At 49.7% G+C, this 141,951-nt stretch overlaps 1 protein-coding gene, 15 non-coding genes and 3 pseudogenes across 16 annotated transcripts; all 19 read left to right on the plus strand.

Moving 5' to 3' along the window:
- The first annotated feature begins 4,420 nt into the window (after positions 1–4,420).
- On the plus strand, positions 4,421–4,584 carry LOC146184331 (U1 spliceosomal RNA). The gene has a single exon (XR_014708996.1). It is a non-coding gene; the product is annotated as a U1 spliceosomal RNA (small nuclear RNA).
- A 12,664-nt stretch (positions 4,585–17,248) lies between these two features.
- LOC146184332 (U1 spliceosomal RNA) lies at positions 17,249–17,412 on the plus strand. Its single transcript, XR_014708975.1, has one exon. It is a non-coding gene; the product is annotated as a U1 spliceosomal RNA (small nuclear RNA).
- A 10,577-nt stretch (positions 17,413–27,989) lies between these two features.
- LOC146184333 (U1 spliceosomal RNA) lies at positions 27,990–28,135 on the plus strand (annotated as a pseudogene).
- A 6,595-nt stretch (positions 28,136–34,730) lies between these two features.
- Positions 34,731–34,894, plus strand: LOC146184334 (U1 spliceosomal RNA). Its single transcript, XR_014709007.1, has one exon. It is a non-coding gene; the product is annotated as a U1 spliceosomal RNA (small nuclear RNA).
- Positions 34,895–40,391: 5,497 nt separating this feature from the next.
- On the plus strand, positions 40,392–40,555 carry LOC146184335 (U1 spliceosomal RNA). Its single transcript, XR_014709018.1, has one exon. It is a non-coding gene; the product is annotated as a U1 spliceosomal RNA (small nuclear RNA).
- A 5,555-nt stretch (positions 40,556–46,110) lies between these two features.
- Positions 46,111–48,658, plus strand: LOC146184336 (uncharacterized). The gene has a single exon (XM_084608803.1). The coding sequence runs from the start codon at positions 46,231–46,233 to the stop codon at positions 47,494–47,496; it is 1,266 nt and encodes a 421-aa protein (XP_084464929.1). The 5' UTR covers positions 46,111–46,230; the 3' UTR covers positions 47,497–48,658.
- A 2,353-nt stretch (positions 48,659–51,011) lies between these two features.
- On the plus strand, positions 51,012–51,191 carry LOC146184337 (U1 spliceosomal RNA; annotated as a pseudogene).
- Positions 51,192–56,682: 5,491 nt separating this feature from the next.
- On the plus strand, positions 56,683–56,846 carry LOC146184338 (U1 spliceosomal RNA). Its single transcript, XR_014709029.1, has one exon. It is a non-coding gene; the product is annotated as a U1 spliceosomal RNA (small nuclear RNA).
- Positions 56,847–62,351: 5,505 nt separating this feature from the next.
- Positions 62,352–62,515, plus strand: LOC146184339 (U1 spliceosomal RNA). The gene has a single exon (XR_014708963.1). It is a non-coding gene; the product is annotated as a U1 spliceosomal RNA (small nuclear RNA).
- Positions 62,516–67,989: 5,474 nt separating this feature from the next.
- On the plus strand, positions 67,990–68,153 carry LOC146184340 (U1 spliceosomal RNA). Its single transcript, XR_014708974.1, has one exon. It is a non-coding gene; the product is annotated as a U1 spliceosomal RNA (small nuclear RNA).
- Positions 68,154–84,399: 16,246 nt separating this feature from the next.
- On the plus strand, positions 84,400–84,563 carry LOC146184341 (U1 spliceosomal RNA). The gene has a single exon (XR_014708984.1). It is a non-coding gene; the product is annotated as a U1 spliceosomal RNA (small nuclear RNA).
- Positions 84,564–90,057: 5,494 nt separating this feature from the next.
- LOC146184342 (U1 spliceosomal RNA) lies at positions 90,058–90,221 on the plus strand. The gene has a single exon (XR_014708985.1). It is a non-coding gene; the product is annotated as a U1 spliceosomal RNA (small nuclear RNA).
- Positions 90,222–95,726: 5,505 nt separating this feature from the next.
- Positions 95,727–95,890, plus strand: LOC146184343 (U1 spliceosomal RNA). The gene has a single exon (XR_014708988.1). It is a non-coding gene; the product is annotated as a U1 spliceosomal RNA (small nuclear RNA).
- Positions 95,891–101,359: 5,469 nt separating this feature from the next.
- LOC146184344 (U1 spliceosomal RNA) lies at positions 101,360–101,523 on the plus strand. The gene has a single exon (XR_014708990.1). It is a non-coding gene; the product is annotated as a U1 spliceosomal RNA (small nuclear RNA).
- A 5,496-nt stretch (positions 101,524–107,019) lies between these two features.
- LOC146184345 (U1 spliceosomal RNA) lies at positions 107,020–107,183 on the plus strand. Its single transcript, XR_014708992.1, has one exon. It is a non-coding gene; the product is annotated as a U1 spliceosomal RNA (small nuclear RNA).
- Positions 107,184–112,676: 5,493 nt separating this feature from the next.
- LOC146184346 (U1 spliceosomal RNA) lies at positions 112,677–112,840 on the plus strand. Its single transcript, XR_014708993.1, has one exon. It is a non-coding gene; the product is annotated as a U1 spliceosomal RNA (small nuclear RNA).
- A 10,584-nt stretch (positions 112,841–123,424) lies between these two features.
- On the plus strand, positions 123,425–123,612 carry LOC146184347 (U1 spliceosomal RNA; annotated as a pseudogene).
- Positions 123,613–129,109: 5,497 nt separating this feature from the next.
- LOC146184348 (U1 spliceosomal RNA) lies at positions 129,110–129,273 on the plus strand. The gene has a single exon (XR_014708994.1). It is a non-coding gene; the product is annotated as a U1 spliceosomal RNA (small nuclear RNA).
- Positions 129,274–134,778: 5,505 nt separating this feature from the next.
- On the plus strand, positions 134,779–134,942 carry LOC146184349 (U1 spliceosomal RNA). The gene has a single exon (XR_014708995.1). It is a non-coding gene; the product is annotated as a U1 spliceosomal RNA (small nuclear RNA).
- Positions 134,943–141,951: the final 7,009 nt, after the last annotated feature.

A 141,951-nucleotide genomic window follows, 5' to 3' on the forward strand; every position in this document is an offset into this window, starting at 1 on the left:
GATGATACTAAACAGACAAAAGAAAAAAAAAAAAGAAGAGAGGAAAAAAAAAAGTAGTCTGAGGGCATTATTTGAAATGCAACAGATAAGCTGGGAAGGAAGGGCCTTTGCAGAGGTTGCATGGGACCTTATGGGATATATAAAGGAAGAATTGATGATAATAAACACCACAAAAAAAAAAATAATAAGTGGAGGGAGGAAAAAAAAAAAAAGTAGTCTGAGGGGATTATTTGAGATGGAGGAGATAGGGCCTTTGCAGAAGGTGCATGGGACCTTATGGAATATGTAACGGAGGAATTGATTATGATAAACACACACACAGAAAAAAAAAAAAAGATTCTGTGGGCATTACATAAATTGGTACAGATAAAAGTTAGACGATTTGCGGGCAGTTGGTTGCGCGCAGGAGTGAGAGAATGTCCTTGTGCAAAAGGGCCTTATAGGACTTAAAGAAAAAAAAACACAAACAGAGTAATGATAATAAAAGAAAAAAATGGAACTGGTGCTATGCGGGGAATAGCGCGGGAGTGGCACACTGAATTGGTGAGAGTTGCTGGCAATAATTTGCGCACTAGGGGAAGATGGAAAGTGTTCACAGTTTTGCACTTAGTCCACTGTCCCGTAGGAATAACAGGAGCACTTTTAGAGCACTTTGCACTTTGTGGGGAGGGCCAGACGGGTGAAGGATCTCACATGTGTTAGCACAGGGAAGTCCAAGATTTCGGTAACCTTCCCGAAGGAGGTGTCGCGGTTGCGAGTACGCAGGGCACATACACAGAACGTGTTCGAGTGTTTCTGCGTCACCGCACGACGCACACAGGGGAGACATTCCTCGTAGTCGGCTAGCGCGCACACCGGTCCAAACACATCCGATGCGGAGGCGCAACAGCAGAACATAGTCTCTCCGGGCGAAGAGGCGAGTATTAACTGCACGGAAGGGGTGGCCGCTGGCGATGCGAGGGTCAGGGTGGTGGGAAATGGTGTGTCGCGCGATTGCAAGACGAGCACAGTCATATGTAGTGTTGTCCGCGCACATGGGAACGGACGGGTGGGGGGCTGATCGTGCGAGCTCATCAGCAAGTTCGTTGCCCCCTATCCCACAGTGCGATAGGATCCATTGTAGGACTGTATCGCAGCCGGATTCGGCGAGGCGTTGGAAGTTGCGTGCGCATACTTGCAGTAGGCGAGGTCCTTTGCTAGGCTGCGCAAGGGCCTGAAGCGCTGCCCTCGAATCGGTGAGAATGGCAGCATTTTTAATTTCAGGGCTTTCCGGGAGCAGGGTGGCTGCCAGATTGAGTGCAGCTATCTCAGCTGTTTGTGACGAGGAAGGGAAGTGTAGCCTGCATAATTTAGAGGTGTCCAAGTCGGGAATCACACATGCAGCAGCTGCGGATTTTTCTTGCTGACGGACTGACCCATCAGTAAAGATGAGGGTTCGGTGACGAAAATCCGTGTGAATTTTCGATGCGGCCTCTTGCTGAAGTTCTCATACGGGCGTGTTTCGTTTGCTCTTCACCCCTGGGAGACCCTGATAGATGCGGGGCGGGCAGATTTCATGTGGGGGTTGTGAAGCAGCAAGGGGCGGTGGAGGGGGGCCCAGTATCTCACGGAAGAGGCACATGACACGACCGATGCGTGTGTTAGGTTTGGCTGAAATTCTGCGAAGAAGTTCAGAGCCATCTTGTGCTCGGTGAAGCCGCTCGATGTGGTTGAGGGCAGTTTTGAGTGCTCTTAGTGAGAGGGGGATGGTGCGGGTTTCTGCATAGGTCGCTGCCACCTGAGATCCGTTGGGGAGACCATATATGTGTCGTATGGCGTTCCTATGGCATGTGTCCAGCCTTTTCCATTGGAGTGGGCTGAGGCTGAGCAGGGGAAGGGCATACAATGCTCTGGCTGAGGCGATCGCTTCATGGATTCTTGCACAGAGCGGGGAGAGGCTCCTTCACCTTTGGCAAGGAGACGAAGCGCTAGTTTACCTATGCGCTTGGTGTCTGCGCACACTTTATCCACCGCAGGGCGCCAGGTGATGCGGGCATCAATTTTGAGGCCGAGGTAAACAACCGTTGTGCGCCAAGGCAGGGGGGTTCCGTCCAGGCGAAGAGGGCGTGTTTTGTTGCGGGCTGCAGCACCACGGGGATGGTAGAGCAGGGCTTCAGTTTTTTCGGCCGACACTGCGAGGCCGACACTGCGAATAAACGCGGTGACAGCATCGAGCGCACGCTGAAGGTCGCGAAGCGATGAGGCGTTGCTGCGGGTTGTTGATGAGGTGAACAGGGCAACATTGTCCGCATATACACACACACGCACAAACTCGCGCACAGCACGGGGGAGACACAAGGGTAGTTGGGCCAGCACGATGTTGAATAGGAAAGGGCTCAGCACACTTCCCTGAGGGACACCGCATGGCACTGGACGGGGGGCACTACAGGTGTTGCCCACCTTCACGGAGAGTGTTCGCTCGCTGAGGAACGCACTGACGAAGTTCAGGAGGCGGCCGGTGGCACCAATGTTTTTTAGCGCGTCGATCACTGCCCAGTGAGGAAGACAATCGAAGGCGCTTCTGATGTCGAGCAGGATGAGGTATCCCACTTGGCTGGAGTTGCGGGCGTTTTCAATGGTGCTGACAACATCCGCAATGCAGTCAGCAGTTGCTCGTAAGGGGCGAAAACCACTCTGCTGAGGCGCCAAGCACCCGCTTTCCGTAGCAAGCCACTCCAGTCTGCGAACTCTCTGAACTCTCGCGAATACTCTGAACCGCGCCGTAAGGGAAGGGAGGAAGGTGGGAGTGAAAGTGGAATGAGAGAAAGGGGAGCCGTTGTGGAGGGCTACGGAGTAATTTCGACCACCTGAGGATCTTTAACGTGCGCTGACATCGCACAGCACACGGACGCCACTTCGTTTCGCCTCCATCGAAAAACGCAGCCGCCGTGGTCGGACCCGGGAACTCCGGCACAGTAGTCGGGCGCGTCTTACCACTGCATCACTCACTCACGGCGGGGGCCGTCTACGCCACGTGGTTTATTAGATTTGTTTAAACTGATAGGAATTGCTTTGAGATTATATTCGGAGCGAAGCGGCGAAATACACGCAGATTTGCATGTGCTTTTTGTTAAATTGCCGAAATTAGGGTACTGTTTAGTATAGTACGAGAGACGCAGAATGCTCTAATTTCATTCGAAATAGTAATTGTCGTCTAAGCCAAGTGGTTTATAAGGAAAAACAAAAAACAAGTAAGCATGTATGCGTGCCACCTCCACAAGCTGCGTTGCCTGCTCGATTTCTGACGCTGCTTTCCCCACGTAGTCTTTGTACACTGTCTCCGAGTATGAAAGGGAACTATCAGTTTGCTCAAAAAGACGGTTCGTTTTATTTTCTCAAGTAAAGGCGAAAATTACTTTTGGACGTTACATTTATAATCAATAAAACACACAAAAAAGTATACTTGACACATAAACGACAGAGGAACGGGTAACTTAATGAATGGCATAACTTTGCTCCTTTTCATATTGAATATTGAACAACCCTACGCAGACCGTGAGGGTTAACTTTTTCATATTTGCGCTATGTAAAGCAAGGCGAGGAAAAGAAACAGGTAGAAAGGTGGTGAAATGAATTGAAAAAAAAAAAAAAACACGGCAGGTAGAGAAAGCACGTTAAATCCTAGGACACTTAATATATGTTAGCACGAAGAGGGAAATGGAGGTAGGGCGTGGTTAGCGGAATATCGGGAAGGAATACGGGACCTCTACAAAGAACGTGCGCAAAAAAAGACAAGGAAAAAAGTTCGAAAGAAAAAGCCCGGAAAAGAGTAAAAAAAAAAAAAAAACTGCTGAGAGGGCGAGGATTGTAGCCGTGACGCAGGTTCTACGTTACCCTTGTCAAGTGATCTTCCCCTGTTGTGCAATACCCGAGTCCCGTGGCACACTCTGCTACGGTCGCTACTACAATGCGATCGGAGTCCGTGACGCCACTTGCGAGACTCACGGGGATGGTTTCTTGCCGGAAACGCGCGAATCGCTGGGACTTTCTCCGGTACGAACTGCTTGGGGGCACGAACTCTGCACGCTCAATCGCTCAATACGCTGCAGTGCATTGCCGCAGTAGAGGAATGCGAGAAGTTGGAAGGCGTGTGAGGTGGCGCCACCACCCGTTAAACATGTCTATTAGCAACACTGAGACATACGCCAGCGTGTTGTGCGAATTTGTAGCCTATTTTGTGCACATATAATGGTCAGTAGGCTTCTACAAAATAGTTTTGAATTAACAGCTTGAGAGTTCGCAAGAAAACATTTGTTATTCTCCGGGTAGACAAGCAACACGGAGCAGGGAGAGGCACGTTCTTTTATTTCCCAACGGTCGTAACTTGAGCAGAAGGCGGCGTCTCTGTAGGTTGCCTCCGCGGCAGAGACGTCGTCCAAGCATACTTACCTGGTGCCGAGGCTACCGTGATCAGCAAGGCGGTGCCTCCAGGGAGAGGTGCGGGCATTGCACTACGCTCGTGCTGACCCCTGCCACTACCCCAAACTGGGGCAGATGGGGCATGCAATTTTTGGTAGTGGGGGACTGCGTTCGCGCTTTCCCCCTCGCTATACCATCAAAAGTCAGATTATATAACTCATCGGCGGCTGTTTTGGTGCTGCTCCGTTGCAGTCACTTCGGTAATGCGAGGTCGTTCGCTTAAGGGGAGTTTAGTTACGTAATAATTCAGATCATAAATAGATAAACCTCGTGGGATGCACAGGTTTGCTTAGTAAGAAATGACCTTCAGCAGTCTATTTCGGATATTAAGTATCAGGGGAATCCCTCCTCTCCTCTATCATTTGCCTCTTATCGGCGTTAATTAGTCGCACTTTATCCGCCTAGAGCAAGTTTGTAGGTACACCATCGCTACTGTCGCTGGAAGAAAAAGGCGCAGTATCTGTCACACTTGCTCTGTATGACAGATAATAATAATGAGATTCTTGTTGAGGGGGGAAGAGAAGGGGGGGATTACACGGCCCTATAACTGTCTCCTGTACTTGCAGGGATACACCGCAACGGGGCCGAGTAGAGGGGAAGGGGGAGCGAAAGCGTTGTCGTTGGTAGTCAATGTCGAGGACCCCTGGAGAAAAATGCCAAACATGGAAGGGCAAACACTCGTACAACAAGGATTGGTGGATTTTGAAGCGGGGACGTGCCGCGCAAAGGAGAAAGCCTTCATGACATATGTAGAGATAATTATGAGGTTTAAAGAAAGGGAAAAAAAAAAAGAAAATCTGATAGGGAGATTTGGAATGTCATGGATGCTTATGCGAGCAGTTGGATGCGCGCGGTGGGAGGAGTGGGGCCTTGCAGAAGGGGCAAAGAGCCTTGTGGGATAATATAGGAGGAGATAAGATAATAATAATAAAAAATAATAATAATAATAATAATAAAAAAAAGTAGTCTGAGGGCATATTTGAAATGCGACAGATAGGCTGGGAAGGAAGGGCCTTTGCAGAGGTTGCATGGGACCTTATGGGATATATAAAGGAAGAATTGATGATAATAAACACCACAAAAAAAAAAAAGTGGAGGGAGAAAAAAAAAAAGTCTGAGGGGATTATTTGAAATGCAGGAGATAGGGCCTTTGCAGAAGGTGGATGGGACCTTATGGAATATGTAACGGAGGAATTGATGATACTAAACAGACAAAAAAAAAAAAAAAAAGAAGAGAGGAAAAAAAAAGTAGTCTGAGGGCATTAGTTGAAATGCAACAGATAGGCTGGGAAGGAAGGGCCTTTGCAGAGGTTGCATGGGACCTTATGGGATATATAAAGGAAGAATTGATGATAATAAACACCACAAAAAAAAAAAAATAATAAGTGGAGGGAGGAAAAAAAAAAAAAAGTAGTCTGAGGGGATTATTTGAGATGGAGGAGATAGGGCCTTTGCAGAAGGTGCATGGGACCTTATGGAATATGTAACGGAGGAATTGATTATGATAAACACACACACAGAAAAAAAAAAAAAAGATTCTGTGGGCATTACATAAATTGGTACAGATAAAAGTTAGACGATTTGCGGGCAGTTGGTTGCGCGCAGGAGTGAGAGAATGTCCTTGTGCAAAAGGGCCTTATAGGACTTAAAGAAAAAAAAAACACAAACAGAGTAATGATAATAAAAGAAAAAAATGGAACTGGAGCTATGCGGGGAATAGCGCGGGAGTGGCACACTGAATTGGTGAGAGTTGCTGGCAATAATTTGCGCACTAGGGGAAGATGGAAAGTGTTCACAGTTTTGCACTTAGTCCACTGTCCCGTAGGAATAACAGGAGCACTTTTAGGGCACTTTGCACTTTGTGGGGAGGGCCAGACGGGTGAAGGATCTCACATGTGTTAGCACAGGGAAGTCCAAGATTTCGGTAACCTTCCCGAAGGAGGTGTCGCGGTTGCGAGTACGCAGGGCACATACACAGAACGTGTTCGAGTGTTTCTGCGTCACCGCACGACGCACACAGGGGAGACATTCCTCGTAGTCGGCTAGCGCGCACACCGGTCCAAACACATCCGATGCGGAGGCGCAACAGCAGAACATAGTCTCTCCGGGCGAAGAGGCGAGTATTAACTGCACGGAAGGGGTGGCCGCTGGCGATGCGAGGGTCAGGGTGGTGGGAAATGGTGTGTCGCGCGATTGCAAGACGAGCACAGTCATATGTAGTGTTGTCCGCGCACATGGGAACGGACGGGTGGGGGGCTGATCGTGCGAGCTCATCAGCAAGTTCGTTGCCCCCTATCCCACAGTGCGATGGGATCCATTGTAGGACTGTATCGCAGCCGGATTCGGCGAGGCGTTGGAAGTTGCGTGCGCATACTTGCAGTAGGCGAGGTCCTTTGCTAGGCTGCGCAAGGGCCTGAAGCGCTGCCCTCGAATCGGTGAGAATGGCAGCATTTTTAATTTCAGGGCTTTCCAGGAGCAGGGTGGCTGCCAGATTGAGTGCAGCGATCTCAGCTGTTTGTGACGAGGAAGGGAAGTGTAGCCTGCATAATTTAGAGGTGTCCAAGTCGGGAATCACACATGCAGCAGCTGCGGATTTTTCTTGCTGACGGACTGACCCATCAGTAAAGATGAGGGTTCGGTGACGAAAATCCGTGTGAATTTTGGATGCGGCCTCTTGCTGAAGTTCGCATACGGGCGTGTTTCGTTTGCTCTTCACCCCTGGGAGACCCTGATAGATGCGGGGCGGGCAGATTTCATGTGGGGGTTGTGAAGCAGCAAGGGGCGGTGGAGGGGGGCCCAGTATCTCACGGAAGAGGCACATGACACGACCGATGCGTGTGTTAGGTTTGGCTGAAATTCTGCGAAGAAGTTCAGAGCCATCTTGTGCTCGGTGAAGCCGCTCGATGTGGTTGAGGGCAGTTTTGAGTGCTCTTAGTGAGAGGGGGATGGTGCGGGTTTCTGCATAGGTCGCTGCCACCTGAGATCCGTTGGGGAGACCATATATGTGTCGTATGGCGTTCCTATGGCATGTGTCCAGCCTTTTCCATTGGAGTGGGCTGAGGCTGAGCAGGGGAAGGGCATACAATGCTCTGGCTGAGGCGATCGCTTCATGGATTCTTGCACAGAGCGGGGGAGAGGCTCCTTCACCTTTGGCAAGGAGACGAAGCGCTAGTTTACCTATGCGCTTGGTGTCTGCGCACACTTTATCCACCGCAGGGCGCCAGGTGATGCGGGCATCAATTTTGAGGCCGAGGTAAACAACCGTTGTGCGCCAAGGCAGGGGGGTTCCGTCCAGGCGAAGAGGGCGTGTTTTGTTGCGGGCTGCAGCACCACGGGGATGGTAGAGCAGGGCTTCAGTTTTTTCGGCCGACACTGCGAGTCCGACACTGCGAATAAACGCGGTGACAGCATCGAGCGCACGCTGAAGGTCGCGAAGCGATGAGGCGTTGCTGCGGGTTGTTGATGAGGTGAACAGGGCAACATTGTCCGCATATACACACACACGCACAAACTCGCGCACAGCACGGGGGAGACACAAGGGTAGTTGGGCCAGCACGATGTTGAATAGGAAAGGGCTCAGCACACTTCCCTGAGGGACACCGCATGGCACTGGACGGGGGGCACTACAGGTGTTGCCCACCTTCACGGAGAGTGTTCGCTCGCTGAGGAACGCACTGACGAAGTTCAGGAGGCGGCCGGTGGCACCAATGTTTTTTAGCGCGTCGATTACTGCCCAGTGAGGAAGACAATCGAAGGCGCTTCTGATGTCGAGCAGGATGAGGTATCCCACTTGGCTGGTGTTGCGGGCGTTTTCAATGGTGCTGACAACATCCGCAATGCAGTCAGCAGTTGCTCGTAAGGGGCGAAAACCACTCTGCTGAGGCGCCAAGCACCCGCTTTCCGTAGGAAGCCACTCCAGTCTGCGAACTCTCTGAACTCTCGCGAATACTCTGAACCGCGCCGTAAGGGAAGGGAGGAAGGTGGGAGTGAAAGTGGAATGAGAGAAAGGGGAGCCGTTGTGGAGGGCTACGGAGTAATTTCGACCACCTGAGGATCTTTAACGTGCGCTGACATCGCACAGCACACGGACGCCACTTCGTTTCGCCTCCATCGAAAAACGCAGCCGCCGTGGTCGGACCCGGGAACTCCGGCACAGTAGTCGGGCGCGTTTTACCACTGCATCACTCACTCACGGCGGGGGCCGTCTACGCCACGTGGTTTATTAGATTTGTTTAAACTGATAGGAATTGCTTTGAGATTATATTCGGAGCGAAGCGGCGAAATACACGCAGATTTGCATGTGCTTTTTGTTAAATTGCCGAAATTAGGGTACTGTTTAGTATAGTACGAGAGACGCAGAATGCTCTAATTTCATTCGAAATAGTAATTGTCGTCTAAGCCAAGTGGTTTATAAGGAAAAACAAAAAACAAGTAAGCATGTATGCGTGCCACCTCCACAAGCTGCGTTGCCTGCTCGATTTCTGACGCTGCTTTCCCCACGTAGTCTTTGTACACTGTCTCCGAGTATGAAAGGGAACTATCAGTTTGCTCAAAAAGACGGTTCGTTTTATTTTCTCAAGTAAAGGCGAAAATTACTTTTGGACGTTACATTTATAATCAATAAAACACACAAAAAAGTATACTTGACACATAAACGACAGAGGAACGGGTAACTTAATGAATGGCATAACTTTGCTCCTTTTCATATTGAATATTGAACAACCCTACGCAGACCGTGAGGGTTAACTTTTTCATATTTGCGCTATGTAAAGCAAGGCGAGGAAAAGAAACAGGTAGAAAGGTGGTGAAATGAATTGAAAAAAAAAAAAACACGGCAGGTAGAGAAAGCACGTTAAATCCTAGGACACTTAATGTATGTTAGCACGAAGAGGGAAATGGAGGTAGGGCGTGGTTAGCGGAATATCGGGAAGGAATACGGGACCTCTACAAAGAACGTGCGCAAAAAAAGACAAGGAAAAAAGTTCGAAAGAAAAAGCCCGGAAAAGAGTAAAAAAAAAAAAAACTGCTGAGAGGGCGAGGATTGTAGCCGTGACGCAGGTTCTACGTTACCCTTGTCAAGTGATCTTCCCCTGTTGTGCAATACCCGAGTCCCGTGGCACACTCTGCTACGGTCGCTACTACAATGCGATCGGAGTCCGTGACGCCACTTGCGAGACTCACGGGGATGGTTTCTTGCCGGAAACGCGCGAATCGCTGGGACTTTCTCCGGTACGAACTGCTTGGGGGCACGAACTCTGCACGCTCAATCGCTCAATACGCTGCAGTGCATTGCCGCAGTAGAGGAATGCGAGAAGTTGGAAGGCGTGTGAGGTGGCGCCACCACCCGTTAAACATGTCTATTAGCAACACTGAGACATACGCCAGCGTGTTGTGCGAGTTTGTAGCCTATTTTGTGCACATATAATGGTCAGTAGGCTTTGTCGTGATGCTGGGGCTACGTCGACCCGGCCTTCACTTGGTAGCGTGCAGTGACTCGGGGTTGAAGAAGGACTGAATCTTCGAAGTTGGTAAAATATGTACAAGCAGGTTTACTGGCACTTTGAGAAAACGTATTTACAAGAATATTTACATGAAAAAGAAGGGTACATCAGCAAAATGACAAGCGTTAAGAGTTCATAGCGAGAAGCGACTGGATGAGCCGTTTACCCAGGGCCCAGAGCGACATTTCGTGCTCTGCAGCGTCCTTAAGACCCCCTATGTCCAGCCCCTCTCTGAAGATGCTGACCAACCAAATCCAGGGCACGCCCCTCAGATATCGGCATCCAATCGAACACATCACTGCACTGATGGTCTGAAGCACTGACTGGCCCGGCATTGTTTCGTTGAGCCTGGTCACTTGTTGGCGGGAAAAGCTTGGGAACGGCGAGGAGGTACATTTCTATTCTTCAGTCAAGAATCGATAGGCAGCTGGTTCCGGCAAGTGGTTTTACTTCTCAGAAACCCAAGTGCACGTGGGCGCCGCATACGCTCCCAGCATTGTCCGTTTTCGACAATTGCAAATCTTTCCTGCATTCCCAGGAAATCATTTAATGGCTGTATGCGTCATGCTCCTTTCTTGTCCTGCACGTCAGCGGACATGTCACTCTGTCGTCTCCTTTGGAAAGTAGGCATTCCTCACTGGACGATAGGGCTTCTGGACTGGAAGGGTGAACAAAAGAAAGAAAGCACTTCCTGCATTTCCCGCAGGGGGACGTTTCTTTGTGTTTTTCCAGACGTTCTCTTGACAGGGTCAATTTGGCATTTGCAGGTTGTCCACAAAGCAAAACAGGCTTACAAAACAGGATTCCTGGAAACAGGCTCACTTAGAGCCATTGGACCATCACCACATATTCACAATACTTTTCCATGCCCACAGGCGAACAATAGAGCGCGCAAATGCGGATGCACGGTCGTAACAGCCTCCTCCCCCGCCAGAAGAGACTCGGAGGGCAGCAGCCGCAGCTGCTGCATGAAGAGACGACTTAATGGCCTGCACGTGAACGCTTGAAGCTCGCTGTTGCTTGTCGCGTTGTCTTGATTGTCGTAGGCCAAATTGCTCGAGCTGTCTGAAACTCAACCACATGTCGAAGCAAGCACTCGGCTCCCGTCTGAAGAGACCAGGTCAAAAGAAAACTGCCATTGTTGTTCGAGAAAAGCCCACTCTCAAGACGTTCAGGACCCACGTATTCCTAGAAAACCAAACGTGCTGCTTTACATAGTCACACATATACAAGCGCACGAGAAAAAAAAATAAAAACCTGATTATCAATTTGGATACATGGTGAGGAACACCTCGGACTGCTTAGAAACAGCGGCTTAGCGCGTCCGCATTCCCATTTAACTTCCCCTTTTTGTATCTTATTTCAAAATTGTACTGCTGTAAAATCAAGCTCCACCTAAGAAGGCGACTGTTCTTCGATGTCGCAGTTTGCAGCCAAGCCAGGGGACAATGGTCCGTCTCTACGGTGAATTTGGCCCCTCCAAGATAGCACTGCAATTTTTGAATGGCCCATACAATGCAAGCGCATTCTTTCTCTGACGCGCAATAAGCCCTCTCTCTAGAACTCAGTTTTCTGCTCAAGTAGAGCACGGGGTGCTCATTACCGTCGTCATCTCTCTGGCAGAGAACAGCACCTAACCCTCGATCACTGGCATCACACTGGACCGTGAATTCTCGGCCATAGTCTGGAGCTCGCAATACCGGACGGCTAATCAGCACAGCCTTCAGGTTTACGAAGGAGGCTTCCTTTTGTTCGTCCCAGACTACATTTGTCGGTTCTGTCTTGCGGAGAGCGTCGGTCAGAGGGCTAGCCAAAGCTGAATAGTTAGGAATGTAGTGATTGTAGTACCCATTCAGACCCAGGAATGCTCGAATTTCCGTCTTCGTGCTCGGCCGCGGGTAGTCTGCTACCGCAGAAATCTTAATCTCGCTGGGTTTCCTGAAACCTTGACCTACATTGTGACCCAAGTAGTCCACGGTCGCCCTTGCCAGGCAACATTTCTCGGCCTTTACGGTTAGTCCAGCTTGACGCAAAAGGCTCAGTACAGCTCTTAGATGTACCATATGGTCCGCCCATGAGTCGGAAAAAACCGCAATGTCATCTAAGTAAGGCACTGCGAATGTTTCACACCCCTTTAAAACCCTATCCATGAGTCGGGAAAAACAAAATGGAGCATTTTTGAGCCCGAAACTCATCATTGTTGGCTGGTAGCTGCCCGTCGGAGTGACGAAAGCCGCGTATCTGCTGGCGCGTTCAGTGAGCGGTACTTGCCAGTATCCTCGAGTAAGGTCCAGCGTAGTCACATATGCCGCTCTACTGACCTGTTCTACTCTCTCCTCAATATTCGGAATAGGATACACTTGATCCCTGGTGAGAGAATTTAGCTTTCGGTAGTCTACCACAGGCCTAGGGTCTTTACCTGGAGCTTCTACTAAGATCATAGGCGAAGCATAATCGCTTTCCGAGGGTTTTATTACTCCCAATTCCAGCATGCGAGTTACTTCCCTATCCAGAATTTCTCTTTGCCTTGGAGAAAATCGGTAGCACCTTGATCGCACTGGCACGTCTGAAGTCAGCTCAATATCGTGCTCAGTCAAATCAGTTCTGCCTGGCCTGTCCACGAAGCAGGCCTCAAACTCTGTTATTATCTCGCCCAGATCGGACAGCTGGGATTTCTTTAGTTCTCCTCTCTGCTCCGTCTTTTTGAGAAGCTCCTGAGCGTTGCTTCCTTTTCCGCTGAGGCAAATCAAGTTGTCCCCCATCTCCTCGGGAAGGTTTAACGTTAGATTTACCACGGCTTCCCTCTGCACATAAGGCTTCATAAGATTGCAATGATAAATGCGCACTTCTTTACGCCTACCGGGAATTTTCACTGCGTAGTTAGTGTTAGAAAGCTTTGCAACGACTTCAGCCGGTCCTTCCCACTGTACTTCGAGCTTATTCTGCCTTGAACTTCTCAGCAACATCACCTGGTCCCCGATACAAAACGTCCTTTGACGGGCTGTCTTATCATAGTACACCTTGGAACGAGCCTGGGCTGACTTCATGCTGGCCTCAACGAGTTCCTTAGTGTTATGTAAGCGATTCAAGAGGTTCAGAATGAATTCTACTACTGTTGGGTCTTCTCCGCGCCCCTCCCAGGCTTCGCGCACCATTCGCAAAGGTGAGCGCAGTGACCTTCCGTACACCAACTCGGCTGGGCTAAATCCAGTGGATTCGTGCGGCACTGACCGCAAAGCGAAAAGCGCTGCAGGCAGGCAGGTATCCCATTCGCGCTTGTTTTCATAGCACAGTCCCCTCAGGACTCGTTTGAGAACAGAGTGCCATCTTTCTACGCTGTTGCTCTGCGGATGATGGATCGAGCTATGCACTACCTTAATGCCGCATCGCTCGAGAAATGAGGTGGTGAGGACACTCGTGAAAACGCTACCCTGATCACTTTGGACCTCGGAAGGGAATCCAACTCGTGCAAACACTGACAGCAGCGAATCCACTACACTCTCGGACGTCACCTCGCGCAGCGGAACAGCCTCTGGAAACTTTGTGGCTGGGCATAACATAGTGAGGATATAACGGTACCCTGACTCTGTCCCAGGAAGTGGCCCAACTACATCTATTACTAACCGGTGAAACGGCTCGGTAATGATTGGTACTAACACCATCGGAGCTTTCCACTTATCTTGCGCCTTTCCAACCCGCTGGCACGTGTCGCATGACCGTACAAAATTTTCCGTGTCCTTAAAACATCCAGGCCAATAGTATTCTTGCAACAGCCTCTGCTTTGTTTTCTTTATTCCAAGGTGACATGACCACGAGCTGCCATGGGAAAGTCGCAGTAAGTCTCCGCGGTACTTTTGGGGAACGACTAATTGGTCCCGCTCTACTCCGCGCTTATCCTTGAATAAGCGATACAGCACTCCCTTTCTCATCTCGAAAGAAATATTGTTTGCTGTCTTAGTGGCGCGGTGGCGCTCCCTTATCTCCTGTATCTTGGGATCATTGGCTTGCTCTATAGCTAAGTCCTCTCGGGTTCCACTTAAAAGTCTCGTGAGATTACTAGACACTGGCGGCAAGAGGTTACTCTCAAGAACGTCCTCATTCCGTGTCTTATCAAGCTCACTTTCATGTTGACTTATCTGAGATGCCTCGCTCTCAAAGTTTTCTGACCCGCTATCTTCCGCATCGACCACTGTTTTAGCTGCCGTTTCCTCCGCGGTGGATTTTTCTGGAATGAGCAGTGTAGCTAGTTCTCGCGCCTTTGAACGTGTTAAGGCTTGCACAACTCTGTCTCCGAAAAGGATGCCCCTCTTTCGCAGTAGCATGTCCGATTTGTTGGAAAACAAATACGGATAGCACTTAGGAAGCTTTCCTGAAACGGCAGCCTCGGTTGTTAACTCGCCGAAAGGGCCCTCGATGACCACGTTCGCGATTGGCAAGCACACACTCTGTTCCTCAACTACCTGTCGGATCCATGCACACTGTCCTGTATAGTCGGAAGGCGACACATACGCCGGATGGACAACATCCATCGTTGCGGCCGAATCGCGCAGTACCTTGCAAGGCTTCCCGTTGACTACTAGGTCATGCAGGTAGGGTTCCAAAAGCTGCATATTTTCATCGCAGTCACTGACATACGAGAAAGCAAACTTTTCTTTCCGGCAGTTGACGGCAATGTGACCCTGCTCATTACACCTAAAGCATGTGAGCGGCTTCCTAGCCCCAAGCTTGTTCTTTGTGTTCTGCGCGTTGGTCACTTCCCCACTTTTCTCACTGCCGTCATTTCTAGGGCGTTTGCCTGAAGAAGCCTTCCTTTCTTCGTTTGCAAATCTAGCAAAGTGCCTTTTCTGACGGTTATTTACACTGAACTTGGGATTGCGGGGCCTATCCACTGCTGGGTTGCTGAATTGTCGGCGCGAAGCATACTCCTCAATAAGTTCGGCAGCTTCAGTTGCCGACTTAATTTCGCCTCGGTCCTGTAACCAATTTCTTTCTTTTTCTGGGAGGCAGTTATAAAACTGCTCCAAAAGAATTCGCTCGACTACAGCGTCCCTATCACTGTAGGAATCAGTGCTCTTTAGCCACTCGCCCAAATTAACTCTTAAATTGTACAGGAATTCAGGGTAACTCTCGTCCCTGGACTTAGTAGCGTTCCGAAAACGTTGTCTGAACGCCTCGGCGCTAAGCCTATACTTTCTCAGAAGGCAAGCTTTGACCTTCTCGTAGTTGTCCGCGTCCTCCTTGCTTAGCCGCGCGACAACCTCCGCTGCCTCGCAGGGCAGAACCGTCAATAATCTCTGAGACCAAGTGTCTCGCTGGAAGGACAGTTTTTCGCAGGTTCGCTCAAAGTTAGCCAGATACAGACCGATATCCCCTGATATCACATATGGCTGCATGTACTTTGACATATTGAAATCTGCCTCCTTGTTGAGACGAGGTACCGCTAGCTGGGGACAATCGCCCGACCTCTTGCTCAACTCTAGTTCTAATTTCCGGAGCTCAATGTCTAGCTTCTTTTCCTCTCTTTCCCTCTCACGTTCGCGCTCCTTTTCCTCTTTTTCCCGCTCCTTTTCCTCTTTTTCCCGCTCTTTCTGCTGTCTGAGCTGCTCCTTTTTTTGACCGATGAGGTTCCATGCTTCACTGAGCTCCTCATCATCGGTTCCGAAATCTGTGATTGCCTTTATAATCAAAGGTTTTCGTACCAAACCACTTGTATCAATTCCCAATTCCTCACACAATTGCAACAGTTCCGGTTTCTGCAGCTTTTGTAGGTCCATGATCGCTCCGAGTGTCGGCTACTTCCAAAACAACTGTGCAAACTACCAAACCTAAAGGCGTTTCCACACTCTCTTTACCAGTTCTAAAATCTAACCCTGTTCTAGAACCTGGTCCACATCAGAAGAAAAGCCAAGCACTCACCCACACATGCGATCGATGTTCCGAGCTGCTCTCTTGTTGGCCGATTGTTGCGCCTGCTTGTTGCTTGAGATGCCACCTCCGATCACAAGATGTGGCTTGTAGATTCTGATCCACCTCGAATCACCAGATGTTGTAGCTTGTAGATCCAGATCCCACCTCCAGTCATCAGATGTTGTGGCTTGTAGATTCAGATCCCAACGCTGGTCACCAGTAGTCGTGATGCTGGGGCTACGTCGACCCGGCCTTCACTTGGTAGCGTGCAGAGACTCGGGGTTGAAGAAGGACTGAATCTTCGAAGTTGGTAAAATATGTACAAGCAGGTTTACTGGCACTTTGAGAGAACGTATTTACAAGAATATTTACATGAAAAAGAAGGGTACATCAGCAAAATGACAAGCGTTAAGAGTTCATAGCGAGAAGCGACTGGATGAGCCGTTTACCCAGGGCCCAGAGCGACATTTCGTGCTCTGCAGCGTCCTTAAGACCCCCTATGTCCAGCCCCTCTCTGAAGATGCTGACCAACCAAATCCAGGGCACGCCCCTCAGATATCGGCATCCAATCGAACACATCACTGCACTGATGGTCTGAAGCACTGACTGGCCCGGCATTGTTTCGTTGAGCCTGGTCACTTGTTGGCGGGAAAAGCTTGGGAACGGCGAGGAGGTACATTTCTATTCTTCAGTCAAGAATCGATAGGCAGCTGGTTCCGGCAAGTGGTTTTACTTCTCAGAAACCCAAGTGCACGTGGGCGCCGCATACGCTCCCAGCATTGTCCGTTTTCGACAATTGCAAATCTTTCCTGCATTCCCAGGAAATCATTTAATGGCTGTATGCGTCATGCTCCTTTCTTGTCCTGCACGTCAGCGGACATGTCACTCTGTCGTCTCCTTTGGAAAGTAGGCATTCCTCACTGGACGATAGGGCTTCTCGACTGGAAGGGTGAACAAAAGAAAGAAAGCACTTCCTGCATTTCCCGCAGGGGGACGTTTCTTTGTGTTTTTCCAGACGTTCTCTTGACAGGGTCAATTTGGCATCTGCAGGTTGTCCACAAAGCAAAACAGGCTTACAAAACAGGATTCCTGGAAACAGGCTCACTTAGAGCCATTGGACCATCACCACATATTCACAATACTTTTCCATGCCCACAGGCGAACAATAGAGCGCGCAAATGCGGATGCACGGTCGTAACAGCTTCTACAAAATAGTTTTGAATTAACAGCTTGAGAGTTCGCAAGAAAACATTTGTTATTCTCCGGGTAGACAAGCAACACGGAGCAGGGAGAGGCACGTTCTTTTATTTCCCAACGGTCGTAACTTGAGCAGAAGGCGGCGTCTCTGTAGGTTGCCTCCGCGGCAGAGACGTCGTCCAAGCATACTTACCTGGTGCCGAGGATACCGTGATCAGCAAGGCGGTGCCTCCAGGGAGAGGTGCGGGCATTGCACTACGCTCGTGCTGACCCCTGCCACTACCCCAAACTGGGGCAGATGGGGCATGCAATTTTTGGTAGTGGGGGACTGCGTTCGCGCTTTCCCCCTCGCTATACCATCAAAAGTCAGATTATATAACTCATCGGCGGCTGTTTTGGTGCTGCTCCGTTGCAGTCACTTCGGTAATGCGAGGTCGTTCGCTTAAGGGGAGTTTAGTTACGTAATAATTCAGATCATAAATAGATAAACCTCGTGGGATGCACAGGTTTGCTTAGTAAGAAATGACCTTCAGCAGTCTATTTCGGATATTAAGTATCAGGGGAATCCCTCCTCTCCTCTATCATTTGCCTCTTATCGGCGTTAATTAGTCGCACTTTATCCGCCTAGAGCAAGTTTGTAGGTACACCATCGCTACTGTCGCTGGAAGAAAAAGGCGCAGTATCTGTCACACTTGCTCTGTATCACAGATAATAATAATGAGATTCTTGTTGAGGGGGGAAGAGAAGGGGGGGATTACACGGCCCTATAACTGTCTCCTGTACTTGCAGGGATACACCGCAACGGGGCCGAGTAGAGGGGAAGGGGGAGCGAAAGCGTTGTCGTTGGTAGTCAATGTCGAGGACCCCTGGAGAAAAATGCCAAACATGGAAGGGCAAACACTCGTACAACAAGGATTGGTGGATTTTGAAGCGGGGACGTGCCGCGCAAAGGAGAAAGCCTTCATGACATATGTAGAGATAATTATGAGGTTTAAAGAAAGGGAAAAAAAAAAAGAAAATCTGATAGGGAGATTTGGAATGTCATGGATGCTTATGCGAGCAGTTGGATGCGCGCGGTGGGAGGAGTGGGGCCTTGCAGAAAGGGCAAAGAGCCTTGTGGGATAATATAGGAGGAGATAAGATAATAATAATAAAAAAAAAATAATAATAATAATAATAAAAAAAAGTAGTCTGAGGGCATATTTGAAATGCGACAGATAGGCTGGGAAGGAAGGGCCTTTGCAGAGGTTGCATGGGACCTTATGGGATATATAAAGGAAGAATTGATGATAATAAACACCACAAAAAAAAAAAAAGTGGAGGGAGAAAAAAAAAAAAGTCTGAGGGGATTATTTGAAATGCAGGAGATAGGGCCTTTGCAGAAGGTGGATGGGACCTTATGGAATATGTAATGGAGGAATTGATGATACTAAACAGACAAAAGAAAAAAAAAAAAAGAAGAGAGGAAAAAAAAAAGTAGTCTGAGGGCATTAGTTGAAATGCAACAGATAGGCTGGGAAGGAAGGGCCTTTGCAGAGGTTGCATGGGACCTTATGGGATATATAAAGGAAGAATTGATGATAATAAACACCACAAAAAAAAAAAATAATAAGTGGAGGGAGGAAAAAAAAAAAAAGTAGTCTGAGGGGATTATTTGAGATGGAGGAGATAGGGCCTTTGCAGAAGGTGCATGGGACCTTATGGAATATGTAACGGAGGAATTGATTATGATAAACACACACACAGAAAAAAAAAAAAAAGATTCTGTGGGCATTACATAAATTGGTACAGATAAAAGTTAGACGATTTGCGGGCAGTTGGTTGCGCGCAGGAGTGAGAGAATGTCCTTGTGCAAAAGGGCCTTATAGGACTTAAAGAAAAAAAAAACACAAACAGAGTAATGATAATAAAAGAAAAAAATGGAACTGGTGCTATGCGGGGAATAGCGCGGGAGTGGCACACTGAATTGGTGAGAGTTGCTGGCAATAATTTGCGCACTAGGGGAAGATGGAAAGTGTTCACAGTTTTGCACTTAGTCCACTGTCCCGTAGGAATAACAGGAGCACTTTTAGAGCACTTTGCACTTTGTGGGGAGGGCCAGACGGGTGAAGGATCTCACATGTGTTAGCACAGGGAAGTCCAAGATTTCGGTAACCTTCCCGAAGGAGGTGTCGCGGTTGCGAGTACGCAGGGCACATACACAGAACGTGTTCGAGTGTTTCTGCGTCACCGCACGACGCACACAGGGGAGACATTCCTCGTAGTCGGCTAGCGCGCACACCGGTCCAAACACATCCGATGCGGAGGCGCAACAGCAGAACATAGTCTCTCCGGGCGAAGAGGCGAGTATTAACTGCACGGAAGGGGTGGCCGCTGGCGATGCGAGGGTCAGGGTGGTGGGAAATGGTGTGTCGCGCGATTGCAAGACGAGCACAGTCATATGTAGTGTTGTCCGCGCACATGGGAACGGACGGGTGGGGGGCTGATCGTGCGAGCTCATCAGCAAGTTCGTTGCCCCCTATCCCACAGTGCGATAGGATCCATTGTAGGACTGTATCGCAGCCGGATTCGGCGAGGCGTTGGAAGTTGCGTCCGCATACTTGCAGTAGGCGAGGTCCTTTGCTGGGCTGCGCAAGGGCCTGAAGCGCTGCCCTCGAATCGGTGAGAATGGCAGCATTTTTAATTTCAGGGCTTTCCGGGAGCAGGGTGGCTGCCAGATTGAGTGCAGCTATCTCAGCTGTTTGTGACGAGGAAGGGAAGTGTAGCCTGCATAATTTAGAGGTGTCCAAGTCGGGAATCACACATGCAGCAGCTGCGGATTTTTCTTGCTGACGGACTGACCCATCAGTAAAGATGAGGGTTCGGTGACGAAAATCCGTGTGAATTTTCGATGCGGCCTCTTGCTGAAGTTCGCATACGGGCGTGTTTCGTTTGCTCTTCACCCCTGGGAGACCCTGATAGATGCGGGGCGGGCAGATTTCATGTGGGGGTTGTGAAGCAGCAAGGGGCGGTGGAGGGGGGCCCAGTATCTCACGGAAGAGGCACATGACACGACCGATGCGTGTGTTAGGTTTGGCTGAAATTCTGCGAAGAAGTTCAGAGCCATCTTGTGCTCGGTGAAGCCGCTCGATGTGGTTGAGGGCAGTTTTGAGAGCTCTTAGTGAGAGGGGGATGGTGCGGGTTTCTGCATAGGTCGCTGCCACCTGAGATCTGTTGGGGAGACCATATATGTGTCGTATGGCGTTCCTATGGCATGTGTCCAGCCTTTTCCATTGGAGTGGGCTGAGGCTGAGCAGGGGAAGGGCATACAATGCTCTGGCTGAGGCGATCGCTTCATGGATTCTTGCAGAGAGCGGGGGAGAGTCTCCTTCACCTTTGGCAAGGAGACGAAGCGCTAGTTTACCTATGCGCTTGGTGTCTGCGCACACTTTATCCACCGCAGGGCGCCAGGTGATGCGGGCATCAATTTTGAGGCCGAGGTAAACAACCGTTGTGCGCCAAGGCAGGGGGGTTCCGTCCAGGCGAAGAGGGCGTGTTTTGTTGCGGGCTGCAGCACCACGGGGATGGTAGAGCAGGGCTTCAGTTTTTTCGGCCGACACTGCGAGGCCGACACTGCGAATAAACGCGGTGACAGCATCGAGCGCACGCTGAAGGTCGCGAAGCGATGAGGCGTTGCTGCGGGTTGTTGATGAGGTTAACAGGGCAACATCGTCCGCATATACACACACACGCACAAACTCGCGCACAGCACGGGGGAGACACAAGGGTAGTTGGGCCAGCACGATGTTGAATAGGAAAGGGCTCAGCACACTTCCCTGAGGGACACCGCATGGCACTGGACGGGGGGCACTACAGGTGTTGCCCACCTTCACGGAGAGTGTTCGCTCGCTGAGGAACGCACTGACGAAGTTCAGGAGGCGGCCGGTGGCACCAATGTTTTTTAGCGCGTCGATCACTGCCCAGTGAGGAAGACAATCGAAGGCGCTTCTGATGTCGAGCAGGATGAGGTATCCCACTTGGCTGGTGTTGCGGGCGTTTTCAATGGTGCTGACAACATCCGCAATGCAGTCAGCAGTTGCTCGTAAGGGGCGAAAACCACTCTGCTGAGGCGCCAAGCACCCGCTTTCCGTAGCAAGCCACTCCAGTCTGCGAACTCTCTGAACTCTCGCGAATACTCTGAACCGCGCCGTAAGGGAAGGGAGGAAGGTGGGAGTGAAAGTGGAATGAGAGAAAGGGGAGCCGTTGTGGAGGGCTACGGAGTAATTTCGACCACCTGAGGACCTTTAACGTGCGCTGACATCGCACAGCACACGGACGCCACTTCGTTTCGCCTCCATCGAAAAACGCAGCCGCCGTGGTCGGACCCGGGAACTCCGGCACAGTAGTCGGGCGCGTCTTACCACTGCATCACTCACTCACGGCGGGGGCCGTCTACGCCACGTGGTTTATTAGATTTGTTTAAACTGATAGGAATTGCTTTGAGATTATATTTGGAGCGAAGCGGCGAAATACACGCAGATTTGCATGTGCTTTTTGTTAAATTGCCGAAATTAGGGTACTGTTTAGTATAGTACGAGAGACGCAGAATGCTCTAATTTCATTCGAAATAGTAATTGTCGTCTAAGCCAAGTGGTTTATAAGGAAAAACAAAAAACAAGTAAGCATGTATGCGTGCCACCTCCACAAGCTGCGTTGCCTGCTCGATTTCTGACGCTGCTTTCCCCACGTAGTCTTTGTACACTGTCCCTGAGTATGAAAGGGAACTATCAGTTTGCTCAAAAAGACGGTTGGTTTTATTTTCTCAAGTAAAGGCGAAAATTACTTTTGGACGTTACATTTATAATCAATAAAACACACAAAAAAGTATACTTGACACATAAACGACAGAGGAACGGGTAACTTAATGAATGGCATAACTTTGCTCCTTTTCATATTGAACAACCCTACGCAAACCGTGAGGGTTAACTTTTTCATATTTGCGCTATGTAAAGCAAGGCGAGGAAAAGAAACAGGTAGAAAGGTGGTGAAATGAATTGAAAAAAAAAAAAAAAACACGGCAGGTAGAGAAAGCACGTTAAATCCTAGGACACTTAATGTATGTTAGCACGAAGAGGGAAATGGAGGTGGGGCGTGGTTAGCGGAATATCGGGAAGGAATACGGGACCTCTACAAAGAACGTGCGCAAAAAAAGACAAGGAAAAAAGTTCGAAAGAAAAAGCCCGGAAAAGAGTAACAAAAAAAAAAAACTGCTGAGAGGGCGAGGATTGTAGCCGTGACGCAGGTTCTACGTTACCCTTGTCAAGTGATCTTCCCCTGTTGTGCAATACCCGAGTCCCGTGGCACACTCTGCTACGGTCGCTACTACAATGCGATCGGAGTCCGTGACGCCACTTGCGAGACTCACGGGGATGGTTTCTTGCCGGAAACGCGCGAATCGCTGGGACTTTCTCCGGTACGAACTGCTTGGGGGCACGAACTCTGCACGCTCAATCGCTCAATACGCTGCAGTGCATTGCCGCAGTAGAGGAATGCGAGAAGTTGGAAGGCGTGTGAGGTGGCGCCACCACCCGTTAAACATGTCTATTAGCAACACTGAGACATACGCCAGCGTGTTGTGCGAGTTTGTAGCCTATTTTGTGCACATATAATGGTCAGTAGGCTTCTACAAAATAGTTTTGAATTAACAGCTTGAGAGTTCGCAAGAAAACATTTGTTATTCTCCGGGTGGACAAGCAACACGGAGCAGGGAGAGGCACGTTCTTTTATTTCCCAACGGTCGTAACTTGAGCAGAAGGCGGTGTCTCTGTAGGTTGCCTCCGCGGCAGAGACGTCGTCCAAGCATACTTACCTTGTGCCGAGGCTACCGTGATCAGCGTCGCCGTTACTCTGCCCGACCAGGACCAGATCTTCGAGCATCAAGGCGGGCCCTGGATTCCGCCCACCGGATCGTCCAGGGGATCCGCCAGTCAACAACCCGCCCGGGCACCACTGCGTTTCGCCGTGGGAGCCAGGGCTCCGCTCCACCATCCTGATGGCATACGCCACCCCGCCTCCCAAAGCGCATTGCTTCATTTTTGATGCACCAGAGGGCAGCACGGTTGATGAAATCATCGATGCCCTTGAATCTGTTACCGGCGTTGCCGGCGTCAAGTCCCTCCAACATATCGGAGGAGCCAAGTTCGGTTTAGCGGCGTCTTCTGATAGCGCAGCATCGAAAATCAAGACCAAAGGCAGCATTCTTATCAATGGTGTTTAAGTCCCGATAGCGAGTGTTGGCCCCGAAATCGTCCACGTGTCCATTTTCCGAGTGCCTCTGTGGGTGGCCGACGCAACGATTGCTGCAGTGATGTCAGCGTACGGCAACGTCCAGAATGTACACGAACCAGTCTTTAAAGGACGCCCCGGCGTTGGCACAGGAATCCGAGTTGTTAAAATAGAAATGAAGAAGCCCATCCCCAATTTCCTTTCAGTTCAAGGTCACACCGTGATGTGTGATTATCGGGGCGTTCAGAAGGTGTGCTTCAAATGCCGCCTGTCAGGCCATATCGGAAGAGACTGCCACACTCCCCGCTGTTCCAGATGCGGTATCTTCGGACATGCCACGGAGGGGTGCGAAGAACCGTGCCACAGGTGCGGTGGACATCACGCAACTGTTGACTGCGTGCGGCCAAGGTCTTTTGCGGCAGCAGCGGCCTCCGAGGAACAAAGAGCGCGCTCTCCAGCAGTAGAGCGACGAGAAGTCACACCGGGGGCTGATTCAGTAGCAGCTTCCGACACAGAAGAACTCACCATAGCCGAGAAAACCGACGATGAAGTTTCTAACACCAATAAGGGCACCATAGATTCACCACAAGATTTCCCAGAACTTCCTTCCACATCATCTGACGAGTTGAGCGGAGACGCCAGCCGGAACACAGAGCAGCCGGATGACGCCGCTTCAGCATCCAGCGACTCAACATTCCACTCCAGTGCAAGCAACACTTCGGACCTCACCGAGTTTCAACGTAACCCGGTTGCACGTGGCTCCCGAGCGACAGGAGGCGACGGCTCGACGGGTCGACACAGCATGCCACAAAGTGTTCCACAGAACATTCGAGTGAACAGACTTGCGACTGACTCTCGGAAAATAGAGTTGAAAAACCCCCTCAACCTCCTCGTCGGATCACTCACGGGCGACAACCTTATGGATTACGACCGCCAGACTGCGAAAAGGGGACATCCCGAGTCGGCAGACAGCGACGACTCGTCCAACTTGAGTAAGCCCAACAAAATTCCCAGTGCCCAGGCGCAGTCTGGGCACGACTTTCCATAGATAACAGTCTTTTATGTCCTTTTTTTTCCCCTCCTTAGTTCAGAATATCCGTGTGCGCACTTTCATAATAACAATGGCAGCAATTCATCTTTTAACTCTGAATACTCAGGGCTTCAGGAACCTGACCAAACAGAGAGAGATTGTAAACTTTGCCCGTGCTCGCAATGTGGATATTCTTTTCTTACAAGAGTGCAATTTTAGTTGTCCATATGATGTTCAATCTTTCTGTGATCGCTTTTTTGTTCATGCCTTTTTTACACTTACTGATTCACATATGTCTGGCGTTGCAGTTGTTTTTCTTAAACCACATTTTCGTCGTGGTGCCCACTGTGTATATGGTTTCGATGGTCGCACCTTGGCTGTTGATTTCAATGTGCAAGGCAGACGTGTGCGCGCACTTGTGGTTTATGCTCCCTCCCAGCGATCTTCCACCTCTGAGTTTTTCGATTCTTTGGATACCTTTTTGTTGGACAATTATCCCACCTTCATAGTTGGTGATTTCAACTGTGTTGAAGACCCTTACAGGGATGTTAGCGGTAGGCGACAAGGTAGGCCCTACAGCGGGGCCCGAGCCTTAAAACAGCTTGTACATAATTTCAAACTGAGAGATGCCTGGATAGAGTTGCACGGTGAAACGTTCGTTGCCACATGGCAACGGGGCAGGAATAAGAGTCGGCTAGACCGCTTTTACTTCCCAGAGAATCTCATTAATTATGTCACTGATTGTGAAGTTCTTACGTTCCCACCCGATGTCCCGCGCATCTCCGACCATTACCCAGTTTTAGTGACACTCCACTTCAATCACCCTGTCCCACCTAGGGACCAGTGGAAAATGGACTTGACATTGGCCCACGACCCTCCAAGTGTAGCCTCCTTGAAAGAAGCGTTAGCAGGAACGTGCAGCCACGCTCCTCAGCCAAGTAGCTGGGACGCTCTAAAAACCATATGGCGAACGGAGCTCATTAAAGCAGGTCGAAATAGAAGGGCACGTTTAACTGCCGAAATAAATGATACACTTCGTAGGGCACGCATTGTGCGACGGGGCGCGCCCCTCACGCTCACAATGCAGGACTATCTGAACCAATTGCAAGCCCGCTATGAGTTCTTACTTCGACTCAACTCCCGAACTGCGGCGCAGACATACATTAATGGAAGGCCGATTGCAGACCCTTCTGTACTGCGCAGTGTTCGCTGTGGCTCGTCGGAATGGCGAGAGGAGATCCCTTTCGTTCAGTTGCCGGACGGAACACAGTCTGGTCAGGCTGATGACATTGAGGCCGTTTTTAGCGCGCACTTTGCGCGCTTGTTTACAGCGGAGTGCAGGGATTCAGCGAGCCAAAATACTACCATAAGCGATTTTTGCACAGGCATAGCCCGCATTCCTGAGGAGAGTCGTGATAGTCTGTGTAGCCCAATAACCCTAGAGGAGCTAAACTTTACACTCCAAGGGATGAATGCCTCTGCTGCCGCAGGCCCTGATGGGCTACCACTTATTTTCTACAAAACTTTCTTCACCGAAATACAAGCCCACCTGCTTTCTATGCTTAATGGACTCCTTACTGATGGGCTTCGGCCAGCTTCATTTCGTGAAAGCAAAGTTGTACTCCTCCTGAAAAGTGGAGGCGTACCATCCGACCCGAAAGCATGGAGACCCATTTCATTACTCAATTCAGACTATAAAATACTTACCGCCATACTGGCGCATCGCATATCATCCTGTCTCCCTGAACTGATAAGCAATGTCCAGACATGTTGCGTGCCGGAGCGCACAATTTTTTCTTCTTTAGCTCTAACCCGTGACCTCTTCACGTATGCCACACGCACGCAGGTCTCGGGCGTCTTTGTTTCCCTAGACCAAGAAAAAGCGTTCGATCGGGTAGAGCGAAACTATCTGTTTGAAGTACTAGAATGTTTTGGTTTCCCTGCGGATCTGATCAATGTCCTAAGACTCCTGTACACAAACTTGGAAGCCAGACTCGTGATTAACAATCGAATCACTGAACCCCTCCCCGTGAGTCGCGGCATTCGACAAGGATGCCCATTGTCCTCGATCCTGTTTGTCCTTTGCATAGAACCCTTGCTCCACCGGATACAATGTTGCCAGTCAATACGGGGCTTTCCCCTTCCAGGCCAAGGCGAAATCAAGGTTGCAGCATATGCAGATGATGTATCCCTGTTCATCAGAGATATTGACAGTTACAGAGCCTTCCTGCAGCTCTTCCACACATATAGCCACCTGTCGGGAGCGCGTCTCAACCCAGCTAAAAGCCAAGCTCTCAGCTTTGGGTCCTTTAGGGGTGACTTCCCAGACGGAGTGCAGTTTGTAGATGGTGTCAAAGTCCTGGGCGTCACGTTTTTAGCGTCCGGAGAAGTAGCCCGCACCACCTGGAAGGAAATAAAACGCAAAGCTGAAAAGCGAACAGAAATAGCCAAAACCTTTCACCTACCGTTCTCAGAACGCGCATATCTAATCAAAACTTCCATCATAGCATCTCTTTTCTATGTAGCCAAGGTCGCACGTCCTCCTCGCCGAGTCCTTCAAAGTTTAGCCACCCTGTGTGGCTCTTTTTTCTGGGATGGCCATGCGGAAAGCGTGGCAAGAGTTTTTGTTCGACTCCCTACCAACATGGGAGGGTTCAGCATCCCAGATCTTGATGTCATGTGTCGTGCATTGGCCTTGAATACCATGTGGGACCTGATTTCTGACACAATGTATCGAGGCAGCGAGCTGTCCTCATACCTAATGGGTATGTCGCGTCGTTTCTTTGATCTTCCTGTTCGGAAGGGCCCGGCGGCCGAGCGACCGCCACCATTTTACATGTATGTAATTAACTCATTGCATTTCTTTAATAACACGATGCCTGAATGTGACCCTAGAGAAATGACTGCGAGCGAGCTTAGTGAAGGTGTAGCGCTCCAAGCTCTTGACGATGACCAATGCAGGAAAATGCGCAAAAGGAGGCGGATGAATCGCACCATTGTTTCCCTCCCAGCAGATGTAAGAAGCTTTACTTGGCTTCGGCAATGGGAAGCGCTACCCACGGCCGATCGTCTTGCGGCGTGGGGCGTGGCGCCCTCCGCCTCATGCCCGCAATGCGGTCGCACCGAAACTTTAAATCACGCCGTCTACGAATGTCAGGTTGCGCGCATTTTTTGGCGCCTCGTAACCAGCATGTTTCAGACACACATTCAGTGGCAAAGCCGTCACCGAGATGCCTTTGCCGAACTCATCATGTGCATTGGCGCTTTCGTACTTTGGAAGCGGAGAGGATATGCGAGTCTGCGGGGACGCCCGCAGAGAGCCATGTTCCCTCTGCTCCATCGCTTCAGAACTCTTTTATTGAAGCATCTAAATGAAGAACTTGTAATGCTCGGGGAGGAGGCCTTCCTCCTGCATTGGTCAACGCGCTTCATTTCCATTGTTAATGGAAAAGTGACCGCGTCCATCCTTCCTTACTAGGAAGGTGGACGAGTGTTTGCCTGTATTTTCGTCTACGTGCTTATCTTCTCCTTGCGAGTCATTGTATTGTTGTAACATTTTTGTAAGTGCCCTTTATTGCTGTGTCAGAGATAATCATGAAGCCTTGACCTGTACCAGAACCTTCAGTATAAATAAAATTCTCTTAAACGAAGGCGGTGCCTCCAGGGAGAGGTGCGGGCATTGCACTACGCTCGTGCTGACCCCTGCCACTACCCCAAACTGGGGCAGATGGGGCATGCAATTTTTGGTAGTGGGGGACTGCGTTCGCGCTTTCCCCCTCGCTATACCATCAAAAGTCAGATTTTATAACTCATCGGCGGCTGTTTTGGTGCTGCTCCGTTGCAGGCACTTCGGTAATGCGAGGTCGTTCGCTTAAGGAGAGTTTAGTTACGTAATAATTCAGATCATAAATAGATAAACCTCGTGGAATGCACAGGTTTGCTTAGTAAGAAATGACCTTCAGCAGTCTATTTCGGATATTAAGTATCAGGGGAATCCCTCCTCTCCTCTATCATTTGCCTCTTATCGGCGTTAATTAGTCGCACTTTATCCGCCTAGAGCAAGTTTGTAGGTACACCATCGCTACTGTCGCTGGAAGAAAAAGGCGCAGTATCTGTCACACTTGCTCTGTGTGACAGATAATAATAATGAGATTCTTGTTGAGGGGGGAAGAGAAGGGGGGGGATTACACGGCCCTATAACTGTCTCCTGTACTTGCAGGGATACACCGCTACGGGGCCGAGTAGAGGGTAAGGGGGAATGAAAGAGGGGAGAGGAAGGGGGAGCGAAAGCGTTGTCGTTGGTAGTCAATGTCGAGGACCCCTGGAGAAAAATGCCAAACATGGAAGGGCAAACACTCGTACAACAAGGATTGGTGGATTTTGAAGCGGGGACGTGCCGCGCAAAGGAGAAAGCCTTCATGACATATGTAGAGATAATTATGAGGTTTAAAGAAAGGGAAAAAAAAAAAAGAAAATCTGATAGGGAGACTTGGAATGTCATGGATGCTTATGCTAGCAGTTGGATGCGCGCGGTGGGAGGAGTGGGGCCTTGCAGAAGGGGCAAAGAGCCTTGTGGGATAATATAGGAGGAGATAAGATAATAATAATAATAAAAAATAATAATAATAATAAAAAAAAAGTAGTCTGAGGGCATATTTGAAATGCGACAGATAGGCTGGGAAGGAAGGGCCTTTGCAGAGGTTGCATGGGACCTTATGGGATATATAAAGGAAGAATTGATGATAATAAACACCACAAAAAAAAAAAAAAGAAGAGGGAGAAAAAAAAAGTCTGAGGGGATTATTTGAAATGCAGGAGATAGGGCCTTTGCAGAAGGTGGATGGGACCTTATGGAATATGTAACGGAGCAATTGATGATACTAAACAGACAAAAGAAAAAAAAAAAAAAGAAGAGAGGGAAAAAAAAAGTAGTCTGAGGGCATTAGTTGAAATGCAACAGATAGGCTGTGAAGGAAGGGCCTTTGCAGAGGGTGGATGGGACCTTATGGGATATATAAAGGAAGAATTGATGATAATAAACACCACAAAAAAAAAAAATAATAAGTGGAGGGAGAAAAAAAAAAAAGTAGTCTGAGGGGATTATTTGAGATGGAGGAGATAGGGCCTTTGCAGAAGGTGCATGGGACCTTATGGAATATGTAACGGAGGAATTGATAATGATAAACACACACACAGAAAAAAAAAAAAGATTCTGTGGGCATTACATAAATTGGTAGAGATAAAAGTTAGACGATTTGCGGGCAGTTGGTTGCGCGCAGGAGTGAGAGAAGGTCCTTGTGCAAAAAGGCCTTATAGGACTTAAAGAAAAAAAAAAAACACAAACAGAATAATGATAATAAAAAAAAAATGGAACTGGTGCTATGCGGGGAATAGCGCGGGAGTGGCACACTGAATTGGTGAGAGTTGCTGGCAATAATTTGCGCACTAGGGGAAGATGGAAAGTGTTCACAGTTTTGCACTTAGTCCACTGTCCCGTAGGAATAACAGGAGCACTTTTAGGGCACTTTGCACTTTGTGGGGAGGGCCAGACGGGTGAAGGATCTCACATGTGTTAGCACAGGGAAGTCCAAGATTTCGGTAACCTTCCCGAAGGAGGTGTCGCGGTTGCGAGTACACAGGGCACATACACAGAACGTGTTCGAGTGTTTCTGCGTCACCGCACGACGCATACAGGGGAGACATTTCTCGTAGTCGGCTAGCGCGCACACCGGTCCAAACACATCCGATGCGGAGGCGCAACAGCAGAACATAGTCTCTCCGGGCGAAGAGGCGAGTATTAACTGCACGGAAGGGGTGGCCGCTGGCGATGCGAGGGTCAGGGTGGTGGGAAATGGTGTGTCGCGCGATTGCAAGACGAGCACAGTCATATGTAGTGTTGTCCGCGCACATGGGAACGGACGGGTGGTGGGCTGATCGAGCGAGCTCATCAGCAAGTTCGTTGCCCCCTATCCCACAGTGCGATGGGATCCATTGTAGGACTGTATCGCAGCCGGATTCGGCGAGGCGTTGGAAGTTGCGTGCGCATACTTGCAGTAGGCGAGGTCCTTGGGCCTGAAGCGCTGCCCTCGAATCGGTGAGAATGGCAGCATTTTTAATTTCAGGGCTTTCCAGGAGCAGGGTGGCTGCCAGATTGAGTGCAGCTATCTCAGCTGTTTGTGACGAGGAAGGGAAGTGTAGCCTGCATAATTTAGAGGTGTCCAAGTCGGGAATCACACATGCGGCAGCTGCGGATTTTTCTTGCTGACGGACTGACCCATCAGTAAAGATGAGGGTTCGGTGACGAAAATCCGTGTGAATTTTGGATGCGGCCTCTTGCTGAAGGGCGCATACGGGCGTGTTTCGTTTGCTCTTCACCCCTGGGAGACCCTGATAGATGCGGGGCGGGCAGATTTCATGTGGGGGTTGTGGAGCAGCAAGGGGCGGTGGAGAGGGGCCCAGTATCTCACGGAAGAGGCACATGACACGACCGATGCGTGTGTTAGGTTTGGCTGAAATTCTGCGAAGAAGTTCAGAGCCATCTTGTGCTCGGTGAAGCCGCTCGATGTGGTTGAGGGCAGTTTTGAGTGCTCTTAGTGAGAGGGGGATGTTGCGGGTTTCTGCATAGGTCGCTGCCACCTGAGATCCGTTGGGGAGACCATATATGTGTCGTATGGCGTTCCTATGGCATGTGTCCAGCCTTTTCCATTGGAGTGGGCTGAGGCTGAGCAGGGGAAGGGCATACAATGCTCTGGCTGAGGCGATCGCTTCATGGATTCTTGCACAGAGCGGGGGAGAGGCTCCTTCACCTTTGGCAAGGAGACGAAGCGCTAGTTTACCTATGCGCTTGGTGTCTGCGCACACTTTATCCACCGCAAGGCGCCAGGTGATGCGGGCATCAATTTTGAGGCCGAGGTAAACAACCGTTGTGCGCCAAGGCAGGGGGGTTCCGTCCAGGCGAAGAGGGCGTGTTTTGTTGCGGGCTGCAGCACCACGGGGATGGTAGAGCAGGGCTTCAGTTTTTTCGGCCGACACTGCGAGGCCGACACTGCGAATAAACGCGGTGACAGCATCGAGCGCACGCTGAAGGTCGCGAAGCGATGAGGCGTTGCTGCGGGTTGTTGATGAGGCGAACAGGGCAACATCGTCCGCATATACACACACACGCGCAAACTCGCGCTCAGCACGGGGGAGACACAAGGGTAGTTGGGCCAGCACGATGTTGAATAGGAAAGGGCTCAGCACACTTCCCTGAGGGACACCGCATGGCACTGGACGGGGGGCACTACAGGTGTTGCCCACCTTCACGGAGAGTGTTCGCTCGCTGAGGAACGCACTGACGAAGTTCAGGAGGCGGCCGGTGGCACCAATGTTTTTTAGCGCGTCGATCACTGCCCAGTGAGGAAGACAATCGAAGGCGCTTCTGATGTCGAGCAGGATGAGGTATCCCACTTGGCTGGTGTTGCGGGCGTTTTCAAGGGTGCTGACAACATCCGCAATGCAGTCAGCAGTTGCTCGTAAGGGGCGAAAACCACTCTGCTGAGGCGCCAAGCACCCGCTTTCCGTAGCAAGCCACTCCAGTCTGCGAACTCTCTGAACTCTCGCGAATACTCTGACTCTGAACCGCGCCGTAAGGGAAGGGAGGAAGGTGGGAGTGAAAGTGGAATGAGAGAAAGGGGAGCCGTTGTGGAGGGCTACGGAGTAATTTCGACCACCTGAGGATCTTTAACGTGCGCTGACATCGCACCAGCACACGGACGCCACTTCGTTTTGCCTCCATCGAAAAACGCAGCCGCCGTGGTCGGGTTCGGACCCGGGAACTCCGGCACAGTAGTCGGGCGCGTCTTACCACTGCATCACTCACTCACGGCGGGGGCCGTCTACGCCACGTGGTTTATTAGATTTGTTTAAACTGATAGGAATTATATTCGGAGCGAAGCGAAATACACGCAGATTTGCATGTGCTTTTTGTTAAATTGCCGAAATTAGGGTACTGTTTAGTATAGTACGAGAGACGCAGAATGCTCTAATTTCATTCGAAATAGTAATTGTCGTCTAAGCCAAGTGGTTTATAAGGAAAAAAAAAAACAAGTAAGCACGTATGCGTGCCACCTCCACAAGCTGCGTTGTCTGCTCGATTTCTGACGCTGCTTTCCCCACGTAGTCTTTGTACACTGTCTCCGAGTATGAAAGGGAACTATCAGTTTGCTCAAAAAGACGGTTCGTTTTATTTTCTCAAGTAAAGGCGAAAATTACTTTTGGACGTTACATTTATAATCAATAAAACACACAAAAAAGTATACTTGACACATAAACGACAGAGGAACGGGTAACTTAATGAATGGCATAACTTTGCTCCTTTTCATATTGAACAACCCTACGCAGACCGTGAGGGTTAACTTTTTCATATTTGCGCTATGTAAAGCAAGGCGAGGGTCGTGGATGAGCAAACAGGTCAGTGCGTTGAAAAGAAACAGGTAGAAAGGTGGTGAAATGAATTGAAAAAAAAAAAAAAAAAAAAAACACGGCAGGTATAGAAAGCACGTTAAAGGGACACTAAAGAGAGAAAGGAAGTGGGTTTGCATGGATAGAATGCCAGTTCCTGATTACAAAAAGACCACTCTTACTGAAAACAGAGCTGTTATAAGGTAGCAAAGAAGAATAACAGAAATACAGGTATCGCCACCACAGCCAAACGGCCGAGGCTCACAACTACAAATCACGTGACGCGCTAGGGATCCCGGAGGCTGACAAATTCGAATTACGTTGAATGTTTGAATGCGGTAGTACGTTTTTTTTTCAAACATGATAACACGCTTTTATCATACGTAAACGACGGCGAAAAGACAACGTAAACGTTGCAAGGCCAATACAAAAATATACTTGGAGGCGCCACAGGCGCCCACTTCGGTTTTGGTTATGTTTTGGCTCAGGCATTCCGTGCGCACTCGGATAGTTTGTTTGAACCTGCAGCGCCTGAATTACGAGCTTGGAGCAGCAGATGCGCCTTGATGGTTCCCGGAGGCACGAGCGAGCGAAATCCGCTACCGCCGACACACTCCTTCGTTCACACTTCTGCGCCAACATTATCGCCGCCGTTGCCGCTTCGACTGCGACCTGACCGCTTGACTGCAGCTACGTACGCCACGAAAAGCATACATATGCTAAGTACCGAAAGAAAAACGCATTACCATTCAATTCTTCACTAAATCATGGCACATCTGACCAACATATACTGCGTCAACAAGACCTTCAACGTGCTATTTGCAGGCGTCGTAAACAAAAGGGGCATACATGCCGCCCATGCCAAGGAGAGCGTCGATATATTGCGCTCGTCGCCCGGCGAAAAAAGGGCCTAGGGTAAAAAGTAAAAACTAAAAATAACGAAGCACCAGAAATACATTTCTGCACCGCTGCCTGCGCGCCAGCAATCACGGAGTCTCCACCTACGTCATAGGTGGAACCCCGACTACGTAGTTGGAAGCAGCAGTTTGAATTCGACCGGCGGGAACAAGAAAAAACCCCAACTTCTTATCGCAATATCTCAGCTATTATTCGATTTTTTGCTGCCGGATATGCGGCGACAGTGTCACCAAATGCAGTTTATTAGAATTTCATAGCATCTTTGGGTGTCTTTAGTGTCCCTTTAAATCCTAGGACACTTAATGTATGTTAGCACGAAGAGGGAAATGGAGGTAGGGCGTGGTTAGCGGAATATCGGGAAGGAATACGGGACCTCTACAAAGAACGTGCGCAAAAAAAAGACAAGGAAAAAAGTTCGAAAGAAAAAGCCCGGAAAAGAGTAAAAAAAAGAAAAAACTGCTGAGAGGGCGAGGATTGTAGCCGTGACGCAGGTTCAACGTTACCCTTGTCAAGTGATAGTCCCGTGGCACACTACTACAATGCGATCGGAGTCCGTGACGCCACTTGCGAGACTCACGGGGATGGTTTCTTGCCGGAAACGCGCGAATCGCTGGGACTTTCTCCGGTACGAACTGCTTGGGGGCACGAACTCTGCACGCTCAATCGCTCAATACGCTGCAGTGCATTGCCGCAGTAGAGGAATGCGAGAAGTTGGAAGGCTGGTGAGGTGGCGCCACCACCCGTTAAACATGTCTATTAGCAACACTGAGACATACGCCAGCGTGTTGTGCGAGTTTGTAGCCTATTTTGTGCACATATAATGGTCAGTAGGCTTCTACAAAATAGTTTTGAATTAACAGCTTGAGAGTTCGCAAGAAAACATTTGTTATTCTCCGGGTGGACAAGCAACACGGAGCAGGGAGAGGCACATTCTTTTATTTCCCAACGGTCGTAACTTGAGCAGAAGGCGGTGTCTCTGTAGGTTGCCTCCGCGGCAGAGACGTCGTCCAAGCATACTTACCTGGTGCCGAGGCTACCGTGATCAGCAAGGCGGTGCCTCCAGGGAGAGGTGCGGGCATTGCACTACGCTCGTGCTGACCCCTGCCACTACCCCAAACTGGGGCAGATGGGGCATGCAATTTTTGGTAGTGGGGGACTGCGTTCGCGCTTTCCCCCTCGCTATACCATCAAAAGTCAGATTTTATAACTCATCGGCGGCTGTTTTGGTGCTGCTCCGTTGCAGGCACTTCGGTAATGCGAGGTCGTTCGCTTAAGGAGAGTTTAGTTACGTAATAATTCAGATCATAAATAGATAAACCTCGTGGAATGCACAGGTTTGCTTAGTAAGAAATGACCTTCAGCAGTCTATTTCGGATATTAAGTATCAGGGGAATCCCTCCTCTCCTCTATCATTTGCCTCTTATCGGCGTTAATTAGTCGCACTTTATCCGCCTAGAGCAAGTTTGTAGGTACACCATCGCTACTGTCGCTGGAAGAAAAAGGCGCAGTATCTGTCACACTTGCTCTGTGTGACAGATAATAATAATGAGATTCTTGTTGAGGGGGGAAGAGAAGGGGGGGGATTACACGGCCCTATAACTGTCTCCTGTACTTGCAGGGATACACCGCTACGGGGCCGAGTAGAGGGTAAGGGGGAATGAAAGAGGGGAGAGGAAGGGGGAGCGAAAGCGTTGTCGTTGGTAGTCAATGTCGAGGACCCCTGGAGAAAAATGCCAAACATGGAAGGGCAAACACTCGTACAACAAGGATTGGTGGATTTTGAAGCGGGGACGTGCCGCGCAAAGGAGAAAGCCTTCATGACATATGTAGAGATAATTATGAGGTTTAAAGAAAGGGAAAAAAAAAAAGAAAATCTGATAGGGAGATTTGGAATGTCATGGATGCTTATGCTAGCAGTTGGATGCGCGCGGTGGGAGGAGTGGGGCCTTGCAGAAGGGGCAAAGAGCCTTGTGGGATAATATAGGAGGAGATAAGATAATAATAATAATAAAAAATAATAATAATAATAAAAAAAAAGTAGTCTGAGGGCATATTTGAAATGCGACAGATAGGCTGGGAAGGAAGGGCCTTTGCAGAGGTTGCATGGGACCTTATGGGATATATAAAGGAAGAATTGATGATAATAAACACCACAAAAAAAAAAAAAGAAGAGGGAGAAAAAAAAAAGTCTGAGGGGATTATTTGAAATGCAGGAGATAGGGCCTTTGCAGAAGGTGGATGGGACCTTATGGAATATGTAACGGAGCAATTGATGATACTAAACAGACAAAAGAAAAAAAAAAAAAGAAGAGAGGGAAAAAAAAAGTAGTCTGAGGGCATTAGTTGAAATGCAACAGATAGGCTGTGAAGGAAGGGCCTTTGCAGAGGGTGGATGGGACCTTATGGGATATATAAAGGAAGAATTGATGATAATAAACACCACAAAAAAAAAATAATAAGTGGAGGGAGAAAAAAAAAAAAAGTAGTCTGAGGGGATTATTTGAGATGGAGGAGATAGGGCCTTTGCAGAAGGTGCATGGGACCTTATGGAATATGTAACGGAGGAATTGATAATGATAAACACACACACAGAAAAAAAAAAAAAAGATTCTGTGGGCATTACATAAATTGGTAGAGATAAAAGTTAGACGATTTGCGGGCAGTTGGTTGCGCGCAGGAGTGAGAGAAGGTCCTTGTGCAAAAAGGCCTTATAGGACTTAAAGAAAAAAAAAAACACAAACAGAATAATGATAATAAAAAAAAAAAAATGGAACTGGTGCTATGCGGGGAATAGCGCGGGAGTGGCACACTGAATTGGTGAGAGTTGCTGGCAATAATTTGCGCACTAGGGGAAGATGGAAAGTGTTCACAGTTTTGCACTTAGTCCACTGTCCCGTAGGAATAACAGGAGCACTTTTAGGGCACTTTGCACTTTGTGGGGAGGGCCAGACGGGTGAAGGATCTCACATGTGTTAGCACAGGGAAGTCCAAGATTTCGGTAACCTTCCCGAAGGAGGTGTCGCGGTTGCGAGTACACAGGGCACATACACAGAACGTGTTCGAGTGTTTCTGCGTCACCGCACGACGCATACAGGGGAGACATTTCTCGTAGTCGGCTAGCGCGCACACCGGTCCAAACACATCCGATGCGGAGGCGCAACAGCAGAACATAGTCTCTCCGGGCGAAGAGGCGAGTATTAACTGCACGGAAGGGGTGGCCGCTGGCGATGCGAGGGTCAGGGTGGTGGGAAATGGTGTGTCGCGCGATTGCAAGACGAGCACAGTCATATGTAGTGTTGTCCGCGCACATGGGAACGGACGGGTGGTGGGCTGATCGAGCGAGCTCATCAGCAAGTTCGTTGCCCCCTATCCCACAGTGCGATGGGATCCATTGTAGGACTGTATCGCAGCCGGATTCGGCGAGGCGTTGGAAGTTGCGTGCGCATACTTGCAGTAGGCGAGGTCCTTGGGCCTGAAGCGCTGCCCTCGAATCGGTGAGAATGGCAGCATTTTTAATTTCAGGGCTTTCCAGGAGCAGGGTGGCTGCCAGATTGAGTGCAGCTATCTCAGCTGTTTGTGACGAGGAAGGGAAGTGTAGCCTGCATAATTTAGAGGTGTCCAAGTCGGGAATCACACATGCGGCAGCTGCGGATTTTTCTTGCTGACGGACTGACCCATCAGTAAAGATGAGGGTTCGGTGACGAAAATCCGTGTGAATTTTGGATGCGGCCTCTTCCTGAAGGGCGCATACGGGCGTGTTTCGTTTGCTCTTCACCCCTGGGAGACCCTGATAGATGCGGGGCGGGCAGATTTCATGTGGGGGTTGTGGAGCAGCAAGGGGCGGTGGAGAGGGGCCCAGTATCTCACGGAAGAGGCACATGACACGACCGATGCGTGTGTTAGGTTTGGCTGAAATTCTGCGAAGAAGTTCAGAGCCATCTTGTGCTCGGTGAAGCCGCTCGATGTGGTTGAGGGCAGTTTTGAGTGCTCTTAGTGAGAGGGGGATGTTGCGGGTTTCTGCATAGGTCGCTGCCACCTGAGATCCGTTGGGGAGACCATATATGTGTCGTATGGCGTTCCTATGGCATGTGTCCAGCCTTTTCCATTGGAGTGGGCTGAGGCTGAGCAGGGGAAGGGCATACAATGCTCTGGCTGAGGCGATCGCTTCATGGATTCTTGCACAGAGCGGGGGAGAGGCTCCTTCACCTTTGGCAAGGAGACGAAGCGCTAGTTTACCTATGCGCTTGGTGTCTGCGCACACTTTATCCACCGCAAGGCGCCAGGTGATGCGGGCATCAATTTTGAGGCCGAGGTAAACAACCGTTGTGCGCCAAGGCAGGGGGGTTCCGTCCAGGCGAAGAGGGCGTGTTTTGTTGCGGGCTGCAGCACCACGGGGATGGTAGAGCAGGGCTTCAGTTTTTTCGGCCGACACTGCGAGGCCGACACTGCGAATAAACGCGGTGACAGCATCGAGCGCACGCTGAAGGTCGCGAAGCGATGAGGCGTTGCTGCGGGTTGTTGATGAGGCGAACAGGGCAACATCGTCCGCATATACACACACACGCGCAAACTCGCGCTCAGCACGGGGGAGACACAAGGGTAGTTGGGCCAGCACGATGTTGAATAGGAAAGGGCTCAGCACACTTCCCTGAGGGACACCGCATGGCACTGGACGGGGGGCACTACAGGTGTTGCCCACCTTCACGGAGAGTGTTCGCTCGCTGAGGAACGCACTGACGAAGTTCAGGAGGCGGCCGGTGGCACCAATGTTTTTTAGCGCGTCGATCACTGCCCAGTGAGGAAGACAATCGAAGGCGCTTCTGATGTCGAGCAGGATGAGGTATCCCACTTGGCTGGTGTTGCGGGCGTTTTCAAGGGTGCTGACAACATCCGCAATGCAGTCAGCAGTTGCTCGTAAGGGGCGAAAACCACTCTGCTGAGGCGCCAAGCACCCGCTTTCCGTAGCAAGCCACTCCAGTCTGCGAACTCTCTGAACTCTCGCGAATACTCTGACTCTGAACCGCGCCGTAAGGGAAGGGAGGAAGGTGGGAGTGAAAGTGGAATGAGAGAAAGGGGAGCCGTTGTGGAGGGCTACGGAGTAATTTCGACCACCTGAGGATCTTTAACGTGCGCTGACATCGCACCAGCACACGGACGCCACTTCGTTTTGCCTCCATCGAAAAACGCAGCCGCCGTGGTCGGGTTCGGACCCGGGAACTCCGGCACAGTAGTCGGGCGCGTCTTACCACTGCATCACTCACTCACGGCGGGGGCCGTCTACGCCACGTGGTTTATTAGATTTGTTTAAACTGATAGGAATTATATTCGGAGCGAAGCGAAATACACGCAGATTTGCATGTGCTTTTTGTTAAATTGCCGAAATTAGGGTACTGTTTAGTATAGTACGAGAGACGCAGAATGCTCTAATTTCATTCGAAATAGTAATTGTCGTCTAAGCCAAGTGGTTTATAAGGAAAAACAAAAAACAAGTAAGCACGTATGCGTGCCACCTCCACAAGCTGCGTTGCCTGCTCGATTTCTGACGCTGCTTTCCCCACGTAGTCTTTGTACACTGTCTCCGAGTATGAAAGGGAACTATCAGTTTGCTCAAAAAGACGGTTCGTTTTATTTTCTCAAGTAAAGGCGAAAATTACTTTTGGACGTTACATTTATAATCAATAAAACACACAAAAAAGTATACTTGACACATAAACGACAGAGGAACGGGTAACTTAATGAATGGCATAACTTTGCTCCTTTTCATATTGAACAACCCTACGCAGACCGTGAGGGTTAACTTTTTCATATTTGCGCTATGTAAAGCAAGGCGAGGGTCGTGGATGAGCAAACAGGTCAGTGCGTTGAAAAGAAACAGGTAGAAAGGTGGTGAAATGAATTGAAAAAAAAAAAAAAAAAAAAAAACACGGCAGGTATAGAAAGCACGTTAAATCCTAGGACACTTAATGTATGTTAGCACGAAGAGGGAAATGGAGGTAGGGCGTGGTTAGCGGAATATCGGGAAGGAATACGGGACCTCTACAAAGAACGTGCGCAAAAAAAAGACAAGGAAAAAAGTTCGAAAGAAAAAGCCCGGAAAAGAGTAAAAAAAAGAAAAAACTGCTGAGAGGGCGAGGATTGTAGCCGTGACGCAGGTTCAACGTTACCCTTGTCAAGTGATAGTCCCGTGGCACACTACTACAATGCGATCGGAGTCCGTGACGCCACTTGCGAGACTCACGGGGATGGTTTCTTGCCGGAAACGCGCGAATCGCTGGGACTTTCTCCGGTACGAACTGCTTGGGGGCACGAACTCTGCACGCTCAATCGCTCAATACGCTGCAGTGCATTGCCGCAGTAGAGGAATGCGAGAAGTTGGAAGGCTGGTGAGGTGGCGCCACCACCCGTTAAACATGTCTATTAGCAACACTGAGACATACGCCAGCGTGTTGTGCGAGTTTGTAGCCTATTTTGTGCACATATAATGGTCAGTAGGCTTCTACAAAATAGTTTTGAATTAACAGCTTGAGAGTTCGCAAGAAAACATTTGTTATTCTCCGGGTGGACAAGCAACACGGAGCAGGGAGAGGCACGTTCTTTTATTTCCCAACGGTCGTAACTTGAGCAGAAGGCGGTGTCTCTGTAGGTTGCCTCCGCGGCAGAGACGTCGTCCTAGCATACTTACCTGGTGCCGAGGCTACCGTGATCAGCAAGGCGGTGCCTCCAGGGAGAGGTGCGGGCATTGCACTACGCTCGTGCTGACCCCTGCCACTACCCCAAACTGGGGCAGATGGGGCATGCAATTTTTGGTAGTGGGGGACTGCGTTCGCGCTTTCCCCCTCGCTATACCATCAAAAGTCAGATTTTATAACTCATCGGCGGCTGTTTTGGTGCTGCTCCGTTGCAGGCACTTCGGTAATGCGAGGTCGTTCGCTTAAGGAGAGTTTAGTTACGTAATAATTCAGATCATAAATAGATAAACCTCGTGGAATGCACAGGTTTGCTTAGTAAGAAATGACCTTCAGCAGTCTATTTCGGATATTAAGTATCAGGGGAATCCCTCCTCTCCTCTATCATTTGCCTCTTATCGGCGTTAATTAGTCGCACTTTATCCGCCTAGAGCAAGTTTGTAGGTACACCATCGCTACTGTCGCTGGAAGAAAAAGGCGCAGTATCTGTCACACTTGCTCTGTGTGACAGATAATAATAATGAGATTCTTGTTGAGGGGGGAAGAGAAGGGGGGGATTACACGGCCCTATAACTGTCTCCTGTACTTGCAGGGATACACCGCTACGGGGCCGAGTAGAGGGTAAGGGGGAATGAAAGAGGGGAGAGGAAGGGGGAGCGAAAGCGTTGTCGTTGGTAGTCAATGTCGAGGACCCCTGGAGAAAAATGCCAAACATGGAAGGGCAAACACTCGTACAACAAGGATTGGTGGATTTTGAAGCGGGGACGTGCCGCGCAAAGGAGAAAGCCTTCATGACATATGTAGAGATAATTATGAGGTTTAAAGAAAGGGAAAAAAAAAAAAGAAAATCTGATAGGGAGATTTGGAATGTCATGGATGCTTATGCTAGCAGTTGGATGCGCGCGGTGGGAGGAGTGGGGCCTTGCAGAAGGGGCAAAGAGCCTTGTGGGATAATATAGGAGGAGATAAGATAATAATAATAATAAAAAATAATAATAATAATAAAAAAAAAGTAGTCTGAGGGCATATTTGAAATGCGACAGATAGGCTGGGAAGGAAGGGCCTTTGCAGAGGTTGCATGGGACCTTATGGGATATATAAAGGAAGAATTGATGATAATAAACACCACAAAAAAAAAAAAAGAAGAGGGAGAAAAAAAAAAGTCTGAGGGGATTATTTGAAATGCAGGAGATAGGGCCTTTGCAGAAGGTGGATGGGACCTTATGGAATATGTAACGGAGCAATTGATGATACTAAACAGACAAAAGAAAAAAAAAAAGAAGAGAGGGAAAAAAAAAGTAGTCTGAGGGCATTAGTTGAAATGCAACAGATAGGCTGTGAAGGAAGGGCCTTTGCAGAGGGTGGATGGGACCTTATGGGATATATAAAGGAAGAATTGATGATAATAAACACCACAAAAAAAAAAAAATAATAAGTGGAGGGAGAAAAAAAAAAAAAAAGTAGTCTGAGGGGATTATTTGAGATGGAGGAGATAGGGCCTTTGCAGAAGGTGCATGGGACCTTATGGAATATGTAACGGAGGAATTGATAATGATAAACACACACACAGAAAAAAAAAAAAAAAAAGATTCTGTGGGCATTACATAAATTGGTAGAGATAAAAGTTAGACGATTTGCGGGCAGTTGGTTGCGCGCAGGAGTGAGAGAAGGTCCTTGTGCAAAAAGGCCTTATAGGACTTAAAGAAAAAAAAAAAACACAAACAGAATAATGATAATAAAAAAAAAAAATGGAACTGGTGCTATGCGGGGAATAGCGCGGGAGTGGCACACTGAATTGGTGAGAGTTGCTGGCAATAATTTGCGCACTAGGGGAAGATGGAAAGTGTTCACAGTTTTGCACTTAGTCCACTGTCCCGTAGGAATAACAGGAGCACTTTTAGGGCACTTTGCACTTTGTGGGGAGGGCCAGACGGGTGAAGGATCTCACATGTGTTAGCACAGGGAAGTCCAAGATTTCGGTAACCTTCCCGAAGGAGGTGTCGCGGTTGCGAGTACACAGGGCACATACACAGAACGTGTTCGAGTGTTTCTGCGTCACCGCACGACGCATACAGGGGAGACATTTCTCGTAGTCGGCTAGCGCGCACACCGGTCCAAACACATCCGATGCGGAGGCGCAACAGCAGAACATAGTCTCTCCGGGCGAAGAGGCGAGTATTAACTGCACGGAAGGGGTGGCCGCTGGCGATGCGAGGGTCAGGGTGGTGGGAAATGGTGTGTCGCGCGATTGCAAGACGAGCACAGTCATATGTAGTGTTGTCCGCGCACATGGGAACAGACGGGTGGTGGGCTGATCGAGCGAGCTCATCAGCAAGTTCGTTGCCCCTATCCCACAGTGCGATGGGATCCATTGTAGGACTGTATCGCAGCCGGATTCGGCGAGGCGTTGGAAGTTGCGTGCGCATACTTGCAGTAGGCGAGGTCCTTGGGCCTGAAGCGCTGCCCTCGAATCGGTGAGAATGGCAGCATTTTTAATTTCAGGGCTTTCCAGGAGCAGGGTGGCTGCCAGATTGAGTGCAGCTATCTCAGCTGTTTGTGACGAGGAAGGGAAGTGTAGCCTGCATAATTTAGAGGTGTCCAAGTCGGGAATCACACATGCGGCAGCTGCGGATTTTTCTTGCTGACGGACTGACCCATCAGTAAAGATGAGGGTTCGGTGACGAAAATCCGTGTGAATTTTGGATGCGGCCTCTTGCTGAAGGGCGCATACGGGCGTGTTTCGTTTGCTCTTCACCCCTGGGAGACCCTGATAGATGCGGGGCGGGCAGATTTCATGTGGGGGTTGTGGAGCAGCAAGGGGCGGTGGAGAGGGGCCCAGTATCTCACGGAAGAGGCACATGACACGACCGATGCGTGTGTTAGGTTTGGCTGAAATTCTGCGAAGAAGTTCAGAGCCATCTTGTGCTCGGTGAAGCCGCTCGATGTGGTTGAGGGCAGTTTTGAGTGCTCTTAGTGAGAGGGGGATGTTGCGGGTTTCTGCATAGGTCGCTGCCACCTGAGATCCGTTGGGGAGACCATATATGTGTCGTATGGCGTTCCTATGGCATGTGTCCAGCCTTTTCCATTGGAGTGGGCTGAGGCTGAGCAGGGGAAGGGCATACAATGCTCTGGCTGAGGCGATCGCTTCATGGATTCTTGCACAGAGCGGGGGAGAGGCTCCTTCACCTTTGGCAAGGAGACGAAGCGCTAGTTTACCTATGCGCTTGGTGTCTGCGCACACTTTATCCACCGCAAGGCGCCAGGTGATGCGGGCATCAATTTTGAGGCCGAGGTAAACAACCGTTGTGCGCCAAGGCAGGGGGGTTCCGTCCAGGCGAAGAGGGCGTGTTTTGTTGCGGGCTGCAGCACCACGGGGATGGTAGAGCAGGGCTTCAGTTTTTTCGGCCGACACTGCGAGGCCGACACTGCGAATAAACGCGGTGACAGCATCGAGCGCACGCTGAAGGTCGCGAAGCGATGAGGCGTTGCTGCGGGTTGTTGATGAGGCGAACAGGGCAACATCGTCCGCATATACACACACACGCGCAAACTCGCGCTCAGCACGGGGGAGACACAAGGGTAGTTGGGCCAGCACGATGTTGAATAGGAAAGGGCTCAGCACACTTCCCTGAGGGACACCGCATGGCACTGGACGGGGGGCACTACAGGTGTTGCCCACCTTCACGGAGAGTGTTCGCTCGCTGAGGAACGCACTGACGAAGTTCAGGAGGCGGCCGGTGGCACCAATGTTTTTTAGCGCGTCGATCACTGCCCAGTGAGGAAGACAATCGAAGGCGCTTCTGATGTCGAGCAGGATGAGGTATCCCACTTGGCTGGTGTTGCGGGCGTTTTCAAGGGTGCTGACAACATCCGCAATGCAGTCAGCAGTTGCTCGTAAGGGGCGAAAACCACTCTGCTGAGGCGCCAAGCACCCGCTTTCCGTAGCAAGCCACTCCAGTCTGCGAACTCTCTGAACTCTCGCGAATACTCTGACTCTGAACCGCGCCGTAAGGGAAGGGAGGAAGGTGGGAGTGAAAGTGGAATGAGAGAAAGGGGAGCCGTTGTGGAGGGCTACGGAGTAATTTCGACCACCTGAGGATCTTTAACGTGCGCTGACATCGCACCAGCACACGGACGCCACTTCGTTTTGCCTCCATCGAAAAACGCAGCCGCCGTGGTCGGATTCGGACCCGGGAACTCCGGCACAGTAGTCGGGCGCGTCTTACCACTGCATCACTCACTCACGGCGGGGGCCGTCTACGCCACGTGGTTTATTAGATTTGTTTAAACTGATAGGAATTATATTCGGAGCGAAGCGAAATACACGCAGATTTGCATGTGCTTTTTGTTAAATTGCCGAAATTAGGGTACTGTTTAGTATAGTACGAGAGACGCAGAATGCTCTAATTTCATTCGAAATAGTAATTGTCGTCTAAGCCAAGTGGTTTATAAGGAAAAACAAAAAACAAGTAAGCACGTATGCGTGCCACCTCCACAAGCTGCGTTGCCTGCTCGATTTCTGACGCTGCTTTCCCCACGTAGTCTTTGTACACTGTCTCCGAGTATGAAAGGGAACTATCAGTTTGCTCAAAAAGACGGTTCGTTTTATTTTCTCAAGTAAAGGCGAAAATTACTTTTGGACGTTACATTTATAATCAATAAAACACACAAAAAAGTATACTTGACACATAAACGACAGAGGAACGGGTAACTTAATGAATGGCATAACTTTGCTCCTTTTCATATTGAACAACCCTACGCAGACCGTGAGGGTTAACTTTTTCATATTTGCGCTATGTAAAGCAAGGCGAGGGTCGTGGATGAGCAAACAGGTCAGTGCGTTGAAAAGAAACAGGTAGAAAGGTGGTGAAATGAATTGAAAAAAAAAAAAAAAAAACACGGCAGGTATAGAAAGCACGTTAAATCCTAGGACACTTAATGTATGTTAGCACGAAGAGGGAAATGGAGGTAGGGCGTGGTTAGCGGAATATCGGGAAGGAATACGGGACCTCTACAAAGAACGTGCGCAAAAAAAAGACAAGGAAAAAAGTTCGAAAGAAAAAGCCCGGAAAAGAGTAAAAAAAAGAAAAAACTGCTGAGAGGGCGAGGATTGTAGCCGTGACGCAGGTTCAACGTTACCCTTGTCAAGTGATAGTCCCGTGGCACACTACTACAATGCGATCGGAGTCCGTGACGCCACTTGCGAGACTCACGGGGATGGTTTCTTGCCGGAAACGCGCGAATCGCTGGGACTTTCTCCGGTACGAACTGCTTGGGGGCACGAACTCTGCACGCTCAATCGCTCAATACGCTGCAGTGCATTGCCGCAGTAGAGGAATGCGAGAAGTTGGAAGGCTGGTGAGGTGGCGCCACCACCCGTTAAACATGTCTATTAGCAACACTGAGACATACGCCAGCGTGTTGTGCGAGTTTGTAGCCTATTTTGTGCACATATAATGGTCAGTAGGCTTCTACAAAATAGTTTTGAATTAACAGCTTGAGAGTTCGCAAGAAAACATTTGTTATTCTCCGGGTGGACAAGCAACACGGAGCAGGGAGAGGCACGTTCTTTTATTTCCCAACGGTCGTAACTTGAGCAGAAGGCGGTGTCTCTGTAGGTTGCCTCCGCGGCAGAGACGTCGTCCAAGCATACTTACCTGGTGCCGAGGTTACCGTGTGAGGTGTTAGTCTGCCGGATTGCGTCCAGATCTTCAAGGCAGCCCCTGGATTCTGCCCAACGGTTCAGGCCAGGAGTCCTTTCGCCGAGTCGACCGCCCGGGCACCACAGCAGTTCGCCGTGGGAGCCAGGGCTCCGCCGTGCCGTAAGATGGTCTACTCGGCCCCCCCGCCCAAAGCTCATTGCTTCATTATCAATGCACCAGATGGCAGCACCGTAGATGATGTCATCGATGCACTTGAAATAGTTACCGGCCCAGCCGGAATTAAGTCCCTCCAACATATGGGAGGTGTAAAGTTTGGTGTCGCTGCTGCCTCCAACAGCGCTGCCATGAAGCTCAAGACCCGAGGCGCTATTTTGCTTAATGGCGTTTCAGTACCGCTAGTCAGCGTTGGTCCAGAAATTGTTCACGTATCAGTCTTTCGAGTGCCGCTGTGGGTGGCCGATGCGTCGCTCGCCGCAGCGTTATCAGCTTACGGCAATGTCCAAAATGTCCATGAGCCGGCTTTCAAAGGTCGGCCAGGTGTTGGTACAGGCATCCGGGTCGCTCGGATAGAGATGAAAAAGCCCATCCCGAATTTTCTAAAAGTCCAGGGCTACACTGTAATGTGCGACTACCGCGGTGTAGAGAAGCTGTGCTCACGTTGCCGCCTGGCAGGCCACATCGGAAAGGACTGCCGCACCCCCCGCTGTAGTAGGTGTGGCATTTTCGGACACGAAACGGAGGGCTGCGAAGAACCGTGCCGTAAGTGTGCTGGCAGTCACGCCACGGTTGACTGCATCAAACCAAGATCTTTTGCTGCGGCAGCGGCAACGGAAACTCAAGAAACGCCTGAAGTGCCAGCTATCACCTCGGATGGCAACACAGAAGATGAATTGGACGCTGGCACCTTCACAATTGATGAAAAATCGGAAGACAACGAATGCCCGAGCGAGAGCGGTACAGAATCAGTTGACACATACTTCCCAGCACTGCCAACGACCTCTGAAGAAACCACAAGCGACGAGGCCACTCACCAAAGCTCGCCCAAGTCAGCGACCGTACCAGCGTCACATAGTGCTGCAAACCCCAACGACAGCAGTGCTTCAAGTACTAGCGAGCCACCGCACAACCCTGACGAACGCGGCTCCCGTGCAGCTGAACGAGAGGGCCAAACATCCCGCCACAGCATGCCTGCGTGTGTGCCTCAGCCTCCTCGTGTCGGCAAGCTACTCGTCGAAAGCAGAAAAATGGACTTGGACCACCCACCCAGCCACCGCATCAGTTCACCCCCCTTGGACACCGCCATGGAAGAAGATCGCCACGGCATGAAACGGGGACACCCTGCCTCAGCGGAAAGCGACAGCTCCTCTGAAACCAGTAAGCCCCACAAGATTGCAAGTGCCCCGGCGCAGTCAGGGCACACTTCTCCCTAGAATAATGGCCTCATTTCAGTGTTTTCCTCTTTTTAGTTTCAGAATATCTGCGTGCGCTCTTTTAATAATGGCGATTGTACACCTTCTATCTCTGAATGCTCAGGGCTTGCGCAGCCTAGACAAACAGAGGGAGATCGTGAACTTCGCACGAGCACGTAACGTAGATATTCTCTTTTTACAAGAATGCAACTTTAGTTCCCCGTATGATGTTCAGTCTTTTTGTTCTCGGTTTTGTGTTGAAGCATTTTTTACGTTAACTGATGCATTTATGAGTGGCGTCGGGGTTGTATTTCTTACGCCTGCTTATCGACGCGGTGCCCATTGTCATTTCGGGTTTGATGGACGCACGTTGGCAGTTGACTTTAACCTGCATGGTCGTCGTGTGAGAGCACTTGTTATCTACGCTCCAGCGCAGCGCTCCTGCACCTCTGAATTTTTTGATTCACTCGATGCCTACATGCTTGATAGCTATCCCACTTTCCTGGTTGGGGATTTCAACTGTGTTGAGGACCCTCACAGAGATGTCAGTGGTCGCAGACAGGGCAGGCCTTACACAGGCGTACGAGCACTAAAACGGCTCATACGTAGCTTCAGGCTTAGAGATGCGTGGATAGATCTGCATGGTAACCAATTTAAAGCAACGTGGCAACGCGGCTCTAACATGAGTCGATTAGACCGCTTTTACTTCCCTGAAAATCTAGCCACTCATGTTACCAGCTGTGACGTCCTCAGATTCCCGCCTGATGTCCCACGCATCTCTGATCATTTCCCCGTATCAGTAAAGTTATCATTCCACCAGTCAGCTCCATTTCAGAATCACTGGAAAATGGACACAACACTCGTATATGATCCGGTGAGCGTTGCCACCCTGCGTGTGGCACTCGAGTACACGTGCAGCCGCCCAGTGGAGCCGCGATGTTGGGATTCCTTGAAGGCCAGCTGGCGTGCAGAGCTAATGAAAGGAGGTCGGGAAAGAAAGTTGAGGCTGACAGCTGAAATAAACGACACCCTTCGGAAAGCACGCATAGTGCGGCGTGGTGAGCCTCTCACGTTCACCATGCAGGACTATTTAAATCAGTTAAAAGCTCGTTACCAACTCCTGCTTCGCCTTAGCTCGCGCACAGCCGCAGAATTGTTTGTGAAGGGGAGGCCTGTTGCTGACCCCGCGGTCCTTGATGATTCGAACTGTGATGATTCGAAATTCTCGAACTGTGATGTTCGAGAATTTTGTTCAGGTATAGCGCGCATTCCTGAAGAACTCCGGGAAGATCTTTGCTGTCCAATAACCTCGGATGAGCTTCGGATAGCGGTGCAGGGAATGAATGCCTCTGCAGCCGCAGGCCCGGACGGGCTTCCAATCATATTTTATAAGACGTTTTTCGAAGTAATACAAGTACACCTACTGTCAATGCTCAACGGGCTCCTTACGGAAGGGATTAGACCGGAAACATTCCGCGAGAGTAGAGTCGTACTCATTCTAAAAAGTAGCGGTGAACCATCTGAACCCAAGGCATGGAAGCCCATCTCCTTACTCAACTCGGATTATAAAATATTTGCTGCAATACTAGCACATCGTATAACAGCTGTCTTACCTGAACTAATTAGCAATGCCCAAACATGCTGTGTACCAGGCCGCACAATCTATTCTTCGCTAGCTCTAACCCGCGATCTTTTTACCTTTGCCACACATACTCAGGTTTCAGGCGCTTTTGTATCCCTTGACCAAGAAAAGGCATTTGATCGTGTAGAACGAGAGTATCTTTTTGCTGTTCTAGAATGTTTTGACTTTCCGGAGCGCTTAATAGGAACCCTTCGGTTGCTGTATACAGATTTAGAAGCTTACCTGGTAATCAACGGCCAGCCCAGTGATCCAATAGCTGTGAGCAGGGGAATACGGCAAGGTTGTCCTCTCTCATCTCTCCTTTTCGTGCTGTGCATAGAGCCTTTGTTGCAGCAGGTTCAAAATTGCAAGTCAATACGCGGGTTCCCTCTCCCAGGCCAGGGTGAGGTGAAAGTAGCAGCATACGCTGATGATGTTTCTCTTTTCATAAGGAATATTGATAGTTACAGCGCATTTCTGCGTCTTTTTCACATATATAGCTGCCTATCAGGTGCACGCCTCAATCCGGCAAAAAGCCAAGCACTGCGTTTCGGAGCTTTTAACGAAGACTTTCCTGATGGTGTTGCCTGGGTAGATGGTGTGAAAGTCCTGGGCGTTACATTCCTAGCGTCCGGTGAGGTAGCTCGTAGCACCTGGAAAGAAATAAGACAAAAAGCTGAGAAACGGATCGACGTAGCTCAAACGTTTCACTTACCCTTCTCTGAGCGAGCATACCTCATCAAAAACAGTGTGGTGGCGTCCCTTTTTTACGTAGCTAAAGTGGCCCGTCCTCCTCGCAGAGTCCTACAGCGGTTAGCTACTGCTTGTGGTTCGTTCCTTTGGAATGAGAAGAACGAGAGTGTTTCAAGGGCTCTGGTCCGCTTACCGACCAAAATGGGAGGCTTCAGCATCCCGGACTTTGAAATAATGTGCCGCGTGCTGGCCCTGAGAGCCACTTGGGATATCATCGCGGATGTAGTATACTGTGGCAAACAACTTACTGTGTATTTTATGGGCACCTCTCGCCGTCTGTTTGGAATGGACTCATGCACAGGTCCGGCAGCCGAGAGACCACCAGTGTTTTACACATATATTGTACAATCACTACGCATGGTTCAGAACGCATTACCCAATTGTGACCCCAAGGAAATGTCCCCCACAGACATATGTGAAAACATAGCTATTCAGCGCCTGGATGATGACCAGCGCAGGAAGGTTAGCAAAAGAAAGCGGAGGCCGTTGATCACAGCCTCCCTTCCAGCGGATGTCCGCGATTTCATTTGGTTACGAGAATGGCAGGCACTACCAACAGCCGACCGCCTTGCAGCGTGGGGCGTGGCGCGCTCCGCGTTATGCCCGCAATGCGGTCGCACTGAAACCTTAGATCATGTTTTGCATGAGTGTTGTGTGGCGCGCACATTCTGGCGCCTAGTGACGCGCATGTTTCATGCCAGAATGCAGTGGCAGAGTCGCCACAGAGACATTTTCATAGAGCTTGTCATGTGTATAGGCATGTATGTACTGTGGAAGCGGAGAGGCCTGGCTGTTTTGCGGGGGCGACCGCAAAAAGCCATGTTTCCGATGCTGCATAGATTAAGAACATTACTATACACTCACCTGAATGAGGAACTTGTCATGCTGGGGGAGGAAGAATTCCTCCGACATTGGTCAACGAGATTCATTGTTGTTGCAAATGGTAAAGTGACCGCGCCTATCCTTCCATACTAGGAAGATAGGCAAGTGAGAGAAACGTTTCGATGATGTTATCATGAAATAGTTCCACAAAGCAAAAAAGCTGTGCAGAAATATTATCAGCGAAACAGCATGTATATTTGTATGTGTATTTGTGTATATGTACGTGATTGAACACCTCTAAGATTATTGCAATTTTTGTCCGCTAAGGCCCCAGACGGATACACTTGTGTTCTGTAGATGTTTATGAAAAATAAAATTCTCTTCAAAAAAAAGGCGGTGCCTCCAGGGAGAGGTGCGGGCATTGCACTACGCTCGTGCTGACCCCTGCCACTACCCCAAACTGGGGCAGATGGGGCATGCAATTTTTGGTAGTGGGGGACTGCGTTCGCGCTTTCCCCCTCGCTATACCATCAAAAGTCAGATTTTATAACTCATCGGCGGCTGTTTTGGTGCTGCTCCGTTGCAGGCACTTCGGTAATGCGAGGTCGTTCGCTTAAGGAGAGTTTAGTTACGTAATAATTCAGATCATAAATAGATAAACCTCGTGGAATGCACAGGTTTGCTTAGTAAGAAATGACCTTCAGCAGTCTATTTCGGATATTAAGTATCAGGGGAATCCCTCCTCTCCTCTATCATTTGCCTCTTATCGGCGTTAATTAGTCGCACTTTATCCGCCTAGAGCAAGTTTGTAGGTACACCATCGCTACTGTCGCTGGAAGAAAAAGGCGCAGTATCTGTCACACTTGCTCTGTGTGACAGATAATAATAATGAGATTCTTGTTGAGGGGGGAAGAGAAGGGGGGGGATTACACGGCCCTATAACTGTCTCCTGTACTTGCAGGGATACACCGCTACGGGGCCGAGTAGAGGGTAAGGGGGAATGAAAGAGGGGAGAGGAAGGGGGAGCGAAAGCGTTGTCGTTGGTAGTCAATGTCGAGGACCCCTGGAGAAAAATGCCAAACATGGAAGGGCAAACACTCGTACAACAAGGATTGGTGGATTTTGAAGCGGGGACGTGCCGCGCAAAGGAGAAAGCCTTCATGACATATGTAGAGATAATTATGAGGTTTAAAGAAAGGGAAAAAAAAAAAAGAAAATCCGATAGGGAGATTTGGAATGTCATGGATGCTTATGCTAGCAGTTGGATGCGCGCGGTGGGAGGAGTGGGGCCTTGCAGAAGGGGCAAAGAGCCTTGTGGGATAATATAGGAGGAGATAAGATAATAATAATAATAAAAAATAATAATAATAATAAAAAAAAAGTAGTCTGAGGGCATATTTGAAATGCGACAGATAGGCTGGGAAGGAAGGGCCTTTGCAGAGGTTGCATGGGACCTTATGGGATATATAAAGGAAGAATTGATGATAATAAACACCACAAAAAAAAAAAGAAGAAGAGGGAGAAAAAAAAAAGTCTGAGGGGATTATTTGAAATGCAGGAGATAGGGCCTTTGCAGAAGGTGGATGGGACCTTATGGAATATGTAACGGAGCAATTGATGATACTAAACAGACAAAAGAAAAAAAAAAAAAAGAAGAGAGGGAAAAAAAAAGTAGTCTGAGGGCATTAGTTGAAATGCAACAGATAGGCTGTGAAGGAAGGGCCTTTGCAGAGGGTGGATGGGACCTTATGGGATATATAAAGGAAGAATTGATGATAATAAACACCACAAAAAAAAAATAATAAGTGGAGGGAGAAAAAAAAAAAAGTAGTCTGAGGGGATTATTTGAGATGGAGGAGATAGGGCCTTTGCAGAAGGTGCATGGGACCTTATGGAATATGTAACGGAGGAATTGATAATGATAAACACACACACAGGAAAAAAAAAAAAGATTCTGTGGGCATTACATAAATTGGTAGAGATAAAAGTTAGACGATTTGCGGGCAGTTGGTTGCGCGCAGGAGTGAGAGAAGGTCCTTGTGCAAAAAGGCCTTATAGGACTTAAAGAAAAAAAAAACACAAACAGAATAATGATAATAAAAAAAAAAAATGGAACTGGTGCTATGCGGGGAATAGCGCGGGAGTGGCACACTGAATTGGTGAGAGTTGCTGGCAATAATTTGCGCACTAGGGGAAGATGGAAAGTGTTCACAGTTTTGCACTTAGTCCACTGTCCCGTAGGAATAACAGGAGCACTTTTAGGGCACTTTGCACTTTGTGGGGAGGGCCAGACGGGTGAAGGATCTCACATGTGTTAGCACAGGGAAGTCCAAGATTTCGGTAACCTTCCCGAAGGAGGTGTCGCGGTTGCGAGTACACAGGGCACATACACAGAACGTGTTCGAGTGTTTCTGCGTCACCGCACGACGCATACAGGGGAGACATTTCTCGTAGTCGGCTAGCGCGCACACCGGTCCAAACACATCCGATGCGGAGGCGCAACAGCAGAACATAGTCTCTCCGGGCGAAGAGGCGAGTATTAACTGCACGGAAGGGGTGGCCGCTGGCGATGCGAGGGTCAGGGTGGTGGGAAATGGTGTGTCGCGCGATTGCAAGACGAGCACAGTCATATGTAGTGTTGTCCGCGCACATGGGAACGGACGGGTGGTGGGCTGATCGAGCGAGCTCATCAGCAAGTTCGTTGCCCCCTATCCCACAGTGCGATGGGATCCATTGTAGGACTGTATCGCAGCCGGATTCGGCGAGGCGTTGGAAGTTGCGTGCGCATACTTGCAGTAGGCGAGGTCCTTGGGCCTGAAGCGCTGCCCTCGAATCGGTGAGAATGGCAGCATTTTTAATTTCAGGGCTTTCCAGGAGCAGGGTGGCTGCCAGATTGAGTGCAGCTATCTCAGCTGTTTGTGACGAGGAAGGGAAGTGTAGCCTGCATAATTTAGAGGTGTCCAAGTCGGGAATCACACATGCGGCAGCTGCGGATTTTTCTTGCTGACGGACTGACCCATCAGTAAAGATGAGGGTTCGGTGACGAAAATCCGTGTGAATTTTGGATGCGGCCTCTTGCTGAAGGGCGCATACGGGCGTGTTTCGTTTGCTCTTCACCCCTGGGAGACCCTGATAGATGCGGGGCGGGCAGATTTCATGTGGGGGTTGTGGAGCAGCAAGGGGCGGTGGAGAGGGGCCCAGTATCTCACGGAAGAGGCACATGACACGACCGATGCGTGTGTTAGGTTTGGCTGAAATTCTGCGAAGAAGTTCAGAGCCATCTTGTGCTCGGTGAAGCCGCTCGATGTGGTTGAGGGCAGTTTTGAGTGCTCTTAGTGAGAGGGGGATGTTGCGGGTTTCTGCATAGGTCGCTGCCACCTGAGATCCGTTGGGGAGACCATATATGTGTCGTATGGCGTTCCTATGGCATGTGTCCAGCCTTTTCCATTGGAGTGGGCTGAGGCTGAGCAGGGGAAGGGCATACAATGCTCTGGCTGAGGCGATCGCTTCATGGATTCTTGCACAGAGCGGGGGAGAGGCTCCTTCACCTTTGGCAAGGAGACGAAGCGCTAGTTTACCTATGCGCTTGGTGTCTGCGCACACTTTATCCACCGCAAGGCGCCAGGTGATGCGGGCATCAATTTTGAGGCCGAGGTAAACAACCGTTGTGCGCCAAGGCAGGGGGGTTCCGTCCAGGCGAAGAGGGCGTGTTTTGTTGCGGGCTGCAGCACCACGGGGATGGTAGAGCAGGGCTTCAGTTTTTTCGGCCGACACTGCGAGGCCGACACTGCGAATAAACGCGGTGACAGCATCGAGCGCACGCTGAAGGTCGCGAAGCGATGAGGCGTTGCTGCGGGTTGTTGATGAGGCGAACAGGGCAACATCGTCCGCATATACACACACACGCGCAAACTCGCGCTCAGCACGGGGGAGACACAAGGGTAGTTGGGCCAGCACGATGTTGAATAGGAAAGGGCTCAGCACACTTCCCTGAGGGACACCGCATGGCACTGGACGGGGGGCACTACAGGTGTTGCCCACCTTCACGGAGAGTGTTCGCTCGCTGAGGAACGCACTGACGAAGTTCAGGAGGCGGCCGGTGGCACCAATGTTTTTTTAGCGCGTCGATCACTGCCCAGTGAGGAAGACAATCGAAGGCGCTTCTGATGTCGAGCAGGATGAGGTATCCCACTTGGCTGGTGTTGCGGGCGTTTTCAAGGGTGCTGACAACATCCGCAATGCAGTCAGCAGTTGCTCGTAAGGGGCGAAAACCACTCTGCTGAGGCGCCAAGCACCCGCTTTCCGTAGCAAGCCACTCCAGTCTGCGAACTCTCTGAACTCTCGCGAATACTCTGACTCTGAACCGCGCCGTAAGGGAAGGGAGGAAGGTGGGAGTGAAAGTGGAATGAGAGAAAGGGGAGCCGTTGTGGAGGGCTACGGAGTAATTTCGACCACCTGAGGATCTTTAACGTGCGCTGACATCGCACCAGCACACGGACGCCACTTCGTTTTGCCTCCATCGAAAAACGCAGCCGCCGTGGTCGGGTTCGGACCCGGGAACTCCGGCACAGTAGTCGGGCGCGTCTTACCACTGCATCACTCACTCACGGCGGGGGCCGTCTACGCCACGTGGTTTATTAGATTTGTTTAAACTGATAGGAATTATATTCGGAGCGAAGCGAAATACACGCAGATTTGCATGTGCTTTTTGTTAAATTGCCGAAATTAGGGTACTGTTTAGTATAGTACGAGAGACGCAGAATGCTCTAATTTCATTCGAAATAGTAATTGTCGTCTAAGCCAAGTGGTTTATAAGGAAAAACAAAAAACAAGTAAGCACGTATGCGTGCCACCTCCACAAGCTGCGTTGCCTGCTCGATTTCTGACGCTGCTTTCCCCACGTAGTCTTTGTACACTGTCTCCGAGTATGAAAGGGAACTATCAGTTTGCTCAAAAAGACGGTTCGTTTTATTTTCTCAAGTAAAGGCGAAAATTACTTTTGGACGTTACATTTATAATCAATAAAACACACAAAAAAGTATACTTGACACATAAACGACAGAGGAACGGGTAACTTAATGAATGGCATAACTTTGCTCCTTTTCATATTGAACAACCCTACGCAGACCGTGAGGGTTAACTTTTTCATATTTGCGCTATGTAAAGCAAGGCGAGGGTCGTGGATGAGCAAACAGGTCAGTGCGTTGAAAAGAAACAGGTAGAAAGGTGGTGAAATGAATTGAAAAAAAAAAAAAAAAACACGGCAGGTATAGAAAGCACGTTAAATCCTAGGACACTTAATGTATGTTAGCACGAAGAGGGAAATGGAGGTAGGGCGTGGTTAGCGGAATATCGGGAAGGAATACGGGACCTCTACAAAGAACGTGCGCAAAAAAAAGACAAGGAAAAAAGTTCGAAAGAAAAAGCCCGGAAAAGAGTAAAAAAAAGAAAAAACTGCTGAGAGGGCGAGGATTGTAGCCGTGACGCAGGTTCAACGTTACCCTTGTCAAGTGATAGTCCCGTGGCACACTACTACAATGCGATCGGAGTCCGTGACGCCACTTGCGAGACTCACGGGGATGGTTTCTTGCCGGAAACGCGCGAATCGCTGGGACTTTCTCCGGTACGAACTGCTTGGGGGCACGAACTCTGCACGCTCAATCGCTCAATACGCTGCAGTGCATTGCCGCAGTAGAGGAATGCGAGAAGTTGGAAGGCTGGTGAGGTGGCGCCACCACCCGTTAAACATGTCTATTAGCAACACTGAGACATACGCCAGCGTGTTGTGCGAGTTTGTAGCCTATTTTGTGCACATATAATGGTCAGTAGGCTTCTACAAAATAGTTTTGAATTAACAGCTTGAGAGTTCGCAAGAAAACATTTGTTATTCTCCGGGTGGACAAGCAACACGGAGCAGGGAGAGGCACGTTCTTTTATTTCCCAACGGTCGTAACTTGAGCAGAAGGCGGTGTCTCTGTAGGTTGCCTCCGCGGCAGAGACGTCGTCCAAGCATACTTACCTGGTGCCGAGGCTACCGTGATCAGCAAGGCGGTGCCTCCAGGGAGAGGTGCGGGCATTGCACTACGCTCGTGCTGACCCCTGCCACTACCCCAAACTGGGGCAGATGGGGCATGCAATTTTTGGTAGTGGGGGACTGCGTTCGCGCTTTCCCCCTCGCTATACCATCAAAAGTCAGATTTTATAACTCATCGGCGGCTGTTTTGGTGCTGCTCCGTTGCAGGCACTTCGGTAATGCGAGGTCGTTCGCTTAAGGAGAGTTTAGTTACGTAATAATTCAGATCATAAATAGATAAACCTCGTGGAATGCACAGGTTTGCTTAGTAAGAAATGACCTTCAGCAGTCTATTTCGGATATTAAGTATCAGGGGAATCCCTCCTCTCCTCTATCATTTGCCTCTTATCGGCGTTAATTAGTCGCACTTTATCCGCCTAGAGCAAGTTTGTAGGTACACCATCGCTACTGTCGCTGGAAGAAAAAGGCGCAGTATCTGTCACACTTGCTCTGTGTGACAGATAATAATAATGAGATTCTTGTTGAGGGGGGAAGAGAAGGGGGGGGATTACACGGCCCTATAACTGTCTCCTGTACTTGCAGGGATACACCGCTACGGGGCCGAGTAGAGGGTAAGGGGGAATGAAAGAGGGGAGAGGAAGGGGGAGCGAAAGCGTTGTCGTTGGTAGTCATTGTCGAGGACCCCTGGAGAAAAATGCCAAACATGGAAGGGCAAACACTCGTACAACAAGGATTGGTGGATTTTGAAGCGGGGACGTGCCGCGCAAAGGAGAAAGCCTTCATGACATATGTAGAGATAATTATGAGGTTTAAAGAAAGGGAAAAAAAAAAAAAAGAAAATCTGATAGGGAGATTTGGAATGTCATGGATGCTTATGCTAGCAGTTGGATGCGCGCGGTGGGAGGAGTGGGGCCTTGCAGAAGGGGCAAAGAGCCTTGTGGGATAATATAGGAGGAGATAAGATAATAATAATAATAAAAAATAATAATAATAATAAAAAAAAAGTAGTCTGAGGGCATATTTGAAATGCGACAGATAGGCTGGGAAGGAAGGGCCTTTGCAGAGGTTGCATGGGACCTTATGGGATATATAAAGGAAGAATTGATGATAATAAACACCACAAAAAAAAAAAGAAGAGGGAGAAAAAAAAAAGTCTGAGGGGATTATTTGAAATGCAGGAGATAGGGCCTTTGCAGAAGGTGGATGGGACCTTATGGAATATGTAACGGAGCAATTGATGATACTAAACAGACAAAAGAAAAAAAAAAAAAAAAAAGAAGAGAGGGAAAAAAAAGTAGTCTGAGGGCATTAGTTGAAATGCAACAGATAGGCTGTGAAGGAAGGGCCTTTGCAGAGGGTGGATGGGACCTTATGGGATATATAAAGGAAGAATTGATGATAATAAACACCACAAAAAAAAAAAAAAATAATAAGTGGAGGGAGAAAAAAAAAAAAAAAGTAGTCTGAGGGGATTATTTGAGATGGAGGAGATAGGGCCTTTGCAGAAGGTGCATGGGACCTTATGGAATATGTAACGGAGGAATTGATAATGATAAACACACACACAGAAAAAAAAAAAAAAGATTCTGTGGGCATTACATAAATTGGTAGAGATAAAAGTTAGACGATTTGCGGGCAGTTGGTTGCGCGCAGGAGTGAGAGAAGGTCCTTGTGCAAAAAGGCCTTATAGGACTTAAAGAAAAAAAAAAACACAAACAGAATAATGATAATAAAAAAAAAAATGGAACTGGTGCTATGCGGGGAATAGCGCGGGAGTGGCACACTGAATTGGTGAGAGTTGCTGGCAATAATTTGCGCACTAGGGGAAGATGGAAAGTGTTCACAGTTTTGCACTTAGTCCACTGTCCCGTAGGAATAACAGGAGCACTTTTAGGGCACTTTGCACTTTGTGGGGAGGGCCAGACGGGTGAAGGATCTCACATGTGTTAGCACAGGGAAGTCCAAGATTTCGGTAACCTTCCCGAAGGAGGTGTCGCGGTTGCGAGTACACAGGGCACATACACAGAACGTGTTCGAGTGTTTCTGCGTCACCGCACGACGCATACAGGGGAGACATTTCTCGTAGTCGGCTAGCGCGCACACCGGTCCAAACACATCCGATGCGGAGGCGCAACAGCAGAACATAGTCTCTCCGGGCGAAGAGGCGAGTATTAACTGCACGGAAGGGGTGGCCGCTGGCGATGCGAGGGTCAGGGTGGTGGGAAATGGTGTGTCGCGCGATTGCAAGACGAGCACAGTCATATGTAGTGTTGTCCACGCACATGGGAACGGACGGGTGGTGGGCTGATCGAGCGAGCTCATCAGCAAGTTCGTTGCCCCCTATCCCACAGTGCGATGGGATCCATTGTAGGACTGTATCGCAGCCGGATTCGGCGAGGCGTTGGAAGTTGCGTGCGCATACTTGCGGTAGGCGAGGTCCTTGGGCCTGAAGCGCTGCCCTCGAATCGGTGAGAATGGCAGCATTTTTAATTTCAGGGCTTTCCAGGAGCAGGGTGGCTGCCAGATTGAGTGCAGCTATCTCAGCTGTTTGTGACGAGGAAGGGAAGTGTAGCCTGCATAATTTAGAGGTGTCCAAGTCGGGAATCACACATGCGGCAGCTGCGGATTTTTCTTGCTGACGGACTGACCCATCAGTAAAGATGAGGGTTCGGTGACGAAAATCCGTGTGAATTTTGGATGCGGCCTCTTGCTGAAGGGCGCATACGGGCGTGTTTCGTTTGCTCTTCACCCCTGGGAGACCCTGATAGATGCGGGGCGGGCAGATTTCATGTGGGGGTTGTGGAGCAGCAAGGGGCGGTGGAGAGGGGCCCAGTATCTCACGGAAGAGGCACATGACACGACCGATGCGTGTGTTAGGTTTGGCTGAAATTCTGCGAAGAAGTTCAGAGCCATCTTGTGCTCGGTGAAGCCGCTCGATGTGGTTGAGGGCAGTTTTGAGTGCTCTTAGTGAGAGGGGGATGTTGCGGGTTTCTGCATAGGTCGCTGCCACCTGAGATCCGTTGGGGAGACCATATATGTGTCGTATGGCGTTCCTATGGCATGTGTCCAGCCTTTTCCATTGGAGTGGGCTGAGGCTGAGCAGGGGAAGGGCATACAATGCTCTGGCTGAGGCGATCGCTTCATGGATTCTTGCACAGAGCGGGGGAGAGGCTCCTTCACCTTTGGCAAGGAGACGAAGCGCTAGTTTACCTATGCGCTTGGTGTCTGCGCACACTTTATCCACCGCAAGGCGCCAGGTGATGCGGGCATCAATTTTGAGGCCGAGGTAAACAACCGTTGTGCGCCAAGGCAGGGGGGTTCCGTCCAGGCGAAGAGGGCGTGTTTTGTTGCGGGCTGCAGCACCACGGGGATGGTAGAGCAGGGCTTCAGTTTTTTCGGCCGACACTGCGAGGCCGACACTGCGAATAAACGCGGTGACAGCATCGAGCGCACGCTGAAGGTCGCGAAGCGATGAGGCGTTGCTGCGGGTTGTTGATGAGGCGAACAGGGCAACATCGTCCGCATATACACACACACGCGCAAACTCGCGCTCAGCACGGGGGAGACACAAGGGTAGTTGGGCCAGCACGATGTTGAATAGGAAAGGGCTCAGCACACTTCCCTGAGGGACACCGCATGGCACTGGACGGGGGGCACTACAGGTGTTGCCCACCTTCACGGAGAGTGTTCGCTCGCTGAGGAACGCACTGACGAAGTTCAGGAGGCGGCCGGTGGCACCAATGTTTTTTAGCGCGTCGATCACTGCCCAGTGAGGAAGACAATCGAAGGCGCTTCTGATGTCGAGCAGGATGAGGTATCCCACTTGGCTGGTGTTGCGGGCGTTTTCAAGGGTGCTGACAACATCCGCAATGCAGTCAGCAGTTGCTCGTAAGGGGCGAAAACCACTCTGCTGAGGCGCCAAGCACCCGCTTTCCGTAGCAAGCCACTCCAGTCTGCGAACTCTCTGAACTCTCGCGAATACTCTGACTCTGAACCGCGCCGTAAGGGAAGGGAGGAAGGTGGGAGTGAAAGTGGAATGAGAGAAAGGGGAGCCGTTGTGGAGGGCTACGGAGTAATTTCGACCACCTGAGGATCTTTAACGTGCGCTGACATCGCACCAGCACACGGACGCCACTTCGTTTTGCCTCCATCGAAAAACGCAGCCGCCGTGGTCGGGTTCGGACCCGGGAACTCCGGCACAGTAGTCGGGCGCGTCTTACCACTGCATCACTCACTCACGGCGGGGGCCGTCTACGCCACGTGGTTTATTAGATTTGTTTAAACTGATAGGAATTATATTCGGAGCGAAGCGAAATACACGCAGATTTGCATGTGCTTTTTGTTAAATTGCCGAAATTAGGGTACTGTTTAGTATAGTACGAGAGACGCAGAATGCTCTAATTTCATTCGAAATAGTAATTGTCGTCTAAGCCAAGTGGTTTATAAGGAAAAACAAAAAACAAGTAAGCACGTATGCGTGCCACCTCCACAAGCTGCGTTGCCTGCTCGATTTCTGACGCTGCTTTCCCCACGTAGTCTTTGTACACTGTCTCCGAGTATGAAAGGGAACTATCAGTTTGCTCAAAAAGACGGTTCGTTTTATTTTCTCAAGTAAAGGCGAAAATTACTTTTGGACGTTACATTTATAATCAATAAAACACACAAAAAAGTATACTTGACACATAAACGACAGAGGAACGGGTAACTTAATGAATGGCATAACTTTGCTCCTTTTCATATTGAACAACCCTACGCAGACCGTGAGGGTTAACTTTTTCATATTTGCGCTATGTAAAGCAAGGCGAGGGTCGTGGATGAGCAAACAGGTCAGTGCGTTGAAAAGAAACAGGTAGAAAGGTGGTGAAATGAATTGAAAAAAAAAAAAAAAAAAAAACACGGCAGGTATAGAAAGCACGTTAAATCCTAGGACACTTAATGTATGTTAGCACGAAGAGGGAAATGGAGGTAGGGCGTGGTTAGCGGAATATCGGGAAGGAATACGGGACCTCTACAAAGAACGTGCGCAAAAAAAAGACAAGGAAAAAAGTTCGAAAGAAAAAGCCCGGAAAAGAGTAAAAAAAAGAAAAAACTGCTGAGAGGGCGAGGATTGTAGCCGTGACGCAGGTTCAACGTTACCCTTGTCAAGTGATAGTCCCGTGGCACACTACTACAATGCGATCGGAGTCCGTGACGCCACTTGCGAGACTCACGGGGATGGTTTCTTGCCGGAAACGCGCGAATCGCTGGGACTTTCTCCGGTACGAACTGCTTGGGGGCACGAACTCTGCACGCTCAATCGCTCAATACGCTGCAGTGCATTGCCGCAGTAGAGGAATGCGAGAAGTTGGAAGGCTGGTGAGGTGGCGCCACCACCCGTTAAACATGTCTATTAGCAACACTGAGACATACGCCAGCGTGTTGTGCGAGTTTGTAGCCTATTTTGTGCACATATAATGGTCAGTAGGCTTCTACAAAATAGTTTTGAATTAACAGCTTGAGAGTTCGCAAGAAAACATTTGTTATTCTCCGGGTGGACAAGCAACACGGAGCAGGGAGAGGCACGTTCTTTTATTTCCCAACGGTCGTAACTTGAGCAGAAGGCGGTGTCTCTGTAGGTTGCCTCCGCGGCAGAGACGTCGTCCAAGCATACTTACCTGGTGCCGAGGCTACCGTGATCAGCAAGGCGGTGCCTCCAGGGAGAGGTGCGGGCATTGCACTACGCTCGTGCTGACCCCTGCCACTACCCCAAACTGGGGCAGATGGGGCATGCAATTTTTGGTAGTGGGGGACTGCGTTCGCGCTTTCCCCCTCGCTATACCATCAAAAGTCAGATTTTATAACTCATCGGCGGCTGTTTTGGTGCTGCTCCGTTGCAGGCACTTCGGTAATGCGAGGTCGTTCGCTTAAGGAGAGTTTAGTTACGTAATAATTCAGATCATAAATAGATAAACCTCGTGGAATGCACAGGTTTGCTTAGTAAGAAATGACCTTCAGCAGTCTATTTCGGATATTAAGTATCAGGGGAATCCCTCCTCTCCTCTATCATTTGCCTCTTATCGGCGTTAATTAGTCGCACTTTATCCGCCTAGAGCAAGTTTGTAGGTACACCATCGCTACTGTCGCTGGAAGAAAAAGGCGCAGTATCTGTCACACTTGCTCTGTGTGACAGATAATAATAATGAGATTCTTGTTGAGGGGGGAAGAGAAGGGGGGGGATTACACGGCCCTATAACTGTCTCCTGTACTTGCAGGGATACACCGCTACGGGGCCGAGTAGAGGGTAAGGGGGAATGAAAGAGGGGAGAGGAAGGGGGAGCGAAAGCGTTGTCGTTGGTAGTCAATGTCGAGGACCCCTGGAGAAAAATGCCAAACATGGAAGGGCAAACACTCGTACAACAAGGATTGGTGGATTTTGAAGCGGGGACGTGCCGCGCAAAGGAGAAAGCCTTCATGACATATGTAGAGATAATTATGAGGTTTAAAGAAAGGGAAAAAAAAAAAAGAAAATCTGATAGGGAGATTTGGAATGTCATGGATGCTTATGCTAGCAGTTGGATGCGCGCGGTGGGAGGAGTGGGGCCTTGCAGAAGGGGCAAAGAGCCTTGTGGGATAATATAGGAGGAGATAAGATAATAATAATAATAAAAAATAATAATAATAATAATAAAAAAGTAGTCTGAGGGCATATTTGAAATGCGACAGATAGGCTGGGAAGGAAGGGCCTTTGCAGAGGTTGCATGGGACCTTATGGGATATATAAAGGAAGAATTGATGATAATAAACACCACAAAAAAAAAAAAGAAGAGGGAGAAAAAAAAAAGTCTGAGGGGATTATTTGAAATGCAGGAGATAGGGCCTTTGCAGAAGGTGGATGGGACCTTATGGAATATGTAACGGAGCAATTGATGATACTAAACAGACAAAAGAAAAAAAAAAAAAAAGAAGAGAGGGAAAAAAAAAGTAGTCTGAGGGCATTAGTTGAAATGCAACAGATAGGCTGTGAAGGAAGGGCCTTTGCAGAGGGTGGATGGGACCTTATGGGATATATAAAGGAAGAATTGATGATAATAAACACCACAAAAAAAAAAATAATAAGTGGAGGGAGAAAAAAAAAAAAAAGTAGTCTGAGGGGATTATTTGAGATGGAGGAGATAGGGCCTTTGCAGAAGGTGCATGGGACCTTATGGAATATGTAACGGAGGAATTGATAATGATAAACACACACACAGAAAAAAAAAAAAAAAAAAGATTCTGTGGGCATTACATAAATTGGTAGAGATAAATGTTAGACGATTTGCGGGCAGTTGGTTGCGCGCAGGAGTGAGAGAAGGTCCTTGTGCAAAAAGGCCTTATAGGACTTAAAGAAAAAAAAAAACACAAACAGAATAATGATAATAAAAAAAAAAATGGAACTGGTGCTATGCGGGGAATAGCGCGGGAGTGGCACACTGAATTGGTGAGAGTTGCTGGCAATAATTTGCGCACTAGGGGAAGATGGAAAGTGTTCACAGTTTTGCACTTAGTCCACTGTCCCGTAGGAATTACAGGAGCACTTTTAGGGCACTTTGCACTTTGTGGGGAGGGCCAGACGGGTGAAGGATCTCACATGTGTTAGCACAGGGAAGTCCAAGATTTCGGTAACCTTCCCGAAGGAGGTGTCGCGGTTGCGAGTACACAGGGCACATACACAGAACGTGTTCGAGTGTTTCTGCGTCACCGCACGACGCATACAGGGGAGACATTTCTCGTAGTCGGCTAGCGCGCACACCGGTCCAAACACATCCGATGCGGAGGCGCAACAGCAGAACATAGTCTCTCCGGGCGAAGAGGCGAGTATTAACTGCACGGAAGGGGTGGCCGCTGGCGATGCGAGGGTCAGGGTGGTGGGAAATGGTGTGTCGCGCGATTGCAAGACGAGCACAGTCATATGTAGTGTTGTCCGCGCACATGGGAACGGACGGGTGGTGGGCTGATCGAGCGAGCTCATCAGCAAGTTCGTTGCCCCCTATCCCACAGTGCGATGGGATCCATTGTAGGACTGTATCGCAGCCGGATTCGGCGAGGCGTTGGAAGTTGCGTGCGCATACTTGCAGTAGGCGAGGTCCTTGGGCCTGAAGCGCTGCCCTCGAATCGGTGAGAATGGCAGCATTTTTAATTTCAGGGCTTTCCAGGAGCAGGGTGGCTGCCAGATTGAGTGCAGCTATCTCAGCTGTTTGTGACGAGGAAGGGAAGTGTAGCCTGCATAATTTAGAGGTGTCCAAGTCGGGAATCACACATGCGGCAGCTGCGGATTTTTCTTGCTGACGGACTGACCCATCAGTAAAGATGAGGGTTCGGTGACGAAAATCCGTGTGAATTTTGGATGCGGCCTCTTGCTGAAGGGCGCATACGGGCGTGTTTCGTTTGCTCTTCACCCCTGGGAGACCCTGATAGATGCGGGGCGGGCAGATTTCATGTGGGGGTTGTGGAGCAGCAAGGGGCGGTGGAGAGGGGCCCAGTATCTCACGGAAGAGGCACATGACACGACCGATGCGTGTGTTAGGTTTGGCTGAAATTCTGCGAAGAAGTTCAGAGCCATCTTGTGCTCGGTGAAGCCGCTCGATGTGGTTGAGGGCAGTTTTGAGTGCTCTTAGTGAGAGGGGGATGTTGCGGGTTTCTGCATAGGTCGCTGCCACCTGAGATCCGTTGGGGAGACCATATATGTGTCGTATGGCGTTCCTATGGCATGTGTCCAGCCTTTTCCATTGGAGTGGGCTGAGGCTGAGCAGGGGAAGGGCATACAATGCTCTGGCTGAGGCGATCGCTTCATGGATTCTTGCACAGAGCGGGGGAGAGGCTCCTTCACCTTTGGCAAGGAGACGAAGCGCTAGTTTACCTATGCGCTTGGTGTCTGCGCACACTTTATCCACCGCAAGGCGCCAGGTGATGCGGGCATCAATTTTGAGGCCGAGGTAAACAACCGTTTTGCGCCAAGGCAGGGGGGTTCCGTCCAGGCGAAGAGGGCGTGTTTTGTTGCGGGCTGCAGCACCACGGGGATGGTAGAGCAGGGCTTCAGTTTTTTCGGCCGACACTGCGAGGCCGACACTGCGAATAAACGCGGTGACAGCATCGAGCGCACGCTGAAGGTCGCGAAGCGATGAGGCGTTGCTGCGGGTTGTTGATGAGGCGAACAGGGCAACATCGTCCGCATATACACACACACGCGCAAACTCGCGCTCAGCACGGGGGAGACACAAAGGTAGTTGGGCCAGCACGATGTTGAATAGGAAAGGGCTCAGCACACTTCCCTGAGGGACACCGCATGGCACTGGACGGGGGGCACTACAGGTGTTGCCCACCTTCACGGAGAGTGTTCGCTCGCTGAGGAACGCACTGACGAAGTTCAGGAGGCGGCCGGTGGCACCAATGTTTTTTAGCGCGTCGATCACTGCCCAGTGAGGAAGACAATCGAAGGCGCTTCTGATGTCGAGCAGGATGAGGTATCCCACTTGGCTGGTGTTGCGGGCGTTTTCAAGGGTGCTGACAACATCCGCAATGCAGTCAGCAGTTGCTCGTAAGGGGCGAAAACCACTCTGCTGAGGCGCCAAGCACCCGCTTTCCGTAGCAAGCCACTCCAGTCTGCGAACTCTCTGAACTCTCGCGAATACTCTGACTCTGAACCGCGCCGTAAGGGAAGGGAGGAAGGTGGGAGTGAAAGTGGAATGAGAGAAAGGGGAGCCGTTGTGGAGGGCTACGGAGTAATTTCGACCACCTGAGGATCTTTAACGTGCGCTGACATCGCACCAGCACACGGACGCCACTTCGTTTTGCCTCCATCGAAAAACGCAGCCGCCGTGGTCGGGTTCGGACCCGGGAACTCCGGCACAGTAGTCGGGCGCGTCTTACCACTGCATCACTCACTCACGGCGGGGGCCGTCTACGCCACGTGGTTTATTAGATTTGTTTAAACTGATAGGAATTATATTCGGAGCGAAGCGAAATACACGCAGATTTGCATGTGCTTTTTGTTAAATTGCCGAAATTAGGGTACTGTTTAGTATAGTACGAGAGACGCAGAATGCTCTAATTTCATTCGAAATAGTAATTGTCGTCTAAGCCAAGTGGTTTATAAGGAAAAACAAAAAACAAGTAAGCACGTATGCGTGCCACCTCCACAAGCTGCGTTGCCTGCTCGATTTCTGACGCTGCTTTCCCCACGTAGTCTTTGTACACTGTCTCCGAGTATGAAAGGGAACTATCAGTTTGCTCAAAAAGACGGTTCGTTTTATTTTCTCAAGTAAAGGCGAAAATTACTTTTGGACGTTACATTTATAATCAATAAAACACACAAAAAAGTATACTTGACACATAAACGACAGAGGAACGGGTAACTTAATGAATGGCATAACTTTGCTCCTTTTCATATTGAACAACCCTACGCAGACCGTGAGGGTTAACATTTTCATATTTGCGCTATGTAAAGCAAGGCGAGGGTCGTGGATGAGCAAACAGGTCAGTGCGTTGAAAAGAAACAGGTAGAAAGGTGGTGAAATGAATTGAAAAAAAAAAAAAAAAAAAAAAACACGGCAGGTATAGAAAGCACGTTAAATCCTAGGACACTTAATGTATGTTAGCACGAAGAGGGAAATGGAGGTAGGGCGTGGTTAGCGGAATATCGGGAAGGAATACGGGACCTCTACAAAGAACGTGCGCAAAAAAAAGACAAGGAAAAAAGTTCGAAAGAAAAAGCCCGGAAAAGAGTAAAAAAAAGAAAAAACTGCTGAGAGGGCGAGGATTGTAGCCGTGACGCAGGTTCAACGTTACCCTTGTCAAGTGATAGTCCCGTGGCACACTACTTGCGAGACTCACGGGGATGGTTTCTTGCCGGAAACGCGCGAATCGCTGGGACTTTCTCCGGTACGAACTGCTTGGGGGCACGAACTCTGCACGCTCAATCGCTCAATACGCTGCAGTGCATTGCCGCAGTAGAGGAATGCGAGAAGTTGGAAGGCTGGTGAGGTGGCGCCACCACCCGTTAAACATGTCTATTAGCAACACTGAGACATACGCCAGCGTGTTGTGCGAGTTTGTAGCCTATTTTGTGCACATATAATGGTCAGTAGGCTTCTACAAAATAGTTTTGAATTAACAGCTTGAGAGTTCGCAAGAAAACATTTGTTATTCTCCGGGTGGACAAGCAACACGGAGCAGGGAGAGGCACGTTCTTTTATTTCCCAACGGTCGTAACTTGAGCAGAAGGCGGTGTCTCTGTAGGTTGCCTCCGCGGCAGAGACGTCGTCCAAGCATACTTACCTGGTGCCGAGGCTACCGTGATCAGCAAGGCGGTGCCTCCAGGGAGAGGTGCGGGCATTGCACTACGCTCGTGCTGACCCCTGCCACTACCCCAAACTGGGGCAGATGGGGCATGCAATTTTTGGTAGTGGGGGACTGCGTTCGCGCTTTCCCCCTCGCTATACCATCAAAAGTCAGATTTTATAACTCATCGGCGGCTGTTTTGGTGCTGCTCCGTTGCAGGCACTTCGGTAATGCGAGGTCGTTCGCTTAAGGAGAGTTTAGTTACGTAATAATTCAGATCATAAATAGATAAACCTCGTGGAATGCACAGGTTTGCTTAGTAAGAAATGACCTTCAGCAGTCTATTTCGGATATTAAGTATCAGGGGAATCCCTCCTCTCCTCTATCATTTGCCTCTTATCGGCGTTAATTAGTCGCACTTTATCCGCCTAGAGCAAGTTTGTAGGTACACCATCGCTACTGTCGCTGGAAGAAAAAGGCGCAGTATCTGTCACACTTGCTCTGTGTGACAGATAATAATAATGAGATTCTTGTTGAGGGGGGAAGAGAAGGGGGGGGATTACACGGCCCTATAACTGTCTCCTGTACTTGCAGGGATACACCGCTACGGGGCCGAGTAGAGGGTAAGGGGGAATGAAAGAGGGGAGAGGAAGGGGGAGCGAAAGCGTTGTCGTTGGTAGTCAATGTCGAGGACCCCTGGAGAAAAATGCCAAACATGGAAGGGCAAACACTCGTACAACAAGGATTGGTGGATTTTGAAGCGGGGACGTGCCGCGCAAAGGAGAAAGCCTTCATGACATATGTAGAGATAATTATGAGGTTTAAAGAAAGGGAAAAAAAAAAAGAAAATCTGATAGGGAGATTTGGAATGTCATGGATGCTTATGCTAGCAGTTGGATGCGCGCGGTGGGAGGAGTGGGGCCTTGCAGAAGGGGCAAAGAGCCTTGTGGGATAATATAGGAGGAGATAAGATAATAATAATAATAAAAAATAATAATAATAATAAAAAAAAAGTAGTCTGAGGGCATATTTGAAATGCGACAGATAGGCTGGGAAGGAAGGGCCTTTGCAGAGGTTGCATGGGACCTTATGGGATATATAAAGGAAGAATTGATGATAATAAACACCACAAAAAAAAAAAAGAAGAGGGAGAAGAAAAAAAGTCTGAGGGGATTATTTGAAATGCAGGAGATAGGGCCTTTGCAGAAGGTGGATGGGACCTTATGGAATATGTAACGGAGCAATTGATGATACTAAACAGACAAAAGAAAAAAAAAAAAAAGAAGAGAGGGAAAAAAAAGTAGTCTGAGGGCATTAGTTGAAATGCAACAGATAGGCTGTGAAGGAAGGGCCTTTGCAGAGGGTGGATGGGACCTTATGGGATATATAAAGGAAGAATTGATGATAATAAACACCACAAAAAAAAAAAATAATAAGTGGAGGGAGAAAAAAAAAAAAGTAGTCTGAGGGGATTATTTGAGATGGAGGAGATAGGGCCTTTGCAGAAGGTGCATGGGACCTTATGGAATATGTAACGGAGGAATTGATAATGATAAACACACACACAGAAAAAAAAAAAAAAAAGATTCTGTGGGCATTACATAAATTGGTAGAGATAAAAGTTAGACGATTTGCGGGCAGTTGGTTGCGCGCAGGAGTGAGAGAAGGTCCTTGTGCAAAAAGGCCTTATAGGACTTAAAGAAAAAAAAAAAACACAAACAGAATAATGATAATAAAAAAAAAAATGGAACTGGTGCTATGCGGGGAATAGCGCGGGAGTGGCACACTGAATTGGTGAGAGTTGCTGGCAATAATTTGCGCACTAGGGGAAGATGGAAAGTGTTCACAGTTTTGCACTTAGTCCACTGTCCCGTAGGAATAACAGGAGCACTTTTAGGGCACTTTGCACTTTGTGGGGAGGGCCAGACGGGTGAAGGATCTCACATGTGTTAGCACAGGGAAGTCCAAGATTTCGGTAACCTTCCCGAAGGAGGTGTCGCGGTTGCGAGTACACAGGGCACATACACAGAACGTGTTCGAGTGTTTCTGCGTCACCGCACGACGCATACAGGGGAGACATTTCTCGTAGTCGGCTAGCGCGCACACCGGTCCAAACACATCCGATGCGGAGGCGCAACAGCAGAACATAGTCTCTCCGGGCGAAGAGGCGAGTATTAACTGCACGGAAGGGGTGGCCGCTGGCGATGCGAGGGTCAGGGTGGTGGGAAATGGTGTGTCGCGCGATTGCAAGACGAGCACAGTCATATGTAGTGTTGTCCGCGCACATGGGAACGGACGGGTGGTGGGCTGATCGAGCGAGCTCATCAGCAAGTTCGTTGCCCCCTATCCCACAGTGCGATGGGATCCATTGTAGGACTGTATCGCAGCCGGATTCGGCGAGGCGTTGGAAGTTGCGTGCGCATACTTGCAGTAGGCGAGGTCCTTGGGCCTGAAGCGCTGCCCTCGAATCGGTGAGAATGGCAGCATTTTTAATTTCAGGGCTTTCCAGGAGCAGGGTGGCTGCCAGATTGAGTGCAGCTATCTCAGCTGTTTGTGACGAGGAAGGGAAGTGTAGCCTGCATAATTTAGAGGTGTCCAAGTCGGGAATCACACATGCGGCAGCTGCGGATTTTTCTTGCTGACGGACTGACCCATCAGTAAAGATGAGGGTTCGGTGACGAAAATCCGTGTGAATTTTGGATGCGGCCTCTTGCTGAAGGGCGCATACGGGCGTGTTTCGTTTGCTCTTCACCCCTGGGAGACCCTGATAGATGCGGGGCGGGCAGATTTCATGTGGGGGTTGTGGAGCAGCAAGGGGCGGTGGAGAGGGGCCCAGTATCTCACGGAAGAGGCACATGACACGACCGATGCGTGTGTTAGGTTTGGCTGAAATTCTGCGAAGAAGTTCAGAGCCATCTTGTGCTCGGTGAAGCCGCTCGATGTGGTTGAGGGCAGTTTTGAGTGCTCTTAGTGAGAGGGGGATGTTGCGGGTTTCTGCATAGGTCGCTGCCACCTGAGATCCGTTGGGGAGACCATATATGTGTCGTATGGCGTTCCTATGGCATGTGTCCAGCCTTTTCCATTGGAGTGGGCTGAGGCTGAGCAGGGGAAGGGCATACAATGCTCTGGCTGAGGCGATCGCTTCATGGATTCTTGCACAGAGCGGGGGAGAGGCTCCTTCACCTTTGGCAAGGAGACGAAGCGCTAGTTTACCTATGCGCTTGGTGTCTGCGCACACTTTATCCACCGCAAGGCGCCATGTGATGCGGGCATCAATTTTGAGGCCGAGGTAAACAACCGTTGTGCGCCAAGGCAGGGGGGTTCCGTCCAGGCGAAGAGGGCGTGTTTTGTTGCGGGCTGCAGCACCACGGGGATGGTAGAGCAGGGCTTCAGTTTTTTCGGCCGACACTGCGAGGCCGACACTGCGAATAAACGCGGTGACAGCATCGAGCGCACGCTGAAGGTCGCGAAGCGATGAGGCGTTGCTGCGGGTTGTTGATGAGGCGAACAGGGCAACATCGTCCGCATATACACACACACGCGCAAACTCGCGCTCAGCACGGGGGAGACACAAGGGTAGTTGGGCCAGCACGATGTTGAATAGGAAAGGGCTCAGCACACTTCCCTGAGGGACACCGCATGGCACTGGACGGGGGGCACTACAGGTGTTGCCCACCTTCACGGAGAGTGTTCGCTCGCTGAGGAACGCACTGACGAAGTTCAGGAGGCGGCCGGTGGCACCAATGTTTTTTAGCGCGTCGATCACTGCCCAGTGAGGAAGACAATCGAAGGCGCTTCTGATGTCGAGCAGGATGAGGTATCCCACTTGGCTGGTGTTGCGGGCGTTTTCAAGGGTGCTGACAACATCCGCAATGCAGTCAGCAGTTGCTCGTAAGGGGCGAAAACCACTCTGCTGAGGCGCCAAGCACCCGCTTTCCGTAGCAAGCCACTCCAGTCTGCGAACTCTCTGAACTCTCGCGAATACTCTGACTCTGAACCGCGCCGTAAGGGAAGGGAGGAAGGTGGGAGTGAAAGTGGAATGAGAGAAAGGGGAGCCGTTGTGGAGGGCTACGGAGTAATTTCGACCACCTGAGGATCTTTAACGTGCGCTGACATCGCACCAGCACACGGACGCCACTTCGTTTTGCCTCCATCGAAAAACGCAGCCGCCGTGGTCGGGTTCGGACCCGGGAACTCCGGCACAGTAGTCGGGCGCGTCTTACCACTGCATCACTCACTCACGGCGGGGGCCGTCTACGCCACGTGGTTTATTAGATTTGTTTAAACTGATAGGAATTATATTCGGAGCGAAGCGAAATACACGCAGATTTGCATGTGCTTTTTGTTAAATTGCCGAAATTAGGGTACTGTTTAGTATAGTACGAGAGACGCAGAATGCTCTAATTTCATTCGAAATAGTAATTGTCGTCTAAGCCAAGTGGTTTATAAGGAAAAACAAAAAACAAGTAAGCACGTATGCGTGCCACCTCCACAAGCTGCGTTGCCTGCTCGATTTCTGACGCTGCTTTCCCCACGTAGTCTTTGTACACTGTCTCCGAGTATGAAAGGGAACTATCAGTTTGCTCAAAAAGACGGTTCGTTTTATTTTCTCAAGTAAAGGCGAAAATTACTTTTGGACGTTACATTTATAATCAATAAAACACACAAAAAAGTATACTTGACACATAAACGACAGAGGAACGGGTAACTTAATGAATGGCATAACTTTGCTCCTTTTCATATTGAACAACCCTACGCAGACCGTGAGGGTTAACTTTTTCATATTTGCGCTATGTAAAGCAAGGCGAGGGTCGTGGATGAGCAAACAGGTCAGTGCGTTGAAAAGAAACAGGTAGAAAGGTGGTGAAATGAATTGAAAAAAAAAAAAAAAAAAAAACACGGCAGGTATAGAAAGCACGTTAAATCCTAGGACACTTAATGTATGTTAGCACGAAGAGGGAAATGGAGGTAGGGCGTGGTTAGCGGAATATCGGGAAGGAATACGGGACCTCTACAAAGAACGTGCGCAAAAAAAAGACAAGGAAAAAAGTTCGAAAGAAAAAGCCCGGAAAAGAGTAAAAAAAAGAAAAAACTGCTGAGAGGGCGAGGATTGTAGCCGTGACGCAGGTTCAACGTTACCCTTGTCAAGTGATAGTCCCGTGGCACACTACTACAATGCGATCGGAGTCCGTGACGCCACTTGCGAGACTCACGGGGATGGTTTCTTGCCGGAAACGCGCGAATCGCTGGGACTTTCTCCGGTACGAACTGCTTGGGGGCACGAACTCTGCACGCTCAATCGCTCAATACGCTGCAGTGCATTGCCGCAGTAGAGGAATGCGAGAAGTTGGAAGGCTGGTGAGGTGGCGCCACCACCCGTTAAACATGTCTATTAGCAACACTGAGACATACGCCAGCGTGTTGTGCGAGTTTGTAGCCTATTTTGTGCACATATAATGGTCAGTAGGCTTCTACAAAATAGTTTTGAATTAACAGCTTGAGAGTTCGCAAGAAAACATTTGTTATTCTCCGGGTGGACAAGCAACACGGAGCAGGGAGAGGCACGTTCTTTTATTTCCCAACGGTCGTAACTTGAGCAGAAGGCGGTGTCTCTGTAGGTTGCCTCCGCGGCAGAGACGTCGTCCAAGCATACTTACCTGGTGCCGAGGTTACCGTGTGAGGTGTTACTCTGCCGGATTGCGTCCAGATCTTCAAGGCAGCCCCTGGATTCTGCCCAACGGTTCAGGCCAGGAGTCCTTTCGCCGAGTCGACCGCCCGGGCACCACAGCAGTTCGCCGTGGGAGCCAGGGCTCCGCCGTGCCGTAAGATGGTCTACTCGGCCCCCCCGCCCAAAGCTCATTGCTTCATTATCAATGCACCAGATGGCAGCACCGTAGATGATGTCATCGATGCACTTGAAATAGTTACCGGCCCAGCCGGAATTAAGTCCCTCCAACATATGGGAGGTGTAAAGTTTGGTGTCGCTGCTGCCTCCAACAGCGCTGCCATGAAGCTCAAGACCCGAGGCGCTATTTTGCTTAATGGCGTTTCAGTACCGCTAGTCAGCGTTGGTCCAGAAATTGTTCACGTATCAGTCTTTCGAGTGCCGCTGTGGGTGGCCGATGCGTCGCTCGCCGCAGCGTTATCAGCTTACGGCAATGTCCAAAATGTCCATGAGCCGGCTTTCAAAGGTCGGCCAGGTGTTGGTACAGGCATCCGGGTCGCTCGGATAGAGATGAAAAAGCCCATCCCGAATTTTCTAAAAGTCCAGGGCTACACTGTAATGTGCGACTACCGCGGTGTAGAGAAGCTGTGCTCACGTTGCCGCCTGGCAGGCCACATCGGAAAGGACTGCCGCACCCCCCGCTGTAGTAGGTGTGGCATTTTCGGACACGAAACGGAGGGCTGCGAAGAACCGTGCCGTAAGTGTGCTGGCAGTCACGCCACGGTTGACTGCATCAAACCAAGATCTTTTGCTGCGGCAGCGGCAACGGAAACTCAAGAAACGCCTGAAGTGCCAGCTATCACCTCGGATGGCAACACAGAAGATGAATTGGACGCTGGCACCTTCACAATTGATGAAAAATCGGAAGACAACGAATGCCCGAGCGAGAGCGGTACAGAATCAGTTGACACATACTTCCCAGCACTGCCAACGACCTCTGAAGAAACCACAAGCGACGAGGCCACTCACCAAAGCTCGCCCAAGTCAGCGACCGTACCAGCGTCACATAGTGCTGCAAACCCCAACGACAGCAGTGCTTCAAGTACTAGCGAGCCACCGCACAACCCTGACGAACGCGGCTCCCGTGCAGCTGAACGAGAGGGCCAAACATCCCGCCACAGCATGCCTGCGTGTGTGCCTCAGCCTCCTCGTGTCGGCAAGCTACTCGTCGAAAGCAGAAAAATGGACTTGGACCACCCACCCAGCCACCGCATCAGTTCACCCCCCTTGGACACCGCCATGGAAGAAGATCGCCACGGCATGAAACGGGGACACCCTGCCTCAGCGGAAAGCGACAGCTCCTCTGAAACCAGTAAGCCCCACAAGATTGCAAGTGCCCCGGCGCAGTCAGGGCACACTTCTCCCTAGAATAATGGCCTCATTTCAGTGTTTTCCTCTTTTTAGTTTCAGAATATCTGCGTGCGCTCTTTTAATAATGGCGATTGTACACCTTCTATCTCTGAATGCTCAGGGCTTGCGCAGCCTAGACAAACAGAGGGAGATCGTGAACTTCGCACGAGCACGTAACGTAGATATTCTCTTTTTACAAGAATGCAACTTTAGTTCCCCGTATGATGTTCAGTCTTTTTGTTCTCGGTTTTGTGTTGAAGCATTTTTTACGTTAACTGATGCATTTATGAGTGGCGTCGGGGTTGTATTTCTTACGCCTGCTTATCGACGCGGTGCCCATTGTCATTTCGGGTTTGATGGACGCACGTTGGCAGTTGACTTTAACCTGCATGGTCGTCGTGTGAGAGCACTTGTTATCTACGCTCCAGCGCAGCGCTCCTGCACCTCTGAATTTTTTGATTCACTCGATGCCTACATGCTTGATAGCTATCCCACTTTCCTGGTTGGGGATTTCAACTGTGTTGAGGACCCTCACAGAGATGTCAGTGGTCGCAGACAGGGCAGGCCTTACACAGGCGTACGAGCACTAAAACGGCTCATACGTAGCTTCAGGCTTAGAGATGCGTGGATAGATCTGCATGGTAACCAATTTAAAGCAACGTGGCAACGCGGCTCTAACATGAGTCGATTAGACCGCTTTTACTTCCCTGAAAATCTAGCCACTCATGTTACCAGCTGTGACGTCCTCAGATTCCCGCCTGATGTCCCACGCATCTCTGATCATTTCCCCGTATCAGTAAAGTTATCATTCCACCAGTCAGCTCCATTTCAGAATCACTGGAAAATGGACACAACACTCGTATATGATCCGGTGAGCGTTGCCACCCTGCGTGTGGCACTCGAGTACACGTGCAGCCGCCCAGTGGAGCCGCGATGTTGGGATTCCTTGAAGGCCAGCTGGCGTGCAGAGCTAATGAAAGGAGGTCGGGAAAGAAAGTTGAGGCTGACAGCTGAAATAAACGACACCCTTCGGAAAGCACGCATAGTGCGGCGTGGTGAGCCTCTCACGTTCACCATGCAGGACTATTTAAATCAGTTAAAAGCTCGTTACCAACTCCTGCTTCGCCTTAGCTCGCGCACAGCCGCAGAATTGTTTGTGAAGGGGAGGCCTGTTGCTGACCCCGCGGTCCTTCGCAGTGTTCGCAGCGGCTCTTTAGAAAGAGTTACATCGATTCCCTTTGTTGTACTGCCGAACGGGACACAGTCTGACAACGCCGAAGACATAAGGGAAGTATTCACCGCACATTTTACGCACTTGTTCACGACTGAAGGTAGAGACAGTGAAGGTCTGAACTGTGATGTTCGAGAATTTTGTTCAGGTATAGCGCGCATTCCTGAAGAACTCCGGGAAGATCTTTGCTGTCCAATAACCTCGGATGAGCTTCGGATAGCGGTGCAGGGAATGAATGCCTCTGCAGCCGCAGGCCCGGACGGGCTTCCAATCATATTTTATAAGACGTTTTTCGAAGTAATACAAGTACACCTACTGTCAATGCTCAACGGGCTCCTTACGGAAGGGATTAGACCGGAAACATTCCGCGAGAGTAGAGTCGTACTCATTCTAAAAAGTAGCGGTGAACCATCTGAACCCAAGGCATGGAGGCCCATCTCCTTACTCAACTCGGATTATAAAATATTTGCTGCAATACTAGCACATCGTATAACAGCTGTCTTACCTGAACTAATTAGCAATGCCCAAACATGCTGTGTACCAGGCCGCACAATCTATTCTTCGCTAGCTCTAACCCGCGATCTTTTTACCTTTGCCACACATACTCAGGTTTCAGGCGCTTTTGTATCCCTTGACCAAGAAAAGGCATTTGATCGTGTAGAACGAGAGTATCTTTTTGCTGTTCTAGAATGTTTTGACTTTCCGGAGCGCTTAATAGGAACCCTTCGGTTGCTGTATACAGATTTAGAAGCTTACCTGGTAATCAACGGCCAGCCCAGTGATCCAATAGCTGTGAGCAGGGGAATACGGCAAGGTTGTCCTCTCTCATCTCTCCTTTTCGTGCTGTGCATAGAGCCTTTGTTGCAGCAGGTTCAAAACTGCAAGTCAATACGCGGGTTCCCTCTCCCAGGCCAGGGTGAGGTGAAAGTAGCAGCATACGCTGATGATGTTTCTCTTTTCATAAGGAATATTGATAGTTACAGCGCATTTCTGCGTCTTTTTCACATATATAGCTGCCTATCAGGTGCACGCCTCAATCCGGCAAAAAGCCAAGCACTGCGTTTCGGAGCTTTTAACGAAGACTTTCCTGATGGTGTTGCCTGGGTAGATGGTGTGAAAGTCCTGGGCGTTACATTCCTAGCGTCCGGTGAGGTAGCTCGTAGCACCTGGAAAGAAATAAGACAAAAAGCTGAGAAACGGATCGACGTAGCTCAAACGTTTCACTTACCCTTCTCTGAGCGAGCATACCTCATCAAAAACAGTGTGGTGGCGTCCCTTTTTTACGTAGCTAAAGTGGCCCGTCCTCCTCGCAGAGTCCTACAGCGGTTAGCTACTGCTTGTGGTTCGTTCCTTTGGAATGAGAAGAACGAGAGTGTTTCAAGGGCTCTGGTCCGCTTACCGACCAAAATGGGAGGCTTCAGCATCCCGGACTTTGAAATAATGTGCCGCGTGCTGGCCCTGAGAGCCACTTGGGATATCATCGCGGATGTAGTATACTGTGGCAAACAACTTACTGTGTATTTTATGGGCACCTCTCGCCGTCTGTTTGGAATGGACTCATGCACAGGTCCGGCAGCCGAGAGACCACCAGTGTTTTACACATATATTGTACAATCACTACGCATGGTTCAGAACGCATTACCCAATTGTGACCCCAAGGAAATGTCCCCCACAGACATATGTGAAAACATAGCTATTCAGCGCCTGGATGATGACCAGCGCAGGAAGGTTAGCAAAAGAAAGCGGAGGCCGTTGATCACAGCCTCCCTTCCAGCGGATGTCCGCGATTTCATTTGGTTACGAGAATGGCAGGCACTACCAACAGCCGACCGCCTTGCAGCGTGGGGCGTGGCGCGCTCCGCGTTATGCCCGCAATGCGGTCGCACTGAAACCTTAGATCATGTTTTGCATGAGTGTTGTGTGGCGCGCACATTCTGGCGCCTAGTGACGCGCATGTTTCATGCCAGAATGCAGTGGCAGAGTCGCCACAGAGACATTTTCATAGAGCTTGTCATGTGTATAGGCATGTATGTACTGTGGAAGCGGAGAGGCCTGGCTGTTTTGCGGGGGCGACCGCAAAAAGCCATGTTTCCGATGCTGCATAGATTAAGAACATTACTATACACTCACCTGAATGAGGAACTTGTCATGCTGGGGGAGGAAGAATTCCTCCGACATTGGTCAACGAGATTCATTGTTGTTGCAAATGGTAAAGTGACCGCGCCTATCCTTCCATACTAGGAAGATAGGCAAGTGAGAGAAACGTTTCGATGATGTTATCATGAAATAGTTCCACAAAGCAAAAAAGCTGTGCAGAAATATTATCAGCGAAACAGCATGTATATTTGTATGTGTATTTGTGTATATGTACGTGATTGAACACCTCTAAGATTATTGCAATTTTTGTCCGCTAAGGCCCCAGACGGATACACTTGTGTTCTGTAGATGTTTATGAAAAATAAAATTCTCTTCAAAAAGGTGCGGGCATTGCACTACGCTCGTGCTGACCCCTGCCACTACCCCAAACTGGGGCAGATGGGGCATGCAATTTTTGGTAGTGGGGGACTGCGTTCGCGCTTTCCCCCTCGCTATACCATCAAAAGTCAGATTTTATAACTCATCGGCGGCTGTTTTGGTGCTGCTCCGTTGCAGGCACTTCGGTAATGCGAGGTCGTTCGCTTAAGGAGAGTTTAGTTACGTAATAATTCAGATCATAAATAGATAAACCTCGTGGAATGCACAGGTTTGCTTAGTAAGAAATGACCTTCAGCAGTCTATTTCGGATATTAAGTATCAGGGGAATCCCTCCTCTCCTCTATCATTTGCCTCTTATCGGCGTTAATTAGTCGCACTTTATCCGCCTAGAGCAAGTTTGTAGGTACACCATCGCTACTGTCGCTGGAAGAAAAAGGCGCAGTATCTGTCACACTTGCTCTGTGTGACAGATAATAATAATGAGATTCTTGTTGAGGGGGGAAGAGAAGGGGGGGGATTACACGGCCCTATAACTGTCTCCTGTACTTGCAGGGATACACCGCTACGGGGCCGAGTAGAGGGTAAGGGGGAATGAAAGAGGGGAGAGGAAGGGGGAGCGAAAGCGTTGTCGTTGGTAGTCAATGTCGAGGACCCCTGGAGAAAAATGCCAAACATGGAAGGGCAAACACTCGTACAACAAGGATTGGTGGATTTTGAAGCGGGGACGTGCCGCGCAAAGGAGAAAGCCTTCATGACATATGTAGAGATAATTATGAGGTTTAAAGAAAGGGAAAAAAAAAAAAAAAGAAAATCTGATAGGGAGATTTGGAATGTCATGGATGCTTATGCTAGCAGTTGGATGCGCGCGGTGGGAGGAGTGGGGCCTTGCAGAAGGGGCAAAGAGCCTTGTGGGATAATATAGGAGGAGATAAGATAATAATAATAATAAAAAATAATAATAATAATAAAAAAAAAGTAGTCTGAGGGCATATTTGAAATGCGACAGATAGGCTGGGAAGGAAGGGCCTTTGCAGAGGTTGCATGGGACCTTATGGGATATATAAAGGAAGAATTGATGATAATAAACACCACAAAAAAAAAAAAAGAAGAGGGAGAAAAAAAAAAGTCTGAGGGGATTATTTGAAATGCAGGAGATAGGGCCTTTGCAGAAGGTGGATGGGACCTTATGGAATATGTAACGGAGCAATTGATGATACTAAACAGACAAAAGAAAAAAAAAAAAAGAAGAGAGGGAAAAAAAAAGTAGTCTGAGGGCATTAGTTGAAATGCAACAGATAGGCTGTGAAGGAAGGGCCTTTGCAGAGGGTGGATGGGACCTTATGGGATATATAAAGGAAGAATTGATGATAATAAACACCACAAAAAAAAAATAATAAGTGGAGGGAGAAAAAAAAAAAAAAAGTAGTCTGAGGGGATTATTTGAGATGGAGGAGATAGGGCCTTTGCAGAAGGTGCATGGGACCTTATGGAATATGTAACGGAGGAATTGATAATGATAAACACACACACAGAAAAAAAAAAAAAGATTCTGTGGGCATTACATAAATTGGTAGAGATAAAAGTTAGACGATTTGCGGGCAGTTGGTTGCGCGCAGGAGTGAGAGAAGGTCCTTGTGCAAAAAGGCCTTATAGGACTTAAAGAAAAAAAAAAAAACACAAACAGAATAATGATAATAAAAAAAAAAAAAAAATGGAACTGGTGCTATGCGGGGAATAGCGCGGGAGTGGCACACTGAATTGGTGAGAGTTGCTGGCAATAATTTGCGCACTAGGGGAAGATGGAAAGTGTTCACAGTTTTGCACTTAGTCCACTGTCCCGTAGGAATAACAGGAGCACTTTTAGGGCACTTTGCACTTTGTGGGGAGGGCCAGACGGGTGAAGGATCTCACATGTGTTAGCACAGGGAAGTCCAAGATTTCGGTAACCTTCCCGAAGGAGGTGTCGCGGTTGCGAGTACACAGGGCACATACACAGAACGTGTTCGAGTGTTTCTGCGTCACCGCACGACGCATACAGGGGAGACATTTCTCGTAGTCGGCTAGCGCGCACACCGGTCCAAACACATCCGATGCGGAGGCGCAACAGCAGAACATAGTCTCTCCGGGCGAAGAGGCGAGTATTAACTGCACGGAAGGGGTGGCCGCTGGCGATGCGAGGGTCAGGGTGGTGGGAAATGGTGTGTCGCGCGATTGCAAGACGAGCACAGTCATATGTAGTGTTGTCCGCGCACATGGGAACGGACGGGTGGTGGGCTGATCGAGCGAGCTCATCAGCAAGTTCGTTGCCCCCTATCCCACAGTGCGATGGGATCCATTGTAGGACTGTATCGCAGCCGGATTCGGCGAGGCGTTGGAAGTTGCGTGCGCATACTTGCAGTAGGCGAGGTCCTTGGGCCTGAAGCGCTGCCCTCGAATCGGTGAGAATGGCAGCATTTTTAATTTCAGGGCTTTCCAGGAGCAGGGTGGCTGCCAGATTGAGTGCAGCTATCTCAGCTGTTTGTGACGAGGAAGGGAAGTGTAGCCTGCATAATTTAGAGGTGTCCAAGTCGGGAATCACACATGCGGCAGCTGCGGATTTTTCTTGCTGACGGACTGACCCATCAGTAAAGATGAGGGTTCGGTGACGAAAATCCGTGTGAATTTTGGATGCGGCCTCTTGCTGAAGGGCGCATACGGGCGTGTTTCGTTTGCTCTTCACCCCTGGGAGACCCTGATAGATGCGGGGCGGGCAGATTTCATGTGGGGGTTGTGGAGCAGCAAGGGGCGGTGGAGAGGGGCCCAGTATCTCACGGAAGAGGCACATGACACGACCGATGCGTGTGTTAGGTTTGGCTGAAATTCTGCGAAGAAGTTCAGAGCCATCTTGTGCTCGGTGAAGCCGCTCGATGTGGTTGAGGGCAGTTTTGAGTGCTCTTAGTGAGAGGGGGATGTTGCGGGTTTCTGCATAGGTCGCTGCCACCTGAGATCCGTTGGGGAGACCATATATGTGTCGTATGGCGTTCCTATGGCATGTGTCCAGCCTTTTCCATTGGAGTGGGCTGAGGCTGAGCAGGGGAAGGGCATACAATGCTCTGGCTGAGGCGATCGCTTCATGGATTCTTGCACAGAGCGGGGGAGAGGCTCCTTCACCTTTGGCAAGGAGACGAAGCGCTAGTTTACCTATGCGCTTGGTGTCTGCGCACACTTTATCCACCGCAAGGCGCCAGGTGATGCGGGCATCAATTTTGAGGCCGAGGTAAACAACCGTTGTGCGCCAAGGCAGGGGGGTTCCGTCCAGGCGAAGAGGGCGTGTTTTGTTGCGGGCTGCAGCACCACGGGGATGGTAGAGCAGGGCTTCAGTTTTTTCGGCCGACACTGCGAGGCCGACACTGCGAATAAACGCGGTGACAGCATCGAGCGCACGCTGAAGGTCGCGAAGCGATGAGGCGTTGCTGCGGGTTGTTGATGAGGCGAACAGGGCAACATCGTCCGCATATACACACACACGCGCAAACTCGCGCTCAGCACGGGGGAGACACAAGGGTAGTTGGGCCAGCACGATGTTGAATAGGAAAGGGCTCAGCACACTTCCCTGAGGGGCACCGCATGGCACTGGACGGGGGGCACTACAGGTGTTGCCCACCTTCACGGAGAGTGTTCGCTCGCTGAGGAACGCACTGACGAAGTTCAGGAGGCGGCCGGTGGCACCAATGTTTTTTAGCGCGTCGATCACTGCCCAGTGAGGAAGACAATCGAAGGCGCTTCTGATGTCGAGCAGGATGAGGTATCCCACTTGGCTGGTGTTGCGGGCGTTTTCAAGGGTGCTGACAACATCCGCAATGCAGTCAGCAGTTGCTCGTAAGGGGCGAAAACCACTCTGCTGAGGCGCCAAGCACCCGCTTTCCGTAGCAAGCCACTCCAGTCTGCGAACTCTCTGAACTCTCGCGAATACTCTGACTCTGAACCGCGCCGTAAGGGAAGGGAGGAAGGTGGGAGTGAAAGTGGAATGAGCGAAAGGGGAGCCGTTGTGGAGGGCTACGGAGTAATTTCGACCACCTGAGGATCTTTAACGTGCGCTGACATCGCACCAGCACACGGACGCCACTTCGTTTTGCCTCCATCGAAAAACGCAGCCGCCGTGGTCGGGCTCGGACCCGGGAACTCCGGCACAGTAGTCGGGCGCGTCTTACCACTGCATCACTCACTCACGGCGGGGGCCGTCTACGCCACGTGGTTTATTAGATTTGTTTAAACTGATAGGAATTATATTCGGAGCGAAGCGAAATACACGCAGATTTGCATGTGCTTTTTGTTAAATTGCCGAAATTAGGGTACTGTTTAGTATAGTACGAGAGACGCAGAATGCTCTAATTTCATTCGAAATAGTAATTGTCGTCTAAGCCAAGTGGTTTATAAGGAAAAACAAAAAACAAGTAAGCACGTATGCGTGCCACCTCCACAAGCTGCGTTGCCTGCTCGATTTCTGACGCTGCTTTCCCCACGTAGTCTTTGTACACTGTCTCCGAGTATGAAAGGGAACTATCAGTTTGCTCAAAAAGACGGTTCGTTTTATTTTCTCAAGTAAAGGCGAAAATTACTTTTGGACGTTACATTTATAATCAATAAAACACACAAAAAAGTATACTTGACACATAAACGACAGAGGAACGGGTAACTTAATGAATGGCATAACTTTGCTCCTTTTCATATTGAACAACCCTACGCAGACCGTGAGGGTTAACTTTTTCATATTTGCGCTATGTAAAGCAAGGCGAGGGTCGTGGATGAGCAAACAGGTCAGTGCGTTGAAAAGAAACAGGTAGAAAGGTGGTGAAATGAATTGAAAAAAAAAAAAAAAAAAAAAAACACGGCAGGTATAGAAAGCACGTTAAATCCTAGGACACTTAATGTATGTTAGCACGAAGAGGGAAATGGAGGTAGGGCGTGGTTAGCGGAATATCGGGAAGGAATACGGGACCTCTACAAAGAACGTGCGCAAAAAAAAGACAAGGAAAAAAGTTCGAAAGAAAAAGCCCGGAAAAGAGTAAAAAAAAGAAAAAACTGCTGAGAGGGCGAGGATTGTAGCCGTGACGCAGGTTCAACGTTACCCTTGTCAAGTGATAGTCCCGTGGCACACTACTACAATGCGATCGGAGTCCGTGACGCCACTTGCGAGACTCACGGGGATGGTTTCTTGCCGGAAACGCGCGAATCGCTGGGACTTTCTCCGGTACGAACTGCTTGGGGGCACGAACTCTGCACGCTCAATCGCTCAATACGCTGCAGTGCATTGCCGCAGTAGAGGAATGCGAGAAGTTGGAAGGCTGGTGAGGTGGCGCCACCACCCGTTAAACATGTCTATTAGCAACACTGAGACATACGCCAGCGTGTTGTGCGAGTTTGTAGCCTATTTTGTGCACATATAATGGTCAGTAGGCTTCTACAAAATAGTTTTGAATTAACAGCTTGAGAGTTCGCAAGAAAACATTTGTTATTCTCCGGGTGGACAAGCAACACGGAGCAGGGAGAGGCACGTTCTTTTATTTCCCAACGGTCGTAACTTGAGCAGAAGGCGGTGTCTCTGTAGGTTGCCTCCGCGGCAGAGACGTCGTCCAAGCATACTTACCTGGTGCCGAGGCTACCGTGATCAGCAAGGCGGTGCCTCCAGGGAGAGGTGCGGGCATTGCACTACGCTCGTGCTGACCCCTGCCACTACCCCAAACTGGGGCAGATGGGGCATGCAATTTTTGGTAGTGGGGGACTGCGTTCGCGCTTTCCCCCTCGCTATACCATCAAAAGTCAGATTTTATAACTCATCGGCGGCTGTTTTGGTGCTGCTCCGTTGCAGGCACTTCGGTAATGCGAGGTCGTTCGCTTAAGGAGAGTTTAGTTACGTAATAATTCAGATCATAAATAGATAAACCTCGTGGAATGCACAGGTTTGCTTAGTAAGAAATGACCTTCAGCAGTCTATTTCGGATATTAAGTATCAGGGGAATCCCTCCTCTCCTCTATCATTTGCCTCTTATCGGCGTTAATTAGTCGCACTTTATCCGCCTAGAGCAAGTTTGTAGGTACACCATCGCTACTGTCGCTGGAAGAAAAAGGCGCAGTATCTGTCACACTTGCTCTGTGTGACAGATAATAATAATGAGATTCTTGTTGAGGGGGGAAGAGAAGGGGGGGGATTACACGGCCCTATAACTGTCTCCTGTACTTGCAGGGATACACCGCTACGGGGCCGAGTAGAGGGTAAGGGGGAATGAAAGAGGGGAGAGGAAGGGGGAGCGAAAGCGTTGTCGTTGGTAGTCAATGTCGAGGACCCCTGGAGAAAAATGCCAAACATGGAAGGGCAAACACTCGTACAACAAGGATTGGTGGATTTTGAAGCGGGGACGTGCCGCGCAAAGGAGAAAGCCTTCATGACATATGTAGAGATAATTATGAGGTTTAAAGAAAGGGAAAAAAAAAAAAAGAAAATCTGATAGGGAGATTTGGAATGTCATGGATGCTTATGCTAGCAGTTGGATGCGCGCGGTGGGAGGAGTGGGGCCTTGCAGAAGGGGCAAAGAGCCTTGTGGGATAATATAGGAGGAGATAAGATAATAATAATAATAAAAAATAATAATAATAATAAAAAAAAAGTAGTCTGAGGGCATATTTGAAATGCGACAGATAGGCTGGGAAGGAAGGGCCTTTGCAGAGGTTGCATGGGACCTTATGGGATATATAAAGGAAGAATTGATGATAATAAACACCACAAAAAAAAAAAAGAAGAGGGAGAAAAAAAAAAGTCTGAGGGGATTATTTGAAATGCAGGAGATAGGGCCTTTGCAGAAGGTGGATGGGACCTTATGGAATATGTAACGGAGCAATTGATGATACTAAACAGACAAAAGAAAAAAAAAAAAAGAAGAGAGGGAAAAAAAAAGTAGTCTGAGGGCATTAGTTGAAATGCAACAGATAGGCTGTGAAGGAAGGGCCTTTGCAGAGGGTGGATGGGACCTTATGGGATATATAAAGGAAGAATTGATGATAATAAACACCACAAAAAAAAAAAAAAATAATAAGTGGAGGGAGAAAAAAAAAAAAAAGTAGTCTGAGGGGATTATTTGAGATGGAGGAGATAGGGCCTTTGCAGAAGGTGCATGGGACCTTATGGAATATGTAACGGAGGAATTGATAATGATAAACACACACACAGAAAAAAAAAAAAAGATTCTGTGGGCATTACATAAATTGGTAGAGATAAAAGTTAGACGATTTGCGGGCAGTTGGTTGCGCGCAGGAGTGAGAGAAGGTCCTTGTGCAAAAAGGCCTTATAGGACTTAAAGAAAAAAAAAACACAAACAGAATAATGATAATAAAAAAAAATGGAACTGGTGCTATGCGGGGAATAGCGCGGGAGTGGCACACTGAATTGGTGAGAGTTGCTGGCAATAATTTGCGCACTAGGGGAAGATGGAAAGTGTTCACAGTTTTGCACTTAGTCCACTGTCCCGTAGGAATAACAGGAGCACTTTTAGGGCACTTTGCACTTTGTGGGGAGGGCCAGACGGGTGAAGGATCTCACATGTGTTAGCACAGGGAAGTCCAAGATTTCGGTAACCTTCCCGAAGGAGGTGTCGCGGTTGCGAGTACACAGGGCACATACACAGAACGTGTTCGAGTGTTTCTGCGTCACCGCACGACGCATACAGGGGAGACATTTCTCGTAGTCGGCTAGCGCGCACACCTGTCCAAACACATCCGATGCGGAGGCGCAACAGCAGAACATAGTCTCTCCGGGCGAAGAGGCGAGTATTAACTGCACGGAAGGGGTGGCCGCTGGCGATGCGAGGGTCAGGGTGGTGGGAAATGGTGTGTCGCGCGATTGCAAGACGAGCACAGTCATATGTAGTGTTGTCCGCGCACATGGGAACGGACGGGTGGTGGGCTGATCGAGCGAGCTCATCAGCAAGTTCGTTGCACCCTATCCCACAGTGCGATGGGATCCATTGTAGGACTGTATCGCAGCCGGATTCGGCGAGGCGTTGGAAGTTGCGTGCGCATACTTGCAGTAGGCGAGGTCCTTGGGCCTGAAGCGCTGCCCTCGAATCGGTGAGAATGGCAGCATTTTTAATTTCAGGGCTTTCCAGGAGCAGGGTGGCTGCCAGATTGAGTGCAGCTATCTCAGCTGTTTGTGACGAGGAAGGGAAGTGTAGCCTGCATAATTTAGAGGTGTCCAAGTCGGGAATCACACATGCGGCAGCTGCGGATTTTTCTTGCTGACGGACTGACCCATCAGTAAAGATGAGGGTTCGGTGACGAAAATCCGTGTGAATTTTGGATGCGGCCTCTTGCTGAAGGGCGCATACGGGCGTGTTTCGTTTGCTCTTCACCCCTGGGAGACCCTGATAGATGCGGGGCGGGCAGATTTCATGTGGGGGTTGTGGAGCAGCAAGGGGCGGTGGAGAGGGGCCCAGTATCTCACGGAAGAGGCACATGACACGACCGATGCGTGAGTTAGGTTTGGCTGAAATTCTGCGAAGAAGTTCAGAGCCATCTTGTGCTCGGTGAAGCCGCTCGATGTGGTTGAGGGCAGTTTTGAGTGCTCTTAGTGAGAGGGGGATGTTGCGGGTTTCTGCATAGGTCGCTGCCACCTGAGATCCGTTGGGGAGACCATATATGTGTCGTATGGCGTTCCTATGGCATGTGTCCAGCCTTTTCCATTGGAGTGGGCTGAGGCTGAGCAGGGGAAGGGCATACAATGCTCTGGCTGAGGCGATCGCTTCATGGATTCTTGCACAGAGCGGGGGAGAGGCTCCTTCACCTTTGGCAAGGAGACGAAGCGCTAGTTTACCTATGCGCTTGGTGTCTGCGCACACTTTATCCACCGCAAGGCGCCAGGTGATGCGGGCATCAATTTTGAGGCCGAGGTAAACAACCGTTGTGCGCCAAGGCAGGGGGGTTCCGTCCAGGCGAAGAGGGCGTGTTTTGTTGCGGGCTGCAGCACCACGGGGATGGTAGAGCAGGGCTTCAGTTTTTTCGGCCGACACTGCGAGGCCGACACTGCGAATAAACGCGGTGACAGCATCGAGCGCACGCTGAAGGTCGCGAAGCGATGAGGCGTTGCTGCGGGTTGTTGATGAGGCGAACAGGGCAACATCGTCCGCATATACACACACACGCGCAAACTCGCGCTCAGCACGGGGGAGACACAAGGGTAGTTGGGCCAGCACGATGTTGAATAGGAAAGGGCTCAGCACACTTCCCTGAGGGGCACCGCATGGCACTGGACGGGGGGCACTACAGGTGTTGCCCACCTTCACGGAGAGTGTTCGCTCGCTGAGGAACGCACTGACGAAGTTCAGGAGGCGGCCGGTGGCACCAATGTTTTTTAGCGCGTCGATCACTGCCCAGTGAGGAAGACAATCGAAGGCGCTTCTGATGTCGAGCAGGATGAGGTATCCCACTTGGCTGGTGTTGCGGGCGTTTTCAAGGGTGCTGACAACATCCGCAATGCAGTCAGCAGTTGCTCGTAAGGGGCGAAAACCACTCTGCTGAGGCGCCAAGCACCCGCTTTCCGTAGCAAGCCACTCCAGTCTGCGAACTCTCTGAACTCTCGCGAATACTCTGACTCTGAACCGCGCCGTAAGGGAAGGGAGGAAGGTGGGAGTGAAAGTGGAATGAGAGAAAGGGGAGCCGTTGTGGAGGGCTACGGAGTAATTTCGACCACCTGAGGATCTTTAACGTGCGCTGACATCGCACCAGCACACGGACGCCACTTCGTTTTGCCTCCATCGAAAAACGCAGCCGCCGTGGTCGGGTTCGGACCCGGGAACTCCGGCACAGTAGTCGGGCGCGTCTTACCACTGCATCACTCACTCACGGCGGGGGCCGTCTACGCCACGTGGTTTATTAGATTTGTTTAAACTGATAGGAATTATATTCGGAGCGAAGCGAAATACACGCAGATTTGCATGTGCTTTTTGTTAAATTGCCGAAATTAGGGTACTGTTTAGTATAGTACGAGAGACGCAGAATGCTCTAATTTCATTCGAAATAGTAATTGTCGTCTAAGCCAAGTGGTTTATAAGGAAAAACAAAAAACAAGTAAGCACGTATGCGTGCCACCTCCACAAGCTGCGTTGCCTGCTCGATTTCTGACGCTGCTTTCCCCACGTAGTCTTTGTACACTGTCTCCGAGTATGAAAGGGAACTATCAGTTTGCTCAAAAAGACGGTTCGTTTTATTTTCTCAAGTAAAGGCGAAAATTACTTTTGGACGTTACATTTATAATCAATAAAACACACAAAAAAGTATACTTGACACATAAACGACAGAGGAACGGGTAACTTAATGAATGGCATAACTTTGCTCCTTTTCATATTGAACAACCCTACGCAGACCGTGAGGGTTAACTTTTTCATATTTGCGCTATGTAAAGCAAGGCGAGGGTCGTGGATGAGCAAACAGGTCAGTGCGTTGAAAAGAAACAGGTAGAAAGGTGGTGAAATGAATTAAAAAAAAAAAAAAAAAAAACACGGCAGGTATAGAAAGCACGTTAAATCCTAGGACACTTAATGTATGTTAGCACGAAGAGGGAAATGGAGGTAGGGCGTGGTTAGCGAAATATCGGGAAGGAATACGGGACCTCTACAAAGAACGTGCGCAAAAAAAAGACAAGGAAAAAAGTTCGAAAGAAAAAGCCCGGAAAAGAGTAAAAAAAAGAAAAAACTGCTGAGAGGGCGAGGATTGTAGCCGTGACGCAGGTTCAACGTTACCCTTGTCAAGTGATAGTCCCGTGGCACACTACTACAATGCGATCGGAGTCCGTGACGCCACTTGCGAGACTCACGGGGATGGTTTCTTGCCGGAAACGCGCGAATCGCTGGGACTTTCTCCGGTACGAACTGCTTGGGGGCACGAACTCTGCACGCTCAATCGCTCAATACGCTGCAGTGCATTGCCGCAGTAGAGGAATGCGAGAAGTTGGAAGGCTGGTGAGGTGGCGCCACCACCCGTTAAACATGTCTATTAGCAACACTGAGACATACGCCAGCGTGTTGTGCGAGTTTGTAGCCTATTTTGTGCACATATAATGGTCAGTAGGCTTCTACAAAATAGTTTTGAATTAACAGCTTGAGAGTTCGCAAGAAAACATTTGTTATTCTCCGGGTGGACAAGCAACACGGAGCAGGGAGAGGCACGTTCTTTTATTTCCCAACGGTCGTAACTTGAGCAGAAGGCGGTGTCTCTGTAGGTTGCCTCCGCGGCAGAGACGTCGTCCAAGCATACTTACCTGGTGCCGAGGCTACCGTGATCAGCAAGGCGGTGCCTCCAGGGAGAGGTGCGGGCATTGCACTACGCTCGTGCTGACCCCTGCCACTACCCCAAACTGGGGCAGATGGGGCATGCAATTTTTGGTAGTGGGGGACTGCGTTCGCGCTTTCCCCCTCGCTATACCATCAAAAGTCAGATTTTATAACTCATCGGCGGCTGTTTTGGTGCTGCTCCGTTGCAGGCACTTCGGTAATGCGAGGTCGTTCGCTTAAGGAGAGTTTAGTTACGTAATAATTCAGATCATAAATAGATAAACCTCGTGGAATGCACAGGTTTGCTTAGTAAGAAATGACCTTCAGCAGTCTATTTCGGATATTAAGTATCAGGGGAATCCCTCCTCTCCTCTATCATTTGCCTCTTATCGGCGTTAATTAGTCGCACTTTATCCGCCTAGAGCAAGTTTGTAGGTACACCATCGCTACTGTCGCTGGAAGAAAAAGGCGCAGTATCTGTCACACTTGCTCTGTGTGACAGATAATAATAATGAGATTCTTGTTGAGGGGGGAAGAGAAGGGGGGGGATTACACGGCCCTATAACTGTCTCCTGTACTTGCAGGGATACACCGCTACGGGGCCGAGTAGAGGGTAAGGGGGAATGAAAGAGGGGAGAGGAAGGGGGAGCGAAAGCGTTGTCGTTGGTAGTCAATGTCGAGGACCCCTGGAGAAAAATGCCAAACATGGAAGGGCAAACACTCGTACAACAAGGATTGGTGGATTTTGAAGCGGGGACGTGCCGCGCAAAGGAGAAAGCCTTCATGACATATGTAGAGATAATTATGAGGTTTAAAGAAAGGGAAAAAAAAAAAAAGAAAATCTGATAGGGAGATTTGGAATGTCATGGATGCTTATGCTAGCAGTTGGATGCGCGCGGTGGGAGGAGTGGGGCCTTGCAGAAGGGGCAAAGAGCCTTGTGGGATAATATAGGAGGAGATAAGATAATAATAATAATAATAAAAAATAATAATAATAATAAAAAAAAAGTAGTCTGAGGGCATATTTGAAATGCGACAGATAGGCTGGGAAGGAAGGGCCTTTGCAGAGGTTGCATGGGACCTTATGGGATATATAAAGGAAGAATTGATGATAATAAACACCACAAAAAAAAAAAAAAAAAAAAAGAAGAGGGAGAAAAAAAAAAGTCTGAGGGGATTATTTGAAATGCAGGAGATAGGGCCTTTGCAGAAGGTGGATGGGACCTTATGGAATATGTAACGGAGCAATTGATGATACTAAACAGACAAAAGAAAAAAAAAAAAAAGAAGAGAGGGAAAAAAAAAGTAGTCTGAGGGCATTAGTTGAAATGCAACAGATAGGCTGTGAAGGAAGGGCCTTTGCAGAGGGTGGATGGGACCTTATGGGATATATAAAGGAAGAATTGATGATAATAAACACCACAAAAAAAAAATAATAATAAGTGGAGGGAGAAAAAAAAAAAAAGTAGTCTGAGGGGATTATTTGAGATGGAGGAGATAGGGCCTTTGCAGAAGGTGCATGGGACCTTATGGAATATGTAACGGAGGAATTGATAATGATAAACACACACACAGAAAAAAAAAAAAAAGATTCTGTGGGCATTACATAAATTGGTAGAGATAAAAGTTAGACGATTTGCGGGCAGTTGGTTGCGCGCAGGAGTGAGAGAAGGTCCTTGTGCAAAAAGGCCTTATAGGACTTAAAGAAAAAAAAAAACACAAACAGAATAATGATAATAAAAAAAAAAAATGGAACTGGTGCTATGCGGGGAATAGCGCGGGAGTGGCACACTGAATTGGTGAGAGTTGCTGGCAATAATTTGCGCACTAGGGGAAGATGGAAAGTGTTCACAGTTTTGCACTTAGTCCACTGTCCCGTAGGAATAACAGGAGCACTTTTAGGGCACTTTGCACTTTGTGGGGAGGGCCAGACGGGTGAAGGATCTCACATGTGTTAGCACAGGGAAGTCCAAGATTTCGGTAACCTTCCCGAAGGAGGTGTCGCGGTTGCGAGTACACAGGGCACATACACAGAACGTGTTCGAGTGTTTCTGCGTCACCGCACGACGCATACAGGGGAGACATTTCTCGTAGTCGGCTAGCGCGCACACCGGTCCAAACACATCCGATGCGGAGGCGCAACAGCAGAACATAGTCTCTCCGGGCGAAGAGGCGAGTATTAACTGCACGGAAGGGGTGGCCGCTGGCGATGCGAGGGTCAGGGTGGTGGGAAATGGTGTGTCGCGCGATTGCAAGACGAGCACAGTCATATGTAGTGTTGTCCGCGCACATGGGAACGGACGGGTGGTGGGCTGATCGAGCGAGCTCATCAGCAAGTTCGTTGCCCCCTATCCCACAGTGCGATGGGATCCATTGTAGGACTGTATCGCAGCCGGATTCGGCGAGGCGTTGGAAGTTGCGTGCGCATACTTGCAGTAGGCGAGGTCCTTGGGCCTGAAGCGCTGCCCTCGAATCGGTGAGAATGGCAGCATTTTTAATTTCAGGGCTTTCCAGGAGCAGGGTGGCTGCCAGATTGAGTGCAGCTATCTCAGCTGTTTGTGACGAGGAAGGGAAGTGTAGCCTGCATAATTTAGAGGTGTCCAAGTCGGGAATCACACATGCGGCAGCTGCGGATTTTTCTTGCTGACGGACTGACCCATCAGTAAAGATGAGGGTTCGGTGACGAAAATCCGTGTGAATTTTGGATGCGGCCTCTTGCTGAAGGGCGCATACGGGCGTGTTTCGTTTGCTCTTCACCCCTGGGAGACCCTGATAGATGCGGGGCGGGCAGATTTCATGTGGGGGTTGTGGAGCAGCAAGGGGCGGTGGAGAGGGGCCCAGTATCTCACGGAAGAGGCACATGACACGACCGATGCGTGTGTTAGGTTTGGCTGAAATTCTGCGAAGAAGTTCAGAGCCATCTTGTGCTCGGTGAAGCCGCTCGATGTGGTTGAGGGCAGTTTTGAGTGCTCTTAGTGAGAGGGGGATGTTGCGGGTTTCTGCATAGGTCGCTGCCACCTGAGATCCGTTGGGGAGACCATATATGTGTCGTATGGCGTTCCTATGGCATGTGTCCAGCCTTTTCCATTGGAGTGGGCTGAGGCTGAGCAGGGGAAGGGCATACAATGCTCTGGCTGAGGCGATCGCTTCATGGATTCTTGCACAGAGCGGGGGAGAGGCTCCTTCACCTTTGGCAAGGAGACGAAGCGCTAGTTTACCTATGCGCTTGGTGTCTGCGCACACTTTATCCACCGCAAGGCGCCAGGTGATGCGGGCATCAATTTTGAGGCCGAGGTAAACAACCGTTGTGCGCCAAGGCAGGGGGGTTCCGTCCAGGCGAAGAGGGCGTGTTTTGTTGCGGGCTGCAGCACCACGGGGATGGTAGAGCAGGGCTTCAGTTTTTTCGGCCGACACTGCGAGGCCGACACTGCGAATAAACGCGGTGACAGCATCGAGCGCACGCTGAAGGTCGCGAAGCGATGAGGCGTTGCTGCGGGTTGTTGATGAGGCGAACAGGGCAACATCGTCCGCATATACACACACACGCGCAAACTCGCGCTCAGCACGGGGGAGACACAAGGGTAGTTGGGCCAGCACGATGTTGAATAGGAAAGGGCTCAGCACACTTCCCTGAGGGACACCGCATGGCACTGGACGGGGGGCACTACAGGTGTTGCCCACCTTCACGGAGAGTGTTCGCTCGCTGAGGAACGCACTGACGAAGTTCAGGAGGCGGCCGGTGGCACCAATGTTTTTTAGCGCGTCGATCACTGCCCAGTGAGGAAGACAATCGAAGGCGCTTCTGATGTCGAGCAGGATGAGGTATCCCACTTGGCTGGTGTTGCGGGCGTTTTCAAGGGTGCTGACAACATCCGCAATGCAGTCAGCAGTTGCTCGTAAGGGGCGAAAACCACTCTGCTGAGGCGCCAAGCACCCGCTTTCCGTAGCAAGCCACTCCAGTCTGCGAACTCTCTGAACTCTCGCGAATACTCTGACTCTGAACCGCGCCGTAAGGGAAGGGAGGAAGGTGGGAGTGAAAGTGGAATGAGAGAAAGGGGAGCCGTTGTGGAGGGCTACGGAGTAATTTCGACCACCTGAGGATCTTTAACGTGCGCTGACATCGCACCAGCACACGGACGCCACTTCGTTTTGCCTCCATCGAAAAACGCAGCCGCCGTGGTCGGGTTCGGACCCGGGAACTCCGGCACAGTAGTCGGGCGCGTCTTACCACTGCATCACTCACTCACGGCGGGGGCCGTCTACGCCACGTGGTTTATTAGATTTGTTTAAACTGATAGGAATTATATTCGGAGCGAAGCGAAATACACGCAGATTTGCATGTGCTTTTTGTTAAATTGCCGAAATTAGGGTACTGTTTAGTATAGTACGAGAGACGCAGAATGCTCTAATTTCATTCGAAATAGTAATTGTCGTCTAAGCCAAGTGGTTTATAAGGAAAAACAAAAAACAAGTAAGCACGTATGCGTGCCACCTCCACAAGCTGCGTTGCCTGCTCGATTTCTGACGCTGCTTTCCCCACGTAGTCTTTGTACACTGTCTCCGAGTATGAAAGGGAACTATCAGTTTGCTCAAAAAGACGGTTCGTTTTATTTTCTCAAGTAAAGGCGAAAATTACTTTTGGACGTTACATTTATAATCAATAAAACACACAAAAAAGTATACTTGACACATAAACGACAGAGGAACGGGTAACTTAATGAATGGCATAACTTTGCTCCTTTTCATATTGAACAACCCTACGCAGACCGTGAGGGTTAACTTTTTCATATTTGCGCTATGTAAAGCAAGGCGAGGGTCGTGGATGAGCAAACAGGTCAGTGCGTTGAAAAGAAACAGGTAGAAAGGTGGTGAAATGAATTGAAAAAAAAAAAAAAACACGGCAGGTATAGAAAGCACGTTAAATCCTAGGACACTTAATGTATGTTAGCACGAAGAGGGAAATGGAGGTAGGGCGTGGTTAGCGGAATATCGGGAAGGAATACGGGACCTCTACAAAGAACGTGCGCAAAAAAAAGACAAGGAAAAAAGTTCGAAAGAAAAAGCCCGGAAAAGAGTAAAAAAAAGAAAAAACTGCTGAGAGGGCGAGGATTGTAGCCGTGACGCAGGTTCAACGTTACCCTTGTCAAGTGATAGTCCCGTGGCACACTACTACAATGCGATCGGAGTCCGTGACGCCACTTGCGAGACTCACGGGGATGGTTTCTTGCCGGAAACGCGCGAATCGCTGGGACTTTCTCCGGTACGAACTGCTTGGGGGCACGAACTCTGCACGCTCAATCGCTCAATACGCTGCAGTGCATTGCCGCAGTAGAGGAATGCGAGAAGTTGGAAGGCTGGTGAGGTGGCGCCACCACCCGTTAAACATGTCTATTAGCAACACTGAGACATACGCCAGCGTGTTGTGCGAGTTTGTAGCCTATTTTGTGCACATATAATGGTCAGTAGGCTTCTACAAAATAGTTTTGAATTAACAGCTTGAGAGTTCGCAAGAAAACATTTGTTATTCTCCGGGTGGACAAGCAACACGGAGCAGGGAGAGGCACGTTCTTTTATTTCCCAACGGTCGTAACTTGAGCAGAAGGCGGTGTCTCTGTAGGTTGCCTCCGCGGCAGAGACGTCGTCCAAGCATACTTACCTGGTGCCGAGGCTACCGTGATCAGCAAGGCGGTGCCTCCAGGGAGAGGTGCGGGCATTGCACTACGCTCGTGCTGACCCCTGCCACTACCCCAAACTGGGGCAGATGGGGCATGCAATTTTTGGTAGTGGGGGACTGCGTTCGCGCTTTCCCCCTCGCTATACCATCAAAAGTCAGATTTTATAACTCATCGGCGGCTGTTTTGGTGCTGCTCCGTTGCAGGCACTTCGGTAATGCGAGGTCGTTCGCTTAAGGAGAGTTTAGTTACGTAATAATTCAGATCATAAATAGATAAACCTCGTGGAATGCACAGGTTTGCTTAGTAAGAAATGACCTTCAGCAGTCTATTTCGGATATTAAGTATCAGGGGAATCCCTCCTCTCCTCTATCATTTGCCTCTTATCGGCGTTAATTAGTCGCACTTTATCCGCCTAGAGCAAGTTTGTAGGTACACCATCGCTACTGTCGCTGGAAGAAAAAGGCGCAGTATCTGTCACACTTGCTCTGTGTGACAGATAATAATAATGAGATTCTTGTTGAGGGGGGAAGAGAAGGGGGGGGATTACACGGCCCTATAACTGTCTCCTGTACTTGCAGGGATACACCGCTACGGGGCCGAGTAGAGGGTAAGGGGGAATGAAAGAGGGGAGAGGAAGGGGGAGCGAAAGCGTTGTCGTTGGTAGTCAATGTCGAGGACCCCTGGAGAAAAATGCCAAACATGGAAGGGCAAACACTCGTACAACAAGGATTGGTGGATTTTGAAGCGGGGACGTGCCGCGCAAAGGAGAAAGCCTTCATGACATATGTAGAGATAATTATGAGGTTTAAAGAAAGGGAAAGAAAAAAAGAAAATCTGATAGGGAGATTTGGAATGTCATGGATGCTTATGCTAGCAGTTGGATGCGCGCGGTGGGAGGAGTGGGGCCTTGCAGAAGGGGCAAAGAGCCTTGTGGGATAATATAGGAGGAGATAAGATAATAATAATAATAAAAAATAATAATAATAATAATAAAAAAGTAGTCTGAGGGCATATTTGAAATGCGACAGATAGGCTGGGAAGGAAGGGCCTTTGCAGAGGTTGCATGGGACCTTATGGGATATATAAAGGAAGAATTGATGATAATAAACACCACAAAAAAAAAAAGAAGAGGGAGAAAAAAAAAAGTCTGAGGGGATTATTTGAAATGCAGGAGATAGGGCCTTTGCAGAAGGTGGATGGGACCTTATGGAATATGTAACGGAGCAATTGATGATACTAAACAGACAAAAGAAAAAAAAAAAAAAGAAGAGAGGGAAAAAAAAAGTAGTCTGAGGGCATTAGTTGAAATGCAACAGATAGGCTGTGAAGGAAGGGCCTTTGCAGAGGGTGGATGGGACCTTATGGGATATATAAAGGAAGAATTGATGATAATAAACACCACAAAAAAAAAATAATAAGTGGAGGGAGAAAAAAAAAAAAAGTAGTCTGAGGGGATTATTTGAGATGGAGGAGATAGGGCCTTTGCAGAAGGTGCATGGGACCTTATGGAATATGTAACGGAGGAATTGATAATGATAAACACACACACAGAAAAAAAAAAAAAATTCTGTGGGCATTACATAAATTGGTAGAGATAAAAGTTAGACGATTTGCGGGCAGTTGGTTGCGCGCAGGAGTGAGAGAAGGTCCTTGTGCAAAAAGGCCTTATAGGACTTAAAGAAAAAAAAAACACAAACAGAATAATGATAATAATAAAAAAAATGGAACTGGTGCTATGCGGGGAATAGCGCGGGAGTGGCACACTGAATTGGTGAGAGTTGCTGGCAATAATTTGCGCACTAGGGGAAGATGGAAAGTGTTCACAGTTTTGCACTTAGTCCACTGTCCCGTAGGAATAACAGGAGCACTTTTAGGGCACTTTGCACTTTGTGGGGAGGGCCAGACGGGTGAAGGATCTCACATGTGTTAGCACAGGGAAGTCCAAGATTTCGGTAACCTTCCCGAAGGAGGTGTCGCGGTTGCGAGTACACAGGGCACATACACAGAACGTGTTCGAGTGTTTCTGCGTCACCGCACGACGCATACAGGGGAGACATTTCTCGTAGTCGGCTAGCGCGCACACCGGTCCAAACACATCCGATGCGGAGGCGCAACAGCAGAACATAGTCTCTCCGGGCGAAGAGGCGAGTATTAACTGCACGGAAGGGGTGGCCGCTGGCGATGCGAGGGTCAGGGTGGTGGGAAATGGTGTGTCGCGCGATTGCAAGACGAGCACAGTCATATGTAGTGTTGTCCGCGCACATGGGAACGGACGGGTGGTGGGCTGATCGAGCGAGCTCATCAGCAAGTTCGTTGCCCCCTATCCCACAGTGCGATGGGATCCATTGTAGGACTGTATCGCAGCCGGATTCGGCGAGGCGTTGGAAGTTGCGTGCGCATACTTGCAGTAGGCGAGGTCCTTGGGCCTGAAGCGCTGCCCTCGAATCGGTGAGAATGGCAGCATTTTTAATTTCAGGGCTTTCCAGGAGCAGGGTGGCTGCCAGATTGAGTGCAGCTATCTCAGCTGTTTGTGACGAGGAAGGGAAGTGTAGCCTGCATAATTTAGAGGTGTCCAAGTCGGGAATCACACATGCGGCAGCTGCGGATTTTTCTTGCTGACGGACTGACCCATCAGTAAAGATGAGGGTTCGGTGACGAAAATCCGTGTGAATTTTGGATGCGGCCTCTTGCTGAAGGGCGCATACGGGCGTGTTTCGTTTGCTCTTCACCCCTGGGAGACCCTGATAGATGCGGGGCGGGCAGATTTCATGTGGGGGTTGTGGAGCAGCAAGGGGCGGTGGAGAGGGGCCCAGTATCTCACGGAAGAGGCACATGACACGACCGATGCGTGTGTTAGGTTTGGCTGAAATTCTGCGAAGAAGTTCAGAGCCATCTTGTGCTCGGTGAAGCCGCTCGATGTGGTTGAGGGCAGTTTTGAGTGCTCTTAGTGAGAGGGGGATGTTGCGGGTTTCTGCATAGGTCGCTGCCACCTGAGATCCGTTGGGGAGACCATATATGTGTCGTATGGCGTTCCTATGGCATGTGTCCAGCCTTTTCCATTGGAGTGGGCTGAGGCTGAGCAGGGGAAGGGCATACAATGCTCTGGCTGAGGCGATCGCTTCATGGATTCTTGCACAGAGCGGGGGAGAGGCTCCTTCACCTTTGGCAAGGAGACGAAGCGCTAGTTTACCTATGCGCTTGGTGTCTGCGCACACTTTATCCACCGCAAGGCGCCAGGTGATGCGGGCATCAATTTTGAGGCCGAGGTAAACAACCGTTGTGCGCCAAGGCAGGGGGGTTCCGTCCAGGCGAAGAGGGCGTGTTTTGTTGCGGGCTGCAGCACCACGGGGATGGTAGAGCAGGGCTTCAGTTTTTTCGGCCGACACTGCGAATAAACGCGGTGACAGCATCGAGCGCACGCTGAAGGTCGCGAAGCGATGAGGCGTTGCTGCGGGTTGTTGATGAGGCGAACAGGGCAACATCGTCCGCATATACACACACACGCGCAAACTCGCGCTCAGCACGGGGGAGACACAAGGGTAGTTGGGCCAGCACGATGTTGAATAGGAAAGGGCTCAGCACACTTCCCTGAGGGACACCGCATGGCACTGGACGGGGGGCACTACAGGTGTTGCCCACCTTCACGGAGAGTGTTCGCTCGCTGAGGAACGCACTGACGAAGTTCAGGAGGCGGCCGGTGGCACCAATGTTTTTTAGCGCGTCGATCACTGCCCAGTGAGGAAGACAATCGAAGGCGCTTCTGATGTCGAGCAGGATGAGGTATCCCACTTGGCTGGTGTTGCGGGCGTTTTCAAGGGTGCTGACAACATCCGCAATGCAGTCAGCAGTTGCTCGTAAGGGGCGAAAACCACTCTGCTGAGGCGCCAAGCACCCGCTTTCCGTAGCAAGCCACTCCAGTCTGCGAACTCTCTGAACTCTCGCGAATACTCTGACTCTGAACCGCGCCGTAAGGGAAGGGAGGAAGGTGGGAGTGAAAGTGGAATGAGAGAAAGGGGAGCCGTTGTGGAGGGCTACGGAGTAATTTCGACCACCTGAGGATCTTTAACGTGCGCTGACATCGCACCAGCACACGGACGCCACTTCGTTTTGCCTCCATCGAAAAACGCAGCCGCCGTGGTCGGGTTCGGACCCGGGAACTCCGGCACAGTAGTCGGGCGCGTCTTACCACTGCATCACTCACTCACGGCGGGGGCCGTCTACGCCACGTGGTTTATTAGATTTGTTTAAACTGATAGGAATTATATTCGGAGCGAAGCGAAATACACGCAGATTTGCATGTGCTTTTTGTTAAATTGCCGAAATTAGGGTACTGTTTAGTATAGTACGAGAGACGCAGAATGCTCTAATTTCATTCGAAATAGTAATTGTCGTCTAAGCCAAGTGGTTTATAAGGAAAAACAAAAAACAAGTAAGCACGTATGCGTGCCACCTCCACAAGCTGCGTTGCCTGCTCGATTTCTGACGCTGCTTTCCCCACGTAGTCTTTGTACACTGTCTCCGAGTATGAAAGGGAACTATCAGTTTGCTCAAAAAGACGGTTCGTTTTATTTTCTCAAGTAAAGGCGAAAATTACTTTTGGACGTTACATTTATAATCAATAAAACACACAAAAAAGTATACTTGACACATAAACGACAGAGGAACGGGTAACTTAATGAATGGCATAACTTTGCTCCTTTTCATATTGAACAACCCTACGCAGACCGTGAGGGTTAACTTTTTCATATTTGCGCTATGTAAAGCAAGGCGAGGGTCGTGGATGAGCAAACAGGTCAGTGCGTTGAAAAGAAACAGGTAGAAAGGTGGTGAAATGAATTGAAAAAAAAAAAAAAACACGGCAGGTATAGAAAGCACGTTAAATCCTAGGACACTTAATGTATGTTAGCACGAAGAGGGAAATGGAGGTAGGGCGTGGTTAGCGGAATATCGGGAAGGAATACGGGACCTCTACAAAGAACGTGCGCAAAAAAAAGACAAGGAAAAAAGTTCGAAAGAAAAAGCCCGGAAAAGAGTAAAAAAAAGAAAAAACTGCTGAGAGGGCGAGGATTGTAGCCGTGACGCAGGTTCAACGTTACCCTTGTCAAGTGATAGTCCCGTGGCACACTACTACAATGCGATCGGAGTCCGTGACGCCACTTGCGAGACTCACGGGGATGGTTTCTTGCCGGAAACGCGCGAATCGCTGGGACTTTCTCCGGTACGAACTGCTTGGGGGCACGAACTCTGCACGCTCAATCGCTCAATACGCTGCAGTGCATTGCCGCAGTAGAGGAATGCGAGAAGTTGGAAGGCTGGTGAGGTGGCGCCACCACCCGTTAAACATGTCTATTAGCAACACTGAGACATACGCCAGCGTGTTGTGCGAGTTTGTAGCCTATTTTGTGCACATATAATGGTCAGTAGGCTTCTACAAAATAGTTTTGAATTAACAGCTTGAGAGTTCGCAAGAAAACATTTGTTATTCTCCGGGTGGACAAGCAACACGGAGCAGGGAGAGGCACGTTCTTTTATTTCCCAACGGTCGTAACTTGAGCAGAAGGCGGTGTCTCTGTAGGTTGCCTCCGCGGCAGAGACGTCGTCCAAGCATACTTACCTGGTGCCGAGGCTACCGTGATCAGCAAGGCGGTGCCTCCAGGGAGAGGTGCGGGCATTGCACTACGCTCGTGCTGACCCCTGCCACTACCCCAAACTGGGGCAGATGGGGCATGCAATTTTTGGTAGTGGGGGACTGCGTTCGCGCTTTCCCCCTCGCTATACCATCAAAAGTCAGATTTTATAACTCATCGGCGGCTGTTTTGGTGCTGCTCCGTTGCAGGCACTTCGGTAATGCGAGGTCGTTCGCTTAAGGAGAGTTTAGTTACGTAATAATTCAGATCATAAATAGATAAACCTCGTGGAATGCACAGGTTTGCTTAGTAAGAAATGACCTTCAGCAGTCTATTTCGGATATTAAGTATCAGGGGAATCCCTCCTCTCCTCTATCATTTGCCTCTTATCGGCGTTAATTAGTCGCACTTTATCCGCCTAGAGCAAGTTTGTAGGTACACCATCGCTACTGTCGCTGGAAGAAAAAGGCGCAGTATCTGTCACACTTGCTCTGTGTGACAGATAATAATAATGAGATTCTTGTTGAGGGGGGAAGAGAAGGGGGGGGATTACACGGCCCTATAACTGTCTCCTGTACTTGCAGGGATACACCGCTACGGGGCCGAGTAGAGGGTAAGGGGGAATGAAAGAGGGGAGAGGAAGGGGGAGCGAAAGCGTTGTCGTTGGTAGTCAATGTCGAGGACCCCTGGAGAAAAATGCCAAACATGGAAGGGCAAACACTCGTACAACAAGGATTGGTGGATTTTGAAGCGGGGACGTGCCGCGCAAAGGAGAAAGCCTTCATGACATATGTAGAGATAATTATGAGGTTTAAAGAAAGGGGAAAAAAAAAAAAGAAAATCTGATAGGGAGATTTGGAATGTCATGGATGCTTATGCTAGCAGTTGGATGCGCGCGGTGGGAGGAGTGGGGCCTTGCAGAAGGGGCAAAGAGCCTTGTGGGATAATATAGGAGGAGATAAGATAATAATAATAATAAAAAATAATAATAATAATAAAAAAAAAGTAGTCTGAGGGCATATTTGAAATGCGACAGATAGGCTGGGAAGGAAGGGCCTTTGCAGAGGTTGCATGGGACCTTATGGGATATATAAAGGAAGAATTGATGATAATAAACACCACAAAAAAAAAAAAAAAAAGAAGAGGGAGAAAAAAAAAAGTCTGAGGGGATTATTTGAAATGCAGGAGATAGGGCCTTTGCAGAAGGTGGATGGGACCTTATGGAATATGTAACGGAGCAATTGATGATACTAAACAGACAAAAGAAAAAAAAAAAAAGAAGAGAGGGAAAAAAAAAGTAGTCTGAGGGCATTAGTTGAAATGCAACAGATAGGCTGTGAAGGAAGGGCCTTTGCAGAGGGTGGATGGGACCTTATGGGATATATAAAGGAAGAATTGATGATAATAAACACCACAAAAAAAAAAATAATAAGTGGAGGGAGAAAAAAAAAAAAAGTAGTCTGAGGGGATTATTTGAGATGGAGGAGATAGGGCCTTTGCAGAAGGTGCATGGGACCTTATGGAATATGTAACGGAGGAATTGATAATGATAAACACACACACAGAAAAAAAAAAAAAGATTCTGTGGGCATTACATAAATTGGTAGAGATAAAAGTTAGACGATTTGCGGGCAGTTGGTTGCGCGCAGGAGTGAGAGAAGGTCCTTGTGCAAAAAGGCCTTATAGGACTTAAAGAAAAAAAAAACACAAACAGAATAATGATAATAAAAAAAAAAAATGGAACTGGTGCTATGCGGGGAATAGCGCGGGAGTGGCACACTGAATTGGTGAGAGTTGCTGGCAATAATTTGCGCACTAGGGGAAGATGGAAAGTGTTCACAGTTTTGCACTTAGTCCACTGTCCCGTAGGAATAACAGGAGCACTTTTAGGGCACTTTGCACTTTGTGGGGAGGGCCAGACGGGTGAAGGATCTCACATGTGTTAGCACAGGGAAGTCCAAGATTTCGGTAACCTTCCCGAAGGAGGTGTCGCGGTTGCGAGTACACAGGGCACATACACAGAACGTGTTCGAGTGTTTCTGCGTCACCGCACGACGCATACAGGGGAGACATTTCTCGTAGTCGGCTAGCGCGCACACCGGTCCAAACACATCCGATGCGGAGGCGCAACAGCAGAACATAGTCTCTCCGGGCGAAGAGGCGAGTATTAACTGCACGGAAGGGGTGGCCGCTGGCGATGCGAGGGTCAGGGTGGTGGGAAATGGTGTGTCACGCGATTGCAAGACGAGCACAGTCATATGTAGTGTTGTCCGCGCACATGGGAACGGACGGGTGGTGGGCTGATCGAGCGAGCTCATCAGCAAGTTCGTTGCCCCCTATCCCACAGTGCGATGGGATCCATTGTAGGACTGTATCGCAGCCGGATTCGGCGAGGCGTTGGAAGTTGCGTGCGCATACTTGCAGTAGGCGAGGTCCTTGGGCCTGAAGCGCTGCCCTCGAATCGGTGAGAATGGCAGCATTTTTAATTTCAGGGCTTTCCAGGAGCAGGGTGGCTGCCAGATTGAGTGCAGCTATCTCAGCTGTTTGTGACGAGGAAGGGAAGTGTAGCCTGCATAATTTAGAGGTGTCCAAGTCGGGAATCACACATGCGGCAGCTGCGGATTTTTCTTGCTGACGGACTGACCCATCAGTAAAGATGAGGGTTCGGTGACGAAAATCCGTGTGAATTTTGGATGCGGCCTCTTGCTGAAGGGCGCATACGGGCGTGTTTCGTTTGCTCTTCACCCCTGGGAGACCCTGATAGATGCGGGGCGGGCAGATTTCATGTGGGGGTTGTGGAGCAGCAAGGGGCGGTGGAGAGGGGCCCAGTATCTCACGGAAGAGGCACATGACACGACCGATGCGTGTGTTAGGTTTGGCTGAAATTCTGCGAAGAAGTTCAGAGCCATCTTGTGCTCGGTGAAGCCGCTCGATGTGGTTGAGGGCAGTTTTGAGTGCTCTTAGTGAGAGGGGGATGTTGCGGGTTTCTGCATAGGTCGCTGCCACCTGAGATCCGTTGGGGAGACCATATATGTGTCGTATGGCGTTCCTATGGCATGTGTCCAGCCTTTTCCATTGGAGTGGGCTGAGGCTGAGCAGGGGAAGGGCATACAATGCTCTGGCTGAGGCGATCGCTTCATGGATTCTTGCACAGAGCGGGGGAGAGGCTCCTTCACCTTTGGCAAGGAGACGAAGCGCTAGTTTACCTATGCGCTTGGTTTCTGCGCACACTTTATCCACCGCAAGGCGCCAGGTGATGCGGGCATCAATTTTGAGGCCGAGGTAAACAACCGTTGTGCGCCAAGGCAGGGGGGTTCCGTCCAGGCGAAGAGGGCGTGTTTTGTTGCGGGCTGCAGCACCACGGGGATGGTAGAGCAGGGCTTCAGTTTTTTCGGCCGACACTGCGAGGCCGACACTGCGAATAAACGCGGTGACAGCATCGAGCGCACGCTGAAGGTCGCGAAGCGATGAGGCGTTGCTGCGGGTTGTTGATGAGGCGAACAGGGCAACATCGTCCGCATATACACACACACGCGCAAACTCGCGCTCAGCACGGGGGAGACACAAGGGTAGTTGGGCCAGCACGATGTTGAATAGGAAAGGGCTCAGCACACTTCCCTGAGGGACACCGCATGGCACTGGACGGGGGGCACTACAGGTGTTGCCCACCTTCACGGAGAGTGTTCGCTCGCTGAGGAACGCACTGACGAAGTTCAGGAGGCGGCCGGTGGCACCAATGTTTTTTAGCGCGTCGATCACTGCCCAGTGAGGAAGACAATCGAAGGCGCTTCTGATGTCGAGCAGGATGAGGTATCCCACTTGGCTGGTGTTGCGGGCGTTTTCAAGGGTGCTGACAACATCCGCAATGCAGTCAGCAGTTGCTCGTAAGGGGCGAAAACCACTCTGCTGAGGCGCCAAGCACCCGCTTTCCGTAGCAAGCCACTCCAGTCTGCGAACTCTCTGAACTCTCGCGAATACTCTGACTCTGAACCGCGCCGTAAGGGAAGGGAGGAAGGTGGGAGTGAAAGTGGAATGAGAGAAAGGGGAGCCGTTGTGGAGGGCTACGGAGTAATTTCGACCACCTGAGGATCTTTAACGTGCGCTGACATCGCACCAGCACACGGACGCCACTTCGTTTTGCCTCCATCGAAAAACGCAGCCGCCGTGGTCGGGTTCGGACCCGGGAACTCCGGCACAGTAGTCGGGCGCGTCTTACCACTGCATCACTCACTCACGGCGGGGGCCGTCTACGCCACGTGGTTTATTAGATTTGTTTAAACTGATAGGAATTATATTCGGAGCGAAGCGAAATACACGCAGATTTGCATGTGCTTTTTGTTAAATTGCCGAAATTAGGGTACTGTTTAGTATAGTACGAGAGACGCAGAATGCTCTAATTTCATTCGAAATAGTAATTGTCGTCTAAGCCAAGTGGTTTATAAGGAAAAACAAAAAACAAGTAAGCACGTATGCGTGCCACCTCCACAAGCTGCGTTGCCTGCTCGATTTCTGACGCTGCTTTCCCCACGTAGTCTTTGTACACTGTCTCCGAGTATGAAAGGGAACTATCAGTTTGCTCAAAAAGACGGTTCGTTTTATTTTCTCAAGTAAAGGCGAAAATTACTTTTGGACGTTACATTTATAATCAATAAAACACACAAAAAAGTATACTTGACACATAAACGACAGAGGAACGGGTAACTTAATGAATGGCATAACTTTGCTCCTTTTCATATTGAACAACCCTACGCAGACCGTGAGGGTTAACTTTTTCATATTTGCGCTATGTAAAGCAAGGCGAGGGTCGTGGATGAGCAAACAGGTCAGTGCGTTGAAAAGAAACAGGTAGAAAGGTGGTGAAATGAATTGAAAAAAAAAAAAAAAAAACACGGCAGGTATAGAAAGCACGTTAAATCCTAGGACACTTAATGTATGTTAGCACGAAGAGGGAAATGGAGGTAGGGCGTGGTTAGCGGAATATCGGGAAGGAATACGGGACCTCTACAAAGAACGTGCGCAAAAAAAAGACAAGGAAAAAAGTTCGAAAGAAAAAGCCCGGAAAAGAGTAAAAAAAAGAAAAAACTGCTGAGAGGGCGAGGATTGTAGCTGTGACGCAGGTTCAACGTTACCCTTGTCAAGTGATAGTCCCGTGGCACACTACTACAATGCGATCGGAGTCCGTGACGCCACTTGCGAGACTCACGGGGATGGTTTCTTGCCGGAAACGCGCGAATCGCTGGGACTTTCTCCGGTACGAACTGCTTGGGGGCACGAACTCTGCACGCTCAATCGCTCAATACGCTGCAGTGCATTGCCGCAGTAGAGGAATGCGAGAAGTTGGAAGGCTGGTGAGGTGGCGCCACCACCCGTTAAACATGTCTATTAGCAACACTGAGACATACGCCAGCGTGTTGTGCGAGTTTGTAGCCTATTTTGTGCACATATAATGGTCAGTAGGCTTCTACAAAATAGTTTTGAATTAACAGCTTGAGAGTTCGCAAGAAAACATTTGTTATTCTCCGGGTGGACAAGCAACACGGAGCAGGGAGAGGCACGTTCTTTTATTTCCCAACGGTCGTAACTTGAGCAGAAGGCGGTGTCTCTGTAGGTTGCCTCCGCGGCAGAGACGTCGTCCAAGCATACTTACCTGGTGCCGAGGCTACCGTGATCAGCAAGGCGGTGCCTCCAGGGAGAGGTGCGGGCATTGCACTACGCTCGTGCTGACCCCTGCCACTACCCCAAACTGGGGCAGATGGGGCATGCAATTTTTGGTAGTGGGGGACTGCGTTCGCGCTTTCCCCCTCGCTATACCATCAAAAGTCAGATTTTATAACTCATCGGCGGCTGTTTTGGTGCTGCTCCGTTGCAGGCACTTCGGTAATGCGAGGTCGTTCGCTTAAGGAGAGTTTAGTTACGTAATAATTCAGATCATAAATAGATAAACCTCGTGGAATGCACAGGTTTGCTTAGTAAGAAATGACCTTCAGCAGTCTATTTCGGATATTAAGTATCAGGGGAATCCCTCCTCTCCTCTATCATTTGCCTCTTATCGGCGTTAATTAGTCGCACTTTATCCGCCTAGAGCAAGTTTGTAGGTACACCATCGCTACTGTCGCTGGAAGAAAAAGGCGCAGTATCTGTCACACTTGCTCTGTGTGACAGATAATAATAATGAGATTCTTGTTGAGGGGGGAAGAGAAGGGGGGGGATTACACGGCCCTATAACTGTCTCCTGTACTTGCAGGGATACACCGCTACGGGGCCGAGTAGAGGGTAAGGGGGAATGAAAGAGGGGAGAGGAAGGGGGAGCGAAAGCGTTGTCGTTGGTAGTCAATGTCGAGGACCCCTGGAGAAAAATGCCAAACATGGAAGGGCAAACACTCGTACAACAAGGATTGGTGGATTTTGAAGCGGGGACGTGCCGCGCAAAGGAGAAAGCCTTCATGACATATGTAGAGATAATTATGAGGTTTAAAGAAAGGGAAAAAAAAAAAAGAAAATCTGATAGGGAGATTTGGAATGTCATGGATGCTTATGCTAGCAGTTGGATGCGCGCGGTGGGAGGAGTGGGGCCTTGCAGAAGGGGCAAAGAGCCTTGTGGGATAATATAGGAGGAGATAAGATAATAATAATAATAAAAATTAATAATAATAATAAAAAAAAAGTAGTCTGAGGGCATATTTGAAATGCGACAGATAGGCTGGGAAGGAAGGGCCTTTGCAGAGGTTGCATGGGACCTTATGGGATATATAAAGGAAGAATTGATGATAATAAACACCACAAAAAAAAAAAAAAAAGAAGAGGGAGAAAAAAAAAAGTCTGAGGGGATTATTTGAAATGCAGGAGATAGGGCCTTTGCAGAAGGTGGATGGGACCTTATGGAATATGTAACGGAGCAATTGATGATACTAAACAGACAAAAGAAAAAAAAAAAAAGAAGAGAGGGAAAAAAAAAGTAGTCTGAGGGCATTAGTTGAAATGCAACAGATAGGCTGTGAAGGAAGGGCCTTTGCAGAGGGTGGATGGGACCTTATGGGATATATAAAGGAAGAATTGATGATAATAAACACCACAAAAAAAAATAATAAGTGGAGGGAGAAAAAAAAAAAAAAGTAGTCTGAGGGGATTATTTGAGATGGAGGAGATAGGGCCTTTGCAGAAGGTGCATGGGACCTTATGGAATATGTAACGGAGGAATTGATAATGATAAACACACACACAGAAAAAAAAAAAAAAGATTCTGTGGGCATTACATAAATTGGTAGAGATAAAAGTTAGACGATTTGCGGGCAGTTGGTTGCGCGCAGGAGTGAGAGAAGGTCCTTGTGCAAAAAGGCCTTATAGGACTTAAAGAAAAAAAAAACACAAACAGAATAATGATAATAAAAAAAAAATGGAACTGGTGCTATGCGGGGAATAGCGCGGGAGTGGCACACTGAATTGGTGAGAGTTGCTGGCAATAATTTGCGCACTAGGGGAAGATGGAAAGTGTTCACAGTTTTGCACTTAGTCCACTGTCCCGTAGGAATAACAGGAGCACTTTTAGGGCACTTTGCACTTTGTGGGGAGGGCCAGACGGGTGAAGGATCTCACATGTGTTAGCACAGGGAAGTCCAAGATTTCGGTAACCTTCCCGAAGGAGGTGTCGCGGTTGCGAGTACACAGGGCACATACACAGAACGTGTTCGAGTGTTTCTGCGTCACCGCACGACGCATACAGGGGAGACATTTCTCGTAGTCGGCTAGCGCGCACACCGGTCCAAACACATCCGATGCGGAGGCGCAACAGCAGAACATAGTCTCTCCGGGCGAAGAGGCGAGTATTAACTGTACGGAAGGGGTGGCCGCTGGCGATGCGAGGGTCAGGGTGGTGGGAAATGGTGTGTCGCGCGATTGCAAGACGAGCACAGTCATATGTAGTGTTGTCCGCGCACATGGGAACGGACGGGTGGTGGGCTGATCGAGCGAGCTCATCAGCAAGTTCGTTGCCCCCTATCCCACAGTGCGATGGGATCCATTGTAGGACTGTATCGCAGCCGGATTCGGCGAGGCGTTGGAAGTTGCGTGCGCATACTTGCAGTAGGCGAGGTCCTTGGGCCTGAAGCGCTGCCCTCGAATCGGTGAGAATGGCAGCATTTTTAATTTCAGGGCTTTCCAGGAGCAGGGTGGCTGCCAGATTGAGTGCAGCTATCTCAGCTGTTTGTGACGAGGAAGGGAAGTGTAGCCTGCATAATTTAGAGGTGTCCAAGTCGGGAATCACACATGCGGCAGCTGCGGATTTTTCTTGCTGACGGACTGACCCATCAGTAAAGATGAGGGTTCGGTGACGAAAATCCGTGTGAATTTTGGATGCGGCCTCTTGCTGAAGGGCGCATACGGGCGTGTTTCGTTTGCTCTTCACCCCTGGGAGACCCTGATAGATGCGGGGCGGGCAGATTTCATGTGGGGGTTGTGGAGCAGCAAGGGGCGGTGGAGAGGGGCCCAGTATCTCACGGAAGAGGCACATGACACGACCGATGCGTGTGTTAGGTTTGGCTGAAATTCTGCGAAGAAGTTCAGAGCCATCTTGTGCTCGGTGAAGCCGCTCGATGTGGTTGAGGGCAGTTTTGAGTGCTCTTAGTGAGAGGGGGATGTTGCGGGTTTCTGCATAGGTCGCTGCCACCTGAGATCCGTTGGGGAGACCATATATGTGTCGTATGGCGTTCCTATGGCATGTGTCCAGCCTTTTCCATTGGAGTGGGCTGAGGCTGAGCAGGGGAAGGGCATACAATGCTCTGGCTGAGGCGATCGCTTCATGGATTCTTGCACAGAGCGGGGGAGAGGCTCCTTCACCTTTGGCAAGGAGACGAAGCGCTAGTTTACCTATGCGCTTGGTGTCTGCGCACACTTTATCCACCGCAAGGCGCCAGGTGATGCGGGCATCAATTTTGAGGCCGAGGTAAACAACCGTTGTGCGCCAAGGCAGGGGGGTTCCGTCCAGGCGAAGAGGGCGTGTTTTGTTGCGGGCTGCAGCACCACGGGGATGGTAGAGCAGGGCTTCAGTTTTTTCGGCCGACACTGCGAGGCCGACACTGCGAATAAACGCGGTGACAGCATCGAGCGCACGCTGAAGGTCGCGAAGCGATGAGGCGTTGCTGCGGGTTGTTGATGAGGCGAACAGGGCAACATCGTCCGCATATACACACACACGCGCAAACTCGCGCTCAGCACGGGGGAGACACAAGGGTAGTTGGGCCAGCACGATGTTGAATAGGAAAGGGCTCAGCACACTTCCCTGAGGGACACCGCATGGCACTGGACGGGGGGCACTACAGGTGTTGCCCACCTTCACGGAGAGTGTTCGCTCGCTGAGGAACGCACTGACGAAGTTCAGGAGGCGGCCGGTGGCACCAATGTTTTTTAGCGCGTCGATCACTGCCCAGTGAGGAAGACAATCGAAGGCGCTTCTGATGTCGAGCAGGATGAGGTATCCCACTTGGCTGGTGTTGCGGGCGTTTTCAAGGGTGCTGACAACATCCACAATGCAGTCAGCAGTTGCTCGTAAGGGGCGAAAACCACTCTGCTGAGGCGCCAAGCACCCGCTTTCCGTAGCAAGCCACTCCAGTCTGCGAACTCTCTGAACTCTCGCGAATACTCTGACTCTGAACCGCGCCGTAAGGGAAGGGAGGAAGGTGGGAGTGAAAGTGGAATGAGAGAAAGGGGAGCCGTTGTGGAGGGCTACGGAGTAATTTCGACCACCTGAGGATCTTTAACGTGCGCTGACATCGCACCAGCACACGGACGCCACTTCGTTTTGCCTCCATCGAAAAACGCAGCCGCCGTGGTCGGGTTCGGACCCGGGAACTCCGGCACAGTAGTCGGGCGCGTCTTACCACTGCATCACTCACTCACGGCGGGGGCCGTCTACGCCACGTGGTTTATTAGATTTGTTTAAACTGATAGGAATTATATTCGGAGCGAAGCGAAATACACGCAGATTTGCATGTGCTTTTTGTTAAATTGCCGAAATTAGGGTACTGTTTAGTATAGTACGAGAGACGCAGAATGCTCTAATTTCATTCGAAATAGTAATTGTCGTCTAAGCCAAGTGGTTTATAAGGAAAAACAAAAAACAAGTAAGCACGTATGCGTGCCACCTCCACAAGCTGCGTTGCCTGCTCGATTTCTGACGCTGCTTTCCCCACGTAGTCTTTGTACACTGTCTCCGAGTATGAAAGGGAACTATCAGTTTGCTCAAAAAGACGGTTCGTTTTATTTTCTCAAGTAAAGGCGAAAATTACTTTTGGACGTTACATTTATAATCAATAAAACACACAAAAAAGTATACTTGACACATAAACGACAGAGGAACGGGTAACTTAATGAATGGCATAACTTTGCTCCTTTTCATATTGAACAACCCTACGCAGACCGTGAGGGTTAACTTTTTCATATTTGCGCTATGTAAAGCAAGGCGAGGGTCGTGGATGAGCAAACAGGTCAGTGCGTTGAAAAGAAACAGGTAGAAAGGTGGTGAAATGAATTGAAAAAAAAAAAAAAAAAAACACGGCAGGTATAGAAAGCACGTTAAATCCTAGGACACTTAATGTATGTTAGCACGAAGAGGGAAATGGAGGTAGGGCGTGGTTAGCGGAATATCGGGAAGGAATACGGGACCTCTACAAAGAACGTGCGCAAAAAAAAGACAAGGAAAAAAGTTCGAAAGAAAAAGCCCGGAAAAGAGTAAAAAAAAGAAAAAACTGCTGAGAGGGCGAGGATTGTAGCCGTGACGCAGGTTCAACGTTACCCTTGTCAAGTGATAGTCCCGTGGCACACTACTACAATGCGATCGGAGTCCGTGACGCCACTTGCGAGACTCACGGGGATGGTTTCTTGCCGGAAACGCGCGAATCGCTGGGACTTTCTCCGGTACGAACTGCTTGGGGGCACGAACTCTGCACGCTCAATCGCTCAATACGCTGCAGTGCATTGCCGCAGTAGAGGAATGCGAGAAGTTGGAAGGCTGGTGAGGTGGCGCCACCACCCGTTAAACATGTCTATTAGCAACACTGAGACATACGCCAGCGTGTTGTGCGAGTTTGTAGCCTATTTTGTGCACATATAATGGTCAGTAGGCTTCTACAAAATAGTTTTGAATTAACAGCTTGAGAGTTCGCAAGAAAACATTTGTTATTCTCCGGGTGGACAAGCAACACGGAGCAGGGAGAGGCACGTTCTTTTATTTCCCAACGGTCGTAACTTGAGCAGAAGGCGGTGTCTCTGTAGGTTGCCTCCGCGGCAGAGACGTCGTCCAAGCATACTTACCTGGTGCCGAGGCTACCGTGATCAGCAAGGCGGTGCCTCCAGGGAGAGGTGCGGGCATTGCACTACGCTCGTGCTGACCCCTGCCACTACCCCAAACTGGGGCAGATGGGGCATGCAATTTTTGGTAGTGGGGGACTGCGTTCGCGCTTTCCCCCTCGCTATACCATCAAAAGTCAGATTTTATAACTCATCGGCGGCTGTTTTGGTGCTGCTCCGTTGCAGGCACTTCGGTAATGCGAGGTCGTTCGCTTAAGGAGAGTTTAGTTACGTAATAATTCAGATCATAAATAGATAAACCTCGTGGAATGCACAGGTTTGCTTAGTAAGAAATGACCTTCAACAGTCTATTTCGGATATTAAGTATCAGGGGAATCCCTCCTCTCCTCTATCATTTGCCTCTTATCGGCGTTAATTAGTCGCACTTTATCCGCCTAGAGCAAGTTTGTAGGTACACCATCGCTACTGTCGCTGGAAGAAAAAGGCGCAGTATCTGTCACACTTGCTCTGTGTGACAGATAATAATAATGAGATTCTTGTTGAGGGGGGAAGAGAAGGGGGGGGATTACACGGCCCTATAACTGTCTCCTGTACTTGCAGGGATACACCGCTACGGGGCCGAGTAGAGGGTAAGGGGGAATGAAAGAGGGGAGAGGAAGGGGGAGCGAAAGCGTTGTCGTTGGTAGTCAATGTCGAGGACCCCTGGAGAAAAATGCCAAACATGGAAGGGCAAACACTCGTACAACAAGGATTGGTGGATTTTGAAGCGGGGACGTGCCGCGCAAAGGAGAAAGCCTTCATGACATATGTAGAGATAATTATGAGGTTTAAAGAAAGGGAAAAAAAAAAAGAAAATCTGATAGGGAGATTTGGAATGTCATGGATGCTTATGCTAGCAGTTGGATGCGCGCGGTGGGAGGAGTGGGGCCTTGCAGAAGGGGCAAAGAGCCTTGTGGGATAATATAGGAGGAGATAAGATAATAATAATAATAAAAAACAATAATAATAATAAAAAAAAAGTAGTCTGAGGGCATATTTGAAATGCGACAGATAGGCTGGGAAGGAAGGGCCTTTGCAGAGGTTGCATGGGACCTTATGGGATATATAAAGGAAGAATTGATGATAATAAACACCACAAAAAAAAAAAAAAGAAGAGGGAGAAAAAAAAAAGTCTGAGGGGATTATTTGAAATGCAGGAGATAGGGCCTTTGCAGAAGGTGGATGGGACCTTATGGAATATGTAACGGAGCAATTGATGATACTAAACAGACAAAAGAAAAAAAAAAAAGAAGAGAGGGAAAAAAAAGTAGTCTGAGGGCATTAGTTGAAATGCAACAGATAGGCTGTGAAGGAAGGGCCTTTGCAGAGGGTGGATGGGACCTTATGGGATATATAAAGGAAGAATTGATGATAATAAACACCACAAAAAAAAAATAATAAGTGGAGGGAGAAAAAAAAAAAAAGTAGTCTGAGGGGATTATTTGAGATGGAGGAGATAGGGCCTTTGCAGAAGGTGCATGGGACCTTATGGAATATGTAACGGAGGAATTGATAATGATAAACACACACACAGAAAAAAAAAAAAAAAAGATTCTGTGGGCATTACATAAATTGGTAGAGATAAAAGTTAGACGATTTGCGGGCAGTTGGTTGCGCGCAGGAGTGAGAGAAGGTCCTTGTGCAAAAAGGCCTTATAGGACTTAAAGAAAAAAAAAAACACAAACAGAATAATGATAATAAAAAAAAAAAATGGAACTGGTGCTATGCGGGGAATAGCGCGGGAGTGGCACACTGAATTGGTGAGAGTTGCTGGCAATAATTTGCGCACTAGGGGAAGATGGAAAGTGTTCACAGTTTTGCACTTAGTCCACTGTCCCGTAGGAATAACAGGAGCACTTTTAGGGCACTTTGCACTTTGTGGGGAGGGCCAGACGGGTGAAGGATCTCACATGTGTTAGCACAGGGAAGTCCAAGATTTCGGTAACCTTCCCGAAGGAGGTGTCGCGGTTGCGAGTACACAGGGCACATACACAGAACGTGTTCGAGTGTTTCTGCGTCACCGCACGACGCATACAGGGGAGACATTTCTCGTAGTCGGCTAGCGCGCACACCGGTCCAAACACATCCGATGCGGAGGCGCAACAGCAGAACATAGTCTCTCCGGGCGAAGAGGCGAGTATTAACTGCACGGAAGGGGTGGCCGCTGGCGATGCGAGGGTCAGGGTGGTGGGAAATGGTGTGTCGCGCGATTGCAAGACGAGCACAGTCATATGTAGTGTTGTCCGCGCACATGGGAACGGACGGGTGGTGGGCTGATCGAGCGAGCTCATCAGCAAGTTCGTTGCCCCCTATCCCACAGTGCGATGGGATCCATTGTAGGACTGTATCGCAGCCGGATTCGGCGAGGCGTTGGAAGTTGCGTGCGCATACTTGCAGTAGGCGAGGTCCTTGGGCCTGAAGCGCTGCCCTCGAATCGGTGAGAATGGCAGCATTTTTAATTTCAGGGCTTTCCAGGAGCAGGGTGGCTGCCAGATTGAGTGCAGCTATCTCAGCTGTTTGTGACGAGGAAGGGAAGTGTAGCCTGCATAATTTAGAGGTGTCCAAGTCGGGAATCACACATGCGGCAGCTGCGGATTTTTCTTGCTGACGGACTGACCCATCAGTAAAGATGAGGGTTCGGTGACGAAAATCCGTGTGAATTTTGGATGCGGCCTCTTGCTGAAGGGCGCATACGGGCGTGTTTCGTTTGCTCTTCACCCCTGGGAGACCCTGATAGATGCGGGGCGGGCAGATTTCATGTGGGGGTTGTGGAGCAGCAAGGGGCGGTGGAGAGGGGCCCAGTATCTCACGGAAGAGGCACATGACACGACCGATGCGTGTGTTAGGTTTGGCTGAAATTCTGCGAAGAAGTTCAGAGCCATCTTGTGCTCGGTGAAGCCGCTCGATGTGGTTGAGGGCAGTTTTGAGTGCTCTTAGTGAGAGGGGGATGTTGCGGGTTTCTGCATAGGTCGCTGCCACCTGAGATCCGTTGGGGAGACCATATATGTGTCGTATGGCGTTCCTATGGCATGTGTCCAGCCTTTTCCATTGGAGTGGGCTGAGGCTGAGCAGGGGAAGGGCATACAATGCTCTGGCTGAGGCGATCGCTTCATGGATTCTTGCACAGAGCGGGGGAGAGGCTCCTTCACCTTTGGCAAGGAGACGAAGCGCTAGTTTACCTATGCGCTTGGTGTCTGCGCACACTTTATCCACCGCAAGGCGCCAGGTGATGCGGGCATCAATTTTGAGGCCGAGGTAAACAACCGTTGTGCGCCAAGGCAGGGGGGTTCCGTCCAGGCGAAGAGGGCGTGTTTTGTTGCGGGCTGCAGCACCACGGGGATGGTAGAGCAGGGCTTCAGTTTTTTCGGCCGACACTGCGAGGCCGACACTGCGAATAAACGCGGTGACAGCATCGAGCGCACGCTGAAGGTCGCGAAGCGATGAGGCGTTGCTGCGGGTTGTTGATGAGGCGAACAGGGCAACATCGTCCGCATATACACACACACGCGCAAACTCGCGCTCAGCACGGGGGAGACACAAGGGTAGTTGGGCCAGCACGATGTTGAATAGGAAAGGGCTCAGCACACTTCCCTGAGGGACACCGCATGGCACTGGACGGGGGGCACTACAGGTGTTGCCCACCTTCACGGAGAGTGTTCGCTCGCTGAGGAACGCACTGACGAAGTTCAGGAGGCGGCCGGTGGCACCAATGTTTTTTAGCGCGTCGATCACTGCCCAGTGAGGAAGACAATCGAAGGCGCTTCTGATGTCGAGCAGGATGAGGTATCCCACTTGGCTGGTGTTGCGGGCGTTTTCAAGGGTGCTGACAACATCCGCAATGCAGTCAGCAGTTGCTCGTAAGGGGCGAAAACCACTCTGCTGAGGCGCCAAGCACCCGCTTTCCGTAGCAAGCCACTCCAGTCTGCGAACTCTCTGAACTCTCGCGAATACTCTGACTCTGAACCGCGCCGTAAGGGAAGGGAGGAAGGTGGGAGTGAAAGTGGAATGAGAGAAAGGGGAGCCGTTGTGGAGGGCTACGGAGTAATTTCGACCACCTGAGGATCTTTAACGTGCGCTGACATCGCACCAGCAGAAGGACGCCACTTCGTTTTGCCTCCATCGAAAAACGCAGCCGCCGTGGTCGGGTTCGGACCCGGGAACTCCGGCACAGTAGTCGGGCGCGTCTTACCACTGCATCACTCACTCACGGCGGGGGCCGTCTACGCCACGTGGTTTATTAGATTTGTTTAAACTGATAGGAATTATATTCGGAGCGAAGCGAAATACACGCAGATTTGCATGTGCTTTTTGTTAAATTGCCGAAATTAGGGTACTGTTTAGTATAGTACGAGAGACGCAGAATGCTCTAATTTCATTCGAAATAGTAATTGTCGTCTAAGCCAAGTGGTTTATAAGGAAAAACAAAAAACAAGTAAGCACGTATGCGTGCCACCTCCACAAGCTGCGTTGCCTGCTCGATTTCTGACGCTGCTTTCCCCACGTAGTCTTTGTACACTGTCTCCGAGTATGAAAGGGAACTATCAGTTTGCTCAAAAAGACGGTTCGTTTTATTTTCTCAAGTAAAGGCGAAAATTACTTTTGGACGTTACATTTATAATCAATAAAACACACAAAAAAGTATACTTGACACATAAACGACAGAGGAACGGGTAACTTAATGAATGGCATAACTTTGCTCCTTTTCATATTGAACAACCCTACGCAGACCGTGAGGGTTAACTTTTTCATATTTGCGCTATGTAAAGCAAGGCGAGGGTCGTGGATGAGCAAACAGGTCAGTGCGTTGAAAAGAAACAGGTAGAAAGGTGGTGAAATGAATTGAAAAAAAAAAAAAAAAAAAAAAAAACACGGCAGGTATAGAAAGCACGTTAAATCCTAGGACACTTAATGTATGTTAGCACGAAGAGGGAAATGGAGGTAGGGCGTGGTTAGCGGAATATCGGGAAGGAATACGGGACCTCTACAAAGAACGTGCGCAAAAAAAAGACAAGGAAAAAAGTTCGAAAGAAAAAGCCCGGAAAAGAGTAAAAAAAAGAAAAAACTGCTGAGAGGGCGAGGATTGTAGCCGTGACGCAGGTTCAACGTTACCCTTGTCAAGTGATAGTCCCGTGGCACACTACTACAATGCGATCGGAGTCCGTGACGCCACTTGCGAGACTCACGGGGATGGTTTCTTGCCGGAAACGCGCGAATCGCTGGGACTTTCTCCGGTACGAACTGCTTGGGGGCACGAACTCTGCACGCTCAATCGCTCAATACGCTGCAGTGCATTGCCGCAGTAGAGGAATGCGAGAAGTTGGAAGGCTGGTGAGGTGGCGCCACCACCCGTTAAACATGTCTATTAGCAACACTGAGACATACGCCAGCGTGTTGTGCGAGTTTGTAGCCTATTTTGTGCACATATAATGGTCAGTAGGCTTCTACAAAATAGTTTTGAATTAACAGCTTGAGAGTTCGCAAGAAAACATTTGTTATTCTCCGGGTGGACAAGCAACACGGAGCAGGGAGAGGCACGTTCTTTTATTTCCCAACGGTCGTAACTTGAGCAGAAGGCGGTGTCTCTGTAGGTTGCCTCCGCGGCAGAGACGTCGTCCAAGCATACTTACCTGGTGCCGAGGTTACCGTGTGAGGTGTTACTCTGCCGGATTGCGTCCAGATCTTCAAGGCAGCCCCTGGATTCTGCCCAACGGTTCAGGCCAGGAGTCCTTTCGCCGAGTCGACCGCCCGGGCACCACAGCAGTTCGCCGTGGGAGCCAGGGCTCCGCCGTGCCGTAAGATGGTCTACTCGGCCCCCCCGCCCAAAGCTCATTGCTTCATTATCAATGCACCAGATGGCAGCACCGTAGATGATGTCATCGATGCACTTGAAATAGTTACCGGCCCAGCCGGAATTAAGTCCCTCCAACATATGGGAGGTGTAAAGTTTGGTGTCGCTGCTGCCTCCAACAGCGCTGCCATGAAGCTCAAGACCCGAGGCGCTATTTTGCTTAATGGCGTTTCAGTACCGCTAGTCAGCGTTGGTCCAGAAATTGTTCACGTATCAGTCTTTCGAGTGCCGCTGTGGGTGGCCGATGCGTCGCTCGCCGCAGCGTTATCAGCTTACGGCAATGTCCAAAATGTCCATGAGCCGGCTTTCAAAGGTCGGCCAGGTGTTGGTACAGGCATCCGGGTCGCTCGGATAGAGATGAAAAAGCCCATCCCGAATTTTCTAAAAGTCCAGGGCTACACTGTAATGTGCGACTACCGCGGTGTAGAGAAGCTGTGCTCACGTTGCCGCCTGGCAGGCCACATCGGAAAGGACTGCCGCACCCCCCGCTGTAGTAGGTGTGGCATTTTCGGACACGAAACGGAGGGCTGCGAAGAACCGTGCCGTAAGTGTGCTGGCAGTCACGCCACGGTTGACTGCATCAAACCAAGATCTTTTGCTGCGGCAGCGGCAACGGAAACTCAAGAAACGCCTGAAGTGCCAGCTATCACCTCGGATGGCAACACAGAAGATGAATTGGACGCTGGCACCTTCACAATTGATGAAAAATCGGAAGACAACGAATGCCCGAGCGAGAGCGGTACAGAATCAGTTGACACATACTTCCCAGCACTGCCAACGACCTCTGAAGAAACCACAAGCGACGAGGCCACTCACCAAAGCTCGCCCAAGTCAGCGACCGTACCAGCGTCACATAGTGCTGCAAACCCCAACGACAGCAGTGCTTCAAGTACTAGCGAGCCACCGCACAACCCTGACGAACGCGGCTCCCGTGCAGCTGAACGAGAGGGCCAAACATCCCGCCACAGCATGCCTGCGTGTGTGCCTCAGCCTCCTCGTGTCGGCAAGCTACTCGTCGAAAGCAGAAAAATGGACTTGGACCACCCACCCAGCCACCGCATCAGTTCACCCCCCTTGGACACCGCCATGGAAGAAGATCGCCACGGCATGAAACGGGGACACCCTGCCTCAGCGGAAAGCGACAGCTCCTCTGAAACCAGTAAGCCCCACAAGATTGCAAGTGCCCCGGCGCAGTCAGGGCACACTTCTCCCTAGAATAATGGCCTCATTTCAGTGTTTTCCTCTTTTTAGTTTCAGAATATCTGCGTGCGCTCTTTTAATAATGGCGATTGTACACCTTCTATCTCTGAATGCTCAGGGCTTGCGCAGCCTAGACAAACAGAGGGAGATCGTGAACTTCGCACGAGCACGTAACGTAGATATTCTCTTTTTACAAGAATGCAACTTTAGTTCCCCGTATGATGTTCAGTCTTTTTGTTCTCGGTTTTGTGTTGAAGCATTTTTTACGTTAACTGATGCATTTATGAGTGGCGTCGGGGTTGTATTTCTTACGCCTGCTTATCGACGCGGTGCCCATTGTCATTTCGGGTTTGATGGACGCACGTTGGCAGTTGACTTTAACCTGCATGGTCGTCGTGTGAGAGCACTTGTTATCTACGCTCCAGCGCAGCGCTCCTGCACCTCTGAATTTTTTGATTCACTCGATGCCTACATGCTTGATAGCTATCCCACTTTCCTGGTTGGGGATTTCAACTGTGTTGAGGACCCTCACAGAGATGTCAGTGGTCGCAGACAGGGCAGGCCTTACACAGGCGTACGAGCACTAAAACGGCTCATACGTAGCTTCAGGCTTAGAGATGCGTGGATAGATCTGCATGGTAACCAATTTAAAGCAACGTGGCAACGCGGCTCTAACATGAGTCGATTAGACCGCTTTTACTTCCCTGAAAATCTAGCCACTCATGTTACCAGCTGTGACGTCCTCAGATTCCCGCCTGATGTCCCACGCATCTCTGATCATTTCCCCGTATCAGTAAAGTTATCATTCCACCAGTCAGCTCCATTTCAGAATCACTGGAAAATGGACACAACACTCGTATATGATCCGGTGAGCGTTGCCACCCTGCGTGTGGCACTCGAGTACACGTGCAGCCGCCCAGTGGAGCCGCGATGTTGGGATTCCTTGAAGGCCAGCTGGCGTGCAGAGCTAATGAAAGGAGGTCGGGAAAGAAAGTTGAGGCTGACAGCTGAAATAAACGACACCCTTCGGAAAGCACGCATAGTGCGGCGTGGTGAGCCTCTCACGTTCACCATGCAGGACTATTTAAATCAGTTAAAAGCTCGTTACCAACTCCTGCTTCGCCTTAGCTCGCGCACAGCCGCAGAATTGTTTGTGAAGGGGAGGCCTGTTGCTGACCCCGCGGTCCTTCGCAGTGTTCGCAGCGGCTCTTTAGAAAGAGTTACATCGATTCCCTTTGTTGTACTGCCGAACGGGACACAGTCTGACAACGCCGAAGACATAAGGGAAGTATTCACCGCACATTTTACGCACTTGTTCACGACTGAAGGTAGAGACAGTGAAGGTCTGAACTGTGATGTTCGAGAATTTTGTTCAGGTATAGCGCGCATTCCTGAAGAACTCCGGGAAGATCTTTGCTGTCCAATAACCTCGGATGAGCTTCGGATAGCGGTGCAGGGAATGAATGCCTCTGCAGCCGCAGGCCCGGACGGGCTTCCAATCATATTTTATAAGACGTTTTTCGAAGTAATACAAGTACACCTACTGTCAATGCTCAACGGGCTCCTTACGGAAGGGATTAGACCGGAAACATTCCGCGAGAGTAGAGTCGTACTCATTCTAAAAAGTAGCGGTGAACCATCTGAACCCAAGGCATGGAGGCCCATCTCCTTACTCAACTCGGATTATAAAATATTTGCTGCAATACTAGCACATCGTATAACAGCTGTCTTACCTGAATTAATTAGCAATGCCCAAACATGCTGTGTACCAGGCCGCACAATCTATTCTTCGCTAGCTCTAACCCGCGATCTTTTTACCTTTGCCACACATACTCAGGTTTCAGGCGCTTTTGTATCCCTTGACCAAGAAAAGGCATTTGATCGTGTAGAACGAGAGTATCTTTTTGCTGTTCTAGAATGTTTTGACTTTCCGGAGCGCTTAATAGGAACCCTTCGGTTGCTGTATACAGATTTAGAAGCTTACCTGGTAATCAACGGCCAGCCCAGTGATCCAATAGCTGTGAGCAGGGGAATACGGCAAGGTTGTCCTCTCTCATCTCTCCTTTTCGTGCTGTGCATAGAGCCTTTGTTGCAGCAGGTTCAAAACTGCAAGTCAATACGCGGGTTCCCTCTCCCAGGCCAGGGTGAGGTGAAAGTAGCAGCATACGCTGATGATGTTTCTCTTTTCATAAGGAATATTGATAGTTACAGCGCATTTCTGCGTCTTTTTCACATATATAGCTGCCTATCAGGTGCACGCCTCAATCCGGCAAAAAGCCAAGCACTGCGTTTCGGAGCTTTTAACGAAGACTTTCCTGATGGTGTTGCCTGGGTAGATGGTGTGAAAGTCCTGGGCGTTACATTCCTAGCGTCCGGTGAGGTAGCTCGTAGCACCTGGAAAGAAATAAGACAAAAAGCTGAGAAACGGATCGACGTAGCTCAAACGTTTCACTTACCCTTCTCTGAGCGAGCATACCTCATCAAAAACAGTGTGGTGGCGTCCCTTTTTTACGTAGCTAAAGTGGCCCGTCCTCCTCGCAGAGTCCTACAGCGGTTAGCTACTGCTTGTGGTTCGTTCCTTTGGAATGAGAAGAACGAGAGTGTTTCAAGGGCTCTGGTCCGCTTACCGACCAAAATGGGAGGCTTCAGCATCCCGGACTTTGAAATAATGTGCCGCGTGCTGGCCCTGAGAGCCACTTGGGATATCATCGCGGATGTAGTATACTGTGGCAAACAACTTACTGTGTATTTTATGGGCACCTCTCGCCGTCTGTTTGGAATGGACTCATGCACAGGTCCGGCAGCCGAGAGACCACCAGTGTTTTACACATATATTGTACAATCACTACGCATGGTTCAGAACGCATTACCCAATTGTGACCCCAAGGAAATGTCCCCCACAGACATATGTGAAAACATAGCTATTCAGCGCCTGGATGATGACCAGCGCAGGAAGGTTAGCAAAAGAAAGCGGAGGCCGTTGATCACAGCCTCCCTTCCAGCGGATGTCCGCGATTTCATTTGGTTACGAGAATGGCAGGCACTACCAACAGCCGACCGCCTTGCAGCGTGGGGCGTGGCGCGCTCCACGTTATGCCCGCAATGCGGTCGCACTGAAACCTTAGATCATGTTTTGCATGAGTGTTGTGTGGCGCGCACATTCTGGCGCCTAGTGACGCGCATGTTTCATGCCAGAATGCAGTGGCAGAGTCGCCACAGAGACATTTTCATAGAGCTTGTCATGTGTATAGGCATGTATGTACTGTGGAAGCGGAGAGGCCTGGCTGTTTTGCGGGAGCGACCGCAAAAAGCCATGTTTCCGATGCTGCATAGATTAAGAACATTACTATACACTCACCTGAATGAGGAACTTGTCATGCTGGGGGAGGAAGAATTCCTCCGACATTGGTCAACGAGATTCATTGTTGTTGCAAATGGTAAAGTGACCGCGCCTATCCTTCCATACTAGGAAGATAGGCAAGTGAGAGAAACGTTTCGATGATGTTATCATGAAATAGTTCCACAAAGCAAAAAAGCTGTGCAGAAATATTATCAGCGAAACAGCATGTATATTTGTATGTGTATTTGTGTATATGTACGTGATTGAACACCTCTAAGATTATTGCAATTTTTGTCCGCTAAGGCCCCAGACGGATACACTTGTGTTCTGTAGATGTTTATGAAAAATAAAATTCTCTTCAAAAAAAAAAAAAAAAGGCGGTGCCTCCAGGGAGAGGTGCGGGCATTGCACTACGCTCGTGCTGACCCCTGCCACTACCCCAAACTGGGGCAGATGGGGCATGCAATTTTTGGTAGTGGGGGACTGCGTTCGCGCTTTCCCCCTCGCTATACCATCAAAAGTCAGATTTTATAACTCATCGGCGGCTGTTTTGGTGCTGCTCCGTTGCAGGCACTTCGGTAATGCGAGGTCGTTCGCTTAAGGAGAGTTTAGTTACGTAATAATTCAGATCATAAATAGATAAACCTCGTGGAATGCACAGGTTTGCTTAGTAAGAAATGACCTTCAGCAGTCTATTTCGGATATTAAGTATCAGGGGAATCCCTCCTCTCCTCTATCATTTGCCTCTTATCGGCGTTAATTAGTCGCACTTTATCCGCCTAGAGCAAGTTTGTAGGTACACCATCGCTACTGTCGCTGGAAGAAAAAGGCGCAGTATCTGTCACACTTGCTCTGTGTGACAGATAATAATAATGAGATTCTTGTTGAGGGGGGAAGAGAAGGGGGGGGATTACACGGCCCTATAACTGTCTCCTGTACTTGCAGGGATACACCGCTACGGGGCCGAGTAGAGGGTAAGGGGGAATGAAAGAGGGGAGAGGAAGGGGGAGCGAAAGCGTTGTCGTTGGTAGTCAATGTCGAGGACCCCTGGAGAAAAATGCCAAACATGGAAGGGCAAACACTCGTACAACAAGGATTGGTGGATTTTGAAGCGGGGACGTGCCGCGCAAAGGAGAAAGCCTTCATGACATATGTAGAGATAATTATGAGGTTTAAAGAAAGGGAAAAAAAAAAAGAAAATCTGATAGGGAGATTTGGAATGTCATGGATGCTTATGCTAGCAGTTGGATGCGCGCGGTGGGAGGAGTGGGGCCTTGCAGAAGGGGCAAAGAGCCTTGTGGGATAATATAGGAGGAGATAAGATAATAATAATAATAAAAAACAATAATAATAATAAAAAAAAAGTAGTCTGAGGGCATATTTGAAATGCGACAGATAGGCTGGGAAGGAAGGGCCTTTGCAGAGGTTGCATGGGACCTTATGGGATATATAAAGGAAGAATTGATGATAATAAACACCACAAAAAAAAAAAAAAGAAGAGGGAGAAAAAAAAAAGTCTGAGGGGATTATTTGAAATGCAGGAGATAGGGCCTTTGCAGAAGGTGGATGGGACCTTATGGAATATGTAACGGAGCAATTGATGATACTAAACAGACAAAAGAAAAAAAAAAAGAAGAGAGGGAAAAAAAAAGTAGTCTGAGGGCATTAGTTGAAATGCAACAGATAGGCTGTGAAGGAAGGGCCTTTGCAGAGGGTGGATGGGACCTTATGGGATATATAAAGGAAGAATTGATGATAATAAACACCACAAAAAAAAAAAATAATAAGTGGAGGGAGAAAAAAAAAAAAGTAGTCTGAGAGGATTATTTGAGATGGAGGAGATAGGGCCTTTGCAGAAGGTGCATGGGACCTTATGGAATATGTAACGGAGGAATTGATAATGATAAACACACACACAGAAAAAAAAAAAAAAAAGATTCTGTGGGCATTACATAAATTGGTAGAGATAAAAGTTAGACGATTTGCGGGCAGTTGGTTGCGCGCAGGAGTGAGAGAAGGTCCTTGTGCAAAAAGGCCTTATAGGACTTAAAGAAAAAAAAAACACAAACAGAATAATGATAATAAAAAAAAAAATGGAACTGGTGCTATGCGGGGAATAGCGCGGGAGTGGCACACTGAATTGGTGAGAGTTGCTGGCAATAATTTGCGCACTAGGGGAAGATGGAAAGTGTTCACAGTTTTGCACTTAGTCCACTGTCCCGTAGGAATAACAGGAGCACTTTTAGGGCACTTTGCACTTTGTGGGGAGGGCCAGACGGGTGAAGGATCTCACATGTGTTAGCACAGGGAAGTCCAAGATTTCGGTAACCTTCCCGAAGGAGGTGTCGCGGTTGCGAGTACACAGGGCACATACACAGAACGTGTTCGAGTGTTTCTGCGTCACCGCACGACGCATACAGGGGAGACATTTCTCGTAGTCGGCTAGCGCGCACACCGGTCCAAACACATCCGATGCGGAGGCGCAACAGCAGAACATAGTCTCTGCGGGCGAAGAGGCGAGTATTAACTGCACGGAAGGGGTGGCCGCTGGCGATGCGAGGGTCAGGGTGGTGGGAAATGGTGTGTCGCGCGATTGCAAGACGAGCACAGTCATATGTAGTGTTGTCCGCGCACATGGGAACGGACGGGTGGTGGGCTGATCGAGCGAGCTCATCAGCAAGTTCGTTGCCCCCTATCCCACAGTGCGATGGGATCCATTGTAGGACTGTATCGCAGCCGGATTCGGCGAGGCGTTGGAAGTTGCGTGCGCATACTTGCAGTAGGCGAGGTCCTTGGGCCTGAAGCGCTGCCCTCGAATCGGTGAGAATGGCAGCATTTTTAATTTCAGGGCTTTCCAGGAGCAGGGTGGCTGCCAGATTGAGTGCAGCTATCTCAGCTGTTTGTGACGAGGAAGGGAAGTGTAGCCTGCATAATTTAGAGGTGTCCAAGTCGGGAATCACACATGCGGCAGCTGCGGATTTTTCTTGCTGACGGACTGACCCATCAGTAAAGATGAGGGTTCGGTGACGAAAATCCGTGTGAATTTTGGATGCGGCCTCTTGCTGAAGGGCGCATACGGGCGTGTTTCGTTTGCTCTTCACCCCTGGGAGACCCTGATAGATGCGGGGCGGGCAGATTTCATGTGGGGGTTGTGGAGCAGCAAGGGGCGGTGGAGAGGGGCCCAGTATCTCACGGAAGAGGCACATGACACGACCGATGCGTGTGTTAGGTTTGGCTGAAATTCTGCGAAGAAGTTCAGAGCCATCTTGTGCTCGGTGAAGCCGCTCGATGTGGTTGAGGGCAGTTTTGAGTGCTCTTAGTGAGAGGGGGATGTTGCGGGTTTCTGCATAGGTCGCTGCCACCTGAGATCCGTTGGGGAGACCATATATGTGTCGTATGGCGTTCCTATGGCATGTGTCCAGCCTTTTCCATTGGAGTGGGCTGAGGCTGAGCAGGGGAAGGGCATACAATGCTCTGGCTGAGGCGATCGCTTCATGGATTCTTGCACAGAGCGGGTGAGAGGCTCCTTCACCTTTGGCAAGGAGACGAAGCGCTAGTTTACCTATGCGCTTGGTGTCTGCGCACACTTTATCCACCGCAAGGCGCCAGGTGATGCGGGCATCAATTTTGAGGCCGAGGTAAACAACCGTTGTGCGCCAAGGCAGGGGGGTTCCGTCCAGGCGAAGAGGGCGTGTTTTGTTGCGGGCTGCAGCACCACGGGGATGGTAGAGCAGGGCTTCAGTTTTTTCGGCCGACACTGCGAGGCCGACACTGCGAATAAACGCGGTGACAGCATCGAGCGCACGCTGAAGGTCGCGAAGCGATGAGGCGTTGCTGCGGGTTGTTGATGAGGCGAACAGGGCAACATCGTCCGCATATACACACACACGCGCAAACTCGCGCTCAGCACGGGGGAGACACAAGGGTAGTTGGGCCAGCACGATGTTGAATAGGAAAGGGCTCAGCACACTTCCCTGAGGGACACCGCATGGCACTGGACGGGGGGCACTACAGGTGTTGCCCACCTTCACGGAGAGTGTTCGCTCGCTGAGGAACGCACTGACGAAGTTCAGGAGGCGGCCGGTGGCACCAATGTTTTTTAGCGCGTCGATCACTGCCCAGTGAGGAAGACAATCGAAGGCGCTTCTGATGTCGAGCAGGATGAGGTATCCCACTTGGCTGGTGTTGCGGGCGTTTTCAAGGGTGCTGACAACATCCGCAATGCAGTCAGCAGTTGCTCGTAAGGGGCGAAAACCACTCTGCTGAGGCGCCAAGCACCCGCTTTCCGTAGCAAGCCACTCCAGTCTGCGAACTCTCTGAACTCTCGCGAATACTCTGACTCTGAACCGCGCCGTAAGGGAAGGGAGGAAGGTGGGAGTGAAAGTGGAATGAGAGAAAGGGGAGCCGTTGTGGAGGGCTACGGAGTAATTTCGACCACCTGAGGATCTTTAACGTGCGCTGACATCGCACCAGCACACGGACGCCACTTCGTTTTGCCTCCATCGAAAAACGCAGCCGCCGTGGTCGGGTTCGGACCCGGGAACTCCGGCACAGTAGTCGGGCGCGTCTTACCACTGCATCACTCACTCACGGCGGGGGCCGTCTACGCCACGTGGTTTATTAGATTTGTTTAAACTGATAGGAATTATATTCGGAGCGAAGCGAAATACACGCAGATTTGCATGTGCTTTTTGTTAAATTGCCGAAATTAGGGTACTGTTTAGTATAGTACGAGAGACGCAGAATGCTCTAATTTCATTCGAAATAGTAATTGTCGTCTAAGCCAAGTGGTTTATAAGGAAAAACAAAAAACAAGTAAGCACGTATGCGTGCCACCTCCACAAGCTGCGTTGTCTGCTCGATTTCTGACGCTGCTTTCCCCACGTAGTCTTTGTACACTGTCTCCGAGTATGAAAGGGAACTATCAGTTTGCTCAAAAAGACGGTTCGTTTTATTTTCTCAAGTAAAGGCGAAAATTACTTTTGGACGTTACATTTATAATCAATAAAACACACAAAAAAGTATACTTGACACATAAACGACAGAGGAACGGGTAACTTAATGAATGGCATAACTTTGCTCCTTTTCATATTGAACAACCCTACGCAGACCGTGAGGGTTAACTTTTTCATATTTGCGCTATGTAAAGCAAGGCGAGGGTCGTGGATGAGCAAACAGGTCAGTGCGTTGAAAAGAAACAGGTAGAAAGGTGGTGAAATGAATTGAAAAAAAAAAAAAAAAAAAAAAAACACGGCAGGTATAGAAAGCACGTTAAATCCTAGGACACTTAATGTATGTTAGCACGAAGAGGGAAATGGAGGTAGGGCGTGGTTAGCGGAATATCGGGAAGGAATACGGGACCTCTACAAAGAACGTGCGCAAAAAAAAGACAAGGAAAAAAGTTCGAAAGAAAAAGCCCGGAAAAGAGTAAAAAAAAGAAAAAACTGCTGAGAGGGCGAGGATTGTAGCCGTGACGCAGGTTCAACGTTACCCTTGTCAAGTGATAGTCCCGTGGCACACTACTACAATGCGATCGGAGTCCGTGACGCCACTTGCGAGACTCACGGGGATGGTTTCTTGCCGGAAACGCGCGAATCGCTGGGACTTTCTCCGGTACGAACTGCTTGGGGGCACGAACTCTGCACGCTCAATCGCTCAATACGCTGCAGTGCATTGCCGCAGTAGAGGAATGCGAGAAGTTGGAAGGCTGGTGAGGTGGCGCCACCACCCGTTAAACATGTCTATTAGCAACACTGAGACATACGCCAGCGTGTTGTGCGAGTTTGTAGCCTATTTTGTGCACATATAATGGTCAGTAGGCTTCTACAAAATAGTTTTGAATTAACAGCTTGAGAGTTCGCAAGAAAACATTTGTTATTCTCCGGGTGGACAAGCAACACGGAGCAGGGAGAGGCACGTTCTTTTATTTCCCAACGGTCGTAACTTGAGCAGAAGGCGGTGTCTCTGTAGGTTGCCTCCGCGGCAGAGACGTCGTCCATGCATACTTACCTGGTGCCGAGGCTACCGTGATCAGCAAGGCGGTGCCTCCAGGGAGAGGTGCGGGCATTGCACTACGCTCGTGCTGACCCCTGCCACTACCCCAAACTGGGGCAGATGGGGCATGCAATTTTTGGTAGTGGGGGACTGCGTTCGCGCTTTCCCCCTCGCTATACCATCAAAAGTCAGATTTTATAACTCATCGGCGGCTGTTTTGGTGCTGCTCCGTTGCAGGCACTTCGGTAATGCGAGGTCGTTCGCTTAAGGAGAGTTTAGTTACGTAATAATTCAGATCATAAATAGATAAACCTCGTGGAATGCACAGGTTTGCTTAGTAAGAAATGACCTTCAGCAGTCTATTTCGGATATTAAGTATCAGGGGAATCCCTCCTCTCCTCTATCATTTGCCTCTTATCGGCGTTAATTAGTCGCACTTTATCCGCCTAGAGCAAGTTTGTAGGTACACCATCGCTACTGTCGCTGGAAGAAAAAGGCGCAGTATCTGTCACACTTGCTCTGTGTGACAGATAATAATAATGAGATTCTTGTTGAGGGGGGAAGAGAAGGGGGGGGATTACACGGCCCTATAACTGTCTCCTGTACTTGCAGGGATACACCGCTACGGGGCCGAGTAGAGGGTAAGGGGGAATGAAAGAGGGGAGAGGAAGGGGGAGCGAAAGCGTTGTCGTTGGTAGTCAATGTCGAGGACCCCTGGAGAAAAATGCCAAACATGGAAGGGCAAACACTCGTACAACAAGGATTGGTGGATTTTGAAGCGGGGACGTGCCGCGCAAAGGAGAAAGCCTTCATGACATATGTAGAGATAATTATGAGGTTTAAAGAAAGGGAAAAAAAAAAAAAAAAAAGAAAATCTGATAGGGAGATTTGGAATGTCATGGATGCTTATGCTAGCAGTTGGATGCGCGCGGTGGGAGGAGTGGGGCCTTGCAGAAGGGGCAAAGAGCCTTGTGGGATAATATAGGAGGAGATAAGATAATAATAATAATAAAAAATAATAATAATAATAAAAAAAAGTAGTCTGAGGGCATATTTGAAATGCGACAGATAGGCTGGGAAGGAAGGGCCTTTGCAGAGGTTGCATGGGACCTTATGGGATATATAAAGGAAGAATTGATGATAATAAACACCACAAAAAAAAAAAAAAAGGAGAGGGAGAAAAAAAAAAGTCTGAGGGGATTATTTGAAATGCAGGAGATAGGGCCTTTGCAGAAGGTGGATGGGACCTTATGGAATATGTAACGGAGCAATTGATGATACTAAACAGACAAAAGAAAAAAAAAAAAAGAAGAGAGGGAAAAAAAAAGTAGTCTGAGGGCATTAGTTGAAATGCAACAGATAGGCTGTGAAGGAAGGGCCTTTGCAGAGGGTGGATGGGACCTTATGGGATATATAAAGGAAGAATTGATGATAATAAACACCACAAAAAAAAAATAATAAGTGGAGGGAGAAAAAAAAAAAAAAGTAGTCTGAGGGGATTATTTGAGATGGAGGAGATAGGGCCTTTGCAGAAGGTGCATGGGACCTTATGGAATATGTAACGGAGGAATTGATAATGATAAACACACACACAGAAAAAAAAAAAAAAGATTCTGTGGGCATTACATAAATTGGTAGAGATAAAAGTTAGACGATTTGCGGGCAGTTGGTTGCGCGCAGGAGTGAGAGAAGGTCCTTGTGCAAAAAGGCCTTATAGGACTTAAAGAAAAAAAAAAACACAAACAGAATAATGATAATAAAAAAAAAAATGGAACTGGTGCTATGCGGGGAATAGCGCGGGAGTGGCACACTGAATTGGTGAGAGTTGCTGGCAATAATTTGCGCACTAGGGGAAGATGGAAAGTGTTCACAGTTTTGCACTTAGTCCACTGTCCCGTAGGAATAACAGGAGCACTTTTAGGGCACTTTGCACTTTGTGGGGAGGGCCAGACGGGTGAAGGATCTCACATGTGTTAGCACAGGGAAGTCCAAGATTTCGGTAACCTTCCCGAAGGAGGTGTCGCGGTTGCGAGTACACAGGGCACATACACAGAACGTGTTCGAGTGTTTCTGCGTCACCGCACGACGCATACAGGGGAGACATTTCTCGTAGTCGGCTAGCGCGCACACCGGTCCAAACACATCCGATGCGGAGGCGCAACAGCAGAACATAGTCTCTCCGGGCGAAGAGGCGAGTATTAACTGCACGGAAGGGGTGGCCGCTGGCGATGCGAGGGTCAGGGTGGTGGGAAATGGTGTGTCGCGCGATTGCAAGACGAGCACAGTCATATGTAGTGTTGTCCGCGCACATGGGAACGGACGGGTGGTGGGCTGATCGAGCGAGCTCATCAGCAAGTTCGTTGCCCCCTATCCCACAGTGCGATGGGATCCATTGTAGGACTGTATCGCAGCCGGATTCGGCGAGGCGTTGGAAGTTGCGTGCGCATACTTGCAGTAGGCGAGGTCCTTGGGCCTGAAGCGCTGCCCTCGAATCGGTGAGAATGGCAGCATTTTTAATTTCAGGGCTTTCCAGGAGCAGGGTGGCTGCCAGATTGAGTGCAGCTATCTCAGCTGTTTGTGACGAGGAAGGGAAGTGTAGCCTGCATAATTTAGAGGTGTCCAAGTCGGGAATCACACATGCGGCAGCTGCGGATTTTTCTTGCTGACGGACTGACCCATCAGTAAAGATGAGGGTTCGGTGACGAAAATCCGTGTGAATTTTGGATGCGGCCTCTTGCTGAAGGGCGCATACGGGCGTGTTTCGTTTGCTCTTCACCCCTGGGAGACCCTGATAGATGCGGGGCGGGCAGATTTCATGTGGGGGTTGTGGAGCAGCAAGGGGCGGTGGAGAGGGGCCCAGTATCTCACGGAAGAGGCACATGACACGACCGATGCGTGTGTTAGGTTTGGCTGAAATTCTGCGAAGAAGTTCAGAGCCATCTTGTGCTCGGTGAAGCCGCTCGATGTGGTTGAGGGCAGTTTTGAGTGCTCTTAGTGAGAGGGGGATGTTGCGGGTTTCTGCATAGGTCGCTGCCACCTGAGATCCGTTGGGGAGACCATATATGTGTCGTATGGCGTTCCTATGGCATGTGTCCAGCCTTTTCCATTGGAGTGGGCTGAGGCTGAGCAGGGGAAGGGCATACAATGCTCTGGCTGAGGCGATCGCTTCATGGATTCTTGCACAGAGCGGGGGAGAGGCTCCTTCACCTTTGGCAAGGAGACGAAGCGCTAGTTTACCTATGCGCTTGGTGTCTGCGCACACTTTATCCACCGCAAGGCGCCAGGTGATGCGGGCATCAATTTTGAGGCCGAGGTAAACAACCGTTGTGCGCCAAGGCAGGGGGGTTCCGTCCAGGCGAAGAGGGCGTGTTTTGTTGCGGGCTGCAGCACCACGGGGATGGTAGAGCAGGGCTTCAGTTTTTTCGGCCGACACTGCGAGGCCGACACTGCGAATAAACGCGGTGACAGCATCGAGCGCACGCTGAAGGTCGCGAAGCGATGAGGCGTTGCTGCGGGTTGTTGATGAGGCGAACAGGGCAACATCGTCCGCATATACACACACACGCGCAAACTCGCGCTCAGCACGGGGGAGACACAAGGGTAGTTGGGCCAGCACGATGTTGAATAGGAAAGGGCTCAGCACACTTCCCTGAGGGACACCGCATGGCACTGGACGGGGGGCACTACAGGTGTTGCCCACCTTCACGGAGAGTGTTCGCTCGCTGAGGAACGCACTGACGAAGTTCAGGAGGCGGCCGGTGGCACCAATGTTTTTTAGCGCGTCGATCACTGCCCAGTGAGGAAGACAATCGAAGGCGCTTCTGATGTCGAGCAGGATGAGGTATCCCACTTGGCTGGTGTTGCGGGCGTTTTCAAGGGTGCTGACAACATCCGCAATGCAGTCAGCAGTTGCTCGTAAGGGGCGAAAACCACTCTGCTGAGGCGCCAAGCACCCGCTTTCCGTAGCAAGCCACTCCAGTCTGCGAACTCTCTGAACTCTCGCGAATACTCTGACTCTGAACCGCGCCGTAAGGGAAGGGAGGAAGGTGGGAGTGAAAGTGGAATGAGAGAAAGGGGAGCCGTTGTGGAGGGCTACGGAGTAATTTCGACCACCTGAGGATCTTTAACGTGCGCTGACATCGCACCAGCACACGGACGCCACTTCGTTTTGCCTCCATCGAAAAACGCAGCCGCCGTGGTCGGGTTCGGACCCGGGAACTCCGGCACAGTAGTCGGGCGCGTCTTACCACTGCATCACTCACTCACGGCGGGGGCCGTCTACGCCACGTGGTTTATTAGATTTGTTTAAACTGATAGGAATTATATTCGGAGCGAAGCGAAATACACGCAGATTTGCATGTGCTTTTTGTTAAATTGCCGAAATTAGGGTACTGTTTAGTATAGTACGAGAGACGCAGAATGCTCTAATTTCATTCGAAATAGTAATTGTCGTCTAAGCCAAGTGGTTTATAAGGAAAAACAAAAAACAAGTAAGCACGTATGCGTGCCACCTCCACAAGCTGCGTTGCCTGCTCGATTTCTGACGCTGCTTTCCCCACGTAGTCTTTGTACACTGTCTCCGAGTATGAAAGGGAACTATCAGTTTGCTCAAAAAGACGGTTCGTTTTATTTTCTCAAGTAAAGGCGAAAATTACTTTTGGACGTTACATTTATAATCAATAAAACACACAAAAAAGTATACTTGACACATAAACGACAGAGGAACGGGTAACTTAATGAATGGCATAACTTTGCTCCTTTTCATATTGAACAACCCTACGCAGACCGTGAGGGTTAACTTTTTCATATTTGCGCTATGTAAAGCAAGGCGAGGGTCGTGGATGAGCAAACAGGTCAGTGCGTTGAAAAGAAACAGGTAGAAAGGTGGTGAAATGAATTGAAAAAAAAAAAAAAAAAAAAAAACACGGCAGGTATAGAAAGCACGTTAAATCCTAGGACACTTAATGTATGTTAGCACGAAGAGGGAAATGGAGGTAGGGCGTGGTTAGCGGAATATCGGGAAGGAATACGGGACCTCTACAAAGAACGTGCGCAAAAAAAAGACAAGGAAAAAAGTTCGAAAGAAAAAGCCCGGAAAAGAGTAAAAAAAAAGAAAAAACTGCTGAGAGGGCGAGGATTGTAGCCGTGACGCAGGTTCAACGTTACCCTTGTCAAGTGATAGTCCCGTGGCACACTACTACAATGCGATCGGAGTCCGTGACGCCACTTGCGAGACTCACGGGGATGGTTTCTTGCCGGAAACGCGCGAATCGCTGGGACTTTCTCCGGTACGAACTGCTTGGGGGCACGAACTCTGCACGCTCAATCGCTCAATACGCTGCAGTGCATTGCCGCAGTAGAGGAATGCGAGAAGTTGGAAGGCTGGTGAGGTGGCGCCACCACCCGTTAAACATGTCTATTAGCAACACTGAGACATACGCCAGCGTGTTGTGCGAGTTTGTAGCCTATTTTGTGCACATATAATGGTCAGTAGGCTTCTACAAAATAGTTTTGAATTAACAGCTTGAGAGTTCGCAAGAAAACATTTGTTATTCTCCGGGTGGACAAGCAACACGGAGCAGGGAGAGGCACGTTCTTTTATTTCCCAACGGTCGTAACTTGAGCAGAAGGCGGTGTCTCTGTAGGTTGCCTCCGCGGCAGAGACGTCGTCCAAGCATACTTACCTGGTGCCGAGGCTACCGTGATCAGCAAGGCGGTGCCTCCAGGGAGAGGTGCGGGCATTGCACTACGCTCGTGCTGACCCCTGCCACTACCCCAAACTGGGGCAGATGGGGCATGCAATTTTTGGTAGTGGGGGACTGCGTTCGCGCTTTCCCCCTCGCTATACCATCAAAAGTCAGATTTTATAACTCATCGGCGGCTGTTTTGGTGCTGCTCCGTTGCAGGCACTTCGGTAATGCGAGGTCGTTCGCTTAAGGAGAGTTTAGTTACGTAGTAATTCAGATCATAAATAGATAAACCTCGTGGAATGCACAGGTTTGCTTAGTAAGAAATGACCTTCAGCAGTCTATTTCGGATATTAAGTATCAGGGGAATCCCTCCTCTCCTCTATCATTTGCCTCTTATCGGCGTTAATTAGTCGCACTTTATCCGCCTAGAGCAAGTTTGTAGGTACACCATCGCTACTGTCGCTGGAAGAAAAAGGCGCAGTATGTGTCACACTTGCTCTGTGTGACAGATAATAATAATGAGATTCTTGTTGAGGGGGGAAGAGAAGGGGGGGGATTACACGGCCCTATAACTGTCTCCTGTACTTGCAGGGATACACCGCTACGGGGCCGAGTAGAGGGTAAGGGGGAATGAAAGAGGGGAGAGGAAGGGGGAGCGAAAGCGTTGTCGTTGGTAGTCAATGTCGAGGACCCCTGGAGAAAAATGCCAAACATGGAAGGGCAAACACTCGTACAACAAGGATTGGTGGATTTTGAAGCGGGGACGTGCCGCGCAAAGGAGAAAGCCTTCATGACATATGTAGAGATAATTATGAGGTTTAAAGAAAGGGAAAAAAAAAAAGAAAATCTGATAGGGAGATTTGGAATGTCATGGATGCTTATGCTAGCAGTTGGATGCGCGCGGTGGGAGGAGTGGGGCCTTGCAGAAGGGGCAAAGAGCCTTGTGGGATAATATAGGAGGAGATAAGATAATAATAATAATAAAAAATAATAATAATAATAAAAAAAAAGTAGTCTGAGGGCATATTTGAAATGCGACAGATAGGCTGGGAAGGAAGGGCCTTTGCAGAGGTTGCATGGGACCTTATGGGATATATAAAGGAAGAATTGATGATAATAAACACCACAAAAAAAAAAAAAGAAGAGGGAGAAAAAAAAAAGTCTGAGGGGATTATTTGAAATGCAGGAGATAGGGCCTTTGCAGAAAGTGGATGGGACCTTATGGAATATGTAACGGAGCAATTGATGATACTAAACAGACAAAAGAAAAAAAAAAAAGAAGAGAGGGAAAAAAAAAGTAGTCTGAGGGCATTAGTTGAAATGCAACAGATAGGCTGTGAAGGAAGGGCCTTTGCAGAGGGTGGATGGGACCTTATGGGATATATAAAGGAAGAATTGATGATAATAAACACCACAAAAAAAAAATAATAAGTGGAGGGAGAAAAAAAAAAAAGTAGTCTGAGGGGATTATTTGAGATGGAGGAGATAGGGCCTTTGCAGAAGGTGCATGGGACCTTATGGAATATGTAACGGAGGAATTGATAATGATAAACACACACACAGAAAAAAAAAAAGATTCTGTGGGCATTACATTAATTGGTAGAGATAAAAGTTAGACGATTTGCGGGCAGTTGGTTGCGCGCAGGAGTGAGAGAAGGTCCTTGTGCAAAAAGGCCTTATAGGACTTAAAGAAAAAAAAAAAAACAAACAGAATAATGATAATAAAAAAAAAAAATGGAACTGGTGCTATGCGGGGAATAGCGCGGGAGTGGCACACTGAATTGGTGAGAGTTGCTGGCAATAATTTGCGCACTAGGGGAAGATGGAAAGTGTTCACAGTTTTGCACTTAGTCCACTGTCCCGTAGGAATAACAGGAGCACTTTTAGGGCACTTTGCACTTTGTGGGGAGGGCCAGACGGGTGAAGGATCTCACATGTGTTAGCACAGGGAAGTCCAAGATTTCGGTAACCTTCCCGAAGGAGGTGTCGCGGTTGCGAGTACACAGGGCACATACACAGAACGTGTTCGAGTGTTTCTGCGTCACCGCACGACGCATACAGGGGAGACATTTCTCGTAGTCGGCTAGCGCGCACACCGGTCCAAACACATCCGATGCGGAGGCGCAACAGCAGAACATAGTCTCTCCGGGCGAAGAGGCGAGTATTAACTGCACGGAAGGGGTGGCCGCTGGCGATGCGAGGGTCAGGGTGGTGGGAAATGGTGTGTCGCGCGATTGCAAGACGAGCACAGTCATATGTAGTGTTGTCCGCGCACATGGGAACGGACGGGTGGTGGGCTGATCGAGCGAGCTCATCAGCAAGTTCGTTGCCCCCTATCCCACAGTGCGATGGGATCCATTGTAGGACTGTATCGCAGCCGGATTCGGCGAGGCGTTGGAAGTTGCGTGCGCATACTTGCAGTAGGCGAGGTCCTTGGGCCTGAAGCGCTGCCCTCGAATCGGTGAGAATGGCAGCATTTTTAATTTCAGGGCTTTCCAGGAGCAGGGTGGCTGCCAGATTGAGTGCAGCTATCTCAGCTGTTTGTGACGAGGAAGGGAAGTGTAGCCTGCATAATTTAGAGGTGTCCAAGTCGGGAATCACACATGCGGCAGCTGCGGATGTTGCGGATTTTTCTTGCTGACGGACTGACCCATCAGTAAAGATGAGGGTTCGGTGACGAAAATCCGTGTGAATTTTGGATGCGGCCTCTTGCTGAAGGGCGCATACGGGCGTGTTTCGTTTGCTCTTCACCCCTGGGAGACCCTGATAGATGCGGGGCGGGCAGATTTCATGTGGGGGTTGTGGAGCAGCAAGGGGCGGTGGAGAGGGGCCCAGTATCTCACGGAAGAGGCACATGACACGACCGATGCGTGTGTTAGGTTTGGCTGAAATTCTGCGAAGAAGTTCAGAGCCATCTTGTGCTCGGTGAAGCCGCTCGATGTGGTTGAGGGCAGTTTTGAGTGCTCTTAGTGAGAGGGGGATGTTGCGGGTTTCTGCATAGGTCGCTGCCACCTGAGATCCGTTGGGGAGACCATATATGTGTCGTATGGCGTTCCTATGGCATGTGTCCAGCCTTTTCCATTGGAGTGGGCTGAGGCTGAGCAGGGGAAGGGCATACAATGCTCTGGCTGAGGCGATCGCTTCATGGATTCTTGCACAGAGCGGGGGAGAGGCTCCTTCACCTTTGGCAAGGAGACGAAGCGCTAGTTTACCTATGCGCTTGGTGTCTGCGCACACTTTATCCACCGCAAGGCGCCAGGTGATGCGGGCATCAATTTTGAGGCCGAGGTAAACAACCGTTGTGCGCCAAGGCAGGGGGGTTCCGTCCAGGCGAAGAGGGCGTGTTTTGTTGCGGGCTGCAGCACCACGGGGATGGTAGAGCAGGGCTTCAGTTTTTTCGGCCGACACTGCGAGGCCGACACTGCGAATAAACGCGGTGACAGCATCGAGCGCACGCTGAAGGTCGCGAAGCGATGAGGCGTTGCTGCGGGTTGTTGATGAGGCGAACAGGGCAACATCGTCCGCATATACACACACACGCGCAAACTCGCGCTCAGCACGGGGGAGACACAAGGGTAGTTGGGTCAGCACGATGTTGAATAGGAAAGGGCTCAGCACACTTCCCTGAGGGACACCGCATGGCACTGGACGGGGGGCACTACAGGTGTTGCCCACCTTCACGGAGAGTGTTCGCTCGCTGAGGAACGCACTGACGAAGTTCAGGAGGCGGCCGGTGGCACCAATGTTTTTTAGCGCGTCGATCACTGCCCAGTGAGGAAGACAATCGAAGGCGCTTCTGATGTCGAGCAGGATGAGGTATCCCACTTGGCTGGTGTTGCGGGCGTTTTCAAGGGTGCTGACAACATCCGCAATGCAGTCAGCAGTTGCTCGTAAGGGGCGAAAACCACTCTGCTGAGGCGCCAAGCACCCGCTTTCCGTAGCAAGCCACTCCAGTCTGCGAACTCTCTGAACTCTCGCGAATACTCTGACTCTGAACCGCGCCGTAAGGGAAGGGAGGAAGGTGGGAGTGAAAGTGGAATGAGAGAAAGGGGAGCCGTTGTGGAGGGCTACGGAGTAATTTCGACCACCTGAGGATCTTTAACGTGCGCTGACATCGCACCAGCACACGGACGCCACTTCGTTTTGCCTCCATCGAAAAACGCAGCCGCCGTGGTCGGGTTCGGACCCGGGAACTCCGGCACAGTAGTCGGGCGCGTCTTACCACTGCATCACTCACTCACGGCGGGGGCCGTCTACGCCACGTGGTTTATTAGATTTGTTTAAACTGATAGGAATTATATTCGGAGCGAAGCGAAATACACGCAGATTTGCATGTGCTTTTTGTTAAATTGCCGAAATTAGGGTACTGTTTAGTATAGTACGAGAGACGCAGAATGCTCTAATTTCATTCGAAATAGTAATTGTCGTCTAAGCCAAGTGGTTTATAAGGAAAAACAAAAAACAAGTAAGCACGTATGCGTGCCACCTCCACAAGCTGCGTTGTCTGCTCGATTTCTGACGCTGCTTTCCCCACGTAGTCTTTGTACACTGTCTCCGAGTATGAAAGGGAACTATCAGTTTGCTCAAAAAGACGGTTCGTTTTATTTTCTCAAGTAAAGGCGAAAATTACTTTTGGACGTTACATTTATAATCAATAAAACACACAAAAAAGTATACTTGACACATAAACGACAGAGGAACGGGTAACTTAATGAATGGCATAACTTTGCTCCTTTTCATATTGAACAACCCTACGCAGACCGTGAGGGTTAACTTTTTCATATTTGCGCTATGTAAAGCAAGGCGAGGGTCGTGGATGAGCAAACAGGTCAGTGCGTTGAAAAGAAACAGGTAGAAAGGTGGTGAAATGAATTGAAAAAAAAAAAAAAAAAAAAAAACACGGCAGGTATAGAAAGCACGTTAAATCCTAGGACACTTAATGTATGTTAGCACGAAGAGGGAAATGGAGGTAGGGCGTGGTTAGCGGAATATCGGGAAGGAATACGGGACCTCTACAAAGAACGTGCGCAAAAAAAAGACAAGGAAAAAAGTTCGAAAGAAAAAGCCCGGAAAAGAGTAAAAAAAAGAAAAAACTGCTGAGAGGGCGAGGATTGTAGCCGTGACGCAGGTTCAACGTTACCCTTGTCAAGTGATAGTCCCGTGGCACACTACTACAATGCGATCGGAGTCCGTGACGCCACTTGCGAGACTCACGGGGATGGTTTCTTGCCGGAAACGCGCGAATCGCTGGGACTTTCTCCGGTACGAACTGCTTGGGGGCACGAACTCTGCACGCTCAATCGCTCAATACGCTGCAGTGCATTGCCGCAGTAGAGGAATGCGAGAAGTTGGAAGGCTGGTGAGGTGGCGCCACCACCCGTTAAACATGTCTATTAGCAACACTGAGACATACGCCAGCGTGTTGTGCGAGTTTGTAGCCTATTTTGTGCACATATAATGGTCAGTAGGCTTCTACAAAATAGTTTTGAATTAACAGCTTGAGAGTTCGCAAGAAAACATTTGTTATTCTCCGGGTGGACAAGCAACACGGAGCAGGGAGAGGCACGTTCTTTTATTTCCCAACGGTCGTAACTTGAGCAGAAGGCGGTGTCTCTGTAGGTTGCCTCCGCGGCAGAGACGTCGTCCAAGCATACTTACCTGGTGCCGAGGTTACCGTGTGAGGTGTTACTCTGCCGGATTGCGTCCAGATCTTCAAGGCAGCCCCTGGATTCTGCCCAACGGTTCAGGCCAGGAGTCCTTTCGCCGAGTCGACCGCCCGGGCACCACAGCAGTTCGCCGTGGGAGCCAGGGCTCCGCCGTGCCGTAAGATGGTCTACTCGGCCCCCCCGCCCAAAGCTCATTGCTTCATTATCAATGCACCAGATGGCAGCACCGTAGATGATGCCATCGATGCACTTGAAATAGTTACCGGCCCAGCCGGAATTAAGTCCCTCCAACATATGGGAGGTGTAAAGTTTGGTGTCGCTGCTGCCTCCAACAGCGCTGCCATGAAGCTCAAGACCCGAGGCGCTATTTTGCTTAATGGCGTTTCAGTACCGCTAGTCAGCGTTGGTCCAGAAATTGTTCACGTATCAGTCTTTCGAGTGCCGCTGTGGGTGGCCGATGCGTCGCTCGCCGCAGCGTTATCAGCTTACGGCAATGTCCAAAATGTCCATGAGCCGGCTTTCAAAGGTCGGCCAGGTGTTGGTACAGGCATCCGGGTCGCTCGGATAGAGATGAAAAAGCCCATCCCGAATTTTCTAAAAGTCCAGGGCTACACTGTAATGTGCGACTACCGCGGTGTAGAGAAGCTGTGCTCACGTTGCCGCCTGGCAGGCCACATCGGAAAGGACTGCCGCACCCCCCGCTGTAGTAGGTGTGGCATTTTCGGACACGAAACGGAGGGCTGCGAAGAACCGTGCCGTAAGTGTGCTGGCAGTCACGCCACGGTTGACTGCATCAAACCAAGATCTTTTGCTGCGGCAGCGGCAACGGAAACTCAAGAAACGCCTGAAGTGCCAGCTATCACCTCGGATGGCAACACAGAAGATGAATTGGACGCTGGCACCTTCACAATTGATGAAAAATCGGAAGACAACGAATGCCCGAGCGAGAGCGGTACAGAATCAGTTGACACATACTTCCCAGCACTGCCAACGACCTCTGAAGAAACCACAAGCGACGAGGCCACTCACCAAAGCTCGCCCAAGTCAGCGACCGTACCAGCGTCACATAGTGCTGCAAACCCCAACGACAGCAGTGCTTCAAGTACTAGCGAGCCACCGCACAACCCTGACGAACGCGGCTCCCGTGCAGCTGAACGAGAGGGCCAAACATCCCGCCACAGCATGCCTGCGTGTGTGCCTCAGCCTCCTCGTGTCGGCAAGCTACTCGTCGAAAGCAGAAAAATGGACTTGGACCACCCACCCAGCCACCGCATCAGTTCACCCCCCTTGGACACCGCCATGGAAGAAGATCGCCACGGCATGAAACGGGGACACCCTGCCTCAGCGGAAAGCGACAGCTCCTCTGAAACCAGTAAGCCCCACAAGATTGCAAGTGCCCGGCGCAGTCAGGGCACACTTCTCCCTAGAATAATGGCCTCATTTCAGTGTTTTCCTCTTTTTAGTTTCAGAATATCTGCGTGCGCTCTTTTAAT

The sequence above is a fragment of the Amblyomma maculatum genome, chromosome 7 (assembly GCF_055883805.1).
Source record: "Amblyomma maculatum isolate TAMU_Amacu chromosome 7, ASM5588380v1, whole genome shotgun sequence".
Classification (NCBI taxonomy): Eukaryota; Metazoa; Arthropoda; class Arachnida; order Ixodida; family Ixodidae; genus Amblyomma; species Amblyomma maculatum.

What these genes read in the sequence shown, in the direction of transcription:
- LOC146184336 (XM_084608803.1), top strand. Translation starts at nt 46,231, where the DNA reads ATGGTCTACTCGGCCCCCCCGCCCAAAGCTCATTGCTTCATTATCAAT.